Below are 144179 nucleotides of genomic sequence, written 5' to 3'. Positions count from 1 at the left end.
TATGAAGTACATTTATTAAGATCAGCATTTTAGACGCTGATCTTAATAAGCCCCAGGCGTATGATGAATGAGATGGCCTACAGACCCATCCCTTCACACACCACACACCATTTTTTAGAGCCGGTGTGAGTGGGGATTGCAGATTCTGCTGCAACATGGTGTGCAACAGATTCTGCGCTAGATATACACCACAAAAGTGACATATATCTGTTTGTAACCCCATAAGTGTTTTCTATTTGCCTTGCCCCTTCTAGCCCCACCTAAAGATTAGTACACATGTACAGGTATTTCATACTGCAGATATGCGTCAGGTATCAGACATCTCTAACTATTTTAATTACAAAGAATTAAAGGGGAAGAACAATTTAAAAACCTTGCTTTACACCCCCACCAATCACTAAAACAAGGATAAAGAAGAGCTCTATCTCTCCTCGCTGCTGAAAACATGCTCAATAAAGAGTTCATGAGCCTGTCTTCTACAGCAAAGAGAGACAGCACTCTGTGCGAGCACTTCTTTCTCCTCATTTTAGCGACTGGTGGGGATCTTAGCACTTGGACACTCACCGATCAAAACCTTTGATATGTCACTATGACATATCAAACCTGTACTTGTTAAAAGTACAGGTACACTTTAAAGCATAACTAATCTTTCAACAAGCTCTGCATTATTCAATAGTACAGTGTGTGTACATAAGGAACAATGCTCTTTTTGGACATAATATAACTTTATCTGGCATTTTTAGTAGTTTTCATCAGTGCATATTGAATACCTAGTTTATAGTTCTTCCAGACATGGTGGGAGAAGACTATCTCCCTTCTACTGCACACAGGAAGTAGAGGAGAGTCTGCTTCCTAATCTTCTCTTACTCATTCAGAAACATCTCCAGGATTATGGAGGACATTACAGAGAAGTACTGACCTGTATGTTTGTGAATAAAGGTTTTGTGCTGAGATATAAACTTCCTGTTCAGCTCTTTGTCTGTATCTGTCTTCTCTGTCTCACTTCTGCTGCTGCTCACCCCCCCCCCCCCCCCCCCCCCATAGACTTATATTGATCCTTCAGCAGAGCTGGTCTCATCCTGGATGGTTTTCAAGCATATTTCAAAGTGAACAGCAATTAGCAGAAGTGGTGGTGGTGAACAGGCAAACAGTAGATAACATGAGAAGTAGACATTTCTCACTGATAAGCCATATTACAAAGTTTCTTGTGATCACTTGTACTATTAATTTATGTAAAGTTGCGGGAGAAGTTGGCTACATTTTAACAGCCAGCTCAGTTTGGGTTAGGAATGGGTCACTATAGCTATATTTTTCAAACTACTAGAAGTTTTCTGAGACTGGAGAAAATGGTTGGCACGGCAGAACATTACAATAGCTTTATATGCAGATAGAGTGCTCCAATATATTCGCAATTGCAAAATTGGAACTAATGATGCGAATATTTTGGCGCAATACGTGCAACTTTACATTTTAACAGGTCTAACTACTTATTAGTGATTGGTGCACTAAGTACTGTTGTGAACTTGTGACATTACAGCACTATGTATGTATGTATGTAGCATGTATGTATGGACCGTAGAACCTACATCAGCTACACTATATCACTAACCTACACTGACTATCTTCCACTAACTATCTGTATTATACACTCACCTAAAGAATTATTAGGAACACCATACTAATACGGTGTTGGACCCCCTTTTGCCTTCAGAACTGCCTTAATTCTACGTGGCATTGATTCAACAAGGTGCTGATAGCATTCTTTAGAAATGTTGGCCCATATTGATAGGATAGCATCTTGCAGTTGATGGAGATTTGAGGGATGCACATCCAGGGCACGAAGCTCCCGTTCCACCACATCCCAAAGATGCTCTATTGGGTTGAGATCTGGTGACCGTGGGGGCCATTTTAGTACAGTGAACTCATTGTCATGTTCAAGAAACCAATTTGAAATGATTCGAGCTTTGTGACATGGTGCATTATCCTGCTGGAAGTAGCCATCAGAGGATGGGTACATGGTGGTCCTGAAGGGATGGACATGGTCAGAAACAATGCTCAGGTAGCCCGTGGCATTTAAACGATGGCCAATTGGCACTAAGGGGCCTAAAGTGTGCCCAGAAAACATCCCCCACACCATTACACCACCACCACCAGCCTGCACAGTGGTAACAAGGCATGATGGATACATGTTCTCATTCTGTTTACGCCAAATTCAGACTCTACCATTTGAATGTCTCAACAGAAATCGAGACTTATCAGACCAGGCAACATTTTTCTAGTCTTCAACAGTCCAATTTTGGTGAGCTCGTGCAAATTGTAACCTCTTTTTCCTATTTGTAGTGGAGATCAGTGGTACCCGGTGGGGTCTTCTGCTGTTGTAGCCCACCTTTCTTTCCCATTCTGACATTCAGTTTGGAGTTCAGGAGATTGTCTTGACCAGGACCACAACCCTACATGCATTGAAGCAACTGCCATGTGATTGGTTGACTAGATAATCGCATTAATGAGAAATAGAACAGGTGTTCCTAATAATTCTTTAGGTGAGTGTATATATATATATGTTGGTAAGGCTGATTAGTCAGCCTGCATTTTTTGGAGGGGCGGAGGCTCTTCATATACGAGCCACATCCTCACTCACAGGCGTGTGTTTTCAGGTGCCCCACCCTCCCTCCAGTATCTTCTCATTTCCACAGGGTATGCCCACTTATAGGCCTACCCACGATCATGGCTTAGGGTACACAACAAGCCATTTAGTCAGGTCAGCTAAGACATGCCTAGCTGGGTTAGGTTGTTCTTGTTGTTTTCTCCCTAGGGTTCTTCGGATATCTCTTGGCCGTAGCCATGACCCAACAAATATATATATATATATATATATATATATATATATAAAAGCTATCTATCTAATGTAATGACATAGGAAAGCAGAGAGCACAGCAATAACACTGCTGTCTCTCTCAGATCTGCAAAATACTGCATACAAGGGCTGCTGGGGAGGTTCTTATATAGTAAGGGGTAGGCAACTTTCCTATTGGTTGCTAGGGATGTTGCTAAGCTCAGACAAAGACATTGCAGCCTTCTCATTGGCCCACAAGCAAGAAGGGAGGTTACTGATTAAAAAAAAATCTAGAATATTCAAAATTACGAATATATATCTCTATATTCTAAATATTGGTGAATTCTCAAAGTGCCGATATTCGCGATTAATATTCGCTATTTGAATATTCGTGATCAACACTAGATAGATCTATAGATCTTTTTCAAGTTCTCTACTTGCTGTCATTAAATACTAAATATCAATGTAATAAGTCCTGTCTTTGTGTCTCCATCACTTGCCCATGATAGCAAGCAGAGATCTTGAAAACTGTGAGGAATTAATTAATGGTTTTACTGGACACATTTAGTATGTCATGACTTTAAACATTTTCCATGCATTTCAAGCAATACCAGAATCAATTTTCCAAGTGCAGTATTCGGGGCATGGCACTTGTTTGAGTAGCAGCTTGAAAGGTTTTACTTCCAGGTTCTGTGTGTTTGGGGTGGGGGGCGAATGTGACATCAGTAAGAAAGATCACAGCCTGTTACTGACATCTCCACCCCCCCCCCCCCCCCCATGACCCCAGGGATTGGATACAAGAGCTTTTCTTCATGTCACATTTGTCACATTTAGAAGTTTGTTATTTTTTGGTAAAGGAGCAAGATGATGACTGCAGTTACACATATAATCACCCCCTGCTCTGATCAGACCACTTATTCTTAAAGGAACCCATACACCTTCAATAAATGTCAGCTGAATGCTCATTCTCCTGACTGCTATCTGACTCCCCAACACACGTAAATGCTTGGCCAAGAGTATGCAGTCAGGTCCATAAATATTGGGACATCGACACAATTCTAACATGTTTGCCTCTATACACCACCACAATGGATTTAAAATGAAACGAACAAGATGTGCTTTACCTGCAGACCGTCAGCTTCACTGGTGGCTGCCCGTGGCAACATGTTGTTTATTGTACATGTGGTGGCAGTGTCTTCGGCCTTTTAGCTGACTCCCCGGACGTGGTTGCCATGCATGTCATTGCCGGTGGTAACAGCTCCAGTGTGTTTGTGTGTGTACTCCTCTTTAAGTGGTTTCACTTCCCTGGTTGGTGTTGGAAGGGTTAATTCCCTTTCCTGTGTGTGTCTGTGTGGGTGTGGCCATTTTGGGCTATAAAGCCTTTTCGGAGACCTGAAGCTGAGGGGTTCTTCAGCCATGCTTTGCTGGAGACATCCTCCTGGTAATTCACCATCTGCCAGTGGGGGCCACCCTTGTGGTCATAAGTTTATGTTAGATGTGATGTGCTGTTGATGTTTTCCTTTTGTTATTTGGTGCAGCTATGGATCTGGGTTCCTGTGTGTGGATGTGTGTTTGCTGTGTTCATTTAGTATTGTGTGGACATCAGCTTGTCAGCACAGGGATCCAGTCAGCAAGGCTGTGGCAGGTAGGTGGAACTAGTGCGGTTCACCTGCCATATCCATAGGTCTGTTTGTGTTCCCCTCTTCCTTGCAGCTTGGCCAGTGAGACTCCTGTTCCTCCGTATCCAGAAGGAACAGGTCGTCTTACCCTGCTCCTAGTTTAGGGCCACCCTGAGGGCTAGCAGGGACTTCAAGGTTCTGGAGTATGAGCCCTCCTACCATCAGGGTCAGCTCATACAGCTAGGAGTCAGGGTCAGATTAGGGATGCGATTAGGAGGTGACCTGCTCCCTAATTCTGTCGTCTTGGTCGAGCAGCGACCACCATCTTCTGTCATCGCACAGCTGAGGGTTTTCCCCATCCTTAGCCGTGACACCTACCTCCTGGAGAGTGTTCTTGATCTGGCCAACTGTTGTGAAGGGTGTTTTCTTCACCAGGGAAAGAATTCTTCGGTCATCCACCACAGTTGTTTTCCGTGGTCTTCCGGGTCTTTTGGTGTTGCTGAGCTCATCGGTGCGTTCCTTCTTTTTAAGAATGTTCCAAACTGTTGTTTTGGCCACGCCTAATGTTTTTGTTATCTCTCTGATGGGTTTGTTTTGTTTTTTTCAGCCTAATGATGGCTTGCTTCACTGATAGTGACAGCTCTTTGGATCTCATCTTGAGAGTTGACAGCAACAGATTCCAAATACAAATAGCACACTTGAATTGAACTCTGGACCTTTTATCTGCTCATTGTAATTGGGATAATGAGGGAATAACACACACCTGGCCATGGAACAGCTGAGAAGCCAATTGTACCATTACTTTTGGTCCCTTAACAAGTGGGAGGCAAATATGCAAACAGTTGTAATTCCGACACCATTCACCTGATTTGGATGTAAATACCCTCCTATTAAAGCTGACAGTCTGCAGGTAAAGCACATCTTGTTTGTTTCATTTCAAATCCATTGTGGTGGCGTATAGAGCCAAAAATGTTAGAATTGTGTTGATGTCCCAATATTTATGGACCTGGCTGTATGTGTATTCAATGAGAACGCAACTGACAGACACTTCAGACTGTGGCTTATCTCCCAGGGGGAAAAAAGGACAGTGTGTTGAAATTTAATGTGCCCGATCCTTTTCTCCCCCGACATCATCAGCTTTTATTGACTTTGTGATATGAGTGTTCAGTGGAATCCACTTGACAAATGATAACATTGTAATACCAATGGGAGTCTAGAAGTATATTGGTATACCGTAATTGCTGATTCTTCAGTAGGAGCACATTGCTGAAACGCTGTCACTTGGGACCATTCCTCTCGACATTTGCTGTGAAGCTGATATCAGAATAATATTTGCAGTGGCTTCTATCCCCATTGGAGAAGCTATGAGCAACAGATGATCCAAGCATCAGCTCATGGTTAACAGCTACTGTGTGGCTTCCCCAGCTATAGTTGGGGATATAACTTTTTTGCATTTAAATGCTTTCAGAGGATTATTGGAATAAACACAAGCCTTCAGCAGCTTTATGAGATTTTTGCCTGAGTGCAGTTACTAAATTAATATTTATACCATGAGAACTCATAAGCTCACAGCTCATGCCAGATCCTGCAGCAATGATATTCTCACATATATTTTCTGTGCTATTATTTATGTAGTACCAACATATTCTGCAGCAGTGTACTGAGATTGTCATCATCCACATCACTGGCTCTCTTAAATGGGCTCACAATTTAAATGAGATTATCCAGAGTTGGTATAAATGGTCTACTTTTTCTCCCAGAAGCATTGTCATGCCTGTCCATGGACTGCCTGGTATTGGAGCTCAACCCCATTTACATGAATGGGAACAAACATAGCCCCTGGACAGATGTGGCACTGTTTCTGGAAAAAAGCTGAATCATTTCTAATCCAGGACAATGTGACCAGATGAGGTTGTTGGAGAAAATGAAAGTGTCTTATTGATGTGATATAAAAGGGTTAAACTTTGCAGTCAGACAGGAGTTAAAGGGGTTGTCCGGGTTCAGAGCTGAACCCAGACATATCCCCACTTTTTTACCCCGGCAGTCCTTGTGATATGAGCATCGGAGCATTTCATGCTCTGATGCCCTCTGCCCTGTGCTGAATTGCCCATGGCAAATGCATTTTATGGAGTTCCAGTGACGTATCAGGCTCTCCATGGGGACTGCCAGGCGGAGGCTTCCGTCCAGCAGTGAGCCTGGTGACAACAAAACGGCTAGGGCAGCACTAAAGCCGGCCCATCAGAGCCGGTGACGTCACCGAATATACTGCTGGGCAGAAGCCTCTGCCTAGTAGTGTGCCGAGGTAAACAAACAAGCTCTTGCCCTGCGCAATCCAGGGCAAGGCAGAGCATCGGAGCATGAAATGCTCCAGTGCTCATATCACAGGGGCTGCCGGGGTGAAAATGTAGGTATTAGAGAGGAGCGAATCGAAGTTGACGATGTGGAATTCGATCCGAATTTCAGGAAAAATATGATTCACACCGAATGTTAATTTTCTCACGCTTTGTGGTAACAAATCACATTTTTCTCCTAAAAAGGCTGCTGCACGTGTTAGGACATGGAACAAGGAACTCTGGGAACCAGGGATTAACCACAATGCCATGCATACAGCCAATCAGCAGCCAGACAGTCCCTGTGATGTCACAGCCCTATAAATAGCCTCAGCCATCTTGAATTCTGCCATTTTCCAGTGTACTTAGTGCAGGGAGAGACGTCAGCAGGAGCTAGGGACAGTGCTAGATAAGACTTTAAAACTTTTATTTTGCTGTATAGAAGTTCAGGAAAGGATAGGAATCATTCCACATTACTGAAGCAGAACAGGGTTCAGTAGGGGAGTTTACAGTCTGGGTAATATAAACAATCCTATTACACCTTGCTGCACTGACTGCATTTTTTGGATTGTGTTAGTGGGAAAAAAAGGGCTTATTAGCCATTGTGTGGTGAAGTGAGAAAATTACGGCCCTTTTTGGCGTGTATTAGTGGCAAAAAAACATATATTTGCCATTCAGCGATGTATAAGTGGAAAAAAGTAAGGGCCTATTTGCCGTTCAGCGATGCGGTTATATATTCTAAAGCCTTCTTTGGTGTGTATTAAGGGGGGAAAAAAGGGCTTATTTTCCGTGCTGAAGTGAGAAAATTACAGACTTTTTTGGGATGTTTTCATTTCCTTTTTATTTATTTATTTCATCTAACAGTATGTCAAACAAAGAAATGCCAGGCCCTGCACAGGGGAATGGCAGAGGCTTAAATGTTTCTGGCGCAGGCACAGGTCGCAGCAGAGTAAGTGGGCATGGCAGCAGGAGTCGCAGCGAGAGGCCTGAGCTTCCCGGTGTCATCTAGCAGTCGTGTCTTGACCAGCAACCCAGCGGTTCTTGAATGGTTGACTCAGTCATCCACTTTGTCTCAAGTGACATCCAAGAGTCGGTGGCACACAACCCTTAGTTGGCATGGCCCGGGAGCAGGCCCTGTGCCCTCACCTGTCCTCAGCCTTCCTCTGTCTTTTTCTGTTCCCTCAGCCAGACAACTATTATATGCTGTGGGCTCAGCTCCACTATACAGCGAGGACAAGCTACTAGAGGACAGTCAGCATCTACTGGCCAGCCAAGATGTGGAGGAGACATCCACCGCTTCCTCCAGTAGGTGGGCAAGAAGTGATGAGGAGAGTTGCGTGGGAGCTGGTGTTACAAGCGATAAGGCTCCTGACCCAGAGACCATTGAGGAGGACATTCCATCGCCTCCTCCTGATGCTGCTGCCACCTCCATACTCTGTCATTGTGCCACTCTGTGGCCTCCTGATGCTGCTGCCACCTCCACACTGTCATTGTGCCACTGTGTGGCCTCCTCCTGATGCTGCCACCTCTGCGCTCTCTCATTGTGCCACTCTGTGCTGTGACCTCCTCATGCTGCTGCTACCACCTCCACACTGTCATTGTGTCACTCTTCGGTGAGGGAGGGAAACCCACACCGAACGTAGGAGGGAAAGGGGTGAGGGGAAAAGGCCTGGAAACTAGGGAAGGGAGCAGGTCACCTTCTAGAGAAACCCCAATCTAAGTCCTGACTGACTGCAAGTATGAACTGACCCCAGAGGTAGTTGAGTTCATACACAGGAACCTATAGTCCTAACTCACCCCGTAGGACCCTGGTACTAATGTCAGGACAAGAGACAACCTGTTCCTCCAAACGGTAGGATGAACAGGAGTCTCCCTCAGGCCTAAACACAAATGGCAGTGAAAATAGCAACAAAAGAAAACCCAAATAATAAAACAACAGGGGAAGGAGACACTTAACTTCAAATGGCTATGGAAGCACAGGAACTCCGCCGAGATCCAAACACCAGGAATCCACAACAAGACTGATGCTATAAAACGCACAGCATGGTGGGAGAAGCCACAATAAATAGGGAAGGTAAAATGACCACATAAGCAACACCTGAGGCAAGGGGTGTGGCCATTACCAGAAACAACACAGACAAGAATTGATCCACAAGGAACCTGTCAGATCAAACCACGTGTTGCCAGTCTCACTGATCTCCTGTCACGGGAACGTCTGTTACACATTGTGCCACCCTGTGGCCTCCTCCTGATGCTGCTGCTGCCTCCACCTCCACACTTTGTCATTGTGCCACTCTGTAGCCTGCTGATGCCACCTCTACACTGTCATTGGGCCACTCTGTGGTCTCCTCATGCTGCTTCTACCTCACCACTATGTCATAGGGCCACTCTGTGGACTTCTCATGCTGTTCCCACCTTCCCCACTTCATGACTGGGCCACTATTTTGCCTTTCGGCCTGGCTGACATCATCATTTATTTGACCCTTCTTTCTGTCAGAAGAAAGGAAAAATGAGATGCACAACGGGTCCTGTTTATGTAACAGCTGTAAGGCCTGCATGACATGTTCCCTATTTTGCATCAGAATTGGCTTATGATTTGGTAGAAAAAAGCAGGAGTGGATACAAAACACAGAAGACATGCAAATATTCCATTCATGTGTCATCTCTGTTTTGGATCCACTCCTTTTTTGGGGGCTTTAGCAATACTGATGAATTACTGACCAAATGCTGACCAAGTGAAGGCAGATGCGCCACAGACAGGATCCGTGTTTTGGGGGTTATGGCTCTGACGGATCAGAGGAAGGGCAAAATAATCAGTGACATCAACACAAACTTACTGATGACACCCACTCCACTCTGTCGGGGGGGGGGGGGGGTCTACATGTATAAGTGTTTAATAGAACAGGTTCTGTAGAAATCTATGTGGAATCAGTGAATTGGTGTAAAAGGAGTGCGCTCTTTCACACTATAGTAGTATCTTGGGCCTCTGCACAGTTCTTTATACCTGGCGCTAACATTGACCTGTAAGGCTGAGTTCACACTTGAGTTATTTGGTCAGTTTTTGCCCCGTAACTGACCAAATAAGTGAAGTGTAGAGTGATTCTAAGAGCGACGCCTGTCATCTACATGTCGTACTGACTCACAGTATTGTTTCACTACCATAGTAGATTCCCTATGCATTTTACTACAAGGCACAGTGTTCTACACCACTATAAAGGCTCTCTGTCTCCAGGAAATAGCAGTTTTTTAACGCAATTCGCCATGAATAAATTCGGATTGAACCAAATTTTTGCTGAAAATTTGGCGAATCAGCCGAATCAAATTTTTTGGTGGGTTTGTTCGGGTTCAGCTCTGAACCCAGACAACCCCTTTAATTGTAGACACATGTGTTTCTACTATGTATCGACTTGTTGTCACTGGATGTTCTGTCTTAAAGGGGTTTTCCAGGATTATGGCCACTTTTAATTAGCATGTGGTGTATAATAAAGTAAATTAAACTGACCTGCCCCCCACCGCTCTGTTTCAACACCCTGGCTCTATTTAAATATCTTCCAGCCTCTGGCTTGTTGACTTCCGCATGGGGTTACATGCATGGTGTCACAACCAGACAGCTGAGAAGCTCTGACAGAAGCCTTTCAGAACCTCCTCCTTGAGTTTTCTTTGTTTTGAATTTCAGTTCCTCATCTCGTTAGCCTCTCTCAGCTGTCATGTAGTTGGACTGATTGCATCCCTTTAAATTCCTCCCCATAATGCATTAGTGTGCGGCTTATACAACTTCCTGGAGTGTGTGTGCATGCTGATCCTATTTTCCAGCCTTCTACAAGATATGTGCTGTACATTTATTTGCGATTCTCTGTTTGCTGGATCCCAGGTGACCCTGACTCCCTCCGTGTCTAGTGTAGGGAGCCGGTGGTCGTGTCCCCTCACTATTGTAGGGTGTTCAGGTGGTATATAGTCGAGGTACGTGGATATGCGATCATCCACCATTGGGATTTTCGCATAGGCTGAGCAGACAGGGAGAGAGCCAGGTCTGATGCAGGGGTCTCCCTTTTGTTCCTTAGTTTTGGATCCAGTGAGTCATATATTCATTTTGCATTGTCTTGTTTCCTGTACACCTTCTGTGACATTATAAGCCGCCAAAACCGTCTCAAGCATGGATCCGGTTTCACTTTTGACTGAACGTTTCCAGGGTCTTTCATTGGAGGTAGCTGATCTCCGTAAGACTCTTTCTCAGTTTCTAGTGACCGGTTCAGCTTGTGTTCATGGAGTTTGTTCTGAGCCTAAGATCTCGCTTCGGATACGTTCTCCGGGGGTAGTGAGAATTTTTTGCGTTTCAGATAGGCTTGCAAATTCCATTTTCGCCTTCTTCCCCATTCCTCTGGTGATGAGGAAGGGAGGGTGGGGATCATTATATCGCTGCTCGGGGGTAACGCTCAGTCGTGGGCCTTTTTGCTGCCGGTGGGGGCACGGCCCCTCCGTTCAGTGGATGATTTCTTTTTAGCCCTGGGTCAGATATATGATGATCCGGATCGTGTTGCTTTGGCTGAGTCTAGACTACGTTATGCCAGGGTAAACAATCCGCAGAGATATACTGCTCAGAATTTCGGAGATGAGCAGCTGATACTGGTTGGAATGATGCTGCACTCCGAAGTCAATTTTGCCATGGTCTTTCAGAGGGATTGAAAGATGCATTTGCCTTTCATGAGAGGCCTATCTCCTTGGACTGTGCTATGTCTCAGGCCGTTCGTATTGACAGGCATCTTAGAGAGAGAGGAGAGATCTCTCCTTCCTGTCATACTCAGTCCCAGGACAGTGCAGCGGTCTCATTCTATGCGCAGGGGTCTCAGTCGCTGTCAGCCCCTTCTGAGCAGGAGCCCATGCAGCTGGGGTTGATTGCCTCTGACAATAGAAGATTCAGCCCGCATGGGAAGGTTTGTTTTTGTTGTGGAGGTATAAATCATTTGGCAAATGTTTGTCCCTCTAGGAGATTCAGGCAGTTTTCTGGGAGTAATAAAGAAACAAAAAGGAAAAAATCTTTTAAAAATGTTCCATCTGTTACTATTGGCAGGGTTGAGGCGGAAATTGAAGGTTTTCCGTTTGCTTGTAGTTCCCGTTTTGTCCTGCCTGCCAGGGTGGCGCTAGAGAGCAAGAACATTTTTTGTGAGATTTTTGTAGATAGTGGAGCAGCTGTCAATCTCATTGATAATCATTTTGCGATAACTCATGGTTTCCAGGTGTGCACTTTGGGAAAGGATTTTCCTGTTTTTGCTATTGATTCCGCTCCACTTTCTCAGAAATCAATAAAGGGCATAGTTCACAATATTCGTTTAATTGTGAGTGATGCTCATGTTGAGGATGTGTCATGTTTCGTCCTTAGCGGATTACCTACTCCTCTTGTGTTGGGGCTACCCTGGCTCACTAAACATAACCCCACCATTGATTGGCAAGCGAGGCAAATAAATAGTTGGAGTGACTTTCGCAGAGAGAATTGCCTCACGACATCTGTTTCTGAGGTTTCTACTAAGACTGTACCTTCTTTTCTCTCTGAATTTTCAGATGTCTTCTCTGAGAGTGGAGTTCAGGATTTGCCCCCGCACAGGGAGTACGATTGCCCTATTAATCTCATCCCAGGCGCCAAGCTGCCTAAATCTCGTTTATACAACCTCTCCCAACCTGAAAGGGTCGCTATGCGTGCTTATATCTCTGAGAGTCGGAGAAAAGGACACATACGACCCTCGAAGTCACCTGTTGCCGCTGTTTTTTTCTTTGTTAAGAAAAAAGATGTTTTTTTAAGACCTTGGCTGGATTTCAGGGAGCTGAACAGTATCACTATTTGTGACCCTTATCCGCTTCCTCTGATCCCGGACCTGTTTAACCAGATTGTTGGGGCTAAAGTCTTTTCCAAGTTAGATCTAAGAGGGGTATACAACCTGGTCAGGGTCAGAGAAGGAGACGAATGGAAGACGGCCTTCAATACCCCTAAGGGCCATTTTGAGAATTTGGTTATGCCTTTTGGTTTGATGAATGCCCCAGCCGTTTTTCAGCATTTCGTGAACAGCATCTTTTATCATTTAATGGGAAAATTTGTATTAGTGTATTTGGATGACATTTTGATTTTTTCTCCTGATTTCAAAACTCATAAGGAACACTTACGTCAGGTCTTGCTCATCCTGCGGGAGAATAAATTATACGCGAAACTGGAAAAATGTGTGTTTGCGGTTCCAGAAATTCAATTTCTGGGGTTTCTTCTCTCCGCTTCTGGTTTTCGCATGGACCCCGAGAAGGTCCGCGCTGTGCTTGAGTGGGAGCTTCCTGAGAATCAGAAGGCGCTGATGCATTTTTTGGGCTTTGCCAATTATTACAGGAAGTTTATTTTGAATTATTCCTCTATTGTTAAACCACTCACTGATATGACCAGAAAAGGGGTAGATTTTTCTTCCTGGTCGGTAGAGGCGCGTAAGGCCTTTTCTAATATCAAGGAGAGTTTTGCTTCCGCTCCCATCTTGGAACAACCTGATATTTCTCTACCCTTCATAGTTGAGGTTGATGCTTCTGAGGTGGGTGCGGTCTTGTCTCAGGGTTCCTCTCCTGCCAAATGGCGACCGTGTGCCTTTTTCTCAAAGAAACTCTCCTCCGCAGAGAGAAATTACGATGTGGGAGATAGGGAATTGTTGGCCATCAAGTTGGCTTTTGAGGAATGGTGCCATTGGCTAGAGGGAGCCAGACACCCTATTACTGTGTTTACTGACCATAAAAATCTGGCCTACTTGGAGTCAGCCAAGCGTCTGAACCCGAGACAGGCCAGATGGTCTTTGTTCTTTTCAAGGTTTAATTTTCTTGTCACGTTCCGCCCTGGGGTTAAGAATGTGAAGGCAGATGCCCTGTCACGTTGTTTTCCGGGAGGTGGGAATTTTGAAGACCCGGGTCCCATTTTGGCTGAAGGTGTGGTGGTCTCTGCTCTTTTTCCTGAATTGGAGGCAGAGGTGCAGGCAGCCCAGTCAGAGGCTCCTGATCTTTGTCCTCCTGGGAGGTTGTTTGTGCCTCTCGCTTTAAGACACAAGATTTTTAAGGAACACCACGATACGGTCCTTGCTAGGCACCCGGGGGCAAGAGCCACAGTGGATCTCATCGCTCGGAGATTCTGGTGGCCTGCGCTTCGTAAGTCGGTTGAGGGTTTTGTGGCAGCCTGCGAGACTTGCGCTCGTGCCAAAGTCCCTCATTCACGGCCATCAGGTCCTCTCCTTCCCTTACCCATTCCTTCCCGTCCTTGGACACATCTGTCCATGGACTTCATAACGGACCTGCCTCGTTCCTCGGGGAAGACTGTGATTCTGGTGGTGGTGGACCGTTTTAGCAAAATGGTGCATTTCATCCCTTTTCCTGGTTTGCCCTATGCTAAGACGCTGGCGCAGGCATTTATTGATCACATTGTCAAATTGCATGGTATTCTTTCAGACATAGTCTCTGATAGGGGCACGTAGTTTGTTTCCAGATTCTGGAAGGCTTTCTGTTCTCGCTTGGGGGTTCGGTTGTCATTCTCTTCTGCTTTCCACCCGCAGTCGAATGGCCAGACAGAGCGCGTCAATCAGAATCTGGAGACATATCTGCGCAGTTTTGTGGCGGAGAATCAGGAGGATTGGTGTTCTTTTTTGTCCCTTGCTGAGTTTGCTTTAAATAACCGTCGTCAGGATTCCTCTGATAAGTCACCATTTTTTGGTGCATATGGGTTTCATCCGCAGTTTGGGACTTTCTCGGGAGAGGGGTCTTCTGGTTTACCTGATGAGGACAGATTCTCCTCGTCTTTGTCTTCTATTTGGCAAAAGATTCAGGATAATCTAAAGAGCATGAGTGAGAGATATAAGCGTGTGGCAGATAAGAGACGTGTGCCTGGTCCGGACCTGAATGTTGGTGATCTGGTGTGGTTGTCTACCAAGAATATCAAATTGAAGCTTCCCTCCTGGAAGTTGGGTCCTAGGTTTATTGGGCCTTACAAAATCCTGTCTGTCATCAATCCTGTTGCCTACCGTCTTGATCTTCCTCAGACTTGGAAGATCCATAATGTTTTTCATAAATCCTTATTGAAACCTTATGTTCAACCCATTGTACCCTCGCCTTTGCCTCCTCCTCCGATTATGGTTGATGGGAATCTTGAATTTCAGGTCTCTAGGATTGTGGATTCTCGTGTTGTTCATTGGGAGGGTTATGGTCCTGAGGAGAGGATGTGGGTCCCAGTGACGGACATTAAGGCCACTCGTCTCATCAGGGCTTTCCATAGGTCCCATCCTGAGAAGGTGGGCTCTGAGTGTCCGGAGTCTACTCGTAGAGGGAAGGGTACTGTCACAACCAGACAGCTGAGAAGCTCTGACAGAAGCCTTTCAGAACCTCCTCCTTGAGTTTTCTTTGTTTTGAATTTCAGTTCCTCATCTCGTTAGCCTCTCTCAGCTGTCATGTAGTTGGACTGATTGCATCCCTTTAAATTCCTCCCCATAATGCATTAGTGTGCGGCTTATACAACTTCCTGGAGTGTGTGTGCATGCTGATCCTATTTTCCAGCCTTCTACAAGATAAGTGCTGTACATTTATTTGCGATTCTCTGTTTGCTGGATCCCAGGTGACCCTGACTCCCTCCGTGTCTAGTGTAGGGAGCCGGTGGTCGTGTCCCCTCACTATTGTAGGGTGTTTAGGTGGTATATAGTCGAGGTACGTGGATATGCGATCATCCACCATTGGGATTTTCGCATAGGCTGAGCAGACAGGGAGAGAGCCAGGTCTGATGCAGGGGTCTCCCTTTTGTTCCTTAGTTTTGGATCCAGTGAGTCATATATTCATTTTGCATTGTCTTGTTTCCTGTACACCTTCCGTGACACATGGTTACAGCCAATGACTGGCATCAGAGGTGACATGTTCCCAAGCGGCACATCACTGCTGGGTCACATACCTCTTTTGGACATGCCAGTCATTGGCTAAAGGGGTGCATGTTACCCCGTTCATACCCGAACTAGAAGTAAACAAGCCAAAGACAGGGCACCGAAACAGAGTGGCGGGGAGCAGATGGGTATAATTTTTTCATTAAGTACCACAGACTCCGGGGGCAATTTAAAAATGGCCATATTCCTGGAAAATCCCTTTAATAACATATACAGTAACATGGTATGTCAGCACACAGAGAATTCTTTACACAGGGAATTGTTTATTTGACTGAACTTTTGTTAACTAGTTTGTACTAGAGGTAGATACACTATTTGGACAAAGGTATTGGGGCACCTATACTGTACACCTACAGAAGTTTTCATCCTATTCTAATTCCAAAGGCATTATTATGGAGTTGCCCAGCCCCTCCAAGAAAAACAGCTTTCACTCTTCTGGGAAGCCTTTCTACTATTCATCCAGAAGAGCATTTGTGAGGTCAGACACTGGTGTAAGATAAGAGGGCCTCAATTCTAATTCATGCCAAAAGTGTTGGATGGGGTTAAAGTCAGGGCTCTGTGCTGCCAGTCAAGTTTATCCACACAAAACTTACCCATCCATGTCTTAACGGGCCTTGCTTTATGCACTGGGACACAGTCATGCTAGAACAGAAAAGGGTCGGCCTCCAACTGTTCCTACAAAGTCAGCAGAGCGTAGGTGACTTTTATTCACAATGCATCACAGCACTTGACGACCACACTCTGTAACTTTACGTGGTCTGCCATTTTGCAGCTGAGTCTCTGTGTTTCCGAAACACTTCCACTTTGCTATGATACCACTCACAGTTGATCGTGAAAGGAAGGAGGAAATTTCATGAATTGACTTCTTGCATCAGTGACATATTATTACAGCAGTGTGCTGGAATTCAGTGAGCTCTTTAGAAAGAGCCAGTATTTCACAAATGTTTGTAAATGGGCTGGATTTTATACTCCTGTGGCAATGGAACTGAATGAAACACCTGAATTCAAAGATTAAGAGACATGTTCCTATACTTTTCTCCATATAGTGTATATGTGTGACTATGCCTATGACATTAGCCTCAGCTGAATCATGAACTGTGGATATCTGCCTAGTGGTCTTTATCAGAAGGGATGGGTGTATATCTATGCATGATCTATAACGGGACTCCCCATTTAATTGAGGAAAAGATACTCACCTGCAACATCTATAACTGCAGCTAAGTATCTGTATTTTATCATATTCTGGTGAGCGTGTAGTCATTCTTAGACCATCACAAATTCAACCTATGCTGGCTCTAAACACTTGTGAATATAAAGCATCACAATATACAGTCAGGACCATAAATATTGGGACATCGACACAATTTTAACATTTTTGGCTCTATACAAATTGTTGTAATTCCTGCACCGTTCACCTGATTTGGATGTAAATACCATCAAATTAAAGCTGACAGTCTGCAGTTAAAGCACATCGTGTTTGTTTCATTTCTCAAATCCATTGTGGTGGTGTTTGGAGCCAAAAATGTTAGAATTGTGTCGGTGTCCTGTTATTTATGGACCTGACTGTATGTTCACTTATATCCAAGAGAACTAACCAGAACAAAGTATTAAAAATAACTGCATTGATTTAATTCATAATATTGCTCAAAAATATACAATGCATTTTCACATAAATGAACCAATAGAATTTTGTCAAATTTAGAAACATCAAGATATTAAATAACAAATGGAAAACACTGTAAGATCTGCAAGGTAATGGGTACAAGTGCCACAAGTACATTCAATTGATTTTAATTATCATGATTATTAGCTGAAGATGAAGTATACAAGAAATCCACAATTCAGTGACATCTTCATGTGGCATTTCAAAAGTACAAGAGATTTAGCAAAAAATAAAATAAAAATCAGAATGCTATATAAATATTTTTAACAATATAAATACCATGGTAACTCATGACTGCAAAATTGAGGTGGTTTGTAGTCTTACAATTCAAGCATTTTAAATAAATAGAAAAATGTTGAATAACCTTCTCTTGAGCCACACTTCTAGCACTGGGACATCCAGTAAGTAGGAGCAAGCCAAGCAAATAATTCCACTGGGTTGATGTTTGCTTCTGTAATAACTTTGCACTCATATTGCTTAAGCTGTAGTATTTTATGTAATCTCATTTTAGTATGTCATCTATAATATTATTTCATCCAAAATGTAAGAAAACCTGCTGATCACTTAGGTCAAAGAAGACAGAATGTAGCACTAAAGACCAAGTATGAATAAAATTGGCATTAGCTAGCAAATGCATTTAAATGTAAGTGAACCCTTTGGAATTACCTTGATTTCTGCATTTAATACTAATAAAATGTGGTCTGATTATTGAAATCACACGTATAGACAAACACAATCTAGATAAACTGATCACACAGGAAGGGTTGTACTGTATTTTATTGAGCACATCCACAGTGTTGGGAAAAATGTGATCCCTAACATGTAATAAACTGTAGATACCCATCCCCTCCACCAAATGTATCTTGTAGCTGTGAACAAGATTTGAACATTAAGGAGCAATTTTGGACCATTCCTCCCTTTCAATGTGTTTTCGTTAATCAATATTTTTGGGATGCCTTCTGTGCATGATGGGTTTCGGTGTTTGTGTGCAGTGTTCTTTATTATCCAACACAACATATGACATTTTTGCAGAAGCATTACGAACCATCCTGGTGGTGTCGGGTAACTTCAGACAGACCGAAATATAAATATATATATATATATATATATATATTTTTTTATGCAGCAGTTTCCTATGTGATGTCATTCCTTGAACACCATTCTTGTCACTGTTTTTCTAATCGTGGACACAATGATAGAGATTTTTTTTTTCAGTTTTTAGAGTCTTCAATAGTTCTGTTGCCTTTACACTTGAGGTTTCTTACCCTTTTTTAGGATTGTCTCTTGTGTTTCGGGAGTGGCCTCAAAATGACGTCCACTCCTAGAGAGAGTGGCAACAGTACTGAATTTTCTCCTGTGGCACATAATTTAATTGTCGATTTGTTTATCAATTTTTTGTAGCCCTTTCCACTTTAATATATGTCTCTTTAACACATATTCTGAGGTTTTTGCATTAAGTAATGGTATACACTAACAAATCTGTATTGAGAAGAACAGATTTGTCTGGGACTAAGCATTGTGTGTCTTTATTTAATAGGTATAGTACCTATGAAACGCACAATTCCAATTTCAACTCCTTAATTGAAACACATTTTGCCAGTTAGCTATTGGAGACGTCATTAACACAGAGGTTCACTTACTTTTTCTCCCTGCTATGTGGATATTTACTTAATGTGCTCAATAAAATATATGGGCGGTACAACTGTTTTATTTATAATCAATGCAGAAATCCAGGTAATTCCAAAGGGTTCAATTACTTTTACTTGCAAAGGTATATGAAATTTGTATACCTAAAAAATAATAAAGCCACTGTACAGTTTTCATATAAAAATAATATACATAAAAGTTGACTTTCCAAATGCATTGTACTAAAGCTGTATTGATGCTACAGGTTGTATATCCAGAGCTGACAACCTTGATCATTCCCTGCTGGCTCAGTGTCTGAACAGTGGTGCTGGTGATCTGAATTTTGTGAAGTGATTTCTTTACCCAGATTGTTGTACAATGCAACTGTGATTGGTGCTGTAAGCTGTAACTGCGGATCAGTGTAAGATATGCAATACATCAAGCTGTTTATGTAGATTACATCTATATATAAACAGTAAATGGTGTTTGAAGATGAAATAGGGCTTTAACCAAACAAGGCAAGAAATATACCAATATGATTTTCTCAATATTAAAGGGGGCTTCCAGGATTTTCATACTCATGGCTAGTCTCAGGATTGGTCATCAATATGAAATTGGCAGGAGTCCAACTTCTGGCAAACCCTGATGATCAGTTGTTTGAGGAAGATATGGCACTCACCAGAACCAGCAGTGTTTGGTATTGCAGCTCAGTCCCATTCACTTGAATAAGACTGAGCTGTGTGTTATCGGAGGGCAACAGCCTCTTAACACAGCTGACTGGTGGGGATGCCTGAAATGCTGAGGTTAGGCCATCAATATGAAAATCCCAGAAAACCCTTTTAAAGAGGACCCATGACCACAAAATGCAGTGCCGTCTGCAGGCAGTATGTTATAGAGCAGGAGGAGCTCAGCAGATAAAAATATTGAGCCGTTTTGTCACAAAGGGTTGACTGTTTTTCTAACTGTGTCACTGGTACTTTTTACTTTGTGTGAGTCATCCAATAACCCTTATCTTTAAACTACTAAGAGGTCTTAAACACTTAATTAAGCCACATTCTTATCAGTAAGATAAGAACTGAGCTATAGTGAGTGTTTAGGAGGTCAGAGAGCAGAGATAAGGAGTCAGTCAGCTCCCTAAATGACAGAAAATACATAAAATCCACAGGCTGCTACTAGAGCATCTCAGCTATGTACACAAAAAAAGGATTACATATTTTTATAAAGACCAATTTAGAAAACATTTTTAGCTCAAAATAAGTACAATGCAATAATTAAAAAAATATAGCCTTTAAATCTCTTTTCTTTCTTATTTAATTGTTCAAAAGGGCAGTGCTGTACCTCCAATCAAGGCAGACCATGTAGCTTCTATGGCTCCCATGGGGCAAGGGGGCCCACAGTGAACCAAACCCTCCACCCACTAATTACATTTAGTAATCATCCCAACATTAAACTTTATAGACGGTATATTGATGATATCATTTTTATCTGGGAAGGACAAAGAGACACACTAGACAATTTCATTTCACACATTAATCATAACGATTGGAATTTGAAATTTACTGCGCAGATGGATTCCTCGACTACCGTCTTCCTCGATTTGAAATTAACCATCAATAATGATAGAATTGAGACGAGCACGTATTTTAAAGAAGTCAATGCCAACAGCTATCTGAATTATAAAAGCTGCCACTATCGCTTCAAATCATGTGGTAATAGCTTCCTGGTCCCCAAAAAGATGACACCGGGGCTCCAATGTAGTTAGGAAGTTTCTTTATTCAGCTCGACGCGTTTCGGGAATATATCCCTTTCTCAAGAGCATGTACATATAATACAAAGACACAAACTTATATAGGGGGATACAAACACATGGTATAGGGTCATCCTCCTTAGGGGAGGAGAAAAGGTCAAAGAAGTGGGGTTACTTCCTGTCTACTGTTTTATATCCAGAATCGTGGGACAGCGATGGGCACGAAATTTGCGCCATCATACGCTAATTTGTTCATGGGGGCATTCGAAGAAACTTTTGGCCTATTGGATCATCCCAACATTAAACTTTATAGACGGTATATTGATGATATCATTTTTATCTGGGAAGGACAAAGAGACACACTAGACAATTTCATTTCACACATTAATCATAACGATTGGAATTTGAAATTTACTGCGCAGATGGATTCCTCGACTACCGTCTTCCTCGATTTGAAATTAACCATCAATAATGATAGAATTGAGACGAGCACGTATTTTAAAGAAGTCGATGCCAACAGCTATCTGAATTATAAAAGCTGCCACTATCATAAGTGGAAACGGAATATACCGTATGGCCAAATGAGGCGGGTCAGAAAAAACTGTTCCAACGATGCGACCCTTAAAGACCAATTAAAAATTATAGAGTCTAGGTTCTTAGAGAAGGGTTATCCAGAGGGCCTGATTTCAGATTCCATTAATAAAGTTGGGAAAATTACCCAAACAGAGTGTCTACGACCAAAACTCCAAACACAACCCAGTGAGAATAATCAGTATATCTATAATTTCATCACCCGATATACATCATCTCACAACTCAATTACAGCAATTTTAAAACAACACTGGCCTTTATTATTAAAGGACCCTATTTTGAGCAAATCAATACCAAAGACACCTCACATGACATTCCGTAGAGCTAAGACTTTAAAACAGATTCCCTCTTGAGAAAGGGATATATTCCCGAAACGCGTCGAGCTGAATAAAGAAACTTCCTAACTACATTGGAGCCCCGGTGTCATCTTTTTGGGGACCAGGAAGCTATTACCACATCATTTGAAGCGATCTCGGCGGGGGAGGTTGAGGTAAAGGTGTCTTGAGCTTCATCCTATACCCCCCTCCCCGGTGAAGTAAGTGTAACAATTCTATAGTGTATCCACTATAACTGCAAAAAACTTTATTGTCTACACTGGAGACTTTGTGGCGCCCCCTGGGTATCATTAAGACTCCTGTGATACCTGCCTCATCAGCAACCTTACTTATATTTCAGTCCACCAGTTGGTACTGATTCTTTTCCCCCCTTTTTTCCTGGGGGTTCTTTGGGGAGCTGCCTATTCTTCTCCATCTTTTTAATATATATTCTATATACACATATTATATACATCCTCCTCAATATTGTGGTCACCCCTTGGCGCCTTCTTCATCTCCTCTACCCCGACTCCCTTGTTTCTGTACAATCGTGCAGAATACCCTGTCTTCAAAATCTTTTTTCTTTTCACATAATTACATTTAACACAGGCTCCGGTCCAGCTTCAGCCTAGCACCTCTATCATCAGTGAAGAAAACTAAAGGACCTGTGATGATGTCATCACAGGTCCTGTACATCTATTAAAGGAACTGCACTGATAATAGTGTTGTTCCCAGGTTAAAAAGATGCATTTGCCATGGCCTGTGATGACATCATCATCACAGGTCCTGCACCAGTAAAGGAACTGCATAGAGAATATGTCTGTGAAGGTTCTCATTTATCCAGATCATGGTATATATCTGTAAAGAATAAATCAAGGCAACTGGACGTACTGTAGATTTCTTGAAAACGTTTCACTCGTTCTTCCAACAATCTTTCTCAATTCTGAATGATTGTACAAAAATTCTGGGAATAAATATGTAACTGAATCCACATCTGGTAATTATACCCAGCATTGGGTCAAAGGTGTTGATTCCATTATCCTAATTGGAGTCAGTAGGTGATAAATTACCAGATGTGGATTCAGTTACATATTTATTCCCAGAATTTTTGTACAATCATTCAGAATTGAGAAAGATTGTTGGAAGAACGAGTGAAACGTTTTCAAGAAATCTACAGTACGTCCAGTTGCCTTGATTTATTCTTTACAGATATATGCATAGAGAATAGTGTAGTTTCCAGGCTACAAAGGTGCATCTGCCAGTACCTGTAATGACATCATCACAGGTCCTACTACACCCTACATCATAGAGAAGAACTGCACAATGAGCTCTCCATTGAAACTGGAATGGAGTGGTAAGAGGAGATCCTCCCCTTTTCTCTTCTTTTGCGACTCAATTCCTGTTTTAACCCATATCTCACTCATATATAGTACTGCAGACAATTACAACCAAACCTACCTTATGTGCCTCACACAGTAACCATATTGTATACATGGCCATATATATCTGCACACACTGCATCTATCATACCTCCTACCTCTCACATATCAGTACACTGCTGTATATATTATATACCTGTACCTGTACACGCTGCATCTATTAAACCTTTTACTATGTGACTGTCAACAAAATGTGATGTCACAACTCCTTTTACCCACTCCATTGTACCTTCTACCTGAAGTCTCTATACCTTCAACTCCAGGTTTACTGCTCCTGTCCTGCAAGTCCCAGAGGTGAGAAATTTAAATAGGGACAATGCTGCTGTCAGTGGGGGAGGGTTTTCCAGAGGAAAATAATGCTGGGTATTTTGTACTTCATGGTGGTATTTATTTGGCACTTTTGGGGAGATATTTTGTGCTGCAATGTTGTGTTTATATGGTGAAGTTGGGGAGGTAATTTGGCAATGCACAATGGTATCATACAGCTGGGGAGTAAGAAGGAGCTTTATCATGGTATGTGTTGCAGAGGGCAAAGTATGTCCCTGACTATGTGATAAGGCATTTTTATGTTCCACTTTTATTCCCTTTCTTGTATTGATGGTTTACATAGGGGCATGACCAAGTAAAACTAAATTCACCTCTAAAGTGTGCATTGTGCACCATTATTTTTAGGCAATATTATATGTGGGCTGGGGCGATTTGTATGCCAGGGCATTTTTTTGTAATCGCAGTCTGGCCCTGATGGTACAATATATAACATGCATGTAGTGGGTGGGTCTATGAATGGTACATAGGGGCCCAATTTAGATTCTTGCTATAGGGCCCATGAACGAGGGAGATGTTATCTGTGGTTGATGGTAATCTCTGTGTAAATGTGTATACAGAGGTACCTGTCAGTCACTGATGATCTCTCTCGTGAACAATTAAATCAGAAATATCAGAGATTGAAATGTACAAATTATGCATTGTACTGAACCTTTTACCACAAAGCTAAATATCAATCTGCTCAGCTCCTCCTGCTTTATAACATTCTGCCTGGAGATCCCACTGCATTTTGTGGTGACAGGTCCTCTTTAATTTTATAGGTGAAACCTTTGGTCTGTAGAGTCAGAAAAAGAGTAGGACAAATTTCCTTCAGATTACGGAAACATTTGTTCAGAAGAAGTGAGCCTCGCACCCTTGCTAAGATATATTGTCACATATTTTGAGTCTCATGTTTTTTCACTCTATATTATTGGGATTTGCCATCATAAATACATACTATCCCTAAGTCATGTACAAATGCACTAACATGAAGGACAGGATCCCCCATATTAGTAGTGGCTATCAGAAATTATATTGTTCAAGAATGCAACAGTGGTGATGAACCTCGATGAGCAGCTGTCTCAAGATACCTACAAATATTTCATATGTAATACTTCCAATGTATCACTAGTCATTTGATGTAATTGTAAGTTTCTCTTTCTTCTTGATTTTAAAACTGTTAACAAACACATATTTTAAAAGAAATAATATGAGTGACATGACATGGCTGTAGGACTTCATGTTTCTAAGCGAATGCTGGACTTACTTCTTCTGGATTCCTGAACATCACATTTTGTAGCATTTAGTAGATACAGTAGCAGCTGTCCCTATGAAAAAAGGTTGATCCTGGTAATCCATTAGCTTTAAAATTACAAAGAGTTCACAGAACAGGTAAAGGAGAGGTATTTTTTGTTTGACTTTGAAAACTCTCCATCTAGAACTCCTGTGAATAGTCTCAAAACCCGAAAATGCAGGTGTGACGGCAAAAAAAAAAAATCCCAGCTGTTTGGCAGAAATGCCAACAGATCGGATAATGATGACCTATCCTGAGGATATCTTATCATTATGTACATCCTGGAGAACATGGCAAATTGTTTGAGAGTGTTTGTCCTTATGCTAAAGAGTGGTGGTCTCTTGCGGATTTCTTTCCTTGACTAAATAATGATTCTATTGGATAATGAGGCGATTGCCCAGTTTAGAAATAAATCATGTCCATATAATCCATTTGAAAATTCTAAATTGTTGGTTCCGGAGCCCCATCTCTTGGTCAGAGTGGAGAGTGTCCCTCACTCTAGAGAACCCGTCCTGTCACATAGACAACCCATTTTATGTAATTCTTCATTTTTCCTGTGGCTCTGCAGAGAAATTTGACAATACCGCCAGATTTCCCCACATAGTGTACATAGAAATGCGGGAAAGGAGGCATGTAATACTGAAATTTTCGGCAGTCACACCTGGAATTTTCAGGTTTTGAGAGGTATTTTATATGGTTGTGATATGTATGTATGTACAGTTCAATGTTAATTCTACATACAATCTATAGTAACTTTAAATATGTGTTGTGCCAGTTTTGTTCTTCCCCATTCATGCAATGCATTGTGGGAGCACTGACGTTACGTAACCAGTTACAGCTTGGATGTTAAAGGGTTTGTCTCATGAAGATAACCCTGTCTCTATGTGCTTTATTAGGGCATATGGATATGGTCATCGTCTATGAGCCACAACAGAGAGCAGCTCTGTGGGAGTAATTCCTATTTTGGCAGACTTTGTATTTTAAAGAGGGCCTGTCACCTCTCCTGACATGTCTGTTTTAGTAACTACCGTATTTTTCACTTTATAAGACAAACTTTTTCCCCCCAAAAGTGGGGGGAAAATGGCCGTGCGTCTTATAAAGTGAATACTAGTAAGTGCTTCCATTATGGTATGCAGTATGCATTAGGTGCCGAGAGCGAGGTGTGAAGCTCTGTGAACACTTCCGGTACTCACCTCCCAGGTCTTCCTCCCTGGGGCCGGCACTGCACTGTCCTGACTCCATACAGCATCAGGACGTAGTGCGCGCACTTTGACCTGACACTGCACGCAGTCATGTGACAGTTCACCACTGGCCGGAGAAGACATGGGAGCGCGACTGCTGCCGGCGATGGAGAGGAGCAGCGGTGCAGCAGAGGTAAGAGGAGTGTTTTATTGTGATCTGAGGTCTGATGGTTCTGGCAAGGAATTCTGGGGGGTCTGACATTGAGGGCAGTTCTGAGGTCTGATGGGGGTCTGACAATCAGGGCTCATCTGAGGTCTGATAGGGATCTGAAATAAAGGTCTGATAGGGTCTGATAGGGGTCTGACATGGAGGGCTGATAAGGTCTGATTAGGGTCTGACATGGAGGGCTAATATTGGGCTCTGATGTGATGTCCTGATATGGGGCTCTGATCCGATGTCCTGTTATTTATGGGGGTCTGATATGATGTCCTGTTATTTATGGGGGTCTGATCTGAGGATCTGATATGAAGTCTGATGAAAAATATTTTTTTCTTATTTTCCTCCTAAAACCTGTGGTGCGGTTTTTCATCAGGTGCAACTTATAAAGCGAAAAATACATGTAACACTTCTGGAGCATCAATTCTTATGACTCTATGATGTGGCATTCCTTTATTATTCCTGCTGGAAGTTATAAATGAGTTGCTAGCAGTTGCAATGAAGGACAATCTTGGTGTTACCAGTTGGGAGCGGTGTCCTTACACAGTCTGACATTGGCATCACTGATTGGATAGTGTCAGACTGTGCAGGGACACACCCTAACTGGTTACGCTCATCTGGACCTTCACTGCAAATGGCTAGTAATTCATTCATAACTTCTAGCAGCAATAATAGAGGAATGGAACAACACAGAGTCATAAAAATAGATGCTCCATCATTGTTTTTACATTGGAAATGCAAGTAGTTACTAAAACAGACATTTCAAGGGAGAGGACAGGTCCTCTTTAAAATACAAAGAGTCCTCCAGTCTGCCAAAACAGGAATTATTGATTGGCTTTGTTGGGGTTCACTTCTATTATTTTCGATGTTCTGCTCCTATAACGGAACAGAAGAACAAAAATCAATAGCGCAAGTGTGAAAGGGGCTTTACAGTATTGGAAAGTGTATAAAATTATTTAGATGTGTAGCTGTTAAAGGTGGAATAACACTGAATGGTTTTGATAGGCACAGTATCTGCCAAAATTCTCTTGTAGGCTGCCCCATGCTGGAACATAGATCGCTAAAGTGCTCGATTTCAGATAAAGGGAGTTCTTTGAGGTACAATAATTTCGGATGAGGCAGGTCTCATAGAAAATCTTTTGTTACTCTTAACTTCTGTTTCTCTTTCTTACAGTGAAAAATAAATATAACGGATATTTCTACATTGTCCATATACTGTAGAAAATCCCACCCTGGTTTCCATTATAAAATCTTGACGAACGTCTTAGTTTTCCACATTGAACTCTTTTGTCGCCATCACTTCCAAATCACTGGCTCCATGTTCAATCAGTATGTAACACATTGACATTTTTGTAACTTTACCACATTCACAAACAACTAACATTTTCATTCACAGATGGTTTATCTAATGGGGGCAATCCTATAGTCACCAACGCATAGTCGTTTGTTTTGGTTTTAGCCTCCTTCTTCATGTTCTTCATTTGCGCTAGCTGAAGTTGACTTGAGTTGTAAGCCAGCGCCGGGATGGTGTTCACTAAAATTAATTGTAAAGGCTTCTTTTCCTCCCTGTACCGACATTGGATATATCTTGAGAATGCAGAGCGGTAGGTTTGGTTAAAAAGTGTGTACACAAGTGGATTGACTGCCGACGATAGGTAACCGATCCACACAAATACTTTCAGCAGTTCTCCCATAATGTGCTGATTGCACAATTCCTTGCAGAATACGGCCATGACGTTAGTGATGAAAAATGGACACCACATAATCACAAAAAGGAAAAACACAATCCCTAGGACCTTGGAGGCTTTCTGCTCATTGCTGATGGACTGCATAGTTTTTCTCCCATATGGAGCAAATTCTTTTTGCAAGGAGCGCTGGAATAGTTTCTCTGATGAGATAGATGTCTGCGGGAGGAAACTGAACAAAGCCAGCTTGCTTTTTGCCCCCATGTTATTAAAACACAGGTCAGCTTCTTTCTGGAGGGACTTTATTGTTAAAAAGTATGTGACCACCATTATGATTAGTGGGATGAAGAAAGCTACAAAGGAACCAACAATTATGAAGTGCTCGTCGGACAAGGAGCAGTTCTCTTGGTGGAAAACTTTGCTGTCATCTTGTAGCCCAAACACAGGCACTGGCATGGAGATACCTTAAAAAAAACACAAGAAGATTATTAAATACTGAATGATCTGGAGGTTGAATATAAGGACCCTATTAGACAGCCGGCAAGATGAGAGCTGATCGATTATAAACATGTTATTTGTGGGGTGGAAAAAAACACAATTCCACCATTGTTGTTTAGGTATCATTTTTACAGAAATTCGCTTCGCTTTAAAAATGACATGACAACCTTGTTCTGGGGGGGGGGGGGGCAGTATGTTTATGGTGATACAATGCTGTGTTGCCCTATTCTGACGCCTATAACTTTTTATTTTTCCTTCGACCGAGTTGTGTTGGGGCTCATTTTTTTATGGGGTGATCTGCAGTCTATATTGATATTATTTTATAGAACATGCAGTTTTTTTGATAATTTTTATTTCATTTTGGGGAAGGGGGGGGGGGGTGACCAAAAGCAGCAATTGTTTTTTTAGTTTTTTTTATGGCATTCACCATGCATTAAAAATAACATGATATTTTATTATTTCATAAATTTTCTTAAATTTTTTTTATTTTAGAATGGAGAAAGTTTAATTTTTTTTAATGGTTTAAAAATATTTTTAAGAACTTTAACCATTGTTTTAGGTCCTCTTGTTTCCCTGTATTCCCACGAATAACAATTTTGGCAGCATTATATTTTAATGGATCTGGATAAATAACTTTTATAGTCATCTTTTGTTTTTCATTCCCTCTCCCATTGGTTTCAATTTATAAAAAAAAAAACATGGAAAAGATGAGATTAAAACATTTTCCCCAATTTCTTTTCTTTTGCCTGAAAGTCAGTGGAACACTGTATGGGCAATGTAATGCAGCAAATGAACATGTGTTTACTCATTTGTCATCTGTTCTTAGACAAGAAAAAAGTATTAATACAATTAAGCTATTTGCACAATGACACTTTAAAGTGAATTTTTACATACAGCATGTACTATATAGTGTATTTTTAATTTCAAATTTCAGTGATATTGATTTCTGTGAGTTCTTAATATATATTTATAGCAGTGTGATAAATAACTTCAAATCTCCTTCATAGACATACAGTAAGGTTAAATGATAAATATTCTGGTTGCTTGCCGATACCACTAGTGGGAGCTAAGGAGCATGCTGCATACTGTGCCATTATTTAGTTCAATGTACAAACAATATGCAGTAAGTATGCATCCCACTAGTGTTGGAACAATCAGACAGAATATTATGATATAAAGCTGTGTCTATACAAGGGATTTTAAGATCTACATAGGAAAAAAATGAGCTCCGGTTACTATGAAGATACATTAAAGACAAATCAGTACAGAATTTTTAACCTATTTAGTGTATAAAATCATGGTAATCAAGAGTGTACATCTAAAAAGGTTTCATCTAGACAACACTTCTTAGATGAAATCTGCCCTGATGGTCACCAGATCACGGCATCTCCAGGTTTTTCAATACTTCTCAGACCCTACATGACAAGCGTAGTGTTACATTGTGCCCTGTTAAAGGGGTTGTCCCCCAAAAAATATTCTACAGTTTTTAAACCAGCAACTGGATCTGAATACTTTTGTAATAGCATATAATTAAAAATTTCGCATAGCAACTGAGCTATTCAATAAAATGTATCTGTATAGCACCACCTGGTGTTTATTTATTTTTTCCTATTTCTTTGACCTGCTAACTGAGAAGACCGCACATGCTCAGTTTCATCCTTCAACTGCCTCCTGAACTGTTATAGAGCGATCACAGACACGCCTCCTGAGCTGTGATAGGGAGTACACAGACACGCCCCCGAGCTGCAGCAGAAAAGACACTCCCCTTGAGCTGCCAGCTTGATATAAATCTAGCAGAGCAATGAATGGGGAGATCTCTGGATCCATGTGCGGTACAGGGCTGGTCCTAGCTTTGTTAGAAAGAGATTGTCATTTACTATATGATGTCTGATTTTCATTTTTTACATTAGTCATGGGATAACCCCTTTAAGGCATAAGAAAATGGGTTAATGGAACAATAACATAACTGAACTGTCCAATCAAGGACAAGATATGAAGTTTAATTCAACAATGTTTATTTCCACCCTGCACACCAATGAATCTGTTACACCTGATCAGAACAAGAAATGTAGCATTGCATGGTGGTCATTTGAGTTAACCCCTTAAGGACTCAGCCCTATTTCACCTTAAGGACTTGGCCATTTTTTGCAAATCTGACCAGTGTCCCTTTAAGTGCTCATAACTTTAAAACACTTTGACTTATCCAGGCCATTCTGAGATTGTTTTTTCGTCACATATTGTACTTCATGACACTGGTAAAATGAAGGCAAAAAAATTATTTTTTTTGCATAAAAAAATACCTAATTTACAAAAAATTTGGAAAAATTTGCAAATTTCAAAGTTTCAGTTTCTCTACTTCTGTAATACATAGTAATACCCCCAAAAATTGTGATGACTTTACATTCCCCATATGTCTACTTCAGGTTGGAATTATTTTGGGAATGATATTTTATTTTTTGGGGATGTTACAAGGTTTAGAACTTTAGAAGCAAATATTGAAATTTTTCAGAAATTTACAAAAACCCAATTTTTAGGGACCACTACAGCTCTGAAGTCACTTTGTGAGGCTTACATAATAGAAACCACCCAAAAATGACCCCATTCTATAAACTACACCCCTCAAGGTATCCAAAACTGATTTTACAAACTTTGTTAACCCTTTAGGTGTTGCACAAGAGTTATTGGCAAATGGGGATGAAATTTGAGAATTTCATTTTTTTGCCTAATTTTCCATTTTAACCCATTTTTTCCACTAACAAAGCAAGGGTTAACAGCCAAACAAGACTGTATCTTTATTGCCCTGACTCTGCCGTTTACAGAAACACCCCATATGTTGCCGTAAACTACTGTACGGCCACACAGCGGGGCGTAGAGTGAAAGGTGCGCCGTTTGGTTTTTGGAAGCCAGATTTTGCTGGACTGGTGTTTTGACACCATGTCCCATTTGAAGCCCCCCTGATGCACCCCTAGAGTAGAAACTCCCTAAAAGTGACCCCATCTAAGAAACTACACCCCTCAAGGTATTCAAAACTGATTTTAAAAACTTTGTTAACCCTTTAGGTGTTGCACAAGATATAATGGAAAATAGAGATACAATTTCAAAATTTCACTTTTTTGGCAGATTTTCCATTTTAATATCTTTTTTTCAAGTAACAAATCAAGGGTTAACAGCCAAACAAAACTCATTATTTATGGCCCTAATTCTGTAGTTTACAGAAACACCCCATATGTGGTCGTAAACTGCTGTACGGGCACACGGCAGGGCGCAGAAGGAAAGGAATGCCATACGGTTTTTGGAAGGCAGATTTTGCTGGACTGTTTTTTTTTACACCATCTCCCATTTGAAGCCCCCCTGATGCACCCCTAGAGTAGAAACTCCAAAAAAGTGACCCCATTTTAGAAACTACGGGATAAGGTGGCAGTTTTCTTGGTACTAGTTTAGGGTACATATGATTTTTGGTTGCTCTATATTACACTTTTTGTGCGGCAAGGTAACAAGAAATAGCTTTTTTGGCACCGTTTTTTTTTTGTTATTTACAACATTCATCTGAAAGGTTAGATCATGTGGTAATTTTATAGAGCAGGTTGTCACGGACGCGGCGATACCTAATATGTATACTTTTTTTTATTTATTTATGTAAGTTTTACACAATGATTTCATTGTTAAAACAAATAAAGTTTTAGTGTCTCCATAGTCTAATGTTTTTGGGCGATTATCTTATGTAGGGTCTCATTTTTTGCGGGATGAGATGGCTGTTTTATTGGCACTATTTTGGGGTGCATATGACTTTTTGATCGCTTGCTATTGCACTTTTTGTGACGTAAGATGACAAAAAATTGCTTTTTTTAAACCGTTTTTATTTTTATTTTTTTACGGTGGTCACCTGAGGGGTTAACTCATGTGATATTTTTATAGAGCCGGTCGATACGGACACAGCGATACCTAATATGTATACTTTTTTTTATTTATGTAAGTTTTACACAATGATTTAATTTTTGAAACAAAAAAAATGATATTTTAGTGTTTTCATAGTCTAAGAGCCATAGTTTTTTCAGTTTTTGGGCGATAATCTTGGGTAGGGTCTCATTTTTTGCGGGATGAGATGTTGGTTTGATTGGCACTATTTTGGCGTACATGCGACTTTTTTGATCACTTTTATTACCTTTTTTGGGAAGTAAGGTGGGCAAAATTTAAATTTTCTCATAGTTTTTATTTTTTTATTTTTATGGCGTTCACCGTGCAGGGAAAGTAACATGACCGTTTTATAGATCAGGTCGTTACGGACGCGGCGATACCAAACATGTGTAGGGAATTTTATTTTTTTCATTTTTAATTAGTGATAAATGTGTTTTTTGATTTTCACTTTTTTTCACTTTTTATTACTTTTTTTTTGACCCAGACCCACTTGGTTCTTGAAGATCCAGTGGGTCTGGTGTCTGCATAATACAGTACAGAACCTATATAGTACTGTACTGTATTTTACTTACACTGAACAGATCTATGCTTTCAGCACAGATCTGTTCAGCACCATGGACAGCAGGACGCCTGAGCAGGAGTGCGAAGTTGTGGCAGACGGGGAAGGGTAAGGACTGGGGCTTCGGGGGGCTGTCTGGGGACTCTCTCCCTCTCCCATCGGGGGGCTGCAAAGGCACAGCAGCCCCCCGATGGGAGAGGGAGGGAGCCGCATCTTACTGTTAACTCTTTCCATACAGCGGTCCGTACGGACCGCTGTATGGAAAGGGTTAAACGGCTGACATCCATTCACAGATGTCAGCCGTTTATACCAGGGTGCCAGCAATGTGCTGGCACCCTGGTATACCCACTAGACGCCAACGATTATTCGGCGGGAGGCGGGCGGGGGATCGCGATCCCGCACCGCCCGCAACACCCCCCCTGCACCTCCCACCAGGCTAAAATCATGCAGGGGTGCAGGGGGGGTGATAACTATAGATTTGTGCCACACTAAAGTTTCTGATCGCCGCGGTCAGGGACCGCGGCGATCAGAAACAGCAGAAATAGCAACAAACCGCAGGTCTGAATTGACCTGCGGTTTGCTGCGATCGCCGATACGGGGGGGTCATATGACCCCCCCAGGCGTTGTGACAGGATGCCGGCTGAATGATTTCAGCCGGCATCCTGTGCGGATTAACCCCTGGGGCGCCACAATCTCAATTTAAACTCATGACGTACCGGTACGTCATGGGTCCTTAACGACTCGGGATCCATGCCGTACCGGTACGTCATGGGTCCCTAAGGGGTTACAGTACATGTAACATCAATCCTAAATACAAGCATAAGACATTAGAAGTGAATATAAATACAGCCAGTGCAAACTAGATATATGTAATATCCCCATTCGAGGCGAGCGACAAACATCCAGGAGCAACCATCACACATGAGGTATGTCTCACCAAGGGCTTTGCCTACAGTATTTTATCTTCTATATATCCTGTTTGATGTTTTTGGGGGCTAGAACTGCCTGCACTCTACTATATCTTCATTCACTTACATCTCCAGGGAGAAAATTTGCTGATTTTGTAAGAACTGCAAGCATTTTTTTTTTTATTGAAAACAGATTTCATGCCCTAAAGAGAACAATTTAAATATGAAAGTCTACAGACAGAATAGTGAATGGAAGGATAGTTAGAACCAGAACTTAATAGTAATGCAAGGAATTCTGACAAATAGAGTTAATGTGACATTTGACTGATTTTCTTTCGTATTTTGGTGCATCACAACCTGGAATTACCATGGATTGTTTGAGGATTTGCATCATTTAATTTACAGAAAATGCCCACAACCTTGAAGATGTTTTTTGTATTATTATTATTATTATTATTATTATTATTGTGAAGCAAACAACAAATAGGTCAAAATAAAAGAAAAAGTTAATGTGCATAACTATTCACCCCCCCCCCCCCCCCCTAAAGTCAATACTTTGTAGAGCCACCTTTTGCAGCAATCACAGCTTTAAGTCGCTTTGGATAAGTCTCTATGAGCTTGCCACATCTTACCACTGGGATTTTTGCCCATCCCTCCTTGCAAAACTGCTCCAGCTCCTTCAAGTTGGATGGTTTGCGCTTGTGAACAGCAATCTTTAAGCCTGACCACAAATTTCCTATTGGATTGAGATCTGGGCTTTGACTAGGCCATTCCAAAACATTTACATGTTTCCCCTTAAACCACTCAAGTGCTGCTTTAGGGGTGTGTTTGGGGTCATTGTCCTGCTGGAAGGTGAACCTCAAGAATATCCCTGTATTTAGCACCATCCATCTTTCCCTCAGATTCTGACCAGTTTCCCAGTCTCATCCCCCCAGCATGATGCTGCCACCACCATGTTTCACCATGGGGATGGTGTTCTTTGGGTGATGTGATGTGTTGGGTTTGCGCCAGACATAGAATTTTCTTTGATGGCTGAAAAGTTCCATTTTAGTCTCATCAGACTAGAGCACCTTCCTCCATACATTTTGGCCGGGAGTCTCCCACATGCCTTTTTGCAAACCCACAACGTGCCTTTTTGTTTTTAGCTGAAAGTAATGGCTTTTTTCTGGCCACGGGTGAATAATGCAAGTCACCAGTACATACTAAATGGTAAAACACTCGGTAACACTAATAGGGGACTGTCCCTCAAGAAACGTGAAATTCATTGGATTGCTACCCTTACTTCTTTGAGACCGTATGGATTAAATGTAGATTTTAAACTCATAGTCCCCAGTTGAACCCATGGATGTTCATGTTCCGTCTTGCCTTGAATATGGTGCTAATTATACTAATGACCTTTTTCTTTGTGTTTTTAGTTTCTGTTGGATGGAAGAATGATGGAGAGGTGACCGAACCAGCATGGACTTACTACGGTATAACAATTGAAAACTAATTAATTACAACAATTGATTATAACTACATACTACAACAATTGAAAATGTATTTTTGGATACATTGTACAGTTTGTGATAGGGATGTTGTCCTCTCACCAGTTTCTAATAATTATTGTTATTTCTATTGTTACTGATTTGTTTGGAATATCATTTTGGACCCCATTGCACATTTATGATTATTATTTTTTATTATTGGTTACATACTGTGCATAAACATGACAGAGTGGTTACCGATGGCAAAAATCCCTTTTTTATTTTATTTTACTTTATTTTGTTTGGTGCATAGGGAACGCCTTTAAGGCTGGCATCTCTGACCAGGATGTCAGCAAATGGTGTTCTTTTCGCGGTGGTATTGTATTGCGGGAGCGGTACGATATCTGCCAAGCGTTGCCCATATTATAATGAGGTCCTTAATGGTGTCCTCTAGGTGTAATAACTATAGCATATTTGTGCTGAAAAGAGTCTGATGACAGGACAATTGAATACGACATGACACACTGTCTCATTATAGCAGTCTGTTCAATGTCTCCTTCAAGTTTCATTTATGTTGCTTTCCCCTTTGAGGTGCGGAGATAGCGCTCAGACGCTGTGGTGATCGGACGCCCATTCAATGTGGGTTCTGTCCTCTCACCTAGGCGCCCGTGCGTGTGTTTCTGGCACCGGGATGGGATATTTGAATGACACTTGTCACTAACACACAATGTTCATATTTCTCCTCCGGGGAGTGTGATCGTGTGATTTGATTATGTCCCACGATCGCTTTCTCCGTACATTATGAAATTACTCAAGATTGCATACAGCGTCTCCATGGCGATTGCGGTTATATGACTTAGTTGGAGCATGTGATCGCTCCCCGGGGATGATGTCACTTCCTCACATGCGCAGTCTGGACATGGAGATGCCGAGTTAAAGGCAAGACTCTATGCTGGCCAGGTACAATCCCTCCCTCCTCCATTCATTCAGTATGTTTTTAATCTAGCACATATGGAATGTCACAAATGTTTGCATTTCATTAATCATGTGTCATTATCTATTTTGACATATTTTTGATATTTGTAACATATTTATAATGTAATTTATGGATGAATTCCCTATATTATTGTAATAGTGTTTATTTGCTACATGAATGTATCATCATACAATGTTTTGCGCACTATTGCACTTTATTAGTTTATTATCTTAATTTTCTTATCACCATGTGGGTGGTATTTGCTATTATTGCTTGAAAAAGGTTCTACTGAGAGGACCGAAACGTTGCATCTGGTGGAATAAAGTTTGCATGTTATTTTTGGAAGTGCCGCAGAGTTTTTCTTCTTTTTCTGTATAGCTCAGCAGCTACAATGTACTTGGTGTGCACTGGCTCACCATTGGCTAGCTGATTCAGTTAAAAATACTAACAACTACATAAAGGCTGTCCATAACCTGTCCCCTCTTTACCTCTGTGACCTGCTTTCCCGATATATACCACACATAATCTCCAATTCTCACAGGAACTTCTTCTTTGGTCTCCTCTTGTCTGTTCTTCACAATACAGTCTACAAGATTTCTCACGTGCCTCTCCCCTACTCTGGAATTCGCCTCAAAAACCTTCAAAAGTAACCTGAAGACCCACCTCCTCAGGAAAGCCTACCACCTGCAATAACCCCGCTGCCACCACACAGCCAGATGAGCAGCTTTTACCTTCATCTACTGGGTCCTTCCCCCCTTCCCTTGTAGATTGTAAGCTCTTGTGGGCAGGGTCCTCTCCCCCTCTCTACCAGTCTGTTAATAGATTTATGTTTATCGTATTTGTGTTTTTATATTATGTACATATTATGATGTACAGCGCCATGGAATTAGTGACTCTTTCAAACGAATAATAATAAGTTAATCCAATGGGTTAACATTCAGTCCAACAGAAAACTACAGATATCCTTGGAGGAGACTTACTGACACTAAATTCACACTACACAATCCATGGCAAAAAATTCAGTAGCAGATTACTAGCTGAAAACAGGGTGGTTTTGGTGGCAGATTTCTAATTTTGTGGCAAATTTAGAGGAGTATTACAAGCATTTTAGAAATGTATTTGGTTGAGGATTTGGAACAGTATTTAGCATTTTTTTTTAAACCAGCCCTTGTTTGGGTGGTGGAAATATCACTAAAAATGCTTCTAAAACCGCTTCTGGGAATCCCAGACATCCCATTTAAATGACTGGACAGAACAATTAAAAAATCATAATTGCAGTGGAGTTTTCAAAAAAATTGGAATAACTGTGAAGAAATGTGTCTTTTTGGGCTTCCCTAATGTCTTTTTCATTCAAATTATTCCCTGTTTTAACTGCATAGCTGGACGCATTTCACTCAGGAGCAGGGGGCTTATCTCGTCTGTGAAATATTCCAGCGCTGTACTGCTGTGAGGCCCTTTCCCTTACTTCCCACTAAGTTTATTTTCAGCTCCAGGGCTCACAGAACAGATAAGAAGGGAGAGACCGCACTTTCAGAAAGGCAAGAGGCTCCTATGAATTCAGAAGTAGTGTAGAATCAGGCTCTGCATCTCAGCAGTGGACTGCAAATTAGGTGGAAGTGAGACCCCTAGTGGTTATGACTTTACAGTTTTTTCTCAGGTGGATGCAGGCATGTTTTTTAAATGAAATTATTTAGAAATCTTCCATTTACACCATTCTCAATAAAATGAAATTATGTGAAAGTACAGTGACTATTTAAAACACACAATTTTCTGTAGGTTGCTTCATTCCACTTTAGATGACATTTAATTTCCTTCTATCTTCTCTTAGTATTTTTTTTATTTTTATACTTATTCATTTTTTTCCCTTCATAAAACAAAGTTAGGATAACATTTGACAGTTCTGAGTCAGAGTACATCCATACCTGATCTGCCAACACAGAAGAAATGTCACATTATATCTCACACTGAACAGACAGTAAAATACAGAGCTAATACATAGCTTACACTATCCAAAGTATTTAACATACTCTCCATCCAGTACTTCAATTGACTTGGATCTCCCGCTATCTATCCATACTTGTCTCCCATACACCCCCCGTCCCACCCCCTTGATGGTCATCTCGGTAGAAGTCGCCAATGGTCGTCCCAGTCTCTCCCCCCCACCCCCCGGGCAGCGGTAGCGCTCATTCAGCGCCTACCGCATATTCCTCATACCTCTCAATCCTTGCCAATAGGTTCTTCCTTTCCATTATATTAGGTGCTCTTTTTGATCCCCACTCTCTTGCGATAATAACTTTTGCCGTCATGAGGCCTCTTATCCAAACCCTTTTTATCTTTTTTTCCCTAATTAATAATGGAAAACAACCTAGGACGACCACTTCCAATTTATATGGAAGAGATGTTAGGGACTCTGCACTTAGGACCCGTAGACCTCTCGCCAGTACAATTGCATAATTGGGCAAGTCCATATCATATGGATGTAGTTAGCAAACTCTTCGCTACATTTCCAACATCTTGATTCTCGTTCTTTATAAATCTTACTTAGCAGTATTGGGGTCAAATAAATTCAGTGAATAATAATATAATAAATAATCCTAAAGTTGCTAGAAATCATTGTCTTTTTTATATTTTTATATATATTCCCCCATTCTATTGTGTTTGATCCTATATCTTTTGCCCATTTTTCCTCACTATAACATTTTTATATTTTCCCCAATCCCTTCCTTATTATCCTGTACACTTGAGAGGTGGTCACCCTTTGTTGTTGTGTGTTGAAAACAAAAGTCTATAAATTTGTGTTTTGTGGTGATAAAATACTGCCTATTTTGTGTTGCTTCAAATGCATGTTTTAATTGATAATATCGATATTGACTCATCAAATCTATATTATATTTTGGGCCGATAAAACCCCCTTCCAAATATTATTTTATATTATTTACCCCTGACTTTATCCACTGAACTTGGGAGGCTAAATAATATCCCTGAAAAAAGGGGACCGATAGTCCTCCGTCCTCCTCCGCTAGCCAGAGATATTTTTGTTTGAGTTTTACCCTTTTTCTTACCCAGATTAGGTAATTCAGCAGATGTTCCAGATTGTTAAAAAAACGATCCTCTATCCAAACTTGACAGGCTGCCAAAATATACAAAATCTGGGAAAGAATGCTATTTTGTCCGCCTGTCCCATTGATAACTTCTGCCAAACACTGATTTTACTTTTACATCTGGTCAGGAGGGGGGTAACATTCAATCTCACAAAATCTAATATACTTGTGCTCAACTTTATGCCCAGATATTCCATAGATTCCGTGGTTTTAAATACCCTAATTCCTAAAGAATTCGATGGTCTTTCCTGGTCCAGTGGTAAGAGTACTGATTTTGTCCAGTTAACTTTATATCCGGAAATATCACTAAACTTATTTATTACTTCCATAATATGAGACAGTTGTAATGTTGGGTTCTCCAAGAAAATCAAAATGTCGTCTGCATACATGCTTATCTTATCAGAGGACCCCTTCATACCAAAGCCGCAGATCACCTCGTCCGCTCTGATTTTGGCTGCCAATGGTTCTATAAATAGAGCGAACAATAAAGGGGAAAGGGGACAGCCCTGTCTTGTTCCTCTATACAGCTCTATTTGCTCGGACCATATTCCATTGATATTAATTTTGGCTTTGGGGTGATTATATAAAATCTGGACCCATCCAATAAAGTATTTGCCCAGGTTCATCCAATACATTATTTTCCAGAGATATTCCCACTCCACCCTGTCAAACGCTTTCTCGGCGTCTAATGACAGGATGGAGTGGTAACCACCCCCCTGTTCAAGTTGCATATTCAAAAAATCTCTACGTATGCTAGATTGTACCAATCTCTTGGGTATAAATCCGGTCTGATATGGATGTATTAACCTTTCGATGACTCCCTTTAGTGAAGTCTATTGGCGAATATTTTTGCGCAGATTTTATCATCTCTATTTAAGAGGGAGATCGGGTGATACGCACTGATCTCTCTCTCATCTTTACCCTGCCTCGGATAAAGATACCGGGAGCTCACCTGTCTAATAAGTGTTATTTAGAACCTCTAGTAACATTGGCAGAATTGTGTCCCCATATTGGCGATAGATTTCGAACGGGAGTCCGTCTGTACCTGGGGAGGAATTTCCCTGTATAGTCCCAACAGCCTCTGATAGTTCTTTTAATTCTATGTGCTTTCTCAATTAGATAGTTTTTATACTCCAATCTAGCTTCTTCAAAATGTGATTGCGCAGTAACATTTGTGTTGTTAACTAAGTCTCCCTGTAGGTTCTGGACCCTTTTTTTAAGAGATAATTCTTTTGCTACAAATTCTTTTTTTCCCCCAGTTTATTTTAGCTATGTAAACTCCACGCAAAAACGCTTTAAAAGAGTCCGACACTATATGCAAAGGTGCTGATGGAGCATTCATTAGCCCAAATTCCCGGATCTCCCTTGTTATATTTTCCTGATCTTTAACCAACTTAATCCAGTGGGGGTTTAGTCTAAAGCTCCTTGTTTTCTTTTTAACGTTCCCAATTTTATCGTAACTACTATTGGAGATCGTATGTACTTCATATTTCATTTTGATTACACATTCCATACACATACTCTTCTCGGAGTATTAAAAGGCGTGTGCGAGTTGTGCGAAAAGGGTGGGGGGAATGAAACAAAATAAATTTAGTGCTGTGTACCTCTGAGGCCAGTGATTTCCTGCAGAAGTCACATGGGTATACAGACAGATCACTGCTGCTGCCAAATAAACAGAGACCAGAGGTGCTAGAACAACAGGGAAATAAATAATACAAAATTATTTTACTGTTTTGTCACAATTTCCCACTTGGTCAATTTTTTTCCTAGTATGGACAACCCCTTTTAGGAGTGATTCCAATAATAAGGATATACTGTATTAGGGACTTCTGGACCTGCACTTTTTAAATGTATATGTTCACCAAGAATAAACCAGTATTTTAACTTTTATGAGTAGACTTTTATGGTCTACGTCCGGATTTTCTGAACTTTACTTCCATATTGCACACTGCACATTCCTCTGTGTTATCTTCCTGCTCAACATCTCAAAATAATCCACTAAAGAGATGTCTCACTCTTTATCTTTCCCAAATCATCTTTTCTTCATTTTTTTTTTTTTATCAGTGTTTCCTTTCATGCGGCAACACACTAAAGCATGAGTCACGAAGCAGGGAAGGGGGGCTGCGGAAAGCAGAAGATTTAGGTCATTTAGAGTAATCCGCAATGTGAAATCCCCATGGTGTGTAGGGCATCAGTGCTTCCCGAGTCCTGCTTAGAACCTCAATATAATGTTACATTATTCTTCATTCAAAATGATGTAAAACACAACAGACAAGAAAAAGATATGTACGTGCTAGATTTATTATCTGCTATACAGTAATATGATATAGCATCAGCTTCTAAAGAATGGCCATACTATAAAATGTATATATTCCTTCTTTAATGTCTCTGATGCTTAATATTCATCCTCCCTTGTAAATGTAATAACTATGTAGCAGATTAACATCTATTTTTTTTTTTTTTTTTTAAGTGCATCTTTTTTGTTTGGCATTTTGGATACAATTGTACATATCTGTAACGATGAGTATATTGTTTTACCCATTGACTATGTCTTCTCTAAATGAAATAGATAGATACAGAATGTAGAGTTTATAAATACAGTGCCTTAAGAAAAGTATTCATACCCCTTTAACATTTCCATATTTTTTTACGTTACACCCACAAACGTAAATGTATTTTATTGGGAGTTTTTTTTGTGATAGACCAACACAAAGTGACAAGTACAGTATGTGTGAAGTGTAAACAAAATGATACCTGGTTTTAAAATAAATACAAATCTGCAAAGTGTGGCGGGCATTTATATTCAGCTCCCCTGAGTCAATACTTTGTAGGACCACCTTAAGTTGTAATTACAGCTGCAAGTCTTTTGTAGTATGTCTCTACCAGTTTTGCACATCCTGAGGCTGAAACTCTTGACCATTCTTCTTTGCAAAATAGCTGAAGCTCAGTCAGATTGGATGGAGAGCATCTGTGAACAGCAATTTTCAAGTCGTGCCACAGATTGTCAATAGAATTTAAGTCTGGACTATTCTAATGGGCCCTTTACACGGGCCGGGAATCTTGCAGATAATCGCTAACGGGCATTCAGAAAAATCGTTCGTTAGTGATTATGTGGTGGTGTACATGTACTGCTGATTACCCAATGAATGAGTGAAACACTCGTTCATCAGGTAATAGTTCATTTGTGCGGTCACAAAAATGGTGTAAACACAATCTGGTGCCAGCAAACAACTAGTCCACGCCAGCTCTCCCTGCTGTCAAATGGACGCATGCCTGCCTGATGAAGGGCATTCAATTTGCCCGAAACGTTGTTCAGTGTACCACCATGTCCGGCTAAATAAAGACTAATCAAGCATAAAAAAAATTGGTGTGCTGTCTGAATTGTTTAATACAAATTGAGTTCCAAGAGGTGGAGCCAGGAACACACCCTTGACGAGCACCCACATCAGCCAGAATAGACAGAGTGCTGTGATCACCTTGGATTACTATATTGAAGCAAACAACTAGTCAGTATGGGCACGAGGGATGGTATTAGTGATCACTCCTCCCCACATTGTGGAGGAGATCGCTGCATGTAATTGTATTGGTCTCTTCCACAACTTTATCCCTGACCTGTCTGGGTGTGTTCTTTGGTTTTCATGATGCTGTTTGATCACTCACTAATGTTCTTTAACAAACCATTGAGGCCTTCACAGAACAGCTCTAGTTATATACTGAGAATAAATCACACACAGGTGGACTATAATTTTAATATTGTTGAAAACTGAATTTATTTCAGTAATTCAATTCAAAAAGTGAAACATATATTGTATATATAACAAAACATATACAAAAAATGAGAGGGATTTGGAGCTTCGTTCTGTGATTAAATTCCTTCCAAAGCAAGACAAGTGATGATGCTACCAAGCAAAGTTTTGCGCCAAGCACTTTAAATGGGGTAGGGAATCAATTGAAGATGACCCCCATTCAGGGCAACCTGTCAAAGCAACTTCAGAAGAAATATCTTGTAAAATTGAGGCCATGATTTTGAAAGATCTTCGGGTCAAAGTCAGTGTTAGAGCTCATGAATTAGGCATTTCAGTTGGCACAGTTTCCAGTATCATTCATGATGTTTTGATGATGTCAAAGGTCAGTTCCCGATAGGTGCCACTAATGTTGAGACCTAAGCAAATAACTTGTTGCCAGCAATTTAGCCAAGAGAATTTAGATATGCTTAGAGAAAATCCAGGAGACTACTATTCTTTAATTATAATACAGGTGATGAAACATGGGTTCACCAGCATGATCCTGAGACCAAACAAGAGTCCATGCAATGGAAGCACAAGGGGTCACCAACTCCAAAGTTGTGTGCAGCAGTCAGCTAGAAAGATCTTGGGAACAGTTTTTTGGGATACAGAAGGTGTTTTATTCCTAGAATGAATGCCACAAAAGACAACAATTACTGGAGGCAATCAAAGAGAAACAACGCAGGAACTTGACAGCGGGTGTGTTGCTACTTCATGACAATGTGCCAGCTCACAAGTCTCGAAAATCACCCCTGGGAATGTGGCTTAATTAAGCTTAACCATCCACCCTACAGTCCAGACCTTGCTACCAGTGATTACTTTCTGTTTTGGATCCTGAAGAAATTTCTGTTTGGCCAACGATTTTCTGATGAAAATGCAGTCAAAGAGGCGGTTAAAAAGCCTCCTTCTATTCTGAGTGGATCCGATCACTGGAAGCGAAGTGGAAAAAGTGTGTTGAAGTCTTAGGGAAATACATTTAAAAGTAGTAAGTTCAATTTTCTCAGGTAATTTTTAATGCTGATGATTATGGCTTACAGCTAATGAAAACCCAAAAGTCAGTATCTCAGAAAATTAGAATATTGTGAAAAAGTTCAGTATTGTAAACTCATGGTGTCACTGTCGACTAATCTACACAAAACCCCAGTCTGGTTCAATAGTCTACACAATCATGGAGAAGCCACAAAAGGTCATTGATAAACAACCTGACTCTTCACAGAGTGCGTTATCTAAGCACATTAATGGAAAGTTGAGTGGAAGGACAAAGGTTGGTAGAAAAAAGTGCACAAGCAACAGGGATAACCGCAGCCTTGAAAGGATTGTCAAGAAAAGGCCATTCAAGGATTTGGGAAAGATTCTCAAGAAGTGGACTGCAGCTGGAGTCAGTGCTTCAAGAGTCACCACACACAGACATATCCAGGACATAGGCTACAATTGTCACATTCCTTGTGTCAAGACAAGTAAATTTTGCATTTCATTTGGAAATCAAGGTTCCAGAGTCTGGAGGAAGAGTGGAGAGGCACACAATCCAAGTTGCTTGAGGTACTGTGTGAAGTTTTCACAGTCAGTGATGGTTTGGGGAGCCATGTCATCTGCTGGTGTTGGTTCTCTGTGTTATATCAAGTCCAAAGTCAGCGCAGCCGTCTACCATGTAATTTTAGAGCACTTCATGCTTCTCTCTGCTGAAAAGCTCTATGGAGATGCTGATTTCATTTTCCAGCAGGACTTGGCACCTGCCCACACTGGCAAAAGTACCAATACCTGGTTTAATAACCATGGTATCACTGTGCTTGATTGACTAGCAAACTCACCTGACCTAAACTCCATAGATAATCTATGGGGTATTGTCAAGAGCGAAGATGAGAGACATCAGACCCAACAATGCAGACAAGCTGAAGGCCACTATCAAAGCAACCTGGGCCATAACACCTTGGCAGTGCCACAGGCTGATCGCCTCCATGCCGCACTGCATTTATGCAGTAATACATGAAAAAGCAGCCTCTACCAAGCATTGCGTGCATATACCGTACACCTCGCCCCAGTGGTCTCTGCCAAGTCTGCACCAAGGCATGACATTCATCACATGAGCAGCGCAGCTAATGACTGACCTCAGCTGTGATGCTTGCATGCATGATATATGACTGCTAAAGATAGTGACTGGCTGTTGCAGCAGGGCAATTTAACAGGTGAGTATTTAATGGTCCCTATAAATGTATACCATCTTGAACACTTATAACTTGATCAATTATATAAAGATTAAATACAAGATATGCCCAGAGTCTGAACGGATTGATTTATTATTGCACAGATTGATTTTTGCAGCTACCTTTGCATGGAGATGCCGCATGTAGGAAAAGATTGTCTTGGATAGTGCAAAGGACTAAAAAGAAAAAAATGTGTTCGCTCCCTGAAATCAATGTTCTCTGCACATACAGTTGCTGTTTGATCTTTCAGTTACATCACTATTAAGCCTCATTCACACGTCAGTGTTTTGATCTGTGATTTCCATCAGTGATTGTGAGCGAAAAACAGGATTGAAGCCTCCACAGACATAAGGTATAAGGGAGAGATCTGCACCTGTTCTGTATTTAGAGGCAAACCTGGTTTTGGCTCAAAATCACTGATGGAAATCACTGACTGAACACTCACTGTGTGAATAAGGCTTTACACAATCAGTGTCCATTCTAACCTGCACTAGGAGAATGTGAGCATTAAATCTGTGGAGCAAAGTTTCCCCAAATGAGCATAGATTATATTTATATAGTCACCTTTATGAGCTGGTGAAATTTAATAGTAAGGTTTCAGAACTGCAAGCCATTCCCCACTGATTGCATCTAACGACGTATATTTTGCTTATAAAAGGAGCTGTCTCATCAAAGACAAGCCTATTCAGAGAGAAGCTGTTCACCGCCTTTGGTCTGGCTCCTGGAAATCCTAGTAAACAGCTGATTCAAATGGACATTTCGCCTGTAGCGGCCACTGTAGGGGAAATGCAGTATTACAGCCAGGTCCAAAAATATTGTGACATTGACACAATTCTAAAATTTTTGGCTCTATACACCACCACAACGGATTTGAAATGAAACGAACAAGATGTGCTTTAACTGCAGACTGTCTGCTTTAATTTGAGGGTATTTACATCCAAATCAGGTGAACGGTGTAGGAATTACAACAGTTTGCATATGTGCCTCCCACTTGTTAAGGGACCAAAAGTATTGGGACAATTGGCTTCTCGGCTGTTCCATGGCCAGCTGTGTGTTATTCCCTCATTATCCCAATTACAATGAGCAGATAAAAGGTCCAGAGTTAATTTCAAGTATGCTATTTGCATTTGGAATCTGTTGCTGTCAACTCTCAAGATGAGACCAAAGAGCTGTCACCATCAGTGAACCAAGCAAACGAGAGATAGCAAAAACATTAGGCGTGACCAAAACAACTGTTTGGAACATTCTTAAAAAGAAGGAACGCACCGATGAGCTCAGCAACACCAACAGACCAGGAAGACCACGGAAAACAACTATGGTGGATGACCGAAGAATTCTTTACCTGGTGAAGAAAACACCCTTCACAACAGTTGGCCAGATCAAGAACACTCTCTAGGAGGTAGGTGTATGTGTGTCAAAGTCAACAATCAAGAGAAGACTTCACCAGAGTGAATACAGGGGGTTCACCACAAGATGTAAACCATTGGTGTGCCTCAAAAACAGGAAGGCCAGATTAGAGTTTGCAAAACGACATCTAAAAAAGCCTTTACAGATGAGACCAAGATCAACTTGTACCAGAGTGATAGGAAGAGAAGAGAATAGAGAAGGAAAGAAACTGCTCATGATCCTAAGCATACCACCTCCTCAGTGAAGCATGGTGGTGGTATTGTCATGGCGTGGGCATGTATGGCTGCCAATGGAACTGGTTCTCTTGTATTTATTAATTATGTGACTGCTGACAAAAGCAGCAGGATGAATTCTGGAGTGTTTCTGGCAATATTATCTGCTCATATTCGGCCAAATGCTTGAGAACTCATTGGACGGATCTTCACAGTGCAGATGGACAATGACCCAAAGCATACTGCAAAAGCAACCAAAGAGTTTTTTAAGGGAAAGAAGTGGAATGTTATGCAATGGCCAAGTCAGTCACCTGACCTGAATCCGATTGAGCATGCATTTCACTTGCTGAAGACAAAACTGATGGGAAAAATTGCAGTAGAGGCCTGGCAGAGCATCACCAGGGATGAAACCCAGGGTCTGGTGATGTCTATGCGCTCCATTCTTCAGACTGTAATTGAATGAAAAGGATTTGCAACCAAGTATTAAAAAGTGAAAGTTTGATTTATGATTATTATTCTGTCCTATTATTATTCTGTCCCACCCTTAACAAGTGGGAGGCAGATATGCAAACTGTTGTAATTCCTACACCGTTCACCTGATTTGGATGTAAATACCCTCAATTTTAAGCTGACAGTCTGCAGTTAAAGCACATCTTGTTAGTTTCATCTCAAGTCCGTTGTGGTGGTGTATAGAGCCAAAAATGCTAGAATTGTGTTGATCTCCCAATATTTATGGACCTGACTGTACATGACGGTTATTCAGAAAAATAGCTATCCATCCATACTTGCAGCAGGCGTCATGGCCGGCAGGTCTCTGCTGCTTCAAACAGCAGAGACCTGCCACGAATTACCGCGACCGACTATAATTCCGATCGCGGTAATTAAAGCCTTTAGATGCCGTGATCAAGTAAGATCACGGCATCTAAAGTGTCAAAAAAACCGGAAGCTCGCACTTCTGGGCATCTCTCTCCGGTGGCCAGTGAGGATGCCGGTAATTGGCTTCAATGCTCTCAGCCTCACTGAAGAGGCTGACGGTATTGAAGAACATTTTTTATTTTGGCCACCAGGTGGCAGGCCAACATAAGAAATAAGCAATTCCCAGTAATAAATACATTTAAAAAATCCATGATTGTTCAAAATATTTAAAAAAATGAATTTTTTTGGCTCATAAATGAGCTTTAAAATATTACAAAAAGTAGAAAAAATATATAAAAAAATATAAATGTTTATAATCCATTTAATAAAAAAATACATAAATAGCAAAAAAATATAAACATCATGGGTCTCACCGCAACCAACTGTACTAATTAAAATATAAATACAGGAAAAAAGGGTCAAAATGGCCAATTCGCAATTTTTTCATTGCTTCTCTTACCCCCCAAAATTTATAAAATGTGATCAAAAAGTCACATACACTCCAAAATAGTATCAATGAAAACTAGAGATTGTCCCACAAAAAATTTGCCCCCACACAGCTCAGTAGATATAACTATAAAAAAAAGTTATGGGGTCAGAATATGGTGATCGAAATAAATTTACATAAATGGCATTGATTATTTAGACATAAAAAACCTATACATATGGGGTATCGTTGTAATCGTACTGACCCAGAGAATGAATGGCATGGGTCAGTTTCACCACAAACGAAACGCCATGGGAACAAAACCTGTAAAATGGTGGAGGATTTGTGTTTTTTTCCAATTCCACACCATTTGGAATTTTTTTTTCTGCTTCTCACTACATTGTATGCCATCATTAAATTAAATTAGAAAGTACAATTTGTCCTGCAAAAAATAAGCCCTCATGCTGCTATGTGAACGGAAATAGAAAAAAAGCTATGGCTCAAGGAAGATAGGGATGAAAAATGAAAACGCCAAAACGAAAAAACCTCCGTTATGCTAAGGGTCAAAGATCTTATCTCCATTCTGTCCCCTAAATGAGGAACTTACATTAGAGGACTGTATAAATTACAATTCTCTAAAATAATATTATAATTTGAGTAGCTCCCAGGCTCTGGAGAATATACTGTAACAGGTTAAATAGTGTGAGCAGAGAACGACTACTGAAGGGGAAAGTAGTATTACATGGTGACCATTCATCACAGAGTGTAGGAGCTGGTGGTATAGAGCGGCTCTCCATTCTTGTTGAGGGGTGTCCTTGGCAGAAGACCTCTTCCCCCTTCTTCTCTGACATCCATATGCTCTAATAGGGTATTGCAGGCTAGACATAAGAAAACCTGCATTCCTTGCATCCTCTCTATAGATGAAACTTTGTTCTATAGCCATTGGGATCATTTCTGTGGCAGGTCCCATCAGCAGCTTTTAACAAAGGCTATGTGTGGTCTTCACCATATAACCAGAAAGAGGAATACTTCTTAGGTTTTAGGAACACCTTTTAGGATTCATGTTTGGCTTCTTACAGGGGGCTGAGGTTGAGTTTGCAAAATAATCCCGTGTAGCATTTTAAATTGGCCTTGGTTACATCAATAGGATCCACAGAAGTTTTGTCTTTTGACAATGTTTAATAACTGATAACTAGGATTATTGTCTGAGATTAATTTTAATACCAGGGTAAGTTATGATTCTATGGGTCATTTACTTGATGGGCTGTCCATTTAAGAACCAAAAATGGAAAATACAGGATGGGAAATACTTTTGCCTTTGTCAAAATGAAATATGCATTTAACACAAAACTATGGCCATTCAAATGTACCTTATGGAGAATCTTTTACTGGTAGTATCCCGTAAAGTACAGTAAAACCCTACTATGCTTTGCACTGCTGGAGTTTCAATCTGACCAAGGAGAACATCTACATGGAGTTTCTATATTCTCCCCTTGTTTGTGTGGGCTTCCTCCAGCTACTCAGGTTTCTTCCCACACTCCAAAGACATACTGATAGATTAATTTAAAATTTAGATTGTGAACCCCTTTGGGATATGTGTGCGCTATATAAATCAATAAAAAAACAAAAAAAAAATATTCCCCATAAGAAGGTATTCAAATTATATCACTCTTTATTGGCAGAAATAGCGGTCAAGAGGTCAATTATTTTAGCTGAGCAGATCATTTGAGATTTTCTCATTTGCATATTAATCATTGTTATAATTTGTGTTTTCTATCTCAGCGAAAACCTATTTAAGTAGTTAACCATTGAGGTGACAGATCAAGTTTGTTCTCTCCAGGAATCCTGTCTGTTGATATGTGTGTAACATAACTGTTACTCCTTCTTTCAACAAGATTTCACATTTCAAAGGCGATTACATAATGCACACAGCAGTGTTTAATCACATCTTCCACTCCAAGGTTTGTCAGTATGAGAAAATCCTGCAACAGTTCATGTGCTGTACAAGAGGCGGGTGTTTATTATTGCACGCCGCATGTATAAAGTATTGGTAATGTAAATCAGTTACATATTAGCTTACATACAGGAAAGAAAATAAACTGCTGCAGAAAAGGTAGTGATCAAAGAAAGTTATGACTATTAGAATCCATTAATTCATCTTTAACCAATTCAAATGGGATAAACAATTCACATAATGCAAAATGCCACAGGACGAATCTCTATGTAAATTTTTATGTAGTCTGTACTATTAGATTGGTTTGGAGGGGGCAACAGATTTAGTCCACGTTCATTGCAGTATTTTGCAACATTAGGCAGGCCGTCCCATTTATCATTTTCTACTCCTGTTTTAGACAGGGGGTGGATACGCCATCTTATAAAGGGGTATTAAGACCGGCATCTAAAATGCCAGTCTTAATAAATGTCTCCCATAGAGTTGCAAATCTTTCCATTAAACTTCTTGTTTACACTCCTGTGAATTTACTTCTTGTTCACACTTCAGTGAATCAGTGACGTGTGCTGTCCACGTTCTCCACTGAGAGCACAAGTACCCATTGAATTTTATGTGTTTGTTCACACATCAGTGGTCTTCTACTATGGGTCAGTGGAAGAATCATGAAGACATGCATTAATTTGGTCTGTGGACCAAACACACCCATGGAAGTCTAAGGGTCTGTGAAAAACCACTCTGTTCTCTGTGGTTTTTCACTGACTGTCAGGATTCGAACCCAGGGACTCCTGTGTCTCAGGCGGCAGCTCTTCCAACTAAGCTATTCTGGTTCCTGGACAGCTTGTGTGCTGAACTTATGCCTAGTTCCTGGCCAGAAGGGTGGAACTGGGTGTGGGTGGAAATTACAACTTTGGGGCATATTACTACTGTGGATAAGTGTGGGAGAAAATTACTATGTTCAGGCAGTGTGGGGCATATTACTACTGTCGGGGCCATGTAGGGAAAATTACAACTGAGGGGTAGTATGAGGGGAAATTACTATTGGGGAGGCATTGTAGGGGCATTTATATTACAGGGGCATATTAGAGGACATTATTTTTGGGGACACTATACAGGCATTATTACCTGGAACACAATCTAGGGTTTTATTATTATTACTGGGGGCACTCTAGGGGGGATTTATAATAGCTGTAGACACTATAGGGACATTATTTCTACTGGAGTTACAATTTTTTCAGCAGTATAGTACCTGGGGCATTAGGGAGCACAATGGGCACAGTATTGGGAGTGGCAGCAGGATGGGGAGGTTGATGGAAAATTTTAGAAATCTAACGTGTCTGTGTAACAAACGAAATGTGTCTGAAAGAATTTGTCATGGTGGTCTGGGTCAAATGGAGGAGAAGAGGAAAGAGAAGATCTACATGACAGAAGATGTCACTAGATGTAAGAGGTATGTGGTTCTGTATACTCCTATGTGTAGTGCTGGCTCATTACTGTGACCTGCATCTCATCTTCTACACGAGTCCTTTTTTTTAATTATAATTATATACATTTTAAATTTGGCTCCTAATTTTTTTTTGTCTGGAGCGCTGCTAACACGTCATCCTGCTGATAATTAGTGTATAATAATTGATACCAAGAATGTTAGGCTTGTGACTCTAGGTTAAGGCCTCATGCACACAATCATATCTTTGGTCCATGATCGCACATGCACGTTCCACAAATTATAGAATATGTCTTATTCTTGTCCATTTTTGTGTACAAGAATAGCCAATACAGTGTAGGACTGAGGAAAGTGCAAAATGCACACGGTCTATATATCCATATTTGGTGGATCGGCAGTTTGTGGACCGCAAAATACATACGGTCATGTGCCTGTAGCCTAAGAGAGACACCTTTTGATTTTGTAGCTGGTGGAGTAAACCAAAAAGATAAACTAATGAAAAATGTGTGACTTGTAGCACTGTACTTTTGAAAACTTTTGAATTATCAAAGTGACATATCAAAAGTTTTGAATGTGACGTCATATGGCCTAGGGAAAGTTGAGAGAAGGCTGTGGTGCTCTGTTACCGCTGCTGCCTTCTCAAGCAGCTCATTGTGTGGGTCCCGGGTGTCAGACCCCACCAATCAGATACCGATAGGTGACTTAAATAGGTCTTCAGTATTTAAAGGGAACCTGTCACCTCTACTATGCTACCCTCACTGAGCATTTCTAAATGTTCATTGTTTTACCCTAAACATATAAATTACACTTTTAATTTCATTTGCAGGCGAATTCAATAAGTATTATGCATTTTTGTACTTCCCACCTATTATGCAAATTAACATAAAAGAGTCATATCTTACTTGTGTGACCAGAGAAGAGTCATATTTTCAAGCTCTGACTCATCTCAGGTTAATTTGCATATGTATCAAATCGGTTTTTATACACAATAAAAGCACACAGAGCTATGGGGACTGGGTATTGCGGATGTGCCAGCGGCCATCTAGCAACCCATGTCCTCAGCTCTATACCCAAAATCCAGGTGACAGGTTCCCTTTAAGTCGCGGAAAACCCCTTTAAACTAATATTAGGCAGGTTCACACTCGGTGTTTCATGACTGTTGCTGTTGTGACAGTTGCTAGTATGTAGGTATTTTCCTATTTTACACATTTCTTATTTCTGTTGCAATTTTGTCTTTTTTACATCACAAAATGCTTTATGTGTAATGTTTTAAAATCCAGTAGTAACTGCATGTACAAACCATACTGTAGATACCCATATTTTAAACAATTCTCTATCTGTGATGGATATCGTAAGTGCCTGATGAAAATTTAAAACGGCTGCACAGGTAAAATAGGGATATAGTAACACGTAATTGGGGAAATAGGTCCTTTGGTTTGAGATACTTTTTATGTAGAGCTGCTATGAAGCAGAACAACAACGTTACTGCGGCTTAAATGCAGGTTACAGTGTCTGGGGAATGTGGAAAAAGCACTCATGTGCAAAGCTTCTCCATAGGACACAATGTTATTTTGAAAACCCTTTATACAAAGAGCTATAATCAGTCTTAACAGCTGTATTTCAGTAGGACTTGAATGAACTGCATGAATATCGATAAAAAAAAAACATTGCTTTTAAGCATCCGCCTTATAATTTTGCAGAAGCTTTGACTAAGATAAAAAAAATGTTAATATAGTCATAGGACATTAGGATCTATAGAGATACATGTTGTGTCTTTGCTTTTAATTTCAAAGAGGATGTCCAGTTTCCTATTGGGGCCCCATAGCAGCTGCTCTGACTGTTACCCTGGAAATTAGGTTATCAATATCATGAAATTGGACTGGACTACCCATTTTATAAAAAATAAAAAAAAAGCCTCAGTTTTTTTTAATAGTGCTTTTTAATAGCAATTTGCAATTGTGTTTTTTGTTGCCCATTGCCAACCTCATATTATCATGAAATATCACGCGGTTAAAAAGTAAACAGATTTCCAGACTCATTGATTAATATAGTTTAAAGAGAACCTTTCACCATGAAAATGCAAATGAATCAGCAGGAGCTGAGCAGATTGATATATAGTTTTATGGGGAAAGATTCAGCAAAACTTGATCTTATTACTTTAATTTCCTGCTCATTCTGGGCTTTGATGTCAAGGAGGCGGTCTTATCAGTGATTTACAGTCTTCCCTCTATGACTGTGTGTACAGAGATAGCTGCCAGTCACTGATAGGACTGTCTCCTGGACTTCAAAGCCCAGAACGAGCAGAGATATAAATGAATGAAATACAAGTTATACTGAATCTTTTCCCATAAAACTATATATCGTCTGCTGTGCTCCTCCTGCTCTATAACATGCTACCTGCAGCTCAGACACCATGTTCACCATGACAGGGTCCCTTTAATGCCCTGATTTATCATGCCTTCACTCCAGAATTCTTGCTTGAAAAAGTCACAAAATGGGGCTTTTGTGTCTTTTTGGGCTCACTTGTGCAAAAGTTTAGCATTTTTATACCACTCACTCCAGTTTTGAAACATGGGTGGGAAAGTGGGCTTGTTTAGCTACGTTAATGAGTTTCACTTCAGATTTATCACTAAAACTTTTTTAAGTTGCATTCTCACTCCAGTAGTGGAGGGTGGATTAGGAAAACTGGAGTAGCTTTTCTAGACAAAAGTGTTAAGTTTAAGGATGAGACAAATTTATCAAGTCACATATGACATTAGATAAATGTGGAGTATAGTACCCCAAAACAGACTGCAGCAAATCTGACTTTAAATATTACCCTCATGATAAATTCCCCCCATAGTTCCTAAATATACCCTGGTAAACATCACTGTAATGTACAAGATTTACCTATTCAGCACTTTTTGATTTAACAGTGTTTGAAGATATAGCATCTTTTCTCACTTGTGTCTAACTCTGTACAAGATATAATCTAAGCATTAACAGGATCTCTCTTCTCACAGGTCGTCACTGTGATCTTTCTTTGATACAAGGTTTACACAACTTGACAAGGGGATCAGGGAGTCATAAAAAGTATATGTACAGTCAGGCTCGGACTGGCCCACAGGGGTACAGGGGAATCCCCCGGTGGGCCCCTGAGCAAAGTGGGCCCCTAGTCTCCCACCCCCTGCACAAGTGGCACATAACACAGAAGACTTACTGCACTACATATATATTCTATGTACAGCACCTCAACCAGCCTATGTTCATATAAAAAACTTGTTAGATTATTTATTATATTTGAATGTATCTGTACGGTGGGCCTCCAAAATATATTTTACTGGTGGGCCCTAGGTACCCCAGTCCGACACTGTGTACAGTATATGTGGGACAGAGTGGAGTGAAGGAAGACCAGCACGCCAGGATAACAACTTGGGGAATAACCATGTAATTCAAAAGATGGGGGTACATCCAAAAAAATATAAAAAAGGAAGAGTGCTGGCTCACGGTATATAATGCACAATGTAACAGAGAGGAAGAAAAAGAATACCGAGCCAGGAGCCGCACATCTTAAATATAACAAATGTATTCAAGGACACAGACACAACACAAGATGAGTTAAAATCGTTGTATACAACAAGTCAAGGTCATGTGAACCAAATATCGGCACATGCCCATCTGACTCACCACAAATTCATAAACAGACCCCCACATCCATGAGCATGTAACATTATAAAGTGCATGTAATCCATCAACAATAAATAAAGCTCAAATACTTATCATAAAAATGGCATGATGGGGGGGCGTGCGTGGTGGTCAGAAGAAAAGCCCAACGCGTATCGCCAGACTTGCTGGCTTCCTCAGGAGTGCCTAGTCCTTGGTAGCCCATAGTCAAATATATATATACTACATAATCAAGTGGTAATGATTTTTACCTGCGTGCTGTTCCCCAGATGAGAGGAAGGGGGCGGTGACTACCTCATTAATATGGAGGGACAGGAGGGAGTGAGAAATAGCTTCACAAAATATACATATGTGGCAAAAAAAAAAAAAGAATGAGTGAGGAGGCGGTGATTGCCTCATTAACATGAGGAGACAGGAAGAAGCGAAGGATAGCCTCACAAAGTATACATGTGTAGCGAATAAGAAAAAGCGAACGGCGTCCGGCTATGCCGTCCGCGCATGCGCCCACCCGAGCCGGCGCGTGCTGCGTTCCAAAAGCCGGATATAGCAGCACGCGCAGGCCTGTAGGCACCCACTGCGTGTCAGCAGCCGGAAGCGCCATGACGCGCATGGACCACAGGGTATGCCGCGGCGAGGGATGCTGCGGATACGCACAGAGCAACAGAAAGAGAAACAGAACGGGAAATGTACACAAGATACCGCAATGTTTATAGATCTAGATTAAGTAGATAGAGAATCAAAAAATCAATAATGGAAAATACAAGCAGTATACAGAAGCCAACAATACAAAGTAACAAAAAATAAATCAAAGGAAAAGGGGACAAAAGTAAAAACAAAACACAATAGTGAAATAGACTAATAAAAGTGATAAAAAATAGTGATAATGCTCTATGCGAATAGTACCATAGGGTGTACCTATTCAATTCATCATGACACATTTATTTATTTTGTTATATTATTAGTGCACAAAAGTATAACATCCAAACTTTAAGTAAAACCTATATGAAATATCTATAGTCATGTGCAGAATTAACCTGTCAGAAAGGACTTGAGGTGTTGATTCAGCTGCATGATTTAACACCTAGAAGTGTATAAATGAACACAAGAGCCTCATTTTTATTCCTTTTTACCCCAAACCTTTACTTAATTTATACTGTATACCCATTTATGTTCAATATTGAATTTCTCACTCAGATATTTATATCAAAATATTTTTTTGTTTGTTTTGTATTTATAATTTTTTTGCTTTTTATATTTTCTATATTTTCTATATTTTTTTATGAATTTTTAAAAGATTTTTAATGATTATTATCCCCTCCCTATACAGTTTTTTTTAAAATATATGTATTTTTATATTTTTCATATTATTTTATTATTGTTATTATTATTAAAGTATTTATTCTATTATATAAGTATAATTTCTAATACAATTCTCCATTAATTTTCTTTCATGATATTTATTATAATTTATTGTAATTTTTAAATATTCAAACTATTCTTATAGAAATGTTATAATTTCATTTTATGGATATAGAAATATATTTTGTGATTATTAGGTATATCTAATCTTCTATATTTGGAAAAAAAAAAGGGGAAAGAAAGAAAAAAAGAAAAAAGAACAAAGAACTAGAAAGTTAAGTACAAGAGAGAATAATGTTCCGTGCTATAATCCACAGCACCCCACGCCAAGGCCACAGGGTCAAAATATTCTTCAAACAAGTAGCATTGTAGGAAGATACGGCATCCAATGAATATATACAGCAGATTGACATGAGGCATGCCAGAGGGGTCAGTAATCACATGTCCAAACAGACAAAGGTCAAGGAGAGTCCAGACACATGTCCAAATATGCAAAAATCAAGAGAAATCCTCTTCGAAGGTGGTCCAGTGAAGTTCTATTCGATGAACAGTGATCGGATGGTTTCCGAACCACAGTTGGGGAATAACTGTGTCACTGACATGACAGACTGTTATGTGGCAGTCTTTGCCCACCGGCTCCGCTGTCCTGTGTCCCCACAGCTCAATCGCACTGGCTTTCCCCTTCTCCTACCCAGTGGGTTTGACTGCTGGAGAATCACCACTGGCATCCCTTTCCTCCACACAGGCTTCTGCTTGCTTCTGCTATGCCTGTAGTCTGCCAGTTTCCTGAAAAGTTGTAGTGTTTTTCTACATTTGTCTGCCCATGTACCGATGTCTGCCTGTTTTCCAGATTTGCTGCCTGATCTCCATTCTGACCCTGAGCTGTCCACTGACCTCTGACTGTTTATTGGATCACATAAACGCTGCCTGTCCCGACCGTGGCTGATCCCTGACTGCGGTTTTGTCTGATCCCTCTGTGTTCTGCACCCAGACTTGACCCCTGTGGGTCTGCAGTCAGTTGGACAGAGACTAGTCCAAAAGGTACGGTAGTAGAATGGTGATTCCTCTGCAGTGGAGTCCAGATCCCTTTATATGGATTAAAGGGGGTAGACCAGGGGTTCATCTAGACAACACCCATAGGAGTAGCCCCAAATCTTTTCAGCGGCATAGCAGTTCAACATCCACCTTGTAACACAGTCACAGCCCCATAGACCACTATTAATATCATAGTGTACCAATGAAAAACAAAAAAGGGTGCAATGCATTTACTGTTCCGAATCTAGTCACGTGGGATGATTGTGTGATGACTCCTGTTTGCCAATATGCCAGTTATTGCCACTCATCACAGACTGAGAGAGACAGAATCCTTAAACTGAAAGGTATTGGGTTTATCACTCTGGCAGATCACTACGTGACTACGCCAAGATGTCAGCACTGTTCAATGTGTCCTATGGTTGGGAGAACAACAACAAACTGGAATGACAGCAAGAGGTACACAGAGGTGAACCTCTGCACGGATAAATCATCTAATTAGAAGAGTGGCGCATACTGATCCATTCTGTACTGCAAGTGAAATTGGACGTCACATCTCAAGCCTAATGCAGCCAACGTGTCTACACAAACCATCATAAGGCATTTGTACAACATTGGGCTGTGTGACACACTGGTCCTACTCCTTGGATTATGGGGGTAGCATAATGTATTGTAGCCGGATCTCTCTAATCTTCATTTCTGGTACACTATCAGCTTGGTTTTACGTTAATTTAGCTGTGGAACTAGTGGAATGGCCATTTCTGCCATTTCTCCAATGTGTCCCAGGAGGACAATATGTGTGGGTGTGCAAGGTATACAAGATTATCAACTCACCATATTACTAAAGTGCTGCCTGTTACTGCCTAGAAAAGATACATTCCTTTAGATCTTTTTGGAAACTCGTTAAGTGTGATGAATAAAATTTTAATGCTCTGGATATATTTTGATGATCAAAGAAAAAGGCAGTGATGATGTTTCTAAGATTAAAATCTCCCATAAGTGTTCTGAAGATCGTTATGTACTTACCGCATGAATGAAGGCAAAACAAAATGAAAATAGTACTTTTCTAATAAACTTTTTGACCATTTTTTCTAGTCCTATGTATGCAGTAACTTATTTATATTTTGACCATGTTATCAATGCATAAAAAGACTAATAGGGGTTTTGAAGCATTTTAATGTTGATTAGGATTGGCCATCAGTATTGGATTGGAAGGAGTTCCCACTGATCAGCTGTTTTAAAGAGGACCTGTCCCCACAAAATGCAATGCAATATGCAGGCAACATGTTACAGAGCAGGAAAAGCTGAGCAGATTGATATATATTTTTGTGGGGAAAAATTCTGTAAAACTTGTAATTTCTACATTTACATCTTTGCTTTTTGTAACTTAAGACCACCCCCATGAACAGCCGTCAATACATGGGGGAAGTGTTATCAGTGACTGATTCTCTGTATAAGTTTGTATCCATAGATAGCGGTCAGTCACTGATAACATCTAATGTCTGTGAGGCTGTGGTCATAGGTGTAAAAGTGTTTCTATACAGGCAAGATCCCAGGTACCTTCACCTGCACTATGTGAAATGTGGCCTAATTGATTATATGTACCAAATGTCCTACTGGGAGTCTCTATGTTGATTAAACCGGTCAAAGGCTTAGAACAAGAATGAACTGTCATCACCAAACAATAAAAGAAGAAAGGAAAGATCTGTCGGTACCGAAACTCTTTTGTAGCCATGACCACAACGTCACATACATGAAAGTAATTTCAAATCAAAGAAGGACAGGATAGTCTGAAAGTATAAACTCACCACAACCTTTGACACACTCAGATCAGGATTTAAGGTGTTACATGGATTTATGTCCTTCTACATTTGTTAAAGCGGTTTTCCAAGATTTTTATACTGATGACCTACCCTCAGGATAGGTCATCAGTATCTGATCGGTGGCTGCGGCCTTCTCTCTGCTTTTCCTAGGCCTAGTGATGACTTGTTCATGGAGCAGCTCAGCCCCATTCAAGTGAAGGAGGCGGAGCGCGATACCAAGCACACCCGTTATACAATGTACAGCGCTGAGCTTGTTAAGCTGCGAGAAGGCAGCAGCACTCACAGGAGCACCAGTGCCTTCTCAAGACAGCTTATCGGTGGGGGGTCCCGGGGGTCCCAATCAGATACAGAGGATAGGTCATCAGTAAAAAAAATCTTAGAAAACCCTATTGAGGAATTCATCCCTCTGATCTCCTGGGTTCATCAAATTCATGGACTGGATATATATCAGCAAAATAAAGCTTTCACACTCCTTATCTGTAACTACTGGAACAATTTACTGCTAAAAATGTTTGTTTCCTCCTCCACTCATATTGATTTAACATCACTGGTCTCCTCTACCTCACTATTTCTATATACTGTTGTGTATAAATATGGGAATCTTTTAAATACTGTATAATGCCTGAGGAAGAGACCTGAGTTGTCTCAAAAGCTCGCAGTTTGTCATCATCGTTTCAATACGCCTGTTGTCTGGCGTGAAAAAGTCTCAAACTGCATGTTTGTGTACTCTGCCGGTTTATGATAAATCTGCCCCATGGTCTGAACAGTGTATGGCAACGATGTTGGGAAAAAGAGGATTGGGCTTGTTGAATTTCAACTCAGTCCGTTACTGTCAGTTGAGGTAAGCCACTGCCAGAGGTGAGGTGTCTAGCAGTGGCTAATTCCCTTTCCACACTTGAAACTGGTGCTCAAGGTAGACTTTCACTTTAAGACTGTTTACAAGAATCCATTTTTGTACTCTACGTACAGCTACATGGCAGACATTTTTAGAAATACAGCAAAGAGCAGATAACACTAGGCGTACCCTAGTTTTTGATGTGGACTTCAAGCCATATGAAAACACCAAGACGTGTGAAGGCAAAAGAGAGATGTCTATCAATTTCAACCAAGGGATGGAAGGCAATGTGGCTGAAGGTAAACGGAGTGAAAAAACAGAATTCTGCACATTTACATAAGCCTTAATGTTATCTTGTTCTAAGATATCATTGAATCTTTATTTTGAAGCCATAAACCGTTTCTGCTGTGAACAGATCCTGAAATGACTATTCCACAGATGTACAATTCTTATGGTGAAGAAACCTGGTCGCCTCTTGTAATTTAGCCCGGTGTTCTTCAGATTGAGGGAGCACTCATTGGGGACCATTTACTAAGCATGTTGCACCAGAATTATGGAGTAAAATGTGGAAAAAGAATGGCATTTTAATTTGTGCCAAATATATCAACTGTTTTCTCCAGAATTTTCACCAAAAAGAATGCATCACGCCAGAAATGAGCCATAAATGTCAAAGTAGGCGGCGCTATCAAATTGGCGCATATTACGCATCATTTATCATCCTCTTATAGGCAGAAATGGTGGACAAATAAGCCAGCTTATGTGGTGGTATTTTGTGTAAAAAGTTGCATTTATGGCAGAAAAATTTGACTTTTTGTCAAAAAGTTGCATCGATGAAAAAAAAAAAAACAAGTGATAGGTAAATATTAAAACAGGATACATTTATTTTTATCTAATATAAATGAGCTAAACAGCAGGGTTCTGTCAGTAAATTGACATTCAACAAAAACAAAACAATAACAAAAATGTCCCCAGTCGGAGACAAAAGATGCAAAGGAAATGTTGGAAATATGCTTGAAAAGTCGCAAATATTTTTCAAACGTTGCAAGTGTGGTCTAGCAGGGTTGGCTGAAATGGCGCATTTCTGTTTAAAAAAGTAGCATTATCGTGCTATTGGCGTTAAAATGTTGGAAATCAAGAGAAATAGGCAAGTAATCCAGTTTATTTTAAAAAGTCACATTTTAAAAGTCTTCCAAGAGTCTTTTGATATATGGGGTAAACCAAATCACCACTTTTGTTTTGTAATGTTTGTATATTTTTTTTGCGCAAATAATGTTATTATTGATAAATGTCCCCCACTGTCTTTTGAGGGGATTTTACACGGAACAGCTTTTCACCTTACTTTTGTACTGCCTATTTATATATCTATGTAAAATAATTATGCCCCCCTTAGAGACTCTTGTCAAGACTAAATAAATGTAATTCTTTTAAATAATCTTTCTTTGTGGTTTTTTGTGGAACATGTGTAGATCATGCAGTACAAAATGGGAGAGATTTGTCAAAACTGGCAAAAGGAAAACGGACTTAGTTGCCTATAGCAACCAATCAGCATTCATCTTTCATTTTCCAAAGCAGCTCTAAAATATGAAAGGTGGAATACGATTGGTTGCAATAGGCAATTAAGCCAGTTTTTAGTTACACCATTTTACATAAATCTCCTTTAATATATCACCATTCTCCTCTCTCAGATGAAAAATAATAGTTTCTCTCAACAGGGACTTTTCAATGCAGAAAAATGTTGTAGCAACTTGAAATGTCAAGGAAAATCCCAGCAAACTGCATCCCTATGGCTTAGAAAACATCTTTTGCTCTTTTCTATCATGTTTGAAGGTAGCGAGGGACAGTATAATGTTTATGTCCTTTGTTGTAGGGTTTTTACTTTTATATACTTTTCAAGTTGACTTTGTCTAATAGCATTCTCCCATTCTACTAATATCTTATAAAAAATATTGAGGAGTATCAATCTCTTTACAATGAGCAGAGCTTCTGAGCAGTGTTTCCGTGTAACATTTAAAGGGGTCAGTGGCGTACCGCCAATATAGGTGAACCACACCGTTGCTATGGGGCCCGCAGCACAGGGGGGGCCCGAGCGCACGGGAGGCCCTTCCTCCTCCTTTTTCTTTTTTTTTTTAGACAGTACACAGACTTGTGGCGCAGGCGCAGCTCGCCCGCGGCACTTGCCTTTGATCGGCGGCACCTGCCTGAACTTGATTCATCCGGCTGGGCTGCGGGCGTGTTTTAGTTCACACTCGCCAATCAGTGCAAATCAGCACAAAGAGGCAGCTGCTGATTGGCCAGTCTATTGCAGGCAGCAGGAGCGGGCACAGCTCATACATACAGAGTGCGTGAGCGCGGCAAGTAGGCGACACACACGGCACCCTGCTGCACTCATTCCTCCTCGTCGCCCGTTATGCTTAAAAAGTAATCTGCCACTGCCCTGCCGTGCTGAGTCCCGGTGACAGCAAGTGCAGTGGCACTAGTGAATGCAGCCCAGACTGAAGGACTGCCCGCTCCTGACTAGCCACGGACAGTGGTCTGTTGATTGATTGATTGGTTGGTGGTTGTGTTGTGTATGGGAAGGGATAATGCAGCATTGCCAGCAAGAGAACTCCTAGGGAGGGAGGGGAGGGGGGCTCATAGAGAACAGTCTTCTTTCCTTCTACTCTGTCCTCTATGAGCCTCCCCCCGAGTCCTCTATGAGTCCCCCCAACCCCTAATGCCCCCCAAAATGCCCAGGGCGGTGGAGTAGTTGGAGGAAAGCACACTGTCCTCTATGAGCCCCCCGACCCCTAATGCCGCCCAAAATGCCCAGGTGGGAGAGGAGTAGGAGGAAAGCATTTGGGGGGCATTAGGGCTTGAAGGGGCTCATAGAGGCTCATAGTGGACTCCGGGGGGGGGGGGGGGGGAAGCTCATAGAGGACAGTGTGCTTTCCTCCTACTCCCCCCTGGGCATTTGGGGGGAGCATTAGGGGTTGGATAACCCCTCTAACTCCTTGCTGCTGATGCTAAATGTGCACATGGCCACCAATCATATTCCCCCAAGCCACCCATCCCCCAACACATCAGTCACCTTTGGGGGGGGGCATATGATTGGTGACTATGTGCACACTCAGCATCAGCAGCAAAGAGTTAAAGGGGTTTGGGGTAAGAGAAGTGATGACAAAATGGTGCTGGTAGCAAAGGGGTTAAGATGTGGGGGATGGCCTACGTATGGCTTTAGCACAGTGGACACTGGAAGGAGGTGCGATGTGTATGCGGGCTCCTGCCCTGCACTCGTTCAGCTGTGATCGCATATATATCGCGCCCTGTGCCCACTGTCCTGTGCCCACTCTGCTAAAACCTGACATAGCCCATCTATGCCCGGCTTTACCAAAGCAGACAGGCAGGAGCAGTGATGTGTGATGTGATCATATTTATTGTATGCATGTGTGTGTATGTCCCTGTGTCTCTGTTTGTGTCACCATCACCATGCCCACAGTGTTCCTATGTCTTGACGCAGCTGCATCAGGAGGTTCTGTGCGGGGCAAGAGAAAGAAGAAGAAAGAGGAGGCAGCACCGCCAGCATGGAGTCCGTGGGAGAGACACAGGGAGGGACACTAAGGATACAGGTAACACTACCACATGATCTACACTAGTGTTATCTGTGGTTTTACATAGGACTGCAGGTAACACTACCACATCAGCACTAGTGCTATCTGTGGTTTTTACATAGGACTGCAGGTAACACTATCACATTATCAGCACTAGTGTTATCTGTGGTTTTACATAGGACTGCAGGTAACACTACTACATTTTCAGTAATCAGAGAGCCATCACTGTTAGGTGGCCCAATTCAGATTGTTGCTATGGGGCCCAGTGATTTCTATGTACACCCCTGAAAGGGGTTAGCTCATTAATTATGAACATCAGACATGAAAATCTCTTTCTAACAAATTTAGAGCCAGCCCTGTACCTCCTATTGCTATGCAAAATTTATTTCAAGCTGTTAGCTCGGGGGGAAAGGAGGGGTCCTTTCTCAAGTGGTGTGTGTAACAGCGGCTGCTCTGTGCCACTGTTCCCCTGCTTACCGCCACGTCCCGGGTGCCGTGTTCAGCTGTGATCTGCCAGCGTTTCCTTTCAGCCCTGGCCACAGCATACTTGCTGCTTGTTTCCTGCAGCATTTCCTTAGGGTCGGCGCTTGTCACTTCCTGTGTTTTATGGGTTGGATCATGTGACCTCACCAACGAATCCTAGCCATCCTGCACATATATAAGTGGCTCAGCCCCCTTCCCAGATGCCTCAGTGTCAAGGTCCTTGTGTCCTGCTAAGGTTGCTGATATCCGCCTGTGTTCCTGACTCGTACTTGTGTTCCTGGACTCTTCTACCTGTTTGATACCTGCCTGCTTGCTTTGACTCTCCTGTTGCCAACCCGTATTGCCTGACCTGTACCTGTGCCGCCTGCCCTGACCTATTGCATGTCTGATTTCACCTCTGCCTCATCCTTCGGTCCTGCACTGTTGCTCCTGGTAACGACTCAGCCTACTGACAACGCCTGTACCTCTGGTACCTTTCTCAGGTACCTCCTGGTCTGCCTGGACCAGCTGCCTCGTGTGGCTATCCTCCTCAAGAGGTAGTGACCTAGTGTTCCCCTCAGGAAAGTCTATCCCCACCATCAGGGGTACTGTAAGGATCGAGGGGTTCACTTAGACAACGCCCTTAGAGGAGGTAGGACACGTGGCACAGTTGGTTCACACCTCGTGACAGTGTGCACTTTCTGCTGCAACTCTTTCCAAGTATCCGTCAAAGCTTCTAACAGTAGATACAGCTGGTGGCAGCTGAAGGATGGAACTGAGCATGTGCGACCACCTCAACTGAGCATATGCGACCACCTCGGAGATAAAACTGAGGTGAACAAAGAAATAAGGTAAAGAAAAAATAGCAGGTGGTGCTATAGAGGTACAGAGATACATTTAGAGATGCCAATTTTTTTTTATTACATGCAGTTATAAAATTATTCACATCCAGGTGCTGGTTTGAAAAATGTAGAATATGTTTTGTGGGACAACCCTTTTAATGAGGTGCATTTTTCTGGCATTTCATAGAATCGCTTCTAACTAGGTATATTCTTTATGCTGCATACAAACACCCCTAATTTAACACTGTTATTCACTTTATCTAGGCCATTAAATGTTTTTTTGGGGGGATTAAAGTTATACTGATTGAACATTTCTGTGTACACAAACATAACATTTTGCCCTAAATTTTTGTAGACTCAGTGATGGCAGTTACTAATGAATCACTGCTTTACTATTACAAGTAGAATGGCTAGTTCAGTTCTACATTTCTTTATGGCGCAATAAAGCCGAAGTATTAAGAATGTTAATAAAAAGAAGTGCTCTACAACTGGCAATTTGTCAGCTTTCGGTATCTGTTAGGTGGTTGTTATTCTGTCACAGTTTATCTTTATAATTAGCTTCCTACGCCTGAAATATTGATGTACTTACCCACAGATATAGTCCATACTGCAATTATTTTAGTGAAAGCCTTGGTTCTTGAGTTGAAGCGGCTGTGATGGATAGGATTTCGTATAGCAATATACCGATCCAGAGAAATTGCACAGAGGTGCATTATAGAAGCAGTGGAGAAGAGTACATCCAAATATATCCAAACAGGACAAAGTTTCCTATGTAAAGGCCATTCATAATCTAGGAGATAATAAAAGGTAATATTTTTTAAATATTGGTATAAAATGCACTACTACATTTAAAGTAAAACAAATATATTATAGTTATACAATATAAATCATGTATATTTTTCTGTATTAACTAAATAAATAATATAAAATATATAAATAAATACTAAATATTTCAATACATTGACTATAAAAAAAGTTCTACAATGGATAATATATACCATATTTTTATATAATACGCAACTAGAAGGAGGAAAATTCTTTTTTTTTCATCAGACCTCAAATCAGACACATAATCTTCATCAGATCCCTAATCTTTACACACCCCAATCTTCATCAAACCTCAGACCAGACCCCCAATCTTCATCAGACCTTAGATCAGACCCCCAATCTTCATTAGACCCTCAATCTTTATCAGACCTCAGATCAGACCCCCAATCTTCATTAGACCCTCAATCTTTATCAGACCTCAAATCAGACCCTCAATCTTCATCAGACCTCAGATCAGACAAAATTGAAATAAAACAACTTATCTCTCCTGCTCTGGACAGTGCTGCCACTCAGGAGATCCAGCACGCTCTCCCTGCAGCGAAGCCCTGTGACCTGACGTTGCACAGCATCAGGTCATCGTCCTGAAGCTATGTCCTGAAGCTATATGCTGTCAGGACACAGCGCAGCAGCCCGAGAAGACCATGGAGACGTGAATAATACCAGCATTACACTCACCATTCCCTGCACCTTCTGTCTACTAATCAGCGCTTCCATAAAGAAAACACAAATTAGCATTCGCTCGATAAGACACACCACCATTTTTACCCCACTTATTAGACGAAGAATACGATAAATATATTCTAAACATTTTCCTATATTGACTATTTATACAATATACAATACATAATAAATATACATGGGTAATAGATATTTTACTACATGACTATATAAATTGGGTAAGATCCTCTATGTACATCTTATAGTGTAGAATTTATTTCATCCAATATTGCATAGAAATAAAGAGTCTTCACTCAAATGGCTAACGCAATATCAGTATGCAATTTAGGCCTCATGCACGCGGCCGTTCTGTGCATTTTGCGGTCCCCAATGCACGGGCAACGTCCGTGCAGCGGCCGGGATGGATCAAGACCCATTGAACTTGAATAGGTCCATGATCTGTCCGCACCACAATAAAATAGAACATGGTCTATTTTTTTGGCGGTGCGGGGGCTCGGACAGAAACACACGACAGCTCCAGATTGCAGACCCATTTAAGTGAATGGGTCCGCATCTGTGATGCGGGGAGCACACGGCCGGTACCTGTATATTGCAAGTGGCAACGACATAGGACACAGATGTCCTTTTTCAAACTGAGATAAAAATAAGGACAAGTATAAGAGCATCACCAAAACACCCCCATGTGAGAGTGCTGTTATTGAATAGATGGCATTTCACATAATTATCTTTGTTCATTACCAACACTTAACTTCAATCCTGGAGGATTTTGCGTTCTTGCTTTTTCGTTATTTAATCCCGCCCTTCTTGTAGCCATAACTTTTTTATTTTTCTGTTCACATAGACATTTGAAGGTTTGTTTTTTGCAGGACAAGTCATACTTTCTTAAGGCACCATTTGCTGTTGGATATCAACAGCAAATGGCATTAGCATTGGAGTCTATGATGATTTTACTGTGTTTCTATGAAGCCCTGCCACAGGCAGGGTCTCCATGGAAACTGCCATGCAGCAGCCTCCGGACATTCTGAGTGACAGGGGCTGCCACACACGCTCTGGCTCCTCTGATCGCCACATAGGGAGCGTGCGCTTCTGGTATTTCAAGTGCTCAGATGCTGTGGTAATTGGTAATTTATTGTAATTTTGGGGGGAAATTTTATGTTTATATTTTTTTAATATTTTTTTGAAAAACTAATTTTTTTTTAAGTCATTCTAGGTGACTATAGCATGTAATTATTAGATTGCCATTTTTATTCTGTAATAATTTTTTTTTTTATTACAGAATATGCAGTGCTGCCATCTGCAGGACAGTATTGGAATATGCTAGCAATAGGCCTGGATGCCTTGTACAGGCTTAGGCCTATTGCTATCACAGAATGCCTTCCCTGACCTCAGCCAGGGGATGGTGTCCCGGGCCAGAAGAGGTGTACCAGTTTTAGAGCTCTCAGATGCCGTGGTCACATTTAGGGCTCATGCACTAGACCGTATGGCTTTTTCAGTGTTTTGCGGTCCATTTTTTACGGATTCGTTGTTCCGTTTTTTGTTTCTGTTTTTCCGTATGCCATATACATTATACAGTAATTACATAGAAAAAATTGGGCTGGGCATAACATTTTCAATAGATGGTTCCGCAAAAACGGAACGGATACGGAAGACATACGGATGCATTTCCGTATGTGTTCCGTTTTTTTTTTGCGGACCCATTGACTTTAATAGAGCCAAGCACCATGATTTGCGGACAAGAATAGGACATGTTCTATCTTTTCACGGTCCGGAAATACGGAAATACTGAAACGGAATGCACACGAAGACACCAGTTTTTTTTGAACCATTGAAATGAATGGTTCAGTATATGTACCGCATACTGAACTCAAAAAACGGCCAGTATACTGAACGCAAAATACTGTCGTGTGCACGAGCCCTTAACCACAGCATCTGAGGGATTAAATGGCTGTGATCATCGTTATTGCCGATCGCAGACATTAGCCCCAGGTTTCTGCTGTTTAAACAGCAGGCACCCGGTGGCTATTGGAGCCAGAGGATGATGTCCCAGGCCAGGAAGTGTGCACTTCCAATTTTAGACCACAGCATCTAAAGGGGTTAAATCAATGCAGATCAGCCAATAAAAATAACTTTCCCTGCTGTACTCACTGCAGAGGAGTAGATAAAAATGGCTCTCTTCCCTGCAGAAGTTTATTCTGTTTATTTGCTGTTCTGTAGTGAACAGGCGATACAAAGACAAAGACCTGGCTGTGGAAGAGTAAGGGCTCATTCACACAAACGTGTGCTGCCCGTTGCCGTATTGCTGCCCACATTTTTATAATCTATACATCTGATTTAAAGTGATTTTTGCCTTTTAATATCATTTTCTGCTTGTAATCTAAATCTCTACTGATTAACTTCCTAAAGAGGTATTACACTAGATAGGTGATAAATGCTATACCAATTGAAGTCCTATCCAATGGATAGGTGATAAATTCTTCAGGCTGTAATAAATCATTATTTTTTTTTTTGGTTGATAAGACACAGACCTCTAAATCCCCTGAATAGCCATAGAGTTAAAAGATCCTTTTCTGTCTGCCTGCTGTTACCACTAGAGGGCGCTTACTGTATACTGTTATATGCAGTAAACTTTGACACTCCCTCTGCTGGTGGTTTCATGGAGCCAGCATGTGATCCTTTAGATCTGTGTCTATGCAGAGGAATTTAAAGTGCCCCTACAGTTTAAAAAAAAACAACTTTTGTTATATCATAGTGACTTATCAAAGGTTTTGATCGGTGGGGCCTGAGTGCTGAGACCCCCACAATCACTAGAACGAGGAGAGAGAAGTGCTGCCATAGAAAGCTGTCAATCCTTGCTTGTAAAGACGTACTCAGTAGAAAGTCTATGGGGGGAATTTATCATTAGGAGAATATTTGAAGTCAGGTTTGCTTGAGTCTGTGTTGGAGTACTTTGTGCCACGTTTATGAAATGTCACAGGTTGTTTGATAAATTTGGCTGGTCCTTAAACCTAGCACTTCTGTCTATAAAATCTACTCTAGTTTTCCTACTCCACCCTCCTCCTGAAGTGAGATTGTGACTTTTTTGCAACTTAAAAAAAAGTCGCAATGATAAATCTAGAGTGAAACTCATAAAGGGTCCATTCACACGTACGCAAAATGGGTCTGCATCCGTTCCGCAATTTTGCGGAACAGGTGCGGACCCATTCATTTTCAATGGGGCCGGAATGTGCTGTCCGCATCCGCATTTGTGGATCCGCACTTTCGTTCTGAAAAAAAATAGAACATGTCCTATTCTTGTCCGCAATTGCCGGTGTCCGTGTTTTGTCTGCATGCTCTGTGACCTGTGCAGAGGTCATTGTACAAGGAAAGAATAGATAAGATTTGACATACGGACGTGTGAATGGACCCTAACATAGCTAACGACACCAACATTTCCACCCATATTACAAAACTGGAGTGAGTGGTGTAAAAATGCAAAAAGTCACAAAATTGTGCGCAACTCAGTGTAAAAAGTAGAAAATTATTGCGCAAGTGCTTAAATTTTGGCGCAAGTGCAAAAAAGTTGCAAAAGCCCTATTTTGTGACTTTTTTTTACTCCAGAATTTTGGAGTGAAGGTATGATAAATCAGGGACTATGAGGGGAATTTATCATTAGGAGAATATTTGAAGTCAGTTTTGCTTCAGTCTGTGTTGGAGTATTTTGTGCCAAATGTATCAAATGTTGCATGTTGTTTGATATATTTGGCTTGTCCTTAAACCTAACACTTCTGTCTAGACCAGGCATCCTCAAACTGATGCTCTCCAGCTGTTGTATAACTACAACTCCCACAATGCCCTGCTGTAGGCTGATACCTGTAGGCTGTTCGGGCATGCTGGGAGTTGTAGTTTTGCAACAGCTGGAGGGCCGCAGTTTGAGGATGCCTGGTCTAGAGAAGTTACTCCAATTTTTCTACTCCATACTGCTCCTGGAGTGAGATTGCGACTTAGGGTGGGTTCACACTAGCGTTAGGATTCAGTTATGGCTTTCTGTTATAACATGGTTATAACGGAAAATAACGGAATGCCCAGACAGAGCAAATGGAATGCCTTTTAAAGGATTCCGTTTTGCATTCTGTCATAATACAAGTCTAAGGCCAGAAGAGCGGACCCGTCCTTCCGTCTTATGGATTCCGTTATTTTACGTTATAACCATGTTATAACAGAAAGTCATAACCGAATCCCTAAGGCCCCTTTCACACGGGAGAGAATTCCGTTTGGGGTGCAATGCGTGAGGTGAACGCATTGCACCCGCACCGAATCCAGACCCATTCACTCTTTTTTTTTTTTATCCTCTATTATTTTCTGGAGCAAATATACAAGTTCTCATATCAACCAGTTAAAATTTACAAATATATTTTATACAAGTTAATACACTTGTTCCTTTTAACCCACCCCATCCCTTTTGTTTCCCTGCTGCGGGATCCGTCCGCATTCTAATATCTACCTGGATTTCTGTTTCCAAAAATTCCCAGTATAAGGGATCTTGGGAGCCTGAAGCAAGTAAGGGAGCCTGCCCCCTCGGGGAGCCATCACTACAATTTCCTTGCCACTCTTCTATAGGCCTCAATAGTGTCTAGCCGAGCCCTCCATTCATAAAAACTAGGGCTATTCTTCGTACCCCAATATTTAATTATCAAGCCCTTTGCCACCATAAAACCTTCCATGCTAACTCGTAATTGGTAGGGGGTCAGCTCAGAGCGGGGGAAAAGACCCAATATTGCCTGCGTAAAACTTCGCTTCAATTTGATCTTATATCTTTTATATAATTCCTCATAAATACTAGTCCAAAACCCACGCACTTCTGGACAATTCCATAGTAGGTGACCTAACTCCGCATTTTCTGATGAACATTTCCAACACAAGTCCTTCCTTTCCTTATATATCTTGGCGAGGAAGGCGGGGGAGTAGTATAGGCGGTGAACAATCTTGAACTGTATCAATCTGTATTTCTTAGAGATCGATACTTTTTTTATGTTTTGATATACCATATCCCATTCCAAGCTGTTTCCCTCGCCCAATTCAGCTTCCCAGCCCCCCTCACTTTTAAATATAGTTATTTCCCCCAAACAGTCCCTGAGTTTATGATATATTTGAGAGAGTGTAAGTTGAGTATCCTTAAATCTGAAACAATAATCCAAAAAGGGGCTTGCCCTAATGGCCAATAAACTTTTATCCTGAGTGCTCATATATGCGTGACTAATTTGTGCATACCTATATCTATCTAAGAAAGACAGTGTACCTTTTATTAATTCATCTAAAGGAATATTATTACCGTGTGATATTATATGAGTTAAGCGGTTAATTCCGCGTGAATTCCAGTATTTATAATCTGCAATTGACTTAAATTCTTTTAAATTATGATTGTGCCAAAGTGGGGTAAAATAAGTAGGGAATGTCTCACCCAGTAATTTTTTTATCTTGTTCCAAACCTTATTTAGTGTATCGCTAATCAAACATTGTTTTTTCCTCATGTCCAAATGACCAGTCTCCAGGACAGAAAAAATATCCCCATATCGCCCCTGGAAATCCCTTGAGAGGATACCCAACAACAAAGCGGCCTGGCTTTCTGCCCTCCCCCTTCCCAAACACCACTTTATCTGTGCTGCAATATAGTATCCCTGGAGGAATGGAAGGGAAAGGCCACCCCTTCTCTCCGATATACAGAGATATTTTTGCTTAATCCTAACTCTTCCCCTCCCCCAGATTAAGTCGTTCATCAATTTGTCCACTAACCCAAAGATGGAATCATCAATCTATATCGGGCATGCTGTCAGAGGGTATAATGCAATAGGGAGGACCACCATCTTGATCAGTGCAATCCTTTCCTCCTGTGACAGAGGCAGCTTCTGCCAAGACCGGATCTTCTCCCTGATCTTATTAACCATAGGAGTTATATTTAAGGAATTATATCGAGACAGGTCCGCACTTATACTGATACCCAGATATCGTATGGAATCAGTTAGTCCAAGTAACTTAATGCCTAAGGGCCTGTCAGGGGGCACTCGAACCAGAGGGAGAAGTTCAGATTTATCCCAGTTTACTTTATACCTCAATATCGCCCCATATTCTTTCAAGATATTCATAACAGGTGTAACGACTTTCCATCCCTGCCTCAGGAATACAAGAATGTCGTCCGCGTATAGACTAATCTTATCTTCCTCTCCTCTCCCTCCAAATCCTATGATCTGATTAGACTGCCGGATTTTACAAGCGAGAGGTTCCAGAGCTAGGGCAAATATCAGAGGTGAAAGGGGACAACCCTGCCGTATACCTCGCTGTAGGGGAAGCTGTTCCGAGTCGATCCCATTTATCTTAACCCTGGCCCTAGAATCCGAATAAAGTAACTGTATCCATTTAATGAAATGTTCACCCAAATTCATTTTATTCAAAGTCGCCCACAGGAAGGACCACTCCACCCTGTCAAAGGCCTGTCAAAGGCCTTCTCGGCATCCAAAGACAGGATGGAGCGATCCTCCCCCTCCCCAACATATACGTTAAAAAAGGCCCTGCGAATATTAGATTGTATATCTCGTTTTGGGATGAAACCCGTCTGATCTGAATGGATCAGACGGTGAACAACCCCCCTTAACCTGTTTGCAAGTACTTTCACTAGTATCTTGTAATCGGTATTGAGTAGCGAAATAGGGCGATACGCCCCCACCTCTGTCTTATCTTTATCTTTCTTCAGGATTGAAGGAAATGGAGGCTTCCCTCAAAGAGGGGGGGAGTGAACCACTCCAAGATACATTAAACATTTGCAGAAGAAGAGGCAGTACGGTTTTGCGATATGCTCTGTAAAATTCAAAAGGTATGCCGTCCCTGCCCGGAGCCGTATTGCCCTTTATACTGTCAACAGCTTTCTCCACCTCTTCAAGAGAAAGTGGCAAATTTAGTTTGGCACTATCTTGCCCGGAAAGGCAAGGGAGTGCCATACCTTCAAAAAAAAAAACCTTTGCTCCGTCATCCACCCCGAGGTCCGACCGGCAGTTTTATTTGCTTTATTGGGATTTGGACCTTTTGACTAGCAATCACCGATGCCAGCATTCTACCTGTCTTGTCTTTCTCAAAGAAATCTTGCTGTCCAGCAAAAAAGCATCTATGTTGCGCCTTTTCATAAAGAAAAGTCTGGTATTCCCTCTTTGCCTCCATTAGTAATGATCGAGTGCCATTCTCATTTTGTTTGGCCAAGGCCGCCTCAAGCGCCCCGACCCTCTCTACCAATTCCTTTTCAGTGTTAGCATATTCTGCCCTTTTCCGCATAATCCTCATACTATATGCCCCTCTTATCATGGCCTTCAAGGAATCCCACACATAATGTATGTGTGTGGATCCATAATTTAGTGCCCAGAATTCTGAAATGTCTTTTCCAATTTTTTCTTGGTCAACGACCACCTGTATCCAATGTGGGTTTAGCCTAAAGGATTTTTTCCCCACGGGGGGTAGAGAGTCAGCCCTCGAAATTAACATTGGAGTATGATCGGATATACCATGTGGTTCGTACTTCATTTTTTGAATCAGTTCCAAAAATTCTGCACTTGCTAAAAATAGATCTATCCTAGAAATGGCCCTGCAAGATCTACTAAAACAGGAGAAGGCCGTTTTTTTCCCGTACAAGAACTGACACACATCTCCTGGCAGATCCCGCTAAGGATCGTGGGTTGATCATTAATACTCCCCCTTCCGCTATATTCGGATACCCTGTCCTTATTATCCATAATAGAATTAAAGTCTCCTGACACTAATATAGGACACGGATCCCACTTACATAAATACTCTGCAAGTTTCCTAAGTACTTCCGAGGAGAAAGGGGGAGAAATATATACAAACGCAAGTACGCATATCAGTCCCTTCCACCGGCCATATAGGAATACAAATCTTCCCTCTTAATCAATCCATTGATCATATGGCTCATAATCCACATTCCTATGTATGTAAACACTAACACCTCGTGACTAGGCCGAGCAGTGGGAGTGGTATTCGTACTGCGTCCAAGGTTTTCGCATATATTTCAATTTTTCAACAGTAAAATGTGTCTCAGTCAGCCCCGCAATGGCAGGTAAATGTCTGGAGATGACATCATATACCACCCTCCGTTTAAGTTTGTCCGCCAATCCGCGGACATTCCATGTTAGTATACGTGAGATTTACAGAATTGCAACGAGTGGCCAGGCCCTCTCGCCCCCCTCCCAAATTCTAGGTCGGATACCGCAGCAGTGAAACAAACCCCCCTCCCTTCCCCATGGTGCACAGGACAATAAAATCCCATGCGCCTCTTACACATTGCCTAGGCCTCTCCATTAAGGAGACTTTATGTTTAGTGGTGATTAGAGATAGCTATGTTTCTTTAACTCTAGAACGTATTTTGTCCATATCATCCCTAATAAGAGAAATATCAGATTGCATTGAGGACACTGTAGTTGTCAATGTGCCTAAGGTTTGGTTAGTTATTCTGCCTCTAGAATGTCCCCCAATTTTTGCTCTATTGTTTCCATTCGCTTATATGTCTGATTATCCATAGCCTCTTTTTCACTATTTTCAGGAAGCGTTACAACATTTCTAGCTTCTTCTCTCTCCTCTGAGCGGGCGAGGGGTTTCATAGTACCTCTTGTTTTAGTTGGGGAGGATCTTAAGTACCTCTCAATGTTGGTTTTAGGGCTTTTACCTTCTACGCCTTCAGAGGTCGAGGTACCCAAGGATTTCCTATTTTGTGCTTTAGGGGCCATGTTAAAAAAACAATGGAGTACTGTGAGGTCACTGTCGAAGAAGCAGCAGAGCACTACAAGGCCTCTGCCGAGAGGACGGGACACTGTGAGGTTACTGCCTAGGCAGCGGAGCACTGTGGGGTCAGCACAAAAACAATAGGGCACTGTAAGGTCACTTTCAAAACAGCAGAATACTATAAAGTCACTATTAAGGCAACAGAGCACCACAAAGTCACCACCAGGGCAGCAGAATACTATAAAATCACTGCCAGCGCAATGAGGCACTGTAGAGGTCAAGGCAGCAGGATACCGTGGAGTCACCGTTAAAGCAGCAGAGTACTACCAGATCACTGCCAAAGCAGCACGGCACTGTAGAGATACTGCTAAAACGGCAGGGCACTATAAAGTCACTACTCAGGCATCAGGCACCGTGGAGTCGCTGCCTACACAGCAAGGCGCTGTGAAATCACTGTTGCGGCAGCACAGCACTGCCCAGGCCCCCCTCAGATATAAAATAATGAAGCCTTCTGCTGGAGCCAGTAAAAAAAAACAAAAAAAAAACATGTGGGGCCTTGAACAAGGATTCAGCTTGTGCTATTTGTTAATGTTGTTAGCAGACAAACCACGGCACTTTGCCCCTATTTAGTTAGTTAGGTGTTATAACCACAGGCATTTAAACAGATAATTTTCACCAAACTTGCCCGTCCTTGGTTCAAGCGATTTGCTGGGTCCAGATCGACATCTCCATGAACAGCTTCCTGCGGGGGCTGCAAAAGTTCACTCGTTGGTTTAGGAGACCGATGCAAAGCTGAAGACACAAACTTCACAGCAGCACGGCTCCACAGCTTCCCAAAACTGAGCCCAAGCCACGCATAGCTGAAGCAACAGCTTCCTCAGCTCACCTGCTACACGGCAAGCCGTGGCTCCCCCTAGGAATCACTTTAATGGGGCTGTGCACATGAGCAGTGATTTTCACGCATCACTTGTGCGTTGCGTGAAAACCACAGCATGCTCTATATTGTGCGTTTTTCCCGCAATGCAGGCCCCATAGAAGTGAATGGGGCTGCGTGAAAATCACAAGAATCCGCAGGCAAGTGCGGATGCGGTGAGATTTTCACGCATGGTTGCTAGGTGACGATCAGGATGGGGATCCGATCTTTATCATTAACATGGTTATAAGGGAAAATAATAGCATTCTTATTACAGAATGCTAAGTAAATTAGGGATGAAGGGGTTAAAAAAAATAAAAAAATAATTAAACTCACCTCATCCACTTGTTCGCGCAGCCTGGCTTGTCTTCTTTCTTCTTCTTTGAGGACCTGGGAGGAAAAGGACCTTTGGTGATGTTACTGCGCTCATCACATGGTCCATCACCATGGTGACTGACCATGTGATGATCGCCGTGACGTCACCAAAGGTCCTTTTTCTCCCAGGTCCTCAACAAAGAAGAAGAAAGATGAGGATGAGGTGAGTTAAAAAAAATTTTTTTAACCCCTTCATCCCTAATTTACTTAGCATTCTGTATTGAGAATGCTATTATTTTCCCTTATAACCATGTTATAAGGGAAAATAATAAAATCTACACAACACCGATCCCAAACCCGAACTTCTGTGAAGAAGTTTGGGTCTGGGAACCAAATATTCCGATTTTTCTCACGCGCGTGCAAAACGCATTAAAACGCTTTGCACTCGCATGGAAAAATTGTGCATTTTCCCGCAACACAACCGCATCTTTTCCCGCAACGCCCGTGTAAAACCAGCCTAAAGCTAGTGTGAACCCACCCTTATTTGCGACTTTTAAAAAAAGTCTCAATGATAAATCTGAAGTGAAAAGCCATATTTTGCGAGTTTTTGATGCCAGAATTCTGGAGTGAAGGTATGATAAATCAGGGCCTATGAGTCTGTCTCCTGCAGAGAGGGTGAGCACTTCTCTTTCCTTGTACTAGTGATTGTGGGGTCTCAGCACCTATGCCTTTGATATATCGCTATTACATATCAATAGTTTGATCAAAGTACAGGTACACTTAAAAAATATCAAGAGTTCAATTAATAATGAACTTGGACCTCAAAATAATATGATATAACATGATACTAAAAGGCGGAGATTCATCTTAAATCAGTTCTGTTTAGAATTATATGTGATTTGACAGCACTACCCATTTATTTGACTTTGCTGCCTAATGAATTTAAATTTAAAAAGAGAAATAATGTCGTATGACTGCTGCCAGTCACGTATGACAATATGGTTTCTGAAGATACACAGCGCAGAACTGACAATGCAGAGAAAGGGCAGGAATTACATTTAGTGGCGTTATCGAGCACACGTTATCTACTATGACCACCAACAGAGCATTCCGATTCTAATCTTTTCTGTTGATCTTTGTATAGAATTTGTCTTTCTGGTAATACATCTAATATTTTCTCATTTAGTTCTTATGACAGTGACATCTTAATTACTGAAAGTTGTATTAATCTATGAAATATGCAACATTTTTATGTATTTTTTGGACACAGGTGCCCCCCAACAGGTCACTAAAAGACCTCTGGGGGATAGAGGTATTTTTTATTTTTTTTTGCACTTTCCACCAGTAACGGGCATCCAAAGGAGCCACAGTTACAGGGGATAACAGCACACTATTGAGGGAGGGGAGCAGGCATTCTACACATGCAGAGCTAATCTGCTCTGCCTAAGAACACCCAGCAATCACGACTGGCATGTCCTCCTTTATTTATTGCATAGTGTTCATTGAGCTCTATGTGCCAAGGAAAGGAGAAGGCAAAAACGGTAAGGAACTACTTCTGGCATCTTCTCGGGATCCCCAGCTATCAGTGACAGCTGGACACTTGACCTGTTCCTGCTAGATTGCAGGAACAGGAGCTTTCATCCTGCAATGTGCACATATGGCACTGCGGAAAGGAACACAGCTGATCGCACAGGCAAAGTGTTCCTGTCCAGCAGGATGTGAGCTGCAAGCCTTGGCAGGGAGGGCCATGGGTTATGCACCCCTGCTATACATAAATGAGAACATTGCAAAATGTATTGCTCAATTTTTTATTTTTTGGTGGCACTCCTCCTACACTTTTTTTATTTTTACAAAAAAACTTCTTACAAAATCTTCACAGTCATTTGATTTTCATTTGCATTGTAGACAATATACATGCCATTTACATTTCCCTTTCCACCCTCCCTCTACCCACTGCCTGCTTCTCCCCTGGAGAAAAAAAAAAACACAACGAAAGAGATTCCCCTTCTCTTCGCTCTCCTCCCTCTCCCCCCCCTCAGGCCTCCAGGCCACTATTCTTAATAGCCAACATCCCTAAAAGCAACAACTATTTTAACCAAATCTGCCACATTCTGGCAGATGGAATTCACCTCTAGCAAGGTTCTCCCATTCCTTAGCCGTCGGAGCAACACTATCTCCCCAATGTCCAATAATGCACTTCCTGGCCTGAAATAAGAGTTTATATGAGTGTCTATTTTATCCATTACCCCCAGAATATATGTTTCAAAATACCTAGGAACTTTAAACAGATGGTATTTCTCTATTCTTTCATTTACCTTCTCCCAAAACTCTTGTCTTTATACTGTACATGTCCAAAGTATATGAACATCATCCACACCTACCTCCCCACATTTTTGACAACTAAATTCTTTGGATTTATAGCATTTCATTAAGATCTTGGGTGAATAATATAAACAATATAGTATATAAAATTGAGTAATTCTATGGGAGAAATTTTTTTAAACACTATTTTTGGCTTGTATAGCCAGTTCCTAAAACTCTTCCCGTTGGATATTTAAAACATTTTGCCATTTATACATTAGAGTAGTAACTGCTTTTTCCTTAACCTTTTGATGTAGCAGGCATTCATATATTTTAGAAACTAATTTCCCCCCTGCCGTTAATTTAGGGATATTGGCCAAAGGTCGCGGAAGGATAGCAATTAGTGTTCCTTTTCCTAACATCGCTCGTAGAGCTTGTTTCAGTTGTAAGTAAAAGAGCCTCAGATCTTTACTGCCCATTTCATATTCATTTTTGAGATCTTGATGTAATTATATCCCCCTCTTTCCATACCTGGCCCAATTTGAAGATTCCATATTTCCACCAAATTTTCTGTTCGATTGATTTTAATTCTGTGAGATACACATTATCCCACAGTAGGATATCTAATTGAAATTCATTTTGAAGCCAGAGCTTTTTTGCTTCCTTCCAAACCTTAGCCAGCAGCTCAAATAACTGTATTTTACTAGCTTGCTGTTGTACCAAAATACCAGCTTCAACTAATTGGAAAATGCTACAGTTGTCCAACCTTTTATTGATCCCTGGGTTTTATACAAGAATAGTACTTTGACTTTTCAAACGAAATAAGTCCATCCTAAAACATAAAGGCGAACTGTGTCCGCACTCCGCTGTCTAAATCGGTCAGCTGGTCGGACTAATAGACCGTCACTTCCGGTTATAGGAACATCACTTCCGGCCCAGCGGAGAGGAACAGAGCGATCAGAGAAGAAGACGCAGAAGACGCGAAGAACACGTGCGCACCACCGCTACACACCACAGAGGACCGGACAACACAGTAAGGAGATCTCCCTGCAGCTGCACCTTGGAATACACTCATATGGGGTAAGACTGTTCCGGCGCTTTACCAAAAGTAAATACATTCCCAGGATTTAAGCGGACCTATTACCCCAGGATTTGCTATATAGGACATATGACTCCCACACGCAGACTGATCATCTGCAGGAGTTAGTTTTTAGTCATATAAGGACTTATATCTATTTTATTTATCCCAAGCATTTTAAATATTATATTTGATATTACTCTGTCATAAAAGGAAGGACCATATTGTTCCTAACACAAGCTGAGAAATCTGTATCGTTGTGAATTAAGATTTTACTCCTCTATGTCCTACTATCCTTGAAAAATATTTATCCATTGATATATTGATATTTTTACAGAAAGGTATAACTTTAGAAGCAATAAATAAAAGAGATATACCTTACTACAATTGTTTTCTTTCTCTATATATACAGACATCTGAGTGCCCTCCATCTTTTATATACTATATCCTATCAAACATTTGGCAATTGGTACTGCCTTATTTGGAGAGAGCACCTAGCCGTGTTTTACAAGACAGTAGAGCCTTTGCAATTCTCCCATACATTTTTATTGATCCCTGTTATCATAGTCTTGTATCTTTGCGAATTGCTCCATGTTATCATGTTTTTGATATGGCCAGAGATAAAGTAAAGTTCCAAGTCCGGAATTGATAATCCACCCTCACTCTCATGGATCTGCAATATTTGTAATCTTATCCTCGGTTTTTTCCCTCGCCATATCAAATCCGATAAAAGATTAGCTATTATTTTAAAAATTCTTTTAGGAATTATTACAGGTGCGTTTCATAAGATATAGTTCAGGGAGGCCAATAAACACATTTTCACCAGTGACATACGGCCTGCCATCGAGACATATAATCTTTTCCATATCTCTATTTTCTTCCTAATTTCCTGTATTTTGGGGATCACATTCAGTTGAACGTAGGATTTGGGGTTATTTGGATTCCTAGATACTTAACGGGTTCTTTGATCGTCTTTATTTCTAGCAGTCCCGGTATTAGATCATTCAGAGGATCAATCGGAATGCAAGCAGATTTGGACCAATTTATATTGAGTCCAGCATATTCACTATAGTAATCGAAGACCTGGAAAATCTTAGTAAGTGATCTATGGGATCCCACAAACAACATAATATCGTCTGCAATAGAGCAATTTTTTTGTCTTGCCTAATCATATCAGCTAACGGCTCCATGGCTATGGCAAATAACATAGGGGAGAGGGGGCAACCCTGTCTAACCCCTCTACCAATATGTATACTGTTGGAATATTCTCCATTCAATATCACCCTTGCGGAAATGTCAGTATATAGTAGCTTGACCCAGGAGACAAAATTGTCGCCAAACCCCATTTTCTTCAGTGTTGCAATTAAAAAGGGCCATTCTATAGTGTCAAAGGCCTTTGAGGCGTCTATAGTTACAATCAGTCGTTCGCCGCAATTTGTACGTTCAAGTTGGGTGTTCACAAAGTATCTCATAATGTTATCAGTTGTAGTTTTGCCTGACATAAACCCCGTCTGATCCTCATGAACAAGCACCGAAACCACCTTCCTAAGCCTGGCTGCCAAAATCCTTGCGAATATTTTGTTATCGTTTGTAAATCAATGAAATAGGGCGGTATGAGTCCGGAAAGCTTGGATCTTTTCCAGGTTTTAAAATAAGTGTAATTAAAGCTTCTCTCAGGGAATCTGGCAGTTTTCCTGATTCCCTCGAGGCAGCCCACATTGTGAGCAATTTCGGGGTCAGTATTTCCCCTACTCCTACTACACTTTAAATTGATTTGTGCTTCTGGTTCCATTCTCAATGGTAGTTCTGGTGACTGTAGGTAACAGCTGATCAGTGGGGTTGCAGAGAGTCAGACCCCACCGATCTGATAGTGATGGCTAATCCTGATCACAGGTCATCAATATTGTTAGCCTGCATAACTCCTTTGCACACGACCATTGTTTTGAGTTCCCCAATTTGCGGATCTGAAAAACAAGGATCCTGGCTGTGTGAATTCTGCATTTTGTGAAAAGGAACAGCTGGCCCCTAATAGAACAGTCCTATCCTGTCCATAATGCCGACAATAATAGGACATACAGACGTGGACAAAATTGTTGGTACCCTTTGGTCAATGAAAGAAAAAGTCACAATGGTCACAGAAATAACTTTAATCTGACAAAAGTAATAATAAATTAAAATTCTATAAATGTTAACCAATGAAAGTCAGACATTGTTTTTCAACCATGCTTCAACAGAATTATGTAAAAAAATAAACTCATGAAACAGGCATGGACAAAAATGATGGTACCCCTAACTTAATATTTTGTTGCGCAACCTTTTGAGGCAATCACTGCAATCAAACGCTTCCTGTAACTGTCAATGAGACATCTGCACCTCTCAGCAGGTATTTTGGCCCACTCCTCATGAGCAAACTGCTCCAGTTGTGTCCGGTTTGAAGGGTGCCTTTTCCAGACTGCATGTTTCAGCTCCTTCCAAAGATGCTCAATAGGATTGAGGTCAGGGCTCATAGAAGGCCACTTTAGAATAGTCCAATTTTTTCCTCTTAGCCATTCTTGGGTGTTTTTAGCGGTGTGTTTTGGGTCATTGTCCTGTTGCAAGACCCATGACCTGCGACTGAGACCAAGCTTTCTGACACTGGCTAGTACATTTCTCTCTAGAATTCCTTGATAGTCTTGAGATTTCATTGTACCCTGCACAGATTCAAGACACCCTGTGCCAGACGCAGCAAAGCAGCCCCAGAACATAACAGAGCCTCCTCCATGTTTCACAGTAGGGACAGTGTTCTTTTCTTGATATGCTTCATTTTTTCGTCTGTGAACATACAGCTGATGTGCCTTGGCAAAAACTTCGATTTTTGTCTCATCTGTCCACAGGACATTCTCCCAGAAGCTTTGTGGCTTGTCAACATGTAGTTTGGCATATTCCAGTCTTGCTTTTTTATGATTCGTTTTCAACAATGGTGTCCTCCTTGGTCGTCTCCCATGTAGTCCACTTTGGCTCAAACAACGACGGATGGTGCGATCTGACACTGATGTTCCTTGAGCATGAAGTTCACCTTGAATCTCTTTAGAAGTCTTTCTAGGCTCTTTTGTTACCATTCGGATTATCCGTCTCTTAGATTTGTCATCAATTTTCCTCCTGCGGCCACGTCCAGGGAGGTTGGCTACAGTCCCATGGATCTTAAACTTATGAATAATATGTGCAACTGTACTCACAGGAACATCTAGTTGCTTGGAGATGGTCTTATAGCCTTTACCTTTAACATGCTTGTCTATAATTTTCTTTCTGATCTCTTGAGACAGCTCTTTCCTTTGCTTCCTCTGGTCCATGTCGAGTGTGGTACACACCATATCACCAAACAACACAGTGATTACCTGGAGCCATATATATAGGCCCAATGGCTGATTACAAGGTTGTAGACACCTGTGATGCTAATTAGTGGACACACCTTGAATTAACATGTCCCTTTGGTCACATTATGTTCTGTGTTTTCTAGGGGTACCATCATTTTTGTCCATGCCTGTTTCATGAGTTTATTTTTTTACATAATTCTGTTGAAGCATGGTTGAAAAACAATGTCTGACTTTCATTGGTTAACATTTATAGAATTTTAATTTATTATTACTTTTGTCAGATTAAAGTTATTTCTGTGACCATTGTGACTTTTTCTTTCATTGACCAAAGGGTACCAACAATTTTGTCCACGTCTGTATTCTATTTTTTGTGGAACAGAGATGAAGACACAGAAGGCACACAGAGTCATTATTGCGGCCACTTTTTTATTGCGGCCACATTGAAATGAATGGTTCCCCAAAAATTGAACGGACACAGACAAAAAATATGTTCGTGTTCATGAGCCTGTAACCCCTTAAAGGGGTTGTCTTACTTCAGTAAGTGACATTTATCATGTAAAGAAAATTAATACAAGCCACGTACTAAGGTATTGTTACCCCATGTTCCAATAGCCATAACTTTTTTATTTTTCCTTTTACATAGCTATACAAGGGCTTATTTTTTGCAGGACAAATCAGAAAACGGGAAAAAAATTATTTGTGTGGCAAAAAATAAATAAAAATGACCTGACATCATTATTCTGTGGCTCAATACAAATGTGGCGATACCAAACTTGAATAGTTTTTTTTAGTTTAACTACTAACATTTCAGGCACTGTTTAAATACAGGACGCCATACCACCCCTCCCGACATGTTTCGCCACGCTCAGTGGCTTCGTCAGGGGATACCCCACATCCCCTGACGAAGCCACTGAGCGTGGCGAAACATGTCGGGAGGGGTGGTATGGCGTCCTGTATTTTAAACAGTGCCTGAAATGTTAGGGACTAGTAATAAAAGAGTACGCTGCAGAGACAGCACCAGACATTGAGGAGTGGAATTGAGCATGCCACATGAGCGGTTTAGCGCGAATAGTGACTTCTATGGATGAAATAGAGCAGTCAGTAGCACAAAAGTGTAGAGTGTAGCCTAGAGACAAGTGAATTGAGCAGACTAGTGGCAGCTTCAAAAGTACACACAAACCTAGCAACATTGTTCTACTGTTGTCCAGCCTGAATATAAAGGCCGAACGATAAAAGGATCCCAATAGGAGCGCCCCATCTGCCATCACATTGTATGAATGCACAAACAAAGTAACAGCAGATGCTTGTAAGTGCAGCTATACCCCATATAAATGAATGGGAGGCACTGCACTCCATAGTGGCTACATGTGACAAAGGCAAATACACTTACATACTCCAATTGTACCCTCCACCAGACACTGATAATTTTAATAGTTTTCTATAGTTGTTTGGTTCATCTATTTCAAAATAATAACTAATAAAGAAATATTTTTATTTTCAGTTAGGGACCCCTACAGGGAATTTACTCACAGGTGCCTGTGATAAGCGTTTATCGCAGCACCTGAGAGGTTAAATGACAGGGGTGGCACGATCGCCGCTTCCTGTCAGTGCGGGCGGGTGTCAGCTATATTACACAGCCAGCATCCGCCGTGTATGGAGCAGGCCTGCTGCAGAGGCCCGCTCCATACACGAGCAGACGCATAACGCCGTATATATATGCAGTGTTATGGGTTAAGGGGTACATTCAGATGACTGTTTAAAAAATTGGCAGTTCAACATGGCAGAACGGCGCATTTTTAACAAATTTTTTTTAAGGAATGCTTTCTAAAAAAGGACGTGTCCTATTTTTTCATAGGTTGTTATTCATGGACTGTTTATCCCTTTCCGACCAGCGCCGTAATAGTACGAGAGTTTTAACATTGGGCAAACACTGACAATGGTGCAAAGTGAGCCATCTTAGTGAAGCGGTCTACCACCACCAAAATCAGTTTTCCCAGAGGAACTCAGTAAATTAGTGATGAAGTCCATGGACAAATGCGTCCAAGGACGAGACGGGATGGACAAAGGAAGAAGAGATCCTGAAGGCTGAGTGTGAGCCACCTTAGCATGTGCACAGGTCTCACAAGCTGCTACATAGCCCTCAACACATTTACGCAAACCTGGCCACCAGAATCTCCGGGAAATAAGATCCACCGAGGATCTACTCCCAGGGTGTCCCGCAAGGACAGTATCTTGATGTTCCTTAAACACCTTGTGTCGAAGTTCAGAAGGAACAAACAACTTCCCTGAAGGACAGGAATTAGGTGCCTTACCTTGAACCCCCCAACACTTCCACCTCAAGTTCGGGATATAGAGCGGATAAAACCACCCCATCAGCCAAAATCAGAGCAGGATCCTCGGAATTCCCCCCCCCCAGGAAAGCTACGTGACAAAGCATCCACTTTGACATTTTTTACCCCAGGGTGTTAGGTGACCACAAAATTAAATCTGGTAAGAAACAATGACCATCTGGTCTGCCCAGGGTTCGGACGCTTTGCTGATTGCAGGTTAGCCAGATTCTTATGGTCAGTAATTACCGTAATCGGATGAATCGCTCCTTCTAGCCAATGACGCCATTCCTCAAAGGCCAATTTAATGGCCAGCAATTCTTTATTCCCAACATCATAATTTCTTTCGGCAGCAGAAAGTTTCTTTGAGAAAAAAGCACAAGGACGCCATTTGCTAGGAGAGGGACCCTGCGACAAAACTGCTCCGACTCCTACTTCTGACGCGTCCAACTCCACAATGACAGGGTTGAAACACCTCGGGTTGCATCAGAATGGGAGCGGAAGCAAAACATTCCTTTATAGCAGAAAAATCCTGTAATGCTTCTTCTGACCAGACTGAGAAGTCCACACCCTTCCTAGTCATATCAGTCAAAGGCTTGACAATAGTGGAATAATTCAGGATACATTTTCTGTAGTAATTAGTAAAACCCAAAAACTGCATCAGAACTTTCTGATTCTCCGGCCGATCCCATTCCAGTACCGCACGGACCTTTTCAGGATCCATGCGAAAACATGAGGCAGAAAGTAAGTAACCCAGGAACTGCAGCTCCTGGACAGCAAACGCACATTTCTCCAACTTAGCATACAATTTATTCTCCCGAAGGATCGATAATACTTGTCTTAAATGATCCTGATGAGTCTCCATATCGGGTGAGTGAATTAGTATGTCATCGAGGTAAACAACAAACCTCCCCACCAAATGATAAAAAATGTCATTGATAAAGTTCTGGAAGACTGCCGGGGCATTAGTCAAACCAAAGGGTATGACCAGGCTCTCGTAGTGGCCTTCAGGGGTATTGAAGGCCGTCTTCCATTCATCCCCTTCCCTGATTCTTATCAGATTATAAGCTGCTCTTAAATCTAACTTAGAAAACACCTTGGCTCCGAGAGTCTGATCAAATAAATCCGGGATCAAGGGAAGAGGATCATGAACAGTAATGAGATTCAGTTCCCAGAAATCTACACATGCTCTAAGGGTCCCGTCTTTTTTTTAAACAAAAAAGAAGACAGCTGCCATAGGTGACTTAGATGGCCTAATATACCCTTTTGTCAAACTCTCGGCAATATACTCCCGAATAGCTACTCTTTTGGGTTGGGAAAAATTATATAGCCGAGATTTTGGCAATTTAGCTCCGGGAATAAAATTGATCGAACAATCATATTCTCGGTGAGGGGGCAACTCCTGATCTCCACCCTCAGAGAAAACTTCAGCAAAATCAGAAAGAAATGAAGGTAATGCCTTAGTGGCAACCACATAAATAGATGCGCCGAGACAGTTGTCCATACAAAAATCACTACAATTACTGATTTGTCTAGTTTGCCAATTAATGGTAGGGTTATGTTTGATCAACCATGGTAAACCCAGTACCAAAAGAGCAGGCAAACCTTTCAGAACAAAACAAGAAATGGACTCGACATGAGAATCACCCAAATGAATATCCTGCACAATATGAGTTAGATACTTTTGCGAGAGAGGAGCTGAATCAATAGCAAATACTGATATCCCTTTGCTTAATGCGCTTGTTATAAAACCATGACTCTGAACAAATTGATAATCTAGCACCACCATGGCAGGCAGGAGAAATCGGGTACTGCAGGTAGAATACAAATATACCTTTTCTGACTCTCCATTCACGCTACCAAGGGTAATGGAACTAGTTTTATTGGACAGAACCCCATATATTTTTTTTTTTTCACTTTGAGGCTTCCTAAAAAGACACATTAATGAAATGTCCTTCTTTACCACAGAAGAAACAGAATCTTCTCTGACCTCTAGAGTCCCTATTACCAGGGCAAGAAGAGACCTGACCTAACTGCATAGGTTCATCCTCAGGCATTGGTTCAAGGGTCACTGTGCCCCGAGGGACAAAAGGAACAGTTTCCCCACATGATAGTGCATCCTGGTTGAGGTTATAAGGGAAAATAATACAATCTACAGAACACCAAACCCGAACTTTTGTGAAGAAGTTCGGGATTGGGTACCAAACAAGCCGATTTTTCTCACGCGCGTGCAAAACGCATTACAATGTTTTGCACTCGCACGGAAAAATCGCACATTTTCCCGCAACGCACCCGCATCTTATCCGGGCAAAAATCATAAGGCCCGTGTGAAAGAGGCCTAAGACTTCTAACGTCCTAAAAAAATAAAATTACATTTACAAAATGATGCCAACATAAAGTAGACTTATGGGGAATGTTAAGTAATAAATATTTTATGAGGTATTACTTTCTGTTTTAAAAGCTGAGAAATTGAAATTTTTTAAAAATTTTGAATTTTTCAAAATTTTGGGTTTAGATTTTTTCATAAATAACAGTGAAATATATTGACTCAAATTTATGACTATCATGAAGTACAATGTGTCACGAGAAAACAATCTCAGAATGGCTTGGATAAATAAAAGTGTTCCGAAGTTATTACCACATGAAGTGACACATGTCGGATTTGTAAAAAATGGCCTGGGCAGGAAGGTGAAAACTGGCCCGGGGTAGAAAGGGTTAAAAAAAAACCAGCCATGTAAAAAGAAACTATAGATTGCAATGATTGTGAAAATGGCAGTGTGACAGCCGTTAAAAAAACAGGCATTTTTCACTGTCATATGAATGTACCTTAAGGCCTCATGCACACGACCATTGTTAGGGTCCACATCTGAGACACATTTTTTGCGGGTCAGATACGCACCCATTCACTTCAATGGGACCTCAAAAGATGCAGACAGCACTCTGTGTGCTGTTCGCATCCGTTGCTCCATGCCGTGGCCCTGCAAAAAAAAAATAGAACATGTCCTATTCTTTTTGCAGACAATAGGCATTTCTATTATGAGTGGCCTGTTCCACTCTGCAAATTGCCGAACGCACATGGGTGGCATTTGTGTTTTGCGGATCCGCAATTTGCAGACCGCAAAACACGGCATGATTGTGTGCATGTAGCCTAAGGGTACTTTCATACTTGCGGAAGAGGATTTCAGCAGGCAGTTCCGTTGCCGGACGCAAACTGATGGCATTTGTCACACGGATCCTGATGCGAATGCGTCTGACAAATGCATTGCAATACCAGATCCGTCTCTCCAGTGTCATCCGTAAAAACGGATCCGGTATTAATTTTTTTTTTGCATTTTTAAAGGTCTGCGCATGCGCAGACTGAAAAGCTGGATCCGTTTTGCGAGGACACTTAGTACCGGATCCGGCACTAATACACTTCAATGTAAATTAATGCCGGATTTTTGGTCGCAGATAAAACTTCGGCATGCTGCGGTATTTTCTCCGTCCAAAAAACGTAAAAGGGACTGAACTGATTCATCCTGAACGGAATGCTCTCCATTTAGAATGCATTAGGATAAAACTGATCAGTTTTTTTTTTCCGGTATTGAGCCCCTAGGACGGAACTCAATACCGGAAAACAAAAACGCTAGCGTGAAAGTACCCTAACTCTGGTTTGTAGCGTGGCGCTGTTATAGCATCTGCTTTATTAAACTGCTGCATGGGTTACATTTTTATATTTAGAACCAATGACTTTATTGTGTTTAGATTTCCATCTCCGCTTGCTTGTTTCCAGGATATTGAATGCGCCTTCTATGTAAATGGAGGGTCCCACAATATGCAAACTTATTGGATACATTCTGGTAATGGTTTCCCATTTCCTTGTGTCTGGGGTGTCTCATAGCATTGTGAACCTTGTATTCATTTAAAAGGTAAAAGTTAAAAGTGAGTAGCTATGAAATGACATGCAGATTGGGTCAGTCTGCGTGCGTTTGTTAATTTGGTGGTTAGATATAGCACAGGTAAAAGGCTAAACATGATGTCAAGATGTTACATTACAACTGGAGGAGATGCATCATTCCTTGATGATGCTAGAAATGTAAAGGCAATGTACGTATGTGTCTGTCTCATCCTCTTGCCATATAGAATCCATTGTATGTCAATGCCTATTCTTTGCCTGTAGTACTATAAGAGAATTGTCAAATTGTCACCAGCAGGGAGAGGTGTAGTGCTGCAGAAATTCTCTCCGTACCTAGCAAACAGCTGCTTGCTGATAAATACAGTGTATATATATATAATCCAGCAAAAATTGTAAATGCCATTATGCTAGAAAAAACAGCAGTACAATAAAATGCATTCATGATATGTTACTTTTTTTTTTTTTTTATAAATTAAATACATTATATGCAATCTCCTGTCCTAATAAGTCATTGTTCACATCATGGATATCTAACTGAAAATCTTGAATGAAGCACCACACATGCCACTGACTCTATAGTTTTCTTGATGTGCTATGTATAATTTATTACATAGTTATTACACGCTTGTGGATATGGTTCGTCACATTCACGTCACATTCTGAAGCTATGATGGGTAAATGTTGGGAAGTGTGTGTGTATGTATATATATATATATATATATGTAATATATATATATATATATATTCACTATATCCATTTGAATGGAATAGTGTAGTCTACTACGCTATTTATTACTACAAAGAATAAAGTATGGCAACATATTCTGGTTCAAAGGAGGCCAAAAGTACACTAGTTTAATAAGTAAATCAAATCTAATGTATCTGCAACAAGTTTCTTTTCAGGTAGTATGGACACAAGTGCAGTGTATTCCAAGACTGAACGTCTCCACATTCATACTATTGATGTGTGCTCTATTCCCTATACACTACCTATAGGATTGCTGGATCTTCACATACATACTGATAACTTGCAATTCGAAATGATAACGTTTGCTATATTGTACTTACCATACAGTATATTTAGCATAGAGATGGGCATTACAAGGAAGCCTATCAGCATGTCAGCTATGGCAAGGGACATAAGAAAATAATTAGTGGCATTCTGAAGCTTTTTCTCCAAAGACACAGCCATAATCACTAGAATATTCCCAGCAATGGTCAACAAAATAACTGTGACCGTCAGAAGGGCTGGCCAGTTCTTTTCTAATGAAAAAGAACTTCCTTCTGGAGGGAGTCGTGTTAGATTTTCCGAATTCAAGGTCCAGTTGAAAATATCGCTTGTGTTAGCCCCTCCTGTGGTCGTTTCACTGTTATAGGATCCCTTGACACAGTTAAGCTGGAAGAGAGAGCTCTTGGAGATATTCAGGAAGTTCTCCTTTTTTAGAATATCCATATTTAATCCTGAGTTTTGCAGAGAAATGATGTGAAAGAACAAAAGGGAGTAACTTTTCTCAAGCATTGGTCTTTGTTTAATCCACAACGAAGAGATTCATAAGAGTTGGTCCAGCATTCTTCTGAGAAGCTCACTTGGGTGTCCACCGTAGGTCTATTTGCTGTAAGATCCATAGGTTCCTTATCATAATTGCAGGAAACTAGAGCGATTTTCTGCGGTTCCTTTTATACTCAGGCATCAGATCGCAAATGCATTTAATCCAGTCTGAACTGATGTTGCATTAGGAAGTTTTCAATTAGAGACAATCATCCTAAACTGTAATCTTTCCCCGAGTGTTTACGTCCTTCACCTCCTGAGGAATCTGAGAAAAACAATTGCAATAGTAATACCACCCGGGAACACAACTGTCCCTTAAACTTACAAAATCACACTGCTACATAGTATGGTTATCTTAATGTGAAGCTCTATATTTGACGTTTAGCTTGGTGCATTATTATCGTCTTCTATTATTGTCTTGTATAAAATATTTAAATTGGGTTTTAAGGCTAGAATCAAACATGCAGTTTTTTTTAGCCAAAGCCAGAAGTGGATCCAAAAGGCAAAGGAAAGACTGTTTTATCTTCTCTCTTTTGCATAAAAAAGTCACAAACACATCATGCGTGATTCCATCCTAAATTCCTTTAAATAAGGAAAAAAAATCGAAAAAGTAACATACTGAGATACTGCACACAACAATAAGAAAAGCGCCTACATTTAAGAAAGTGACTTACGGGAGTTGCACAGTGTGATGTCCATTGCTATTCTTGTCTTCTCCTTACTCTTCCAATATTCAGTATGATAACATTCCAGCAGGATTTTTATTTTTTTTGGGGACCTCACATGTGCCTGTCGGATTGAAGACAGTTGATGCCACAGGAATCTTGTTTCTCCATCACAGATCTGCTCAGCTTGTTGACTTTCCAACACCACATCGTAGGGGAAAAAATGCTAACAGAGGAGAATCCAGAAAAGCTGAAAAAATATACAGATTTGTTTTTAATTAAAACTCACATGGCAGCAGCTCCCTGTAACCAGAAAGAGCAGTGCCCACAATGAGATTACATAGTGATTTAACAAGGAATGGCATTTCTTCCAGAGTGCCTGGGTTCAGACCTCCCACCACACACCATGTCATAAACTGCTAGGTAGCAACAGAATACAGTAAACTGACAATAGTGGTCTGCCTTCCTCCCCAGTCTGTGCTCTTCTCTCCTCATTTTGCACAGCGTGGCTTAAGAATGGACTCGTAGAGTATCTTGAAATGAAAATGCCTAAAAATAACCACATGCAGTGTAATGACACATAGCAAAGGTTAATTCAATATATCACAGCGAGCACGCGTCGGTTACGTTGTATCTATGCAGGATATTTTGGTTTCCATGTAAATGGTTCTAATTGTGACAGTCGGATATTTATGCAGGTTCCCCTCCAAGAATTATGATATAAGTAGCGGATCTGGGAACAATCTATCCTCTCCAGGCATGTTGTGTGATGTATTGTGTCTGTCCTCAGCAATCTGCTTATGTGTGGCACAGTAATGTTACTCCGATCACTACAATTCTCATGGAAACCTTCTGCGCCAAAGAGTCGTTGAAGAAATTGATTTTTTTGGGACGTGGGAGTATTCATGACTTTTAGAAAAAAAATTCAGTGGTTTAACAGGCATTAGGAAAGTATGTTGAAGCAATGCTTGGAATAAGGGCTCGTTCACATGAACGTTTTTTGCGTTCCGTATAAGGGCTGTTTTTTGCATTCCGTATACGGTCCGTATAGGGAACCATTCATTTCAATGATTCCGCCCAAAAAAAAGGTATGTACTCCGTATGCATTTTGTTTCCGTATTTCCGTTTTTCCGTTCCATTGAAAGATAGAACATGTCCTATTATTGCCCGCAAATTACATTCCGTGGCTCCATTCAAGTCAATGGGTCCGCAAAAAAACAGAACACATACGGAATGTGCTCCGTATGTCTTCCGTATCCATTCCGTTTTTGCGGAAGCATCTATTGAAAATTTTATGCCCAGCTCAATTTTTTTCTATGTAATTACTGTATACTGTATATGCCATACGGAAAAACGGAACGGAACCGGAAACACAACGAAAACAAAAAAACGGATCCGTTAAAAACGGCCCACAAAACACTGAAAAAGTCATACGGTTGTGTGAACGACCCCTTAGAAATAATTTTCAGTGGTTTAGCAGGCATTAGGAAAGTATGTTGAAGCAATGCAGAGAATAAGGGCTCGTTCACACAAACTTTTTTTGCGTTCTGTATACGGGCTGTTTTTTGCATTTCGTATACGGAGCCATTCATTTTAATGTTTCCGCAAAAAAAAAACGGAATGTACTTTCCGTATTTTCGTTTTTCCATTTAGTTGAAAGATAGAATATGTCCTATTATTGCATGCAAATCATGCTTCTTGGCTCCATTCAAGTCAATGGGTCCGCTAAAAAAACTGAACACATACGGAATGTGCTCCGTATGTCTTCCGTATCCGTTGTGTTTTTGCAGAACCATCTATTGAAAATGTTATGCCCAGCCTAATTTTTTCTATGTAATTACTGTATACGCTATACGGAAAAACTGAACAGAAAAACGGAACGGAACCGGAAACACTACGGAAACAAAAAACGGATCAGTTAAAAACGGCCTTCAAAACACTGAAAAAGCCATAGGGTCGTGTGAACGAGCCCTAAGGCAGTCGATAACGTGACTTCAATACCCATGTTATTTCAGTAGAGGTGGGGGAGAGAAGCATCGTCACAGTGATAGGTAGCACTGTGCTCCTGTCATTTTTGTCATTTGTTTTTTGGATATTTATATATAACTTTTTAGACATAACATTTAAAGCACTGACAGATGAAGTGAATAACATTCATTAGGGGTGACAGGTGAACAGTTTTTGAAGATATGTTGGAAGCAGGAAAACTGGGCAAGCATAAGGACCTGAGCAAGAGCCAGATGACTGAATCAGAGCATAATCAAAACAACAGGTCTTGTAGGATATCCCTGGTGTGCAGCGGTTAGTGCCTACCAAAAGTGGCCCATGGAAAGGCAACTGGACAACAGATAACAGGATCATGAGTAGAGATGAGCGAAATGGTCAAAAATTAGATTCGGCTGCTTTGCGAAGTTCACAAAGAAATTCGATTAGTTACAAATTACTTTGTCACGAATGACATTCATTTGTATGTAACAGGCGCAATGACGGGGAACGGCATTAAGTGCTTTAAGTGGCCTCCCTGGTCTTCACCCTTTAACCCCTGTACAGGAATCTGAACTTGGTTGCAGGAGAACCTCAGACCACTACCTCTTAGGGTAGTTTCTATTCAAGTGATTGCTGACCCACAGGGGTCATGAGACAATGACACAAAGCACAGAGGAATCTGGCAGAACAATAGTCAGAGACAGGCATCAGGGTCAAGGTCAAGGCATGCAGTTCATGCTATCCGATAAACAGGCTGAGGTCATGGCAGGCAGCTTAGGGTCAGAACTAAGATCAAGCAGATGTCAGATCAGGCAGCAAAGGGTCAAGTCGAGGAAACAGGCAGAGGTTGGTACACAGGCAGATAAACTTATTAAACAATACATTTTTCAGGAACATAGTGAAGTAGGACCTATTGATCACATGGGAAAGTACCTTAAGGCCTTATGCACATAACCATATGTATATTGTGATCCTCAAACCACGGATCTGCAAAATACAGATACTGTTCATGGAGTATAAATCAGGAATCCAGCCCCTAGCTCCTTTACAAATGTTTGTGAAAGAATGGCTTGTTCTGACGAGTTACCAATGGCTTCACCAACGAGTTACCAATGGCTTCACCAGAAGAATATTAAAGTTTTGGAATGGCCCAGCCAGATCCCAGACCTGAATCCGATTGAAAATCTATGGGGTGATTTGAAGAGGGCTGTACACAGGAGATGCCCTTGCAATCTGTCAGATTTGGAGTGTTTTTGCCAAGAAGAGTCAAAATGTGCCATGCTGATAGACTCATACCCAAAAACTCCCTTTGTGGACGTTTCGGGCATATACGGCCCATCCTTGACCCATTTCTCCATTCATACCCAAAAAGACTGAGTGCTGTAATAAAATCAAAAGGTGCTTCAACAAAGTATTAGTTTAAGGGTGTGCACACTTATGCAACCTTATTATTTTATTTTTATATTTTTTCTTCCCTCTACCTAAAAGATTTCCGTTTGTTTTTTTATTTTTCTACATCACAGAAGCCTGACATTTTAACAAGGGTGTGTAGACTTTTTATATCTACTGTATATGGCGTGGTGGGAAAGACATTTTCTATTCTCTGATGTGAACACTTATGTGGGATCCATAAAATGGTATGGAAGGTTTATAGATGACTTGCTGCTTGTGTGGTCGGGTGATATAACTAATATTCTAGATTTCAATAATTACCTAAAGAATTGCTGTATTTCTCTCTCCTTCACTCTGCATTATAATGTGAATTAGACCTGAAATTAGAGGGGGATAGTGCTAACAGCAGAGTTTGCACAACGTTATATAGGAAAGACACAGGCGGGAACACTATTCTGTTAGCAAAATCCTGCCACCCCGCACATATCATACGAAATATACCCAGGGGAGAGGTCATCAGATCGAGGCGCGATTGCTCCGATGAGGGAGCTTTCCTACAAGAAGCCCAGGACATCAGCAATAGATTAGGGCAAAGGAGATATAATACATGGTCTGTACAAAGAGCAGTGAATGAAACCCTTTCCTCTGATAGATAGTCTTTAGTTTTTCCTAGGGAGAATGGTAAGAAAATGAAATGGAAAAATATGCGCAATACAAAGGCTATTTTTACTACGCAGTATAGCGAAGAGTACCAGGAGATTTGTAGAATAATTAATCGCCATTTACTGGTCCTAAATTATGATAAAGAATGGGCAGCAGCGACAGTTAAAGATGGTATTAAATGTGTAGCCAGAAGGGCCCCTAGTTTGGGTCAGTTGCTGAGTCCAAACCATCATGGTTGAGGCATAAAGGCAGTTATAAGTGCTGCCAGACCAGGTGTATCTGCTGTGAGCATATGCAGATGAGTAAATGCTATAAAATATACAGCATTAAAACCAATCTCAATTGTAATACAAATCATGCTGTGTACTTGATCACTTGTACTGCCTGCAGATTACAATATGTGGGTTGTACTATTATTCCATTAAGACAAGAATCTGCAGACACATATCTGACATACCGCATTGTGAAATCTGCGGCTACATTGCATTTTGCCGTTGTTCATCAAGGAAATGTATCGAGCTTAATAGCCCAAGGAATAGGGAGGGTCATCATGCCCAGTAGGGTGGTGATTATAAGAAGAAATTGCTTAGTCGTGAGACTTATTGGATGCATGAACTAAGAACGTGTTCCCCCTCAGGCTTGCTTGTGAAGAGTTAAGTATGTAGTGGTGACTGCAGTTGATTTCTTTTTAATTGCCTCCAGCCCATGTAGATCATGTGACCTCATCCTGTTTTTTGGTTGGGGGGACATTGCTTTATATGGACTGGCATTCCAGTGTATAGTTGTCATGAGTAAGGACCATCATTTTTTTTCTTTTTTAGGTCCGAAACACGTAGAACCTGTACATTTTTTCCTGTATGTGGAGATTTTAATTTTGGAATAAAGTGACACATTTTTTAGAAGCTGGATTTCTTTATTTTCTGTCTACAATTCATGTCATCCGGGTCCGGGCTGTGTCCGTGCTTCTGAGTGGCCGAACGCAGGTGAGCTCAGCTTCAATTATCTTTTTCCAATGGTAACTCTGGTAGTCTGTTCCTCTGCCAGAACGGACTACTGGAGTTACAAAATATATACGTGAACGAACCATAACATCACCAAGCACAATGCCAAGTGTTGGATGGAATGATGCAAAGCACAACGCTACTGGACAGCAGTGGAAATATGTTCTGTTGAGTGACAAATCATGCTTCTTTATCTGGCATCTGACAGAGAAGTCTGAGTTTAGTGAATGCCAGGAGCACATTACCTGCTTGACTGCATTGTGCCAACTGTAAAGTTTGGTGAAAGAAGGATAATGCTATTAGGCTGTTTTTCAGGGATTCACCTAGGCCCTTAGTTCCAGTGAAGGAAAATCTAAAATTGTACCTGAGTTTTGCCAAAAAGTTTGCAGTAGCTGTGCTTCTTTGTATAATCATAACTATGAAGGAACTGTTCTTTTTTTGTATTCCCTAAAAAGTCTTCCCTGAAAAGTATTTTTCAACAATGTTATTCCCTGTTTTAGCTGCACAGCTAGATACATTTAACTGAGAAGCAGGTAGCTTATCCCTTCTGTGAAATATGACAGCACTGTACTGCTTGTATAGAAAGGACCGGCACTCGCTCTGGTAATAATTTTCAAGTGATTTTAATGGTCACATACATGCCGGCCCTTTCTATACAAGTACGTGCGGATTTTCCCTGGACACGTGCACCGCATCACTGACAGCGGAGTGCCGCCTGTATCTTCTTTAGCACTGTACTGCTGTGACGTCCTTTCTCTTACCTCCCATTATGTTTTGTTTTCAGGTCCGGAGCTTACGGAACAAATAAGGAGGGGAAATTACACTTGCAGAAAGGCAGGAGGCTCCTATGAATTCAGAAGCAGTGTAGAAGCAGTTCTTTTATCAGGCTCAGGATCTCAGCTAGCTCTGACACGCCCCCATTTCCGCTCTAGTGTCTCTGTTACTAAGAACAGATCTTGCCTGACAACAGGCAATGCACTGCAAATTAGGTGGAAGTGAGAGCCCTAGTGGCCATGACTTTACAGCTTTTTTTTTAACACGTTAAGGACCCAGGACGAGAATGCTCGTCCTAAAAAGCCGGTACTTAGTGCCCCCGGACGAGGCATTCTCGTCCTGCAGTCCTTCCCCCTGTTACTGACAGTCAGATCCCTGCTGCATCCACCAGCATCGGTGATAACGCCGATGCCAGTGGATTAACCCCTCATATGCTGTGGTCAGCGCTGACCGCAGCATATGGGAGGTTTGCGCTCCCTCACCTTATCCATCGGGTCTCCGCGCTGCTATAGCGGGGACTCAATGGTTGCCATGGCAGCCCCAAGCCATTCCAAGGCTTGCGGCCCGGCATGTACAGAGGCCTAAGAGGCCCAGCCCCCAGTGGGACAAATAATAAAGTTAAAAAAAAGTTACAAAATAAAATTAAGTTTCAAGTAAAAAAATTAAAAAAAAGCATCCTTTTCCTAAAATAAAGTAAAAAAAAATTGTACAAAATAGGGAAAAAAAGAAATGTAGACATATTAGGTATCGCCGTGTCCTTATCGAACAGCTCTATAAAAATATCACATGATCTAACCCCTCAGGTGAATATCGTCAAAAAAAAAAAAAAAAACTCTGCTAAAAAAGCAATTTTTTTGTCACCTTACATCACTAAAAGTGCAACACCAAGCGATCAAAAAGGCGTTACCATCATCTCATCCTGCAAAAATGAGCCCCTACCTAAAACAATCGCCCAAAAAATATGGCTCTCAGACTATGGAGACACTAAAACATGATTATTTTTTGTTTCAAAAATAATATTATTGTGTAAAACTTAAATTTTAAAAAGTATACATATTAGGTATCGCCGCGTCCATAGCAACCTGCTCTATAAAAATATCACATGACCTAACCCCTTAGGTAGACACTGAAAAAGTGTAAAACCAAGCGATCAAAAAGTCATATGCACCCTAAAATAGTGCCAATCAAGCTGTCATATAATACTGAAAAAAATTAGACCCGACATAGGACAGTCGCTGAAAAATGAGATGTACCCTAAAATAGTACCAACAAAACTGCCACCTTATCCCGTAGTTTCCAAATTGGGGTCATTTTTGGGGAGTTTCTACTCTAGGGGTGAATCAGGGGGTCTTCAAATGAGACACGGCAGCTTAAAATTGTTCCAGCAAAATCTGCCTTCCAAAAACCATAAGGCGTTCCTTTCGTTCTGCGCCCTGCCGTGTGCCCGTACAGCAGTTTACGACCACATATAGGGTGTTTCTGCAATCTACAGAATTAGGGTAATAAATATTGAGTTTTGTTTGGCTGCTAACCCTTGCTTTGTTAGCAGAAAAAAATGGATTAAAATGGAAAATCTGCCAAAATAGTGAAATTCTGAAATTTCATCTCCATTTTCCATAAATTCTTGTGGAACACTAAAAGGGTTAACAAAGTTTGTAAAATCAGTTTTGAATACCTTGAGAAATGTAGTTTCTAAAATGGCGTCATTTTGGGGTGGTTTCTATTATGTAAGCCTCACAAAGTGACTTCAGACCTGTACTGTTCCTTAAAAAGTGGGTTTTGGAAATTTTCAGAAAAATTTCAAGATTTGCTTATAAACTTCTAAGCCTTCTAATGTCCCCAAAAAATAAAATGGCATTCACAAAATTATCCAAACATGAAGTAGACATATAGGGAATGTAAAGTAATAACTATTTTTGGAGTTTTTACTATTTATTATAAAAGTAGAGAAATTGAAATTTGAAAATTTGCAACTTTTTCCAAATTTTGGGTAAATTTCGTATTTTTTTAATAAATAAAAATGAAATTTTTTTACTCAATTTTACCACTATCATGAAGTACAATATGTGATGAGAAAACAATCTCAGAATGGCCTGGATAGCATTTTAAAGTTATTACCACATAAAGTGACACATGTCAGATTTGCAAAAAATGGCCTGGTCCTTAAGGTGAAAAATAGCAAGGTCCTTAAGGTGTTAAATGAAGTGATTTAGAAATTTTCAATTACACCAATCTTTATTAAATGATATGAAATTGTGTGAAAGTACGATGACTCTTTAATGCTTCATCATACTAAGACATACTGGACAAACTTTGCGGTAACAGTTTGGGGAAGAGTACAACATGACTGTGTCCCAGTACAGAAAGCAAGGTCTATAAAGGCATGGTTGCGTTGGTCGAATTTGGTGTGGAAGAACTTGACTGTCTGCTGACCTCAACCGCATCCAACACCTTTGCGGTCCCCAATACACGGAACGGATGCACAACGTATAGGGAGAGGAATTACCAGTAGAAAGAGGGAGGTGCTCATGCCGCTCTACAGAGCACTAGTGAGACCTCATTTGGAGTATTGTGCGCAGTACTGGAGACCATATCTCCAGAAGGATATTGATGCTTTGGAGACAGTTCAGAGAAGAGCTACTAAACTGGTACATGGATTGCAGGATAAAACTTACCAGGAAAGATTAAAGGACCTTAACATGTACAGCTTGGAAGAAAGACGAGACAGAGGGGATATGATAGAAAATTTTAAATACATAAAGGGAATCAACAAGGTAAAAGAGGAAAGAATATTTAAAAGAAAAACTGCTACAAGAGGACATAGTTTTAAATTAGAGGGGCAAAGGTTTAAAAGTAATATCAGGAAGTATTACTTTACTGAGAGAGTAGTGGATGCATGGAATAGCCTTCCTGCAGAAGTGGTAGCTGCAAATACAGTGGAGGAGTTTAAGCATGCATGGGATAGGCATAAGGTCGTCCTTCATATAAGATAGGGCCAGGGGCTATTCATAGTATTTAGTATATTGGGCAGACTAGATGGGCCAAATAGTTCTTATCTGCCAACACAGTCTATGTGTGCAAGTGGCCTTAATCTGACCCTGCCTGAAGCTAAATATCACCTGAATATTATCCAGCTCACACTAAGGCCCCTTTCACACGGGCGAGTTTTCCGTGCGGGTGCGATGCGTGCGGTGAACGCATTGCACCCGCACTGAATCCTGACCCATTCATTTCTATGGGGCTGTGCACACGAGCGGTGATTTTCACGCATCACTTATGCGTTGCGTGAAAATCGCAGCATGCTCCTCTTTGTGCGTTTTTCACGTAACGCAGGCCCTATAGAAATGAATGGGGTTGCGTGAAAATCGCAAGCATCCGCAAGCAAGTGCGGATGCGGTGCGATTTTCACGCATGGGTTCTAGGTGACAGTCTATTCACTGTATTATTTTCCCTTATAACATGGTTATAAGGGAAAATAATAGCATTCTGAATACAGAATGCATAGTATAATAGTGCTGGAAGGGTTAAAAATAATAAAAAAGTTAACTCACCTTCTCCTCTTGTTAGCGTAGATCCCGGTCTGTTCTTTAGCTGTGGCTGAAGGACCTTTGATGACGTCAGATCACATGCTCTATCACCATGGTGATGGAGCATGTGATTGGAGCATGTGATCTGACATCACCTCAGGTCATTCAGTCCACAGCTAAAGAACAGACCGGGATCTACGCTAACAAGAGGAGAAGGTGAGTTAACTTTTTTTATTATTTTTAACCCTTCCAGCCCTATTATACTAAGCATTCTGTATTCAGAATGCTATTATTTTCCCTTATAACCATGTTATAAGGGAAAATAATACAATCTTCAGAACATCAATCCCAAGCCCGAACTTCTGTGAAGAAGTTCGGGTTTGGGTACCAAACATGCGTGATTTTTCTCACGCGAGTGCAAAACGCATGACAATGTTTTGCACTCGCGCGGAAAAATTGCGCATTTTCCCGCAACGCACCCGGCTCTTATCCGGGCAAAAAACATGACGCCCGTGTGAAAGAGGCCTAAGACTTCATCTTCCTGTCAATCTTCTGATAACACAATCTTGTTCCATCCTTTACTTGGTTTCTGATTTGAATTGTCTGTATTTCCATACAAAGAATTAATTTGATACTGGAATTACCCTAGATCACTGCTGAGGTAAAAGAACATGGATAGAGGTTAGGCTGCTGTGCTTTAAATATTTCTTATCTCTAATGTGCAAACTCTTTTCAGTTATTCAGATATTCTTCCCATAATAGTTCATACTTCACAGTTTAAAGCAGCTTTTTGTCAATTTTTTAGCATCTTACTAGGACTGTCAAAAAAATATTTTTAGAAACAGGCTCTATTAACTGTAAAAAGCCTTTAATTTTTATACATTTTATTTTTAATTTGACCGCGCCCTCATCTAGGGTTGATATATGAGCTAGCTGTACCCGGGGTTGTCACAGGTTACTGTCATGTATTAGTGTACTTGCACATGATTTTCTGAATATTCCACTATAAGCCTTTTTCTGAAGGTTTTCTTTATGCAATTGGGTCATGTCAACCATAAGTAAGTGGTCAGAACTCTCTCCTGCAGCTCTGGGATCCTGTGTTTGAATCCGACTAAGGCCTCATGCACACGACCGTTGTTTGGGTCCGCATCTGAGCCACCGTTTTGGCGGCTCGGATACGGACCTATTCACTTCAATGGGGCCGCAAAAGATGCGGACAGCACTCCGTGTGCTGCCCGCATCTGTTGCTCCGTTCCACGGCCCCGCTTTGCGGACAAGAATAGGCATTTATATTGCCCGTTCCGTTCTGCAAATTGTGGAAGGCACACGGATGGCTTCCGTTTTTTTGCGGACCGCAAAAAACGGCACGGTCGTGTGCATGAGGCCTAAGGCCTTGTACACATTTCCGTTTTTCACTGACATATACTGTTCACATTTTCTGTGGACAGCACATGTACCCAGTGATTTAAATGTGTCTGTTCACATTTCAGTATTATTTTATGGGGACATGCACTACCTTGATCTGCCCAGATCCGGAATTGCGGATCTGCACTTCCGGGTCCACAGTTACATTCCCGAAAAAAATAGAACAAGACCTATTCTTGTCCGCAATTGCCGACAAGATTAGGCATTTTCTATTAAGTGCCGGCGATGTGGATCCGCAAAACACATACCGACGTGTGAATGGACCCTAAGGGTGACGGATGCTACTATCATCCTTAACTCATTTACAAAATAAGCCTTTTAAAGAGGTATGCACTAAACAGGTGCCATGATAGTCTATGTGTGGCGGATGCCAGTGTTAGCCATCTGTCACAGGCTCCATTTAATATATACATGAGCCTTCCTGCCGTATATACTAACATAAAGTAAAAACTTGATGTGAATATAGCCTATGGGCAACATCTGCATGGAGTTTGCATGTCTTCTCTGTGTTTGGCTTTCCTCCGAGTACTTTGGTTTCCTCTTATACACCAAACACATAGGGATTTGGAATTTAGACTGTGAGCCCCATTGGAGAGACAGTGATGACCATCTCTCTAGAGCACTGTGGGATGTTGCTGCTATGCAAATGAGTAAAATTAGTATTTTTTACTCAGCCTGTTAACCCTCGATGTGTTAAAGAAAAAAATGGATTAAAATGGAAAATCTGCCAAAAAAGTTAAATTCTGTCCAGGCATGCTTGGAGTTGTAGTTTTGCAACAGCTGGAGGCACACTGGTTGGGAAACACTGATCTAGTCAACCAATCACATGGCAGTTGCTTCAATGCATGTAGGGTTGTGGTCCTGGTCAAGACAATCTCCTGAACTCCAAACTGAATGTCAGAATGGGAAAGAAAGGTGGGCTACAACAGCAAAAGACCCCACCGGGTACCACTCATCTCCACTACAAATAGGAAAAAGAGGCTACAATTTGCACAAGCTCACCAAAATTGGACTGTTGAAGACTGAAAAAATGTTGTCTGGTCTGATGAGTCTCGATTTCTGTTTAGACATTCAAATGGTAGAGTCCGAATTTGGTGTAAACAGAATGAGAACATGTATCCATCATGACTTGTTACCACTGTGCAAGCTGGTGGTTGTGGTGTAATGGTGTGGGGGATGTTTTCTGGGCACACTTTAGGCCCCTTAGTGCCCATTGGCCATCGTTTAAATGCCACGGGCTACCTGAGCATTGTTTCTGACCATGTCTATCCCTTCATGACCACCATGTACCCATCCTCTGATGGCTACTTCCAGCAGGATAATGCACCATGTCACAAAGCTTGAATCATTTCAAATTGGTTTCTTGAACATGACAATGAGTTCACTGTACTAAAATGACCCCCACAGTCACCAGATCTCAACCCAATAGAGCATCTTTGGGATATGGTGGAACGGGAGCTTCGTGCCCTGGATGTGCATCCCTCAAATCTCCATCAACTGCAAGATGCTATCCTATCAATATGGGCCAACATTTCTAAAGAATGCTATCAGCACCTTATGGGAGAGGCTTAACTGTGATGAGTGGGTGAAGCGCTTCCCCTGACCTAGCTGGCTGTGTTGTGCCGAAAGCCAGGAGCGAGGGTAAGCCTAGTAGTGGGCAAAATAAACGAGGAGAGCAGAGTAGTGACTAAAAGCCTTCAAAACCACCCAGAGAGCAAGATTACAAAATGCCTGGGAAATCTCAACATGCGGGTTCGGGATGTATCTCGTGAAGCAAGAAGAGCGCCACCTACCCAAGCATTTAACCCGTGCGCCGGGACCCCGTTTTCGATGCTGAGGGCGCAGCTCCAGTTCAGAGCGAGTGTCCCGTGGTGGCCAGCGGGTTACGACCGAGACCTGAGGCCAGCGTTATGATGTGGGCCACAAAACTGGATTGATGACAGGGGCCCCCCACGCCAAGGAAGCAGCGGGGCCTCTGGGGAGGCCCTTGCAACGGGGCCAGCAATTGACGGGGGACCATGACTGGGCACCAATCGTTGGAGGTTTTAAAACCTGACCTCCGAGGATGGTCCATGCTGATTGGCCTTCGTGGAAGGGAGCCAGAGGCCACAATGGTCATGGGCCCAGGACAACTGTCGCACCGGCAACCCCTAACGTTTAGGGGGGGGGGTGCTGGTGAACCCGCAAAACCCGAGATACACGGCTGCCCTAACAATCAAACTAGGAGAGTGGCCAAAAAGGAAATCCATCCAGCGCGGACGAGAGTCGCCCAAACATCTCACCGGAGACAGGCTGCGCGCCACCTACCCGCATGGCGCAGTGCTGTCTCCCCGCTAGGTACAGCTTGATGGTGTTAAATGACAGCCTGAGATTTGCGGTGACAGTGGGCTATGAACGCCAGGGTGTAGGAGACATCGATCAAGCCACCTGCGGGTGGGACCTTGAAAAACTTTGGAAACCTTGAGGCCGGCTTGGTAGTTTCCTGATGGTACAGGGAAAACCTCTGAGCGTTTCAGCCAAATATATTGGATCCTGACCGATTCAGGCAAATGCGAACAACCTGTGGGAAATAAGACCTGAGCGATTTCAGGGAAATACGTGACCTGAGTGAATCAGGAAAATACATAGTAACATAATAACATAGCACATAAGGCCGAAAAAGACATTTGTCCATCCAGTTCGGCCTGACATCCTGCAAGTTGATCCAGAGGAAGGCAAAAAACCCTTGTGAGGTAGAAGCCAATTTTCCTAATTTCAGGGGAATAAAAAATTCCTTCCCGACTCCAATCAGGCAATCAGAATAACTCCCTGGATCAACGATCTCTCTAGTAGCTATAGCCTGTAAAATTAATACATACACCCTGGAAATACCGACAACCTGAAGAGACAGGAAAATACAAACCTGAGCGATTCAGGGAAATACATGACCTGAGTGATTTCAGGGAAAATACGTAAAACCTGAGCGATTCAGGGGAATACATAAAACCCGAGCGATTCAGGGAAATGAGACCTGGGGTGCGTCAGAACCCCCCCCCCCCCCGGAAACCCTCCCCAAAAATATATATATATTTCCCCCTTTTTTTTATATATTTTTTATTTTTTTTTATGCGGTGGCCGAGTGACCGGGCGAGAGCGGAAAGGAAACAGGAATGACCATGGTATAAAAAGGATCGCAACCTACCGGAATCCACGGACAGCGCTGCCAACTCTCCGGCGACACTGAAGACCTAGGAATGGAGGCTCGTGATGAATGAAGGAAAGCTCTGAGCTGTGGAGGTGCGTAAAGCCGCCACCCGGCTGGACCTTACCTGAAACCTGGCACCGTGGAATAACCGGACACGGAGACGCCCTGTGACACAATTGAGGAAGGATCGAAATTCCGGTGGCCTGAGGCCCTGCTTACCTGAAATAAACTAGCGTTGGTACGAGACCCGGAGAGAGGTGTGATCTGGTGGCACTGGAATGAAGCGACAGAGTACCAGGATGCAGCCTGGGCATCATGGCCAACTGCTGGATGACCCTGAACTGCCAGAATCAGGGCCTGAAGTCGCGCTGCATGCAACAAGACCTGTGGGAAACAGAAATCCAGACGTGCCGGACACGAACCGGGTAACCAGGAACCAGCCGGACCCTGCTGAGAAACCCCCGAGCGTTCCAGGCAGACGCATGGAACCTGAGCGATTCAGGCAAATACATTGAATCCTGAGCGAATCAGGCGCTTACCTACACCTTTCGGGGAGGATGACAGGCCTGGGTGAACCAGGAGACAGGTAGGTGTGAGCCTGGGCGATCCAGGAGGCAGAGGTAGGTATGAGCCTGGGCGAACCAGGAGACAGAAGAAGGTGCGTGCCTGGGCGATCCAGGAGGCAGAGGTAGGAATGAGCCTGGACGAACCAGGAGACAGAAGAAGGTGCGTGCCTGGGCGATCCAGGAGGCAGAGGTAGGAATGAGCCTGGACGAACCAGGAGACAGAAGAAGGTGCGTGCCTGGGCGATCCAGGAGGCAGAGGTAGGTATGAGCCTGGACGAACCAGGAGACAGAAGAAGGTGCGTGCCTGGGCGATCCAGGAGGCAGAGGTAGGTGCGTGCCTGGGCGATCCAGGAGGCACAAGTAGGTATGAGCCTGGGGAGCCAGGAGGTAGAGGTAGGTGTGAGCCTGGACTAACCAGGAGACAGAGGTAGGTGCGTGCCTGGACGATCCAGGAGGCAGAGGTAGGTATGAGCCTGGCGAGCCAGGAGACAGAAGTAGGTAGTAGATGAGACAGCGGTATATCACGTGAAGCATAGACATATAACATGTGGCACTGTCGCCCATAGAGTAGAAGACTGCGGTGAGCGTATGGTGACCGCTGAATGGGTATGGCGAGTAATGATGGCCTGGACTTGTGGTGAGACCCCCGAGTTTTTTTTTTTTTTTGAACCCGTGCTAACCTGGTCCCTTCCAGCCCAGCGGAATGAGGAACCAAGGATGACTGCCTCGCTCCCGCACGGCGGGAGTGCGTATGAAATGGCTGGAGACTGGAACCTACCGATTAACTTGTAGATATATTTAAATTCCTTTATACAATAAAAAAAAAAAAATTTTTTTTTTAAAGTTTCTCTTTTTTATATATATATATGTATATTTTTTTTTATTAACATTTTTTTTTTTTTTTTTTTTTAAGGGCATGGCCTGATGTTGCCCGGGGGCTAGATACCCCTGCTTTGGCCGTAGACCTAATGGGAACACTAAATACAATAAAATATATTCACCAGGATCCAGATTTCAGCAGTATAGACACAAGCTTCTGTGACATCAATCTACACTATGAATATATACTATAAACAAACATCTGCTGATAGCCTGTCTATCATGAAGAAGGATCCACAGGAAAAATGACCCAACAATTAGAGCTTAATTCCCTTAACAAAAGTGTCATGGTGCATAGTGATTTTAACTTTGACAGGGTTTCTGATGTACATTTATGGGCCCAGGCCTGACGGAAGCACTCCGGCGTGCGCTCCAAGCTGGAACGCACGCCGCACACGCGACAAGGCCCAGGCCCGGCTGAGGGACTCCGGCGTGCGCTCCAAGCCGGAACGCACGCCGACCACATGACCCGGCCCATGCCTTGCGGCGGATTTCCGGCGTGCGCTCCACGCTGGAACGCACGCCGGCCTGCAGTGGGGCCTGAGGTGAGGACGGGGAGGCCGTGTGGAGAGGGGGATCCGCGGGCCAGACCCTGCCCCCCCTGCTGTCTCGGGAGGATGTTGGAGGGGAACACAGGGAGGGAACCAAGGAAGGAGACAAGAAGCAATTTGGTGCGGACATGAGAATTGGCATGCGTTCCACGCTGGAACGCATGCCAACTCTGGGAGCCGGGAGTATGTGACCGCGGCTGATGGAGCCCTTGTGGCGCATTGTTTGCGCAAAATTACCTCTCCTGAAGACGTGACGGCAGTGTATGACAACGAAACCTACTCATGACATGCACAGATGCAGCACCAGAGCAGGCGACTCCCTATCCAGAATGTGAACAGAAGCGCCCTGAGGAGCTGGGGGCTGGGGCTTAAGAAGGTAATATGCCCCTCCCACAAATTCAGGCTGACTTTTCAGCCTTCCACTTGTTGAATCAATGCCACGTAGAATTAAGGCAGTTCTGAAGGCAAAAGGGGGTCTGGTGTTCCTAATAATTCTTTAGGTGAGTGTATATTGACTCAAATTTATGACTATGATGAAGTACAATGTGTCATGAGAAAACATTCTCAGAATGGCTTGGATAAATAAAAGTGTTAATAAGCTATTGCCACATAAAGTGACACATGTCAGATTAGCAAAATTAGGCCTGGTCAGGAAGGGGGTAAATGGCTCGGCCTGGAAGTGGTTATACATAATCTGCCCCTGATAAGGGACAATTTTTTAAAGATTTGGAATATGAAAAAGCATGAGACATGTGCCAGCGTGGTGTAATTTTAAACACGCTGTTTGTTAACACTGTCAATTGTGCGTTTACGTTTACATGACTATGTATGTTAGTGTCACTCAGACATGATTTACTATTGCTGTCATTGTGTTCCAGAGCTTGGATGTTGAAGGGAAAAAAATGTATAAAAAATAAATGAAAAGAGATAACAAGTTTTGCTAAAAATTAGGAGGCTATAGTCCCAGGGGGCTATACAGGGTTATATACCAACTTTTAGGGCAATTGGAGAAACTTCGATTCAGCCCGAACCGATTCGGGTCCGAACCTAACTTTTTCAAAAATTTGTTAAACCGGTCCTGAAATGAATCTCGACTGGTTCACTCATCTCTAGTCTGAACGTTTGTGGAGAAAATTATGTATGTCAACAGATTTTCTCCATTATAAGTTTATGCTGCAAACCTATAACCTTTTCCTTCTCCATGCCAAACAAGCCTACTTCACTTTTCGCATCTTCTCACTATCCAATAACCAATAGCAACTCTTTGATACTTTTGGCTCCCTCATTAGCCCTAAAGTTTCCATGCCCATCAATGACCTCTGTGCTGAAGACCTGGCCACTTATTTCAAAGATAAAATTGATAACATCTGTCAAAAAATAATAACGCATTCCCCAATCAGCATCAATCTTCCTCCCTCCCACACTTCCTCTTGTTGCTCATTTGACCCTATAACACAAGAAGAAGTCTCCAGGCTGCTCTCTTCTTCTCGTTCAGCTACATGCAGTACTGATTCTTTTCCCTCACACCTCATCCGGTCCCTACCCCTGGCTGTATTTATACACGTAACCAAAATATTCAACCTCTCTTTTTTCTTTCCCTCCTTCTAAACCCTACTAACTAAAGAAAACAATCTCTTGACCCTTCCTGTGCTGCTAACCAGGACCTGTCTCTAATCTCCCCTTCATCTCTAAACTCTTGGAATGCTAGGTCTGTTCTCACCTAACAAGCTACCTCTCTGCTCGATTACTTACAATCTGGTTCCCTCATTCTGCATTCTACAGAAAATGTCCTCACTAAAGTGTCTAATGATTTTCAGACAGCTAAAAGTAAAGACATCTTCTGAACTCATTTCAGCATTTGGCACCATAGACCGTTAACTCCTCCTCAGTATGCTTCACTCTATTGGCCTCAAAGGCACTGTACTCTCTTGGTTTTCTTCCTTCCTTGCTGGCCACCCTTTCAGTGTATCATTTCCTGGCTCTACTTCTCTTTTTCCACTTGCTGTCACTGTTGGTGTTCCTCAGGAACCAGTACCAGGTCCTCTCTTCTTTTCTCATTACACAGTTCCTATTGGCAGACTATCAGCAGATTTGGTTTTCAGTACCTTCTTTATGCTGATGATACCCAACTACATTCCTCATCCCATAGCATCACCCTGGACTACTACAAAACACCAGTGACTGTCGGTCAGTTGTCTCGAACATCATGTCTTCTCTCAATATGAAACCTAATATTTTAATTTAAGTCTGTGGTACTACTGAAACTCATAGGAAGCATGCCTGCTGTTATGGGGTTATGTTTGACCAAGACCTTTCCTTTGCTCCCTATATCCAATCATTAGCATGCTCATGTCACCTGCACCTCAAGAACATCTACAGGATAGTCGGTATCCTTGTAATCATAATAATCTGTACATTATAGTGAACATGTTATTTATGATGATTTTTCCCCCTTGATTTCAGTGATATACTGTTTATTTAGAATTGCTCCTGTGAAGAAAATTGCTTTTTTACATAGAACATCTAGCCCTTCCAACAGAGCAGGTCTGTATTGTCATGGTAACTCTTCTGCTTACCATAAAGAAAGTCTGGTGTTACAATCCTGATGAAGACCTGCTGAATAATTTCTTTAATAAATGTCTATGTGCTGAAAGGGACCACCTCTCCCCCATCCATATTCAACATAGCTTCATTATTCCCTGCACTGAATATTGCTTAAATCTGTGATGTCCCAGCCAGGAGGAGAGGCAGAGGCCTGATTCTACAGACACTCCCTGTTAGTCTTGCACTAGGATGTAAACACAATGCAGGTCACAGATCGCAATTACACTGGAGGAGTCAAAATGCACTCAGAATTTCATCATCTGATTAATATAATGCAGTAAGGTTCCATGCTGGTGTTTATTTTGTTTTCTACCCATTTAATATATCACATATTTAATATCTGCAAGAAACCTCAATAGGATATATGATTTTTACCTGTTCTAATTGGTACTAGAGAAGGACTAATTAAAGGAAGGAAATATCATTTTCAGAGTAGAAGATGATTACTTTATAGAATGGAGATGGTAATTCCAGTATAAATGAAACATTAAAGATATTAACTTTCGGACAGAAACATGGAAAAGAAGATTTCAAGGTTACGATCAAGTAACAGAAATAAAGTCGGCATTGCATTACCTCACCCCAGGATATACTGTATAATTCAGCATGCTCAATGATGAATAGATATCTGGTGAGTTTCTAACCTTAAAGGGTTCTCTAGGAATTTAGAAAATGAAAATAATTATATATTACTGTATTCTAGAAGAAAAAAGAAAAAAACAAACCATATATCCCCCCCCCTGCCACCCTCTTGGTTGTCTTGGGAGTTTCTTCCAAGCATTTGCTTTCCATTATCTCTTTTTCGGGAGCTTGTGTTCCCCCTTATTTCACCTGACTGGCTTTCTCGTATGTCTGCACCCTCTCATATAGGTTTTTCCACTCCGCAACACTTGGCGGGCTATCCGCGCCCCATCCTCTAGCCAACACAACCCTAGCCAGCATTAACCCTTTTCCCCATTTCCTTTCACTTTCTTTATCCACCCCGATTCTACTAGTATCTCCTATCACGGCTATACTAATCTCTAGTGGGGCAGGTTCCCCTACCGCTCTCCGTAGGCACTGAAAAACTTGGGTCCAATACCCCTGGACCATCGGACAGTACCAGGTCAAATGCACAAAGTCGGCCCTCTCCTCTCCACATTTCCAGCATTTTGCCTCCCCTGTTTTGTACATCTTACTCAGCGCCCAAGGTGTAATATACAGGGAGTGCAGAATTATTAGGCAAATTAGTATTTTGACCACATCATCCTCTTTATGCATGTTGTCTTACTCCAAGCTGTATAGGCTTGAAAGCCTACTACTAATTAAGCATATTAGGTGATGTGCATCTCTGTAATCAGAAGGGGTGTGGTCTAATGACATCAACACCCTATATCAGGTGTGCATAATTATTAGGCAACTTCCTTTCCTTTGGCAAAATGGGTCAAAAGAAGGACTTGACAGGCTCAGAAAAGTCAAAAATAGTGAGATATCTTGCAGAGGGATGCAGCACTCTTAAAATTGCAAAGCTTCTGAAGCGTGATCATCGAACAATCAAGCGTTTCATTCAGAATAGTCAACAGGGTCGCAAGAAGCGTGTGTCATGGAACCATGAACCAGACGTACAACAAGAGATAGGTGGAAATAAGAAGGCTTTATTGAAAATCAAGCCGTAGCTAAAGTCCAAACGGATGGCTAAACCGAAGCAGGGTCTTGCGTAGACGGAGGTCAGGAACCAGGAGAATAGTCAGACGAAGCCAGGATCAGGAACCAACGGGGTAGTCAGACGAAGCCTGGATCAGGAACCAACGGGGTAGTCAGACGAAGCCAGGATCAGGAACCAACGGGGTAGTCAGACGAGGCCAGGATCAGGAACCAGAAGCAGCAGCAGTCTTTGAAGCATGTGCACACAGGAGGACCAAGCAAGGAACTGAAGCCACAGACCTTCTATATATATGAGCTAGGCATCCAGCTCCTCCCAGTGGGAAGGAGGAGCCGCAGGGTGGGAGGCTACAAGAAACCCAGAAACCAAGATGGCCGCCAGCACATGTCAAACGAAGGAGAACAGTGAGAAGGTAAGACCATGACAGTATCTCCCCCTCAAGGGCCCCTCCTCCGCGGAGTAAGGAACGGTTTCAGAGGGAAGCGTGCGTGGAAGGCTCGGAGCAACGCAGGAGCATGGACATCTGCGGAGGGAACCCAGGAACGCTCCTCTGGACCATAACCACGCCAATGGACCAAAAACTGCAACCGACCGCGGACCAGGCGTGAGTCCAGGATATTGCTCACCTCATATTCCTCACGATTGCCCACTTGGACCGGACGGGGCCGAGGAACCGAGGAAGTAAAACGATTACACACCAATGGCTTCAACAGGGAGACATGAAACACGTTGGAGATCCGCATGCCAGGAGGAAGCGCAAGGGCATAGGCTACCGGGTTTACCCTGTGAAGCACTCGGAAGGGACCAACAAAGCGAGGCGCCAGCTTGGGAGTGGGCACTCGAAGGTTGAGGTTGCGGGTGGACAACCATACACGGTCTCCGACCTGGTAGGAAGGAGCGGGCGCTCGTCTGCGATTAGCCTGGAGTCTCTGGCGTTGCGCAGAGACCTCAAGGGACCTCTGGATCTGTACCCAAGAAGTACGTAGGACGGAAAGGTGATCCTCCACAGCCGGAGTATCCTGGGGAGAGAATACCTCCGGTAACACGGCAGGTTGGAACCCATAATTGGCCATGAAGGGAGACGTCCCAGAGGAAGAGTTCACCGCCGTGTTCCTGGCAAACTCAGCCCAAGGCAGGAGGTCAACCCAATTGTCTTGGTGATCGGAGACATAGCAACGAAGGAATTGCTCCAAGGCCTGATTGGATCGTTCTGCGGCCCCATTGGACTGAGGGTGGTAGGCCGAGGAGAAAGAGAGATGAATCCCCAACTGGGAGCAAAAGGCGCGCCAGAACCTGGACACAAACTGACTCCCCCGATCCGACACAATCTCCTTGGGCAAACCGTGCAACCGGAAGACCTCCCTGGCAAAAATCGAGGCCAACTCTTGTGCAGAGGGTAACTTCTTGAGAGGAACACAGTGGCACATTTTGGAAAACCGATCCACAATCATGAGAATGACCGTATGGCCTCGGGATGCAGGGAGGTCCACAATTAAATCCATCCCCAGGTGTGACCATGGACGCTCCCCGGTGGCTATGGGTTGCAAAAGGCCCAACGGAAGGTGCCGAGGGGACTTACTCTGGGCACAAACGGAGCATGCCGCTACATATGCGGCGATGTCGGAACGTAGAGAAGGCCACCAGAACAGACGTGAAACCGCCCAGGACAGCTGATTCTTTCCAGGGTGCCCCGCGGCCTTGGAGTTATGGTAGGTTCGCAACAACCGAGTGCGCAACTCCTCAGGCACAAAACATCTGCCGTTGGGTCTCCCAGAGGGAGCACCAGATTGAGCCGCCAAAATCTGCTCACCCAGAGGAGAGGTCAGGCTGGTGCGAATAGCGGCCAGGATCTGATTCGGGGGTATGACCGTAGTCGGAATCGACTCCTCCCCGGACAGCTCGGAGTACTGCCGTGATAAGGCATCCGCTCTGATGTTCTTGGAACCGGGTAGGTAGGAGACCACGTAATTAAAACGTGACAAGAACAGAGCCCATCTGGCCTGACGTGGTGTCAATCTCTTGGCCTCAGAGAGGTAGGTCAGATTCTTGTGGTCCGTCAGGATGAGAACCGGAACCACCGAGCCCTCGAGCAAGTGCCTCCATTCTTTAAGGGCCTGCACGATGGCCAATAACTCCCTGTCACCAATCTGATAGTTGCACTCCGCGGAAGACAGTTTCCGGGAGTAAAACCCACAAGGAAGCAGAGGACCCTCTGGTGTTCTACGCTGAGACAGGAGGGCGCCTACTCCCGTCTCAGACGCGTCCACCTCGAGGACAAAAGGCAACCCAGGGTTGGGATGCGACAGAATCGGAGCCGACACAAAGGCTGACTTTAGAGCCTCAAAAGCTCGGATGGCCTCGAGCGGCCAGACCTGGGGATTACTGCCCTTCCTGGTCAGATCCGTGAAAGGCTTGGCTAGCATGGAAAAGTCCCTGATGAACTTCCGATAATAATTGGCGAAGCCCAAAAAGCGCTGCAGGGCACGAAGCCCACTGGGCTGGGGCCACTGTAAGACAGCCGAAACCTTCTCAGGATCCATGGAGAACCCCTCAGCGGAAATGATGTAACCTAAGAAGGTTACCTGGGATTGGTGAAATTCGCATTTCTCAAGCTTACCGAACAGCTTGTTCTCTCGTAAGCGTTGCAACACTCGTCTGACATCCAGAATGTGGGCCTCCATGGATGCAGAATATACCAAGATGTCATCCAAATAGACCACCACACACTGCTGCAACAGGTCACGGAAAACATCGTTGATGAATTCCTGGAAGACTGCGGGCGCATTGCACAACCCAAAGGGCATAACCAAGGATTCATAATGACCGGTCCTGGTGTTAAACGCGGTCTTCCACTCATCGCCCGCCTTGATCCTTACCAGGTTATATGCCGCCCTCAGGTCGAGTTTGGTAAAGACCGTGGCCCCTTTGAGGCGATCGAACAGCTCGGAAATCAAGGGTATCGGGTAAGCGTTCTTGATCGTGATGCGATTGAGACCCCTGTAGTCGATGCAAGGCCTCAACTTACCGCCCTTCTTTTTCACAAAGAAAAATCCAGCCCCTGCCGGGGACGAGGATTTGCGAATGTGTCCGCGTGAAAGCGCCTCCCTCACGTACTCCTCCATGGCCTCATTCTCCGCTACCGACAGTGGATAGACTTTGCCACGAGGAGGAACGGCACCAGATTGTAACTCTATGGCACAATCGTATGGGCGGTGCGGAGGTAGGGCAACCGCACGCACCTTATCGAATACCTCCCGGTACTCCTCGTATTCAGGAGGCAACAGAGAGTCCGAGGAAGTACACAGCAACTTGACAGGCCCATGGATGCAACTAGCCCCACACTGCGGTGACCACGAGAGAATCTCGGCCGATCTCCAATCGAAAGTCGGATTATGCTTCTGGAGCCAGGGGTACCCCAAGACCACCGAGTAGTGTGGAGACGAAATAACCTGGAGACAGACCGACTCTCTGTGAACGGCACCAATGGCCATCCCCACTGGAAGGGTCTCTTGAGTCACGTGTGGCGGCAGAAGGGGTCTGCCGTCTATCGCCTCAAGAGCCAGTGGGGAACCTCGAGGCTGCAGAGGAATGGAATTGGCGGCAGCGAACACACTATCAATGAACAAACCACCAGCACCAGAGTCCACCAACGCCTGGGTCGTCACCGAGCCCCCGACCCAGGAGAGGACAACAGTAATCAGTGGTTTGTCAACACGGGAAACCGGGGACGAGGAGACTCCACCCAAGATCTGCCCCCGACAGGATCTCAGGTGCGAGCGTTTCCCGGACGGTTCGGGCATGCCAACCGAAAATGCCCACCGAGACCACAGTACATGCATCGGCCCTCGCGTCTCCGGAGTACCCTCTCCCCCTCGGACAGGCGAGCAAACCCCAGCTGCATGGGTTCACTCCCAGACCAGTCATCCCCAGGAGGCGTGGGAGGAGAGGGAGGCACGGGTGGGACAGCAAACGTAGGCGCCAATCTGTTAGAAGGCCTCCGCAGGCTCTCCTTAAAGGAAGGTCTCTCCCTGAGTCTGGTGTCAATCAAAATCAGGAAAGAAATAAGGGACTCGAGCTCCACTGGTAGGTCCTTGGCTGCAACCTCATCCTTCAAGGCATCCGAGAGACCATGAGAGAAAGCAGCGACCAGAGCCTCATTATTCCAGCCCACCTCTGCTGCCAGGGTACGAAACTCAATGGCGTATTCAGCTACGGATCGTGAACCCTGTCTGATGGACATAAGGAGCTTCGCAGCAGAGGCAGCACGAGCCGGCACATCGAATACCTTCCGAAGAGAAGCAACAAAACCGGAAAACTCGGCAACCACCGGATTGTTGTTCTCCCATAAAGGGCTGGCCCAGGCCAAGGCCTTGTCCGAGAGCAGCGAGATCAAGAAGCCCACCTTTGATCTCTCAGTAGGAAAGGCATGTGGCAGCAACTCGAAATAAATGCCCACCTGGTTAAGGAAACCTCGGCACTGAGTTGGCTCTCCCCCAAAGCGCTGTGGAAGGGGGGCAGAACCGGTCATACCCCGAAACACCGCAGGCGCAGCAACAGGTGTCGTGGTAGACTCTGGCGCAACAACCGGAGCAGCAGTAGGAGCGGGCCCAGGAGCGACAACCGACCCATCGGCAACGGAAGCTAAATGAGCCGTGCGTTCAAGCAGGGTTTGTAACGCCACAGCGAACCGACCCAACAGGTGATCCTGCTGATCAAGTCTGGCAACCAGCGTAGGTAGCGAGGATGGCCCTGTACCGTCAGAATTCATGGCTTGGTCCTAATGTCATGGAACCATGAACCAGACGTACAACAAGAGATAGGTGGAAATAAGAAGGCTTTATTGAAAATCAAGCCGTAGCTAAAGTCCAAACGGATGGCTAAACCGAAGCAGGGTCTTGCGTAGACGGAGGTCAGGAACCAGGAGAATAGTCAGACGAAGCCAGGATCAGGAACCAACGGGGTAGTCAGACGAAGCCTGGATCAGGAACCAACGGGGTAGTCAGACGAAGCCAGGATCAGGAACCAACGGGGTAGTCAGACGAGGCCAGGATCAGGAACCAGAAGCAGCAGCAGTCTTTGAAGCATGTGCACACAGGAGGACCAAGCAAGGAACTGAAGCCACAGACCTTCTATATATATGAGCTAGGCATCCAGCTCCTCCCAGTGGGAAGGAGGAGCCGCAGGGTGGGAGGCTACAAGAAACCCAGAAACCAAGATGGCCGCCAGCACATGTCAAACGAAGGAGAACAGTGAGAAGGTAAGACCATGACAGCGTGTGGAAAAACCAAGGCGCAAAAAAACTGCCCATGAACTGAGAAAAGTCAAGCGTGCAGCTGCCAAGATGCCACTTGCCACCAGTTTGCCCATATTTCAGAGCTGCAACATCACTGGAGTGCCCAAAAGCACAAGGTGTGCAATACTCAGAGACATGGCCAAGGTAAGAAAGGCTGAAAGACGACCACCACTGAACAAGACACACAAGCTGAAACGTCAAGACTGGGCCAAGAAATATCTCAAGACTGGCTTTTCTAAGGTTTTATGGACTGATGAAATGAGAGTGAGTCTTGATGGGCCAGATGGATGGGCCCGTGGCTGGATTGGTAAAGGGCAGAGAGCTCCAGTCCGACTCAGACGCCAGCAAGGTGGAGGTGGAGTACTGGTTTGGGCTGGTATCATCAAAGATGAGCTTGTGGGGCCTTTTCGGGTTGAGGATGGAGTCAAGCTCAACTCCCAGTCCTACTGCCAGTTTCTGGAAGACACCTTCTTCAAGCAGTGGTACAGGAAGAAGTCTGCATCCTTCAAGAAAAACATGATTTTCATGCAGGACAATGCTCCATCACACGCGTCCAAGTACTCCACAGCGTGGCTGGCAAGAAAGGGTATAAAAGAAGAAAATCTAATGACATGGCCTCCTTGTTCACCTGATCTGAACCCCATTGAGAACCTGTGGTCCATCATCAAATGTGAGATTTACAAGGAGGGAAAACAGTACACCTCTCTGAACAGTGTCTGGGAGGCTGTGGTTGCTGCTGCACGCAATGTTGATGGTGAACAGATCAAAACACTGACAGAATCCATGGATGGCAGGCTTTTGAGTGTCCTTGCAAAGAAAGGTGGCTATATTGGTCACTGATTTGTTTTTGTTTTGTTTTTGAATGTCAGAAATGTATATTTGTGAATGTTGAGATGTTATATTGGTTTCACTGGTAAAAATAAATAATTGAAATGGGTATATATTTGTTTTTTGTTAAGTTGCCTAATAATTATGCACAGTAATAGTCACCTGCACACACAGATATCCCCCTAAAATAGCTAAAACTAAAAACAAACTAAAAACTACTTCCAAAAATATTCAGCTTTGATATTAATGAGTTTTTTGGGTTCATTGAGAACATGGTTGTTGTTCAATAATAAAATTAATCCTCAAAAATACAACTTGCCTAATAATTCTGCACTCCCTGTAGGTCTGGTGGAGGATAAAAAACTGCGTTAATCAAAAATTACTTGAGATGGTGCTCCTTTTTATATTTTTGTAAATTCTTCTCCAATCCAAGATTAAAGGTTCCACCTCTTGTGCCCATTTCTTTTCACTATTGAACTTAATCACCTCCCCTAACCCCTTTATTTTTTTATAGATCTGTGAGATTGATACTTTACTACCTATTCCCTGGTGACAAAATTCGGCAAAATCTGAATATTTTGTAATGAAATATTCTTTATTCTTGGTTCTGTCAAATGCATGTTTTAGTCTAGCATATCTAAACCATGTGAGGCAATCTTTATCTATACTTAAACCCATTTCCTCTAGTGTCTTCACCTGTCCTTCCTGCACCATCTGGGACACATACCTAATACCCTTTTTGTCCCAATATACATAATCTTCAAACTTCCAGAATTCTTTTAAATTCAAATTTCTCCATATAGGGGTGAACCATAATGAGTGCTTTATACCCAGTAATTTTTTAACATTAACCCAAACTAAGTGTATCATATTAGTGATTGGGCACTGCCTGCCCTTAATTTTTATTACTCCAGTTTCTAAAGTTCTAATGAAATTATATTGAAGACCTCCCAGTTCCCCCACCACAAAACGGCGCAGTCTATCATCCTCCATCATTAACCACTGTAACTGGGATGCATAGTAATAACCCCGAAAGCATGGGTCGGACAGGCCACCATCTTCCTCATCTAACCATAAGTATTTTTGTTTCAACCTGACCCTTTTTCTCCCCCAAATGAGACCATTTATCAGTCCTTCTAATGCATTAAAGAAATGGTCCCCTATCCATACAGGGCAGGATGAGATAACATACAAAATCTGCGGCAACAGAACCATCTTTATAATCACAATTCGATCCGCCTTTCGAATTAACAATTTTTGCCATATACTTGTTTTTTCTTTAACCCTTTTTAAAAGTGGCTCAATATTGAGTACTAGAAACTCCTGTATCCTCAAACTGATTTTAATACCCAGATATTCAAACGACTCTGTTGGTTTCAGGATCTTAACATTGATTTCCTCCTGCCCTACTTCATGACCAATTGGGAGCAGCACCGACTTTGCCCAGTTCACCCTGAAGCCAGACATACGACCAAACTTATTTACTATTTCCATCAGGTGTACTACCATTGGTATCCCTCCTTCCACAAAGAACAAAATGTCGTCAGCGTAGAGGCATATTTTGTCCAATACACCATTTCCCCCAAACCCCCTTATTTTGTCATCTTCTCGTACCTTACAGGCCAGCGGCTCAACAAATATGGCGAACAGTAATGGGGAGAGTGGACACCCCTGACGGGTTCCCCTCTGCAGAGTTATTGATTCTGATATTACTCCATTGATTTTTACCCTCACTTTCGAGTTATTATATAACAGCTGTACCCATCTAATAAATTTTCCTCCCAAATTAAACTTATGCATAACCTTCCAGAGGTATGCCCATTCCACCCTGTCAAACGTCCTCAGCCTTCTCAGCGTCCAAGGACAGGATGGAATGGGCACCCTCCCCACCCATCTGTAGATTCAATAGTGTCCGTCGGATATTCGATTGGGCCTGGCGTTTGGGTATGAACTAGGGCTGCAACGATTAATCGGTGTAATCGATTATATTCGATAACTGGATTCGTTGTCGACGAATCCAGTTATCGAATAATCGCCGATTCGTTGCTATTCGGGCGGACGGTCGCTGCATCTTTATTTTACCTTTTTACAATGACGCTCCCGCTCCTGTAACAGCCAGGCAGAGCGGACGGCGGCGTAACGTCACTCACTCACGTGACACGCCTGCTCCGCCTCCTTCATTCATGAAGTGGGCGGAGCAGGCGCGTCACGTGATTGAGTGACGTTACGCCGCCGTCCGCTCTGCCTGGCTGTTACAGGAGCGGGAGCGTCATTGTAAAAAGGTAAAATAAAGATGCAAGCATCGGGGCCGGGGCTGTTAGGGGGAAGGGGGAGGGGGGATCTGTCTATGGCACTGCTATGGGAAGGGGGGTCTATGGCACTGCTATGGGAAGGGGGGTCTGTGTATAGCACTGCTATGGGGAGGGGGGAGGATCTGTCTATGGCACTGCTATGGGGAGGGGGGGTCTGTGTATGGCACTGCTATGGGGAGGAGGGGGGGGTCTGTGTATGGCACTGCTATGGGAAGGGGGATCTGTGCACTGTTATGAGGAAAGGGATCTGTGCACTGTTATGCCCATAACAGTGCACATATCCCCCTCTCTAACTACGCCGTCCACAGATCCCCCTCTCTCTAAATACGCCGTCCACAGATCCCCCTCTCTCTAACTACGCCGTCCACAGATCCCCCATAATAGTGTCGTCCACAGATCCCCCATAAGTGTCGTCCACAGATCCCCCATAAGTGTCGTCCACAGATCCCCCATAAGTGTCGTCCACAGATCCCCCATAAGTGTCGTCCACAGATCCCCCATAAGTGTCGTCCACAGATCCCCCATAATAGTGTCGTCAACAGATCCCCCATAATAGTGTCGTCCACAGATCCCCCATAATAGTGTCGTCCACAGATCCCCCATAATAGTGTCGTCCACAGATCCCCCATAATAGTGTCGTCCACAGATCCCCCATAATAGTGTCGTCCACAGATCCCCCATAATAGTGTCGTCCACAGATCCCCCATAATAGTGTCGTCCACAGATCCCCCATAATAGTGTCGTCCACAGATCCCCCATAATAGTGTCGTCCAAAGATCCCCCATAATAGTGTCGTCCACAGATCCCCCATATTAGTGTCGTCCACAGATCCCCCATATTAGTGTCGTCCACAATTTGTTTTAATATGGCCTTTGAACATAATTTTTCAAGTAAGATCATATAAACCTCTCTGTTTTGTAATTTTGTCGTTTTTCCCGATTAATCGATTAATCGTAGAAATTAATCGGCAACTAATCGATTATTCAAATAATCGTTAGCTGCAGCCCTAGTATGAACCCTGATTGATCCGGGTGTATTAACTTCTCAATAACTTTTTTTAGGTGGTTTGCAAGTAATTTGGCACATATTTTAAAATCAGTGTTAAGGAGAGAGATGGGGCGATATGAATCCACCTTTTTCTCGTCCTTCCCTTTTTTTCCTATCAGGCTTATTACAGCTTCCGAAAGGGAGGGCGGGAGTTCACCCCTGTCCATTGAATTATTCAGGACCTGCACAAGCACTGGGAGGATGACCTCTCCATATCTTCTATATATCTCAAAGGGGAGGCCATCCAGCCCAGGACTGGAGTTACCCTGAATAGTTTTCAACGTCTCCCTTAATTCCTCCACTTCAATGGGACCATTCAGTGGGACCCTCTCCTCCTCCGAGAGTCTGGGGATTGGGACTCCCTCCAGGAAGAGTCTATCTTCCTCTGTCCCCCCCCCCCCCTCCCTCCGAGGAGTAGAGGTCTCCATAATATTTAATAAATTCAAGCTCTATCTCTCCCTGGCTGGTTGCCATCCCCCCATCTCTCCTCTCAACACCACTAATCCTATTACCCCCTCTTTGATTCTGCACAAGTGTAGACAGTAGTCTCCCCGACTTTCCGGATTCCCTAAAGTATCGTTCCCCCTCAAAAAACACTTTTTGTTGTGCCTTGTCCGTCAAATAATTTTTCAATGCACTTTTTGCCTGATCCAGTTGTCCTGTCAATTCAGGGAGTTTCTTAACCATTAATTCTGCTTCTATTTCTTTTATCCTTTCTGTCAGCTCTCTCTCCTGCTTTACAAAACCCCTTTTCAGTCCCTTTATTTTGCTTACCAAAATACCGCGTAGAAATGCTTTAAAAGCATCCCAAACATACCCTAAACCTGCTGACCCCAAGTTATGTTTCCAAAACTCCTCAATATTTGCCTTTATACCATGTTCATCCTTGATTAAATTAAGCCAATGTGGGTTCAGTCGAAACTCTCGACTTGGTCGTCTAACACTTGTTTTAAACAACAGGGAGACGGGAGAGTAATCTGAGATGCTGTTTGTTTCGTATCTCATACTAGATATCTGGTTTACTAATTCTGAACTAACAAGTGCCAAGTCTATTCTGGACATTATTTTATTTCCCCGACTAAAGCAGGAAAACACTCGCTTATCATCATAGAGATGTCTCCATACATCTATTAATAAAAGTTCCTGCGCTACTTTCCCCAACTGTGATTGTTGCCCAGTCATATACTTGTCCTTTGGGGTCACGGAGTATCTATCTAATTCGTTATTCATTACGTTATTAAGATCCCCCATTATTACTATGGGGCATTTGCCCCGCAATTCTACATACTCCACCAGTCTATGGATAACCGTTAAGGAGAAGGGGGGGGGGGGTATATACACAAAGGCCAAGATACAGAGTATACCATTCCACCAACAGTGAAGAAATACATATCTACCTCTCTCATCTATTTTCTGATCAAGTGGAAGGAAGTCAACTTTATGATGAATATATACACTAACTCCAGATGAGTATATAGAAAAACATGAATGATATTGATAACGGGCCCATTTCTTCGTTAAGAGATTTATCTTATCTTTTGTACTATGTGTCTCAATTAACCCTACTATCGCCGGGAGATGCCTGGTGACAGTATCAAAAACCATTACCCTCTTGACCCTATCTCCCAGACCCTGAACATTCCATGTCATGATGCTACTCATTCGGATCTGTCACTTACTTTTCCTTAGCCTTCCTCCCTACTAAACCTCCCAAGACAACCATCCCCATCTCCCCCCCTTCCCTCCCCCCCCCTATCTGGTCGGCAGAAATCACACATTTCCCCCACCTCTTACACTCGGCCCCTTCCGGCCCCTACCCCGTACCCCCCGTAACCAATCCGGTGCCTTTCATGTTCCTATTCCTTTAGCATCCAGCCACTCCACTACCTCGTCTGGAGAGCCGAAAAACCTAGCCTGGTCACGGTATATTATGCGGAGCTTGGTAGGGTACAACAGGGAATATTGTATCTGAGCGTAGGCTAGTCTCTTCTTCACTTCTTTAAACTCACGCCTTTTTGTCTGAGTGGCTCTAGAGTAATCTGGATATATCGCTATGTTATTTCCATTAAACTCAATTGTCTGTAACTTCCTTTTAGTTCTCATTATTACATCTCTGTCCTTGGCACTTTGTATTTTAGCTAGGATTGCCCTCGGGGGGCCCCCTTTTAAGGGGGGTCTCCCTGGTATTCTATGGGCCCTTTCCACTGAGAACGATTGGGATTATATTACTGTATTCTAAACATAGAAACATAGAAACATAGAATGTATCGGCAGATAAGAACCATTTGGCCCATCTAGTCTGCCCAATATACTGAATACTATGAATAGCCCTTGGCCCTATCTTATATGTCCCATGCATGCTTAAACTCCTTCGCTGTATTTGCAGCTACCACTTCTGCAGGAAGGCTATTCCATGCATCCACTACTCTCTCATATATTTCCAAATACCTTTCACTAGTTATAATAGCTTGTTTAGTTTTTTGAGCAATCATTAGGAGAAAAAAAATGGCCGCTGTCCTATTAGTATTTACAAAACCTGTCCTAATCACATAGTAGGGCAAGTTACTTTACAGCACTGAGCTAAAGAGCTGCCTAATCCTCTTCTCTGCTCTCAAGGATTATGGGTCTGAATAACGATTATAAGATCTTCAGCTGAATCTCTGTGGGAATGGAGTTCATTAGATACAGAGAGGAGGTGGGGCTAATGAGCAGCAGCACTTGTGTGCAGTCTCCATTACCACAGTCCCACATTACCACAGTGTGTGATGTCCGTTCTCCCTGTACTTCATGTCTCCTCGTGAACTCCGATCTTACAGAGATTCATCATTCATCAGACATAGATCATATTAAACTGTGTTCATTATCATAATCCCTGACAAGCAGAACAGAGAGGAGGAAGAGGTAGATCTTTAGCTCACTGCTCTGAAGTAACTTGTCCTGTGTGATTAGGACAGGTTTTCTATGTATTAATAGCACGGCGGCCATTTTATTGCCCATAATGATTGCTCCCTAGACAATACAAGCCATTCTAACTTATGAAAGGTATTTGGGAATATATTTCTAATAAAGTAATATTTAGGTATTTTTATTTTCTTAATTCCCAGAGAAAGGTTAGTATATAAAATGAGAACACTTAGACTGGGAGAAAATGTCTGTATGTGGGTAAGTACGGTAACTGGTTCAGTAAAACAGAGGGTGGTTATTAATGGTACACACTCAGATTGTCACTGTCACTAGTAGAGTACCTCAAGGGTCAGTATTGGGCCCTATTCTCTTCAATATATTTATTAAGGATCTTGTAGAAGGCTTGCACAGTAAAATATCAATTTTTGCAGATGACGCTAAACTATGTAAAGTAATTAACACGGAAGAGGCCAGTATACTACTACAGAGGGATCTGGATAGATTGGAGGCTTGGGCAGATAAGTGGCAGATGAGGTTTAACACTGACAAATGTAAGGTTATGAAAATGGGAAGGAATAATGCAAGTCACCCGTACATACTAAATGGTAAAACACTGGGTAACACTGACATGAAAAAGGGCTTAGGAATTTTGGTGGAGAGCAAAGTAAGCTGTAGAAACCAGTGTCAGGCAGCTGCTGCCAAGGCCAATAAGATAATGGCTTGCATCAAAAGGGGCATAGTCCTACCACTTTACAAATCACTAGTCAGACCAAACATGGAGTACTGTGTACAGTTCTGGGCTCTTGTGAACAAGGCAGACATAGCAGAGCTGGAGAAGGTTCAGAGGAGGGCAACTAAAGTAATAACTGGAATGGGGGGACTACAGTACCGTGAAAGATTATCAAAATTAGGGTGTCACGACCATGGTCATGGTCGTGACTCCTGTAACCGCATGCAGTTGCCTGCGGTCTAGGTCTGGTTGTCAATCACAGGTGAGGGCTGTAGTATGTTGCCTCACTTGTGGTTGCCGCTGGCAACATTGTTTATGTGGCAGCATAGCAGCCTGAGCTGTTGCGAGGCAGCTTGCTATGTTGCGCATGCGGTTGCACCTGGCAACCTGTCTATTTAGGTGTGCCTTGTTTCTGTTTCTGTGCACAAGGTTTATTTATGGGTGCATGTCCCCTTTAAGTGGCTTTCTTCCCTTCCCTGGTGTTGGAAGGGTTAACAACTTCCTGGAGTGTGTACATGCTGGATGCTACAACTGATCCTTCTACAGATAAGTCTGTTCATTGATTTGTGTTTTCCTGTTTGCTTGATCCTAGGTGACCCTGACTCCCTCCGTATTAAGTGTAGGGAGCCGGTGGTCGTGTCCCCTCACTATTATAGGGTGTTCAGGTGTCATACAGTCGAGGCACGAGGGCATGCAATTTTCTTTCATAGAGATCTTTGCATGGGCTGAGAAGACAGGGAGAGTTTCAGGGCTTAAATAGGGGTCACCCTTTTGTTCCTTAGTTTCGGATCAAGCCAGTCGGATCCTTATTTGTAACTTCTTGTTTTCTGTTACACCATCCGTGACATAGGGTTATTCAGTTTAGAAAAAAGACGACTGAAGGGAGCTCTAATAACTATGTATAAATATATCAGGGGTAAGTATAAAAAAGGCCGTACGTGCGACTAAGGTCTTTTTAGTATGTGGTAAATGTAATTTTTTGTGATGCCAGTTGCATTTCAGCAACAGGGAATGGAGTTCCCTTAAGTAGGTGGTGTTGGTGATAGGTGGTACCCAGGTGTAGGATTGCCAGAGTGGTGTAATTGTTGCCCATAATGTCCCTTGGGTGAGGCTTTAGCACTTGTCACTGTGGTCCTACATGGATATCCAGAACCTCAGGCGTCGCCGGACGAAGCAGAGCAAATAGGTTGAGTAGGTGGTGGAGAGGATGATGAAAGAGATTGAGTCCAGACTTTGTATATAGTTCAACTGCAGCTTTACTTTGCAGAAATGTTTCTTCAAACAGTTTACAGACTTGGTCTTGGTTTCCAGAAAGTTTTAGCATGAAAATGGCAGGCAAACACCTTCGGCCCTGCTACATCTGTCAGGATTAAATAGGAAAGTTTCCTTTTGCTTTCTGCTGCAACTTTTGTCTTTCTGTCTGAGTCTATGGCAAGGCACAGGGCAACTTCTTCCCGGCTAATAAGACTTCTAGAAGTGGTCTCTCTGCTCCAGCTGAACTGGTGGTGTTCTGGCTGGTGTGGGCAGCACATGTCCAGGAGGGACACAGCACTGCAGACCTGCTCCCATAGCAGGAGTTCAGCGAGCACTCACTCACTGCAACTAACTTTCTGCAGGACATGGGACTCACCCACTCTTCCACAGGGGGGGTTAGAATGGACTGGAAGGTTCTGTTCTACATACTGCTCTGCCATACCCGCTGCCACCTGCTGGTGAACCAGGCACAATACATTTGAACATAAACAGATGCATAACAGGAAATGCACAATATATGGGAGCTGGAATAGATGAATAAAATGACATTGAGATTGCATATCCAGATGGAAACAGGGCGTAGGGGGTGGTTATGCCACTCTAGGTGTTACAAGTACGGAGATCTCTCCCATCATCTATTTATCCCCAGGACTGTGACAAGGGGGCATCCTCTGCGTCTGGAGGAAAGAAGGTTTGTACACAAACATAGAAGAGGATTCTTTACGGTAAGAGCAGTGAGACTATGGAACGCTCTCCTTGAGGAGGTGGAGATGGGGAGTTAATTAAGAGTTCAAGAGGGGCCTGGATGTATTTCTGGAGTGTAATAATATTACAGGCTATAGCTACTAGAGAGGGATCGTTGATCCGAGAGTTATTCTGATTGCCTGATTGGAGTCGGGAAGGAATTTTTTACCCAAACGGGTTTTTTGTCTTCATCTGGATCCACTTGCAGGATAACAGGCCGAACTGGATGTATTTTTTCGGCCTTATGAACTATTTTACTATGTTGCTAACCCCTTTAAAGAAGAGCGATCACCTCTCCTGGCACTTGCTTTCCCCATGTAATAACAATATTGGGGCATTTATCAAACTGGTGTAAAGTAGAACTGGCTTAGTTGCCCATAGCAACCAATCAGATTCCTCTTTTTATTTTCCAAAGGAGCTGTCAAAAATGACAGGTGGAATGTGATTGGTTGCTATGGGCAACTAAGCCAGTTCTACTTTACACCAGTTTGATAAATGACCCCCTATGTTGTTGCTATTTTGCTATTATTCCTACTAGAAGTTATGAATGAATTGCCAGTAGTCTGCCATAAGGGTAGTGAGTGGTGTTATCAGGTGTGTCCCTGCACTATCCAATCAGTGTTGCCTGTGTCAGACTGTGAATGGACACCCCCCAATTAATAACATCTACCTGTAGATGGATTTTTCTTGCAGACTGCCAGCAATTCATAAATGTCTAGTAGGAACAAAAGAAGAATGGCACGACATAGAGATATATGACAACATGCTCCAGAATTGTTATTTCATGGGGAATGCAGTTACAGTAGTTACAGACATGAGAGATTACAGGTCCTCTTTAACAAACATTGCTGTATCTCTTTTAGTTGTGTAATGTTACGTAAAGACATGAGAAAGAAATCCCAGATGTGATTGATGAGACTGTGCTAATTAGAGACAATCCTTGGAAAGCTTCGACTGTAAGGGCTCATGCACACGACCGTATGCCCTCCGAGTCATACAGTCCGTGAGCGGGCCATATGTCCCGGATTGGCATACATCGTGCGCACAGCATCATAGGTTACTATGATGCTGTGCGCTCCCGTGCGCACTATTGCTGCTGACATTTTTACTTTTTTTGTTATTAATCGAAATTGACCGAAATTTTTGCAAGAAAATGACATTTTTCACTTTCTGTTGTAATTTTTTTCAAATAAAACTATATTTCTATATAAATTTTTCTCTAAATTTATTGTTCTACATGTATTTGATAAAAAAATGCAATAAGTGTATATTTATAAACTATGGTACAAAAATGTGAATTTCCGCATTTTGAAGCAGCTCTGACTTTCTGAGCACCTGTCATGTTTCCTGAGGTTCTACAATGCCCAGACAGTAGAAACACCCCACAAATGACCCCATTTCGGAAAGTAGACACCCTAAGGTATTCGCTGATGGGCATAGTGAGTTCATGGAAGTTTTTATTTTTTGTCACAAGTTAGCGGAAAATGATGATTTTTTCATTTTTTTTCTTTTCTTACAAAGTCTCATATTCTACTAACTTGTGACAAAAAATAAAATCTCACATGAACTCACCATACCCCCTCACGGAATCCAAATGCGTAAAAATTTTTAGACATTTATATTCCAGACTTCTTCTCACTGTAAAAAAAAAAATAAAAAAATTCCGCTAACTTGTGCCAACCAAAAAAAAATCTTCTATGAACTCGCCATGCCCCTCAAAAGTGATCTTTATAGCGCCGCAGCGATTTTACTGTGTTTTTTCAGTGATCAGAAAAAAATCTAATTTCTGTCACTGCGGTGGGGCGGACTGAACGACAGTTTGCGCACAAGATCAGGCCTGATCGGGCGAACACTGCATTTTTTGTAGAGCCTATAGAACATGTCCTATTCTTGTCCGCAATTGCGGACAAGAAAAGGCATTTTCTATATAGTTCTGGCAATGTGCGGATCCGCAAAATGTAGAAAGCACATTGCCGGTGTCCGTGTTTTGCAGATCCGCGGTGTCCGTGTTATGCGGATCCACGGATCTGCAAAACACATACGGACGTCTGAATGGAGCCTTACAGGGGGGTGATCAATGACAGGGTGGTGATCAGGGGTTAATAAGGGGTTAATAAGTGACAGGGGGGTGTAGTGTGGTGCTTGGTGCTACTTATTTCAGAGCTGCCTGTGTCCTCTGGTGGTCGATCCAAGCAAAAGGGACCACCAGAGGACCAGGTAGCAGGTATATCACACGCTGTTAACAAAACAGCGTCTGATATACCTTTCAAGGGTTAAAAAAATCGCATCTACAGCCTGCCAGCGAATGATCGCCGCTGGCAGGCTGTAGATCAACTAGTTTACCTTCCGCGTGAGCGCGCGTTCACAGGAAATCTTGCATCTCGCGAGATGAAGCGCCGGCGCGTCAACGAGGATTAACCCGGCCGCCCGCAGGACGCATCCCTGCATTAGGCGGCCGGGAGCTGGTTAACTAAGTGTCTATGACCTCTCAGTAATTAAGAGATAAAGTTTATTAGTTGACCAGCACAAAGTAAAAGTACCAGTCACACAGCTAGAAAAACATTTAACCATTTCTGACAGAACAGCTCAGTATTTTTAATAAATATTTTTAGCTAAAAATAAGTAACATGTAATCATAAAAAAAAATTGCCAGGTCATCACAAAATGGTAATAACTAACCCATCTAGGTATGCTCACTGTAAATGACATCCACCACTGGAATTAATATTGCTTGATGTATATTGATTTACATTTACGTATACTTAATATGGTACTGTATATGCAGTGATTGGATAGGATGTCCTATGGTTCTAGATTTACTTAGCCTAACCAGGATGTGTTTTTAACTTTTGTCTGTTTTTGCATGAATACTTATCATTGTGTAATAAAGATTATGAATTGATTTTTAAATATAGTGACATAGAAAATAAATAAATAAAAATATATGAATTTAGCTATAATTAGTGTTTATGAGCTGTCAGGAACTCAGAGATAAAGGCTACAAATCCAGCCATCAGAACAGTTCTCTGACAGATTCAATGTAAAACGGAAAGCAGGCTAGTTTGCAAATCCACTTAAAGTAAAATCGAATAAAAAACCATTAAAAAACAAAAATGATTTTAGCCCAAAATAAGTGGAATGCAAGAATTAAAAATAAAAAAACTCCCAAAGGAGTACATATACTGTAGCCTTTAAGCTCAAAGGGCCAGATTTATCATGACTCTGACAGCTCACTCCACTTTAACATATGGCTAAAGTCAGTTTTAGCCAAGTCAGATTTATGATCGGCCCTTTAAGACTGTAATAAATGTGGTTTGACGGTAGCAGTTTATCCGTCAGTAAGCAGCTTTACAAAAGTCGCACATCTTTACGAAAAAGTTGCACGTTTTTATGAAAAAGTCGCATGTTCCATTAAAAAGTCTCATAAGATAAGCATGGTCCTCACTGGAGTGAAATTGCGACTTTTTTGCAACTTTTTAAATAGTCCCAATAGTAAATCTGTCTAGAGATTCATTTACATAATAAAACACGCCCACTTTCAGAAAACTGGCGAGCATAGTGCAGAGCAGAAAAAAGTCGCAAATTTGTGCACAGTTTTAGCGTTTGGGACTTTTTGGGGGACTTTTTCTCTCCATTATTCTGAGCTAATGATAAATCTGGCCCAATGTCTGTTTGTACTTCAAGGAGAGGGGAGTTTAGGAAAACCTTAGCTACAGCCTAAAGTAGAACTCATGTACTTTCCTACCATTATAACAGTACAGATCACACATTACCTCCATGAAAGTTCTAGCCACAGGGTACCCAACATAACACTGCATCATATAACAGTTCTCGTTTGATCAGCATATCTTTTAAGAATCTGAAAAGCTGCTGCAGCTTCAGAAGTAGCTGGCTCATCACAGCAGAGAACCTTCTACATACCTGAAGGAGCGGAGATAAAGGTAAGACTGAGCATGCGTGTTCATCTTGGCACATTTACTGAGGTGGACACAAAAAAGGCTGCTCAAGAGAAACACAATTTTAACATTATCCCTGGAATATCTGAGGATATAAGGATTATTTTATTTTATATTCTGTCTATCTATCCATCTATCTATTTATCTATCTGTATGTCAGTCTGTCTATATGTTTACATATTCATATTATCTGGTGGGTCTCCAAGAAATGTAAGCTTTTGACTTCCGTCCTGGGCATCATTCCCTCTGCAGGCTTTCTGTCAGAGATAAATGTCTGTATGTTGCACACCTAATGAGTTGACACTGGTGTGGTTGGGGGTGGTGGTGGTGGTGGTGGGGTTTATATTCAATTTAAAATTAATCCGCAATAGTAAGGAACATGTGTTAGACAAGGAGATTAGGACCTCCATTCTTCTTGTTATCTGAGGTGCACTACAATAAGTGTCCCACCAGAAACACTCCCCTGAGATAGATGGTCCTACTCTAGTGTCATATTGCAGGACTTGTATACTGCTATTATGGCACCTGTTAACATAAAAATGTTATGGGGGGTGGAACATTCTCTTATGTATCTCACATGTATACCTGAAAATGGCATTCAAAAGTATACAGCGAGGGATTCATTGATTTTAATGAGTCGACTGGTAAAAGGATTGATCTTTGGACGAAACATTTAACCTGTTTTCCCTTCCTTGGAATGGTGTGGTAAAATGCTTTATTATTTACCCTATATTACATGTTATGTGACTGTTTCCATGGCTACTAGGAGCTGGTGACATCACAATAACGTTCATTATTATTATTATCTTTTTCCTACTGCCCACTAGAATCCAAAGATCATACAGATGGTGGATATCATCCTTTGGATTTCGATAGATTGATTTAACTAATTGAAATAGAGAAGGACAGGAAAGAGTCATTTAGTGTACTGTGTATTAGCCAGCCATTGTCAATCCTGTACACCTTTTTTTCTAAAGTGTATGAGTCAACTACCAGCCCAATTTTTTATCTTTTTTGTAAAATCTTTATTTTGAGAGATTTTCATAGTTAAAGTAACAGTAATACATAAAGAAACAGTGATACATATACTCTTGGTCAAATACAAATTGATACAAAAGAATATTTCCGGCATCTCATATTAAGGCACATATTGCAATTACAAGTAGTATGTACATGTAAAGCCTATTCTGACGAGTATGAAAGTAGAGGCCAATACATGCATAACCAGTACAAATATAACTACAGTGTAGATAGCATGAGGGTACCGTTAAATAAGATCTCATTTTTATAGTGGATGCCCCTACAGAGGTCACCAAAAGGATCATGTATCATGAAATTAAAGAAATAAGGTATTATAAATTAAAACAAAAACAGAACAAGAACTATAGCATCTAAGGCCTTCACTTTAGAGAGCTATAATAATATCTATTGTTCTCTGGAAGGGCGAGCTATATAAGAAGTTACGGGTCAATATTGTTTGACAAGTATGGGCGATCATATAGTGAGTCAAAAGTTAGATACGTTTTACACCATATGTATATAGGCAGAAGTGAAAAACATAAAAAATATAAATAAGGAATATCATGAACCTGAGTCATCTGTAAATGTAGGTACAATCTTAGGTTTGTGTTTCCATTTTATAAAAGTCTAGCCAAGGTTGCCATGTTGCTAGAAATGCTTTTCTGCATCCCCTATCCCATCCCACCATTTCTTCCATGAGACAGATTTGGTGAACTCTGTCTATCCACTCATTTAGGGTAGGGGGTTCTGAATCCCTCCATTTGGTAGGTATGATATACTTTGCAGCTGCAATCAAATGTGTAATTAGGCAGTCGGCTTTGGGTTTAAAACCTTTCTGCGGTTTCCACAGTAGAACCAGTTCCGGTGTGAGGGTTAAGGGCCTCGTGCAAATTTTATTGATAGTGTCTTCAACACTCTTCCAGAACACCTTGATTTTATCACATAGCCACCAAATGTGAGACACAGTTCCTGACTCATTCATACACCTCCAGCACTCATCAGTAGGCGCAAGTTTAATGCTATAAATGAAGCTAGGGGTTCTCCAATTTTTTATCTTAAAGGGAATATTTCACCAGTTTTATGGTGTCCTAACTAAGGGCAACATAAACTAGTGACAGATTCCCTTAGCAAAATACTGGGTGACTTTGCTTAAAGGGGTTCTCTGGCAATTAAGAAAATGAAAATACTTAAATATTACTTTATTATAAATATATTCCCAAATACCTTTCATTAGTTAAAGTGGTTATTTTTGTCTATGGAGCAATCACTAGGATAAATAAAATGGCCGCTGTCCTATTAGTGCACACAGAACCTGTCCTAATCCCACAGGAGGACAAGTAACTTCACAACACTGAGCTGAAGAGCCGCCTCATCCTCCTGAAGTACAGAGAGGAGGGTGGGGGTAATGAGCAGCAGCACTTATATGCAGTCTCCATTACCACAGTCCCTAATCACCACAGCTGGTCCTGTTCATCCTCTCTGTACTTCATGTCTCTTCTGAACTAAATTCCCCAGAGATTCAGCTAAAGTTTTTATCATCTGTATTCAGGATCATAATCCCTGACAAGCAGAGAGGAGGATGAGGCAGTTCTTTACCTCAGTGTTGTAAAGTAACTTGTCCTCCTGTGTGATTAGGACAGGGTCTGTATGTACTGGCGGGTCAGCGGCCATTTTGTTTTGCCTGATGATAGTTCCCCGGAGAAAACGAGCCATAATATATAATGAAAGGTATTTGGAAATATATTTATTATAAAGTAATAATTAAGTATTTTCATTTTCTTAATTCCCAGAGAACCCCTTTAATTGACCCCGACTCTTTGCTAAAATCTTGTGCTAAACAGCTCCAGCGCATGCTGAACAAATCCCCATATTCATGAGCTCCTGGGAAAAAAATGTCAATCAGAGGGAGGTGGGCAGGGAGAGCTGTGAGCTCATGAATATAGGGACTCGTTCGGCATGTGTTGGAGCTGTTAGAACCTAGCAGCATAAAACTGGTGATACATTTCCTTTAAAAAATCATATTTAATGGCTGCTGATTTTTTAAACATCACAGTTGCACATTTTTTCAAAAAAGCTGTTGCAAAATGTACTCAAGATACTGTATTTTTCACCCTATAAGAGGCACCTGCCCATATGACACATCTAAGTTTTAGAAGAGGAAAATCGCAAATATTTTTTATCAGACCTCAGATTAGACCCCTGAATGTTATTCAGACCCCCAATCAAACCCTAATCAGACCTCAGCTCAAACCCCCAATGTTAATTAGACATCAATTCAGACCCCCAAAATACCTCAGATCAGACCCCCCAGTGTTAATCAGACCCCCAAACAGACCTCAGATGAGACCCCAATGTTAATAAGACCCCCCAATCAGACCTCAGATTAGGCCCCCAATGTTAATCAGATGTCTGACAAAAAAATATCAACTCTATTAAGAACCCATACATGATCTTTGTCTATATAAAAAGGGCCTAAGGATATGTGCACACTGTCTACCTGATCCAGCCTATTTCATTAATAGATCATAAGGATGGATATAGCTGACCAATGTCATGTTTCTGGTCAACTGAATAATACAAAAAAAAAAAATATATATCCCATTTCACAGGTAAACTTTTTTTCCCTTCCCTTGGTTCTAATGGCATTGCCCTCTGTGAAAACCCTTTAGCTGACATTCCTTATAACTATATGTAAAATGATTCCTGCTCCTCCATGGAAAACATTTTGTTGTTAAATAACGAGTTTCTTGCTTACACAGCACACACCGCAGAATCTTGGAAGTATTTGCTCTGAGCTTTAACTTGACTGTTTAGACCTCCATTTCTTTTTTTCATGGTCTACTTTCGGTTGAGCTTCAATTTTCTGACAGATGTTCTCACATCACATTGGATAATTCATAATTTATTCTATATGATGAGCTGCAGAAACCCTGATGCAGCAAACCAACCCGGACCTGTGTATCTTCAGTCGTTGAGATATGTTTTGTACGCAAATTAATATGGTTTAACAAAGCTCTGTTCCTACTTATGCAGTAGAAGAAAATTAAAACAGTACCATAAGTCCCATCATCCATATTATTTGTAGATGAGTTGTGTAATACTGGATTGAGGAATGGACCTCAGCGTACATCACCAGGAACATTCACACCAAGAATCTTTAACCACAACACTCTGGACAAAAGACAGATCCGGCATTTCAATGCATTTTTCTGACTGGTCAGGCATTTTTAAGACTGATCAGGATCCTGATCAGTCTTAGGCCTCTTTCACACGGGCGTCTTATTTTTGGCCCGGATAAGAGGCGGGTGCGTTGCGGGAAAATGCACGATTTTTCCACGTGAGTGCAAAACATTGTAATGCGTTTTGCACTCGCGTGAGAAAAATCGCGCATGTTTGGTACCCAAACCCGAACTTCTTCACAGAAGTTCGGGCTTGGGATTGATGTTCTGAAGATTGTATTATTTTCCCTTATAACATGGTTATAAGGGAAAATAATAGCATTCTGAATACAGAATGCATAGTATAATAGTGCTGGAGGGGTTAAAAAAGATAAAAAAAAGTTAACTCACATTCTCCTCTTGATCGCGTAGTTCCCGGTCTCTTTACTTCTTGAATGATGAGCTGTGGGCTAAATGACCTGTGGTGACGTCAGATCACATGCTCCAATCACATGGTCCTGTGGTGACGTCAGATCACATGGAGCATGTGATCTGACGTCACCACAGGTCCTTTAGCCCACAGCTCATCATTCAAGAAGTAAAGAGACCGAGAACTACGCGATCAAGAGGAGAAGGTAAGTTAACTTTTTTTATTTTTTAACCCCTCTAGCACTATTATACTATGCATTCTGTATTCAGAATGCTATTATTTTCTCTTATAAACATGCTATAAGGGAAAATAATACAGTGAATAGACTGTCACCTAGCAACCATGCGTGAAAATCGCACCGCATCCGCACTTGCTTGCGGATCCTTTGCGATTTTCACGCACCCCATTCACTTCTATGGGGCCTGCGTCGCGTGAAAATCGCACAATATAGAGCATGCTGCGATTTTCACTCAACGCACAAGTGATGCGTGAAAATCAACGCTCATGTGCACAGCCCCATAGAAATGAATGGGTCAGGATTCAGCGCGGGTGCAATACGTTCACCGCACGCATCGCACCCGCACGGAAAACTCGCCCGTGTGAAAGGGGCCTTACAAATGCCATCAGTTGGCATACATTTTACCTGAACTGCTTGCCGTATCACTTTGCCGCAAGTGTGAAAGTAACCTTAATCAGTAGGCTATATAGCGCCACAAACTACACCAGAGCCTTTGTATTTGTATGTATCAATAAATTTATTAAGAAAAAAAGAAGGGGGGTAAAGCTGTGTTGCCTACAGACTCCAGGAAACTCAAATTTCAGTGAGTAAATCTTTATTTTCCTGATTGTCCTTGGCAGCACACAATGAAAGGGACCTGTTAAGCGGTAGTCAATGGGAGGGAGCACTGGCTGCTGACTGAATCACCCTTTTGCCAAAAATGTACTGTTAAGATGCTAGGATGTCTAGCCTATAGTACCTCATGAAAGTAGAAGTAGAGGACCCCATTGCTGCTCTGCAGATCTGATCCAGTGATACTAGAGCCAACTCCACCCAGGAAGATGTTGTGGATTTTGTCAAATGTGCTTTGAGACGTAAGGGGCACTCTATCCCTGTCAAAGAGTAAGAATGTTCTATGGCTTGCTTGATTCCCCTTGTAAGCCTTATCTCAATTATTTGGAACTTGGAATTGGAGAAGCAAGGTTTCTGAAGGAACTGGTAGCACTGAGGTAAGACAAAACTGAACTTCTAACATTTAAGAGATGCCAGTCCTCCTGTTCTGGATTCTCATGATCGGACTGTAGCACTGGATGAACTGGATTTCTTGATTAATATTAGAGACTGAAGGTATTTTTGTCAGGGCTTGACTAGAACAATGAATGGAGCAAAACTGGTTTTCTTTCTTGTTCTGTTCTTGTGTCTAGCCATGGCTTCCCTTTTTCATCCACAATTTGGGTAACAATTGACTGTTTAAGGCTCCACTCTCTGGATGTAAAGGAGTGCAGATGAGGAAATCTGCAGATATATTCGAAGCATCTTTTATGTGCACTGCTGATATGATTCTCTGCCCAGTCCATCAGGAGACTGCATTCTTTCACCCTGCTTGTTCACATAAAACACTGTTGGTAGATTGTTGGACTGTACTGGGATTTTGAATCCTGACAGGTTAGGTTAAAAATTAAGAAGCTCACTGCTCTTAGTTCTTTCCAATTGGATGACATGACAGCTTCCTGCTTTTTCCATTTATTCTGGACCCAGAGGTTGTCGAAATGGGTACTCCAACCACAGATGGAAGCATCCGATGTGAGGAGTTTCTGGGGATAGGGTTTTAAATCTCTGCCCTTCTGTAGGTGATCAAACGTGATCCACCAGATGAGGCCTTGGCATGTCAGGGCTGATACTGCCAGTAAGCTCTCCAAACATGTGTAGTTCTTGTTCCAGCTGGATAGAATATTGTCCTAAGACACCTGATGTGAGCCAGGGTATGGCACATATGGAGGAGGTTAACAAATACTCTCACTGCTTGCCAGACTAAAACTTTGTGTCACGGAAGGTGTACAGAAAACTAGAAGACACAAAATGAAGATCCGACTGACTGGATCCAAAACTAAGGAATAAAAGGTAGAGCCCTGCATCAGACCTGGCTCTCTCCCTAACTGCTCAGCCTATGCAAAAATCCCAATGGTAGATGATCGCATATCCTCGTACCTCGACTGTATAACACCTGAACACCCTATAATAGTGAGGGGACACGGCCACCGGCTCCCTACACTTGATACGGAGGGAGTCAGGGTCACCTGGGATCCAGCAAACAGGAAAACACAAATGAACGAACAAAACTTATCTGTAGAAGACTCAGTAGTAGGATCAGCATGCACACACTCCAGGAAGTAATATAAACAAAGTGATGCAGTATGGGAAAGGATTTAAAGGGATGCAATCAGTGCAACTACATGACAGCTGAGAGAGGCTAACGAGATGAGAAAATGAAAGCAAAACAAAAAGAACCTCAAGGAGGAGGTTCTGAAGGACGTCTGTCAGAGCTTCTCAGATGTCTGGTGGTGACACTTTGGAGTTGTAAAGAAGTCGGATCCCTCTATGGATTGCTGTCACTTTGTCTGGCATCAGTATGAGCATCATGTCCTGAGAGTTTATGATGGAATCCAGATACTTTATTTGTTGACATGGAGACAGGCAGGCTTTATGAGAAAACCCATGAGATTGGAGTAACCGAATTGTGGATTGGAGGTTATTTGTTTTTGAGATTAATTGTTGACTCGAAGTCAGCATTATTAACCAATTGTCTAAATATGGTATGCACAAAATGCCCCTCAGTCTGAGGGCTGCTTTTACTACCACAGAGATCTTTGTGGGTACTCTCAGGGCTGAGGATATCCCCATGTGAACTGGAAATGGATGATCCCTTGTGGAGCCTGTACTGTCACTCTCGGATACTTCTTGTGACTGGGAAGGATGGGCCCACACATCCTTCCTTGAGGTGAACTGCTTCCAGTGCTGCTTTCTGAACAAACTCTTGCAGAAGCTGAAGAATTACCTGATTTTTGTCTTGTTTGAGACAGAATTGATCTGGAGGCATTTGTATAATTTCCAGGGTATAGCCTTTTTGAATAGTAGAGGTGACCCATTAATCTGTACAGGTAAGAGACCATATGGGAGAGAAATCTCTTAGTCTGTCCCCGACCTGTACTAGGGCCTGGCATCATAGGCCTGATGTTTTTTGGCCAGTCTTCTTTTTATAGTCAGACTTTTCCTGCTCTGTATGAAACCTTCCTTGTCTGACCTGTTGCCTATTCCTGAACCTGGGTGATTTCTTTCTTTGTGAGCGAAAGGATATAAAAGCGCATCTCTTTCTGAGTTCCAGGAACTTGGCCCCTTTACCGTCATTCAGTGACTTCAACATTTTCTCCAGTAGGGGCCCAAACAAAGACTTTGGCTGAAAGGGAAGATTATGAAAGTGATATTTTGACAACATATCTTCAGGCCATTAATTCCATAACGCCCTTCTGACGGCATGAGTAAGTGCCACAGCATTAGACGAGGACTTCACTATGTCTAGTGGAGATTCACAGAGGAATTCAGATGCCGCTTTCAATATTGGTATATTTTGCAGAATTTTCTCTCTGGATACCCCTTCTTCTAAGTCATGTGTCAATTGTGACAACCAGATGCGCAAAGATCTGGGTACTGGAATTGATGATAGGCCTGACACGCAAGCTGCTGAAGAAGAGGCATAGGCTTTATTTAAATAATGCTTTTCCCTTTCTATCAGTTGAGTCCTTAAGCAGTAATGTTTCTTCAGATGAAGATACAGCATTTTTGGACAGACGAGCTGCCGCTAAGTCCACTTTAGGTACTAAGAGCCATTCCTTAGCAAACTTCTCGTCTGGCTTATAGACAGAGCTCAGTCCTGAATCTGCACTTGTTTGGCTTGCCCCAATCACGTCTGATCCATTCATTCAACAGAGAATGACCTAGAAACACCTTTGATTTTGTTTTAGGAAAATAGAACAGCCTGTCTGTCTAAGCTTTCCTTGACACATCTCTGTCAGACTTAATTGTCTTCTTGACAGCTTAAAGGGAGTCTGTCACCACATTTTGACATTATAGACCTCTTACATAGCGTTGTAGCATAACTGTAGATTATTCAAATGATACCTTTGTTGTGTTCTTGTGAAGTTCATCTGAGGCAAAAACTGACATTTATTCGTATGTAATTGAGAGCTCGTAAGTTCCCAGGGGCAGCGTTCACTTCGTTGGAGACCAGGCTGCTCTGATGCCGTGCCCACAATGGGCATCGCAGTGTGCATGTCCCGGCCTAACGAGGGAGAGCGCAGGCACGGGATCACGCTGGGAGAGAAGGAGGACGCAAGGGAAGAGAAGGACGGGCAGAGGCCTGGGCGGAGATATAAGCAAAAGAGGCAGAGCAGCCTGGGCTCCAACGAAGTGAACGCCGCCCCTGGGCACTTGCGAGCTCTCATTTACATATGAATAAAAGTCAATTTTTGACTCGGGTAAAATTCACAAGAACACAACAAAGGTATCATTTGAATGTTACAGTGCTATCCAGCCGGTCTATAATGTCAAAATGTGGTGACAGACTCCCTTTAAGTAAGTCATTTTCTTACGGAACAGAAAACTTTCTTCAGAATCACCAGAAGAGGAGTCTGAGGATATCTCACCATCTGATAAGGAATCCTCATCTTTGGATGAAGTATTTATGTGAGGAGGCAGGGATATATCTGCCATCGTTGACTTTTCATCATCCTCATCCAATGCAGCGGAACTCTGACTTTTAAACCATGAGAGAAAATCCTCATTGTGCGACTGAATAGATGGCTGAGGAGATAAACAGTCTATGAACACAGAGGACAAGTCATCAGGGATAGGCTGCTGGTATTTCTCACACACAATGCTTAGACTTTCTTTTCCTTTTGCGGCTTTCATTTTGTGGGACTGGCATCTGTTAGTTAGACACAAAAACAGAGTCATTACTAACAGAGCACATGACAGATCAAGAAAAACCCAGTGCAGGGTACCTCTAATGCCACAGACAGCATACACTGTTATATGTGTAAAATCTTTGGCATATGCATATGTGCCATTGGGGCAAAGTGAAACAATTGTACAAACCGTCCAAGCGCTGTATGTTACATGTGGGTTTCAAACAGAAAAACTGAGAATCACCAACATGGGACTGCTACTTATTATATTATCCAGCCTGCTGCCCATATAAATTAGAGAAACTCCATACTGGTGGCTAAACACATGGAAATCATTCCCATATATTACTATTAGTAATATGCCAAGGTAGAACAGCAGTAAAATAAGCTAATTTCTTCAGCATCAGTCTCCTGATCCCCATACCAGCCACCTTACTTACTACAGTATGCGGGTGCAGCGTTCTGGCATAGCACGTCCTACATTACAAAAAACGGAAGTTAAATACAAGTACTTCCGGCACGTGCTCACAGGGTAGCATGGGTAGCATGTACAGACTCCGTCCTGCCCTATGCGCTCCCACGATAGCCAATCTCTATGTTGTCATGCCAGGAGGCAGGTATGCTGGTTTATTATCCTGTGAAATTAGGCTGTGTACATATGTACCATGAGGAAGATGCACTCACTTCACCTTCAGGTTGAGGGACAGGGAAAACCCTGTATACCACCTGGAAAGGGGGATCTGTGAGGCAGCAGGCTGTAGATATTGTGTCTTGACGCACCTAGAGAAAAAATACAAAGGCTCTGTAGTTTGTGGGGCTATATAGACTACTGATTTAAGAATCAATTGCGGCTTAATAATGTGTGTCTATTTGATTGTACTTCGGGGACTTAACCCTTTTATTGTATGCTGCCAAGGATGATCAGGAAACATGCCACACACCTTCCTGCACAGCAACAGCTTTAAACTGCGAACCCGTTGCACTATGCTCCCTTAACTAATTCCCCCACCCTGAAAGCCCCATAAAAAAAAAAAGAAAAAAAAAAAGAAAAGGCCAACTGAACCAATTATCCACAAATAGGATACACAAAAAATATTTGAGAGAACAGCCCTTTCAACATCTAAAACGCCTAGGTTTATGCTTCAATATAATCCTTGTCTCACAACAAACTCATATTATGTCAATTCTCCAACCAGCTGGAAGAAAAAAAGGCAAAATAGCCAGTGACCTGTTTACCACAGACACCAAAGCTTGACCTTTTAACAGTAAAGAAAGAAAACAAAACATATCATCCTTCCAAATATCACTCTGGTTTTCACAAATCCTCCAAATGAAATAATTGTCTTCACACATGTGTGTAGGCCTCCTAAGTCGTCATTTCTGCTCTAGAAATGGGACCAGATCCAACTCTGGCACCAACCATTAGAACTCGAGTCAGTAATGTTGTTGACCATGCTTGGAACAGGCATTGTCCTGAACAAAACATTCTAACACAAGCACAGCAGGACCAGGTGTCACGACAACATAATGACTGAAGGAGGTACATATAGCAGACAGCCTGTTGCATTGCACAGCACTGACATTGTTATAGTGAAAACAGGTAGACTCATTGGCCATCACTGGACTCCACAACTCAGTGGCTACAAGGATGGTAAACAGCTCACCAACAAACAATGAGATCAGTGATGTTGACATGCCACTGGTAAAGAGACTTAAACAAGGCCCGGGGGTGGGGGGCAGAAGTTCATTTATTTTGTTGGTAAAACCATTCATGACATCAGGGCATACATGTGTGCCCAATGCCAGTTCCTTAAAGATGGCCCCTGCTCAGCAGTTGAGTGAGCGCCACAGTTATCGGGTGCCTGTTGTTTTACCAGTGCCAGAGTCCATTATTGGCGATGGCTGGTCAACTGTGACCATGACATCTGAGTGGTCTTTTCCCAGGAGCTCTGTACCCCCGGGATCAATCGGTTCCCCTGAGCTCCCCTGAGATTGAGGAAGCCATTCGGTTCCTGTGGCAGTGATCAAAAAATCATACACAGCCCAATAAGAACTACAGATTGTCCTGAAAAAATGAGCCCTCACACAGCTTTATAGACTTATATAAAAAAGTTATTGGGGTCAAAATATGCTACTGCTGTAATCTCGCTGACCCGCAGAATAAAGTTACCTTGTAAGTTTCGCCACATAGGGAACTCTGTAAAAATAAAACCCATAAAAATATGGTGGAATTGTTTTTTTTCCAATTCCACCTGATACAGATTTTATATCCAGCTTCCCATTACACGTTATGAAATAATAAATGGTGCCATTAGAAAGTACAATTTGTCCTGCAAAACACAAGCCCTTATATGGCCATGTGAATTGAAAAAAGTTAAAGGGCTTCTGTCACCCCCCATTTAGCAATTTTCAGTATCGGACATTAGCTATTTGCTAATGTCAGTTGAGTCCATATATATCACTCTTACCTCTCTCTGTGCTGTAACTTCTGCCGGCATCGCTTCTTTTCCGGGTGTAGGCTGACGTCATAGGCACAGGCGCACTGAGGAAGGAGTGGGCAAGCGAGCGTCCTTGTCTCAGAGCGCCTGCGCTGAATGAGGACCGGTATGGTGCAGGCGCGGGATTTCATGGGCAGACAGGGCCAGCGGGAGGAGGAGAGCGCTCGCTGGCCCTGTCTATCAAGTGGAGGAGGGAGCGTGTTTATAGTCTGAGGATGCGGCGGCTACCAGCAAGTAACCGCCCAACTTGCTGGTAGCGAAGTAATTAAAATATTATAAAAGTACGATTTTTAAAGAAATTACAGCACAGAGAGAGGTAAGAGTGATATATATGGACTCAACTGACATTAGCAAATAGCTAATGTCCGATACTGAAAATTGCTAAATGGGGGGTGACAGAAGCCCTTTAAGGCTGCAGGATTGCAGAGAGTAAAAAACAAAAATGAAAAACCTGAAAAGTGTTGCGGCATTAATGGGATTAAAAAAAGACCATTCATTAAAGAGGTTGTCCAGTCTTAGAAAAACATGACTTCTGTATTCTAGAAACAGCACCACCGGCTGTGTGTGGTATTGCATCTCAGCCTAATCTACTTCAATGGAGCTGAGATCTAATAGCAGGCACAACCCATGGACAGGTATGGCGCTTTTTTTTTTTTAAGGCCTCCACAGTTTTCTGATCCAGGACAACCCCAATAACGTATCCAAATATTTTCTTCTTACAGTGGAACCTCAAGAGCTTAAACTGAATCTTCAGACATCACATAACTTAACAAAAATGAACACTAGAAATGAATGAAGTTTTGAAAAATTAGATATGGCAGCTTCGCCGAATTTTGACAAAAAATTTGATTAGTTACAAATTACTTTGTAGCGATTCACTTTCCATTGTATAGAACGGGCGCAATCGCTGTATGCTCAGGGGTTAATCAGTGGTGAAAAAAAAATATATTATACTTTTCTCATCCACTTTCAACCACCATTTCAGGAAAAATGTATTCGTTACCACGAATCGCTAAGAAATTCGGCTTCGTGGTGAATTGAACTTTTCCTGAAATTCGGATG

At 42.1% G+C, this 144179-nt stretch overlaps 1 protein-coding gene across 1 annotated transcript; it reads right to left on the bottom strand.

Moving 5' to 3' along the window:
* Positions 1-27451: 27451 nt before the first annotated feature.
* On the bottom strand, positions 27452-91095 carry HTR2A (5-hydroxytryptamine receptor 2A). Its single transcript, XM_044287633.1, has 3 exons — positions 90645-91095; positions 65724-65924; positions 27452-28233 (listed from the first exon to the last, which is right to left on the bottom strand). Exons 1-3 carry the CDS (start codon positions 91093-91095, stop codon positions 27452-27454), a joined length of 1434 nt encoding a protein of 477 aa, XP_044143568.1.
* Between the last annotated feature and the right edge of the window lie 53084 nt (positions 91096-144179).

Source organism: Bufo gargarizans, chromosome 3 (assembly GCF_014858855.1).
Source record: "Bufo gargarizans isolate SCDJY-AF-19 chromosome 3, ASM1485885v1, whole genome shotgun sequence".
Classification (NCBI taxonomy): Eukaryota; Metazoa; Chordata; class Amphibia; order Anura; family Bufonidae; genus Bufo; species Bufo gargarizans.
The sequence above is the reverse complement of the archived record's forward strand: the minus strand, read 5'-3'. Positions and strand labels throughout refer to the sequence as shown.

Excerpts from the sequence above, each read along its gene's own strand:
- HTR2A (XM_044287633.1), bottom strand. The coding sequence starts at position 91,095 with ATGCTTGAGAAAAGTTACTCCCTTTTGTTCTTTCACATCATTTCTCTG. Across the intron at positions 65,925-90,644 it reads TATGCTAAATATACTGTATG|ATTATGAATGGCCTTTACAT; the intron begins GTAAGTACAATA and ends ATTATCTCCTAG. Across the intron at positions 28,234-65,723 it reads AGTATGGACTATATCTGTGG|GTATCTCCATGCCAGTGCCT; the intron begins GTAAGTACATCA and ends GTTTTTTTTAAG.